Source organism: Stegostoma tigrinum, chromosome 9 (genome assembly GCF_030684315.1).
Source record: "Stegostoma tigrinum isolate sSteTig4 chromosome 9, sSteTig4.hap1, whole genome shotgun sequence".
NCBI lineage: Eukaryota > Metazoa > Chordata > Chondrichthyes > Orectolobiformes > Stegostomatidae > Stegostoma > Stegostoma tigrinum.
This window is the reverse complement of record NC_081362.1, coordinates 844946-989116: the sequence shown is the minus strand read 5'-3', so window position 1 is coordinate 989116 and position 144171 is coordinate 844946. Positions and strand designations below refer to the sequence as shown.

The 144171-nt window shown below is 43.1% G+C and overlaps 2 protein-coding genes across 11 annotated transcripts; both read right to left on the bottom strand.

The window, feature by feature from the left end:
• Positions 1-10623: 10623 nt before the first annotated feature.
• Positions 10624-43056, bottom strand: b3gnt2b (UDP-GlcNAc:betaGal beta-1,3-N-acetylglucosaminyltransferase 2b). 5 transcript variants are annotated; one of them, XM_048536672.2, is made up of 5 exons: positions 42957-43056; positions 22970-23416; positions 21978-22086; positions 14902-15061; positions 10624-12877 (listed from the first exon to the last, which is right to left on the bottom strand). In XM_048536672.2, the coding sequence occupies exon 5, from the start codon at positions 12866-12868 to the stop codon at positions 11681-11683; it is 1188 nt and encodes a 395-aa protein (XP_048392629.2). In that variant the 5' UTR covers positions 12869-12877; positions 14902-15061; positions 21978-22086; positions 22970-23416; positions 42957-43056; the 3' UTR covers positions 10624-11680. The 5 variants fall into 5 exon arrangements, with proteins under 5 accessions (XP_048392629.2, XP_048392628.2, XP_048392627.2 ...); XM_048536671.2 differs by lacking the exon at positions 14902-15061 and adding an exon at positions 13935-14033; XM_048536670.2 differs by lacking the exon at positions 14902-15061.
• A 12718-nt stretch (positions 43057-55774) lies between these two features.
• commd1 (copper metabolism (Murr1) domain containing 1) lies at positions 55775-141707 on the bottom strand. Of its 6 annotated transcripts, XM_048536898.2 has the most exons (5): positions 141436-141542; positions 122967-123152; positions 114037-114159; positions 111946-112227; positions 55775-56922 (listed from the first exon to the last, which is right to left on the bottom strand). In XM_048536898.2, exons 4-5 carry the CDS (start codon positions 112207-112209, stop codon positions 56815-56817), a joined length of 372 nt encoding a protein of 123 aa, XP_048392855.1. In that variant the 5' UTR covers positions 112210-112227; positions 114037-114159; positions 122967-123152; positions 141436-141542; the 3' UTR covers positions 55775-56814. The 6 variants fall into 6 exon arrangements, 5 of the variants coding, with proteins under 5 accessions (XP_048392855.1, XP_048392856.1, XP_048392857.1 ...); XM_048536899.2 differs by lacking the exon at positions 114037-114159; XM_048536900.2 differs by lacking the exon at positions 122967-123152 and having other exon boundaries at positions 141436-141532.
• Positions 141708-144171: the final 2464 nt, after the last annotated feature.

Here is a 144171-nt window from a genome sequence, read left to right as displayed (position 1 = left end):
CTAGGGTCAAGTTCAGCTAGAGAGGATTACATGCAGGCAAGGAAGGAGCTCAAAAATGGTCTGAGGAGAGCCAGGAGGGGGCACGAGAAAGGCTTGGCAGAAGGAATCCGGGAAAACACAAAGGCATTTTACACTTATGTGAGGAATAAGAGAATGGTCAAAGAAAGAGTAGGGCCGATCAGGGATAGCATAGGGAACTTGTGTGTGGAGCCTGAGGAGGTAGGGGAAGCCCTAAATGAGTTTTTTGCTTCTGTCTTTACGAAAGAAACGACCTGTGTAGTGAATGAAACCTTTGAAGAGCAGGTGTGCATGCTGGAATGGATAGAGATAGAGGAAGCTGATGTACTGAAAATTTTGTCAAACATTAAGATTGACAAGTCGCCAGGCCCGGATCAGATTTGTCCTCGGCTGCTTTGGGAAGCGAGAAATGCAATTGCTTCGCCACTTGCGAAGATCTTTGCATCCTCGCTCTCCACTGGAGTCGTACCTGAGGACTGGAGAGAGGCAAATGTAATTCCTCTCTTCAAGAAAGGAAATAGGGAAATCCCCGGCAATTATAGACCGGTAAGTCTCACGTCTGTCGTCTGCAAGGTGTTAGAAAGGATTCTGAGGGATAAGATTTATGACCATCTGGAAGAGCATGGCTTGATCAAATACAGTCAACACGGCTTTGTGAGGGGTAGGTCATGCCTTACAAACCTTATCGAGTTTTTTGAGGATGTGACTAGTAAGGTTGATGAGGGTCAAGCTGTGGATGTGGTGTATATGGACTTCAGTAAGGCATTTGATAAGGTTCCCCATGGAAGGCTCATTCAGAAGGTCAGGAGGAATGGGATACAGGGGAACTTAGCTGCTTGGATACAGAATTGGCTGGCCAACAGAAGACAGCGAGTGGTAGTAGAAGGAAAATATTCTGCCTGGAAGTCAGTGGTGAGTGGGGTTCCACAGGGCTCTGTCCTTGGGCCTCTACTGTTTGTAATTTTTATTAATGACTTGGACGAGGGAATTGAAGGATGGGTCAGCAAGTTTGCAGACGACACAAAGGTCGGAGGTGTCGTTGACAGTGTAGAGGGCTGTTGTAGGCTGCAGCGGGACATTGACAGGATGCAGAGATGGGCTGAGAGGTGGCAGATGGAGTTCAACCTGGATAAATGCGAGGTGATGCATTTTGGAAGGTCGAATTGGAAAGCTGAGTACAGGATTAAGGATAGGATTCTTGGCAGCGTGGGGGAACAGAGGGATCTTGGTGTGCGGATACATAGATCCCTTAAAATGGCCACCCAAGTGGACAGGGTTGTTAAGAAAGCATATGGTGTTTTGGCTTTCATTAACAGGGGGATTGAGTTTAAGAGTCGTGAGATCTTGTTGCAGCTCTATAAAACTTTGGTTAGACCGCACTTGGAATACTGCGTCCAGTTCTGGGCGCCCTATTATAGGAAAGATGTGGATGCTTTGGAGAGGGTTCAGAGGAGGTTTACCAGGATGCTGCCTGGACTGGAGGGCTTATCTTATGAAGAGAGGTTGACTGAGCTCGGTCTCTTTTCATTGGAGAAAAGGAGGAGGAGAGGGGACCTAATTGAGGTATACAAGATAATGAGAGGCATAGATAGAGTCGATAGCCAGAGACTATTTCCCAGGGCAGAAATGGCTAGCACGAGGGGTCATAGTTTTAAGCTGGTTGGTGGAAAGTATAGAGGGGATGTCAGAGGCAGGTTCTTTACGCAGAGAGTTGTGAGAGCATGGAATGCGTTGCCAGCAGTTGTGGAAGCAAGGTCATTGGGGTCATTTAAGAGACTGCTGGACATGCATATGGTCACAGAAATTTGAGGGTGCATCCATGAGGATCAATGGTCGGCACAACATTGTGGGCTGAAGGGCCTGTTCTGTGCTGTACTGTTCTATGTTCTATGTTGTTCCACACAGACAGTCACCCGAGGCTGGACTCGAACCCGGGTCCCTGGTGCTGTGAGGCTGCATTGCTAACCACTGAGACACCGTGTTTTCTCAGACTCCAGCATCTGCAGTTCTTGCTGTCTCAGAACAGAACACTGACACTTCACCAGAAGCACAATGATGATGTTACTTTGCAGGGTGATGAAACGTTTGCAACCAAACCCACTGACTCAGAGAGTGAGTCTACAATCTCATCCCTGTTTACACTATAAGATCTCATTTGAAAGGTGGTTACCTCTGACGGTGTGGCGCTCCCTCTGTGCTGACCCTCAGACAGTGGGTTTGAAGCAACACTCAATGTGAATCGGTCAGACAAACAATCCAAAAGATGCAAACTCAATCAGCAACCAGAAGCTGAGTCTTCGTCCAGATTAAAGCTCTGGTGAAGAGGGCTCAAGTCCCACTGTAGCAACTGGTGGAATTTAAATACAATTTACAAAATCTGGAATTGAAAGCTAGCCTCTGCGATGGTGATAATGAAACTATCATCAATTGTTGTAAAGATCCACCTGGCTCATGAATGTCTTTCATGGAAAGAAATCTTACATCCCTACCTGATCTAGCCCACGTGTTAATCCAGACCCACAGTAATATGAGTGAGTCATTACTACCCCCTAAGCAGTCAGTTGATGGGTGAAATAAGCTTTTCCAGAGACACCCACATTGCGTGAAAGAATACTTTTGAAAATTCAAATTTCAAATTGAATTTGGAAAGGACAGAATTTCACGCTCCATAAGGATTCCTTAGACTCTTCCATCTCATTCAGTGACCTGGAGATTGAAAAGAATCTATCATGGGTCACTTCAAAGAAAGAACTGGGAGTTGACTGGATCCTCAGATTACACTGTAATGTGGAAGTTTTAGGCAGAACTGGATGTTAGGGGATGGATGAGATTTCAACATCAAGTCAGACTGTAATTAAAGAACATATAAAGAGAAATGGTGGTGAAGTTTAATGTAGTGGCTTAGAGCCTATTGAGAGTGGAAAGAATTAAAATTGCTGCCACAGAGCACAATTGAGGCAAGTTCCAGAGGTTAATTTTAGGAGCAAGAAGTTAAACATGAGGGAGAAAGACATCAGGTTATACACAAGATCAGACGAATTAGAGTGGGAGGAAACTAAAATGGAACGTAAACACTGGCAGAGAACAGTTGTGCCAAATGATCTGTTTCTGTGCAGAAAATGCTGTGCAGTTTGAAACCAATAAGTGAACAGATTTTATGACAGATCAAGATGGTTATGCCTGTAAATGAGGCAATGAGGCAGTAGGATGAGGAAATTAATTAACTGATTCCCGTTAAATGTTCACCAAGTGTGAAGCGGGATGAACACAGCAGGCCAAGCAGCATCTCAGGAGTACAAAAGCAGATGTTTCAGGCCTAGACCCTTCATCTCTCTGAGATGGGATGTGGGTATCTCTGGAAAAGCTTATTTCACCCATCCCCGAATTGCCCTTGAACTGACTGCTTAGGGGGTAGTAACGACTCGCCCTTCATCTCTCTGATGAAGGGTCTAGGACCGAAACGTCAGCTTTTGTGCTCCTGAGATGCTGCTTGGCCTGCTGTGTTCATCCAGCTTCACACTTTGTTATCTTGGATTCTCCAGCATCTGCAGTTCCCATTATCTCCATTAAATGTTAACTGGGGCTGTCCCAGAAAGTGAATGACTTTGATATGATGGACCAAATGACTTTCTTGTGTGTTGAATTACTCTATCATTCTGGGCATGGAGCAATCAATGCAAAGTTTAGAATGGATCAAGAGGATTTTGACCCGCGTAGAGGATGGTGGAACTCTGGAACTCATCTGAAATGGCTTTTGAGACAGAAACCCTCATCACATTTCAAAAATATATGCACTGTAACTTAAAAAGCTCCCAACCAAAATCTGGAAAATTTCATTAGTTTCCATGTCTCCTTATTAGCCAGGACAGGGGCAATAGGCTGAATGACTACCTTCCATGATGTGAAATTGTATGATACTGCATAGCGAAGGACTTAAATCTTATAGAAACTTTCAATTACTTGCAAATATTCTGAACTAATAGCTATTAAAGTTTTAACAAACTGATAAAGGTCATTATTCTTGTTTGATTAGTAACTAATTACCTCTGCCATCTTTGAGAAGGAAATTTTGTTCTTTTCCAATTGAGTCACAATTTTTCTGATCTCAGCGTTAATTTTGTCCCATTGCAACCAAGATGACATAGTTTCAGTATGTTTCCTCAGTTAGTGATACACCCCATACATTTCTTACCCATGTAAAGGGAAAGTCTGGGGGATATCCTGTGTAATATTAAAAGATCATAATCATTAAATAAAAGTAACAAAGTGAGACAACTCATATGTGCCCACGTACAGGTAACAGAAACTGTGCAATACATGTCGAAGTTGAGTGAAGCCTAAACCGAAAACCTCTTTCCAGTCTCTGTTTCATTCTAGCCATGTGTTCACACTTTGTGTCAGTGGTTTAAAACACCCAGGCTCACCCGAGACACAATTTTCAATGTAGGTGAAGCAGAGTAGCACACAAAAAAGAGGACTCTAAGATCACTTTACTCACTTAGCACATGTATCTGCAGTCAAGACAGGACAGCCTTTAAAAAAAAAGGAAAGTTCAGTAAGACTGGAACCCAGAGAAGAACTTCCAGGAAAATCCAAATCACCTGCAGTAGTTCTGACTGTAGGCTCTTAAATAGAAACTAGAATCATACAGTAGAGCAGAGACCCTTCAAATCATCAACTAGGCCAATATCTTTGCATGTTATTAATGTGAGCACACTAAGTGCTCACAAGTACTTTTAAAGGCTGTGAGGTTTCCTGCCTCACTACATTCCCAGGTTTGTGCATTCCAGAAACCTTGGGTAAAAAGGCTTTTCCTCAAATCCCCTTGAAACTTCCAGCATTTTACTTGAAATTATGCCCTCTTGTTATTTATCCTTGAACTACACGAAACAACTGCTTTCAATCCAATGATAATGGGAACTGCAGATGCTGGAGAATCCAAGATAACAAAGTGTGGAGCTGGATGAACACAGCAGGCCAAGCAGCATCTCAGGAGCACAAAAGCTGACGTTTCAGGCCTAGACCTTTCATCAGAGAGGCCTCAACTTTTGTGCTCCTGAGATGCTGCTTGGCCTGCTGTGTTCATCCAGCTCCACACTTTGTTATCTTGCTTTCAATCCAACCTGTTCATGCCCCTCATAATCTTATATATCTCAATCAAGTCTTGCCTCAACCTTCTCTGCTTCAAAGAAAACTATCCAAGCTTAATCAGTCTTGTGTCATAGCTAGGAAGCTACATACCAGGCAGCATCCCAGTGAATCTCCACTGCACTCCCTCCAGTACAATCACATCCTTCCTATTTTCCTGTCGTGTGGTGACCTGAACTGCACACAGTACTCTTATGGTGTGGGGGCCAAACCAAAATTTTGTATCATTCCTGCTCTTATAATCTAAAACTGTTTAACTTAACAAGGAACAAAAACAAAGTTGCTTGAAAAGCTCAGCAGGTCTGGCAGCATCTGTGAAGGGCAAAAAGAGATAACATTTTGGGTCTGGTGACCTTTCCTCAGAACTTAACAAGGATATCATCCAAACCAATTCATGGCCAATCAACACTCAGACATGCTAATTGTTGGCTGATGCCAATAACTTCACAGAATCTATGATTCAAATGCAGTGCAGGAGGAGGCCATCTGCTCATCATACCTGTGCCAGTTCTATCGCCTAGTGCCAATCTCCTGCCTTTTTCCAACATCACTCAACACCAGCTTGGTCTAAACGAACATCCAATGCCCTCTTGAATGCTTAATTGAACCTGCCTCCACATTCCAGGCAGTGACTTTACAGATATTTATAAAATCATGAGGGGTACAGATAGAGTTAGTGGTATGTGTCTTTTCCCTAGGATAGAGGATTTCAAGACTAGGGGTCACATTTTTAAGGAGAGAGATTAAAAAAAAGACACAAGGGAAATATTTGTTTACACAGAGAGTGATGCGTGTGTGGAATGCACTTCCAGAAGTGGTGGATGTGGGTACAGTTACATTTAAAATACACTTAAATAAGTACATGAATAGGAAAGATTTGGAAGGATATGGGCCAGGAGTAGGCAGGTGGGACTAGTTCAGTTTGGGATTATGTTCTTCATGGACTGGTTAGAGCAAAGAATTTGTTTCTGCACTGTACGACTCGACAGCAGCTTCAAATTTTTTTGAGAATTGATTTCACAAAAAAACAGAAATGATTTTTTGAGCAGTTTTTTCCTTAGTAAATACTTGCATTTATAGAGTACTTTTTACCACTTTGGATCATCTCAAAGTGTTTTACAGCCAAGTACTTTCAACATGCGGTCACTGTCTGACTGTTGCAGGAAATGCGGCAACAAAGGTTGGGAACTGCAAGCTCCCTCAAATAATCTATCTTTTCTGATGCTGATTATGACACAAATTCAGGCCAGAACAGCAGGATAATTCCTCTCTTCTTCAAAACAAAGCTCTGAGCTTTTGATTTACATTCAACAAAGCCAAAAGAATGGGGCCTTAGTTAAACAACTAGTCTGAAAAAGATGGCAGCTCCAAAAGTTCAGCTTTCTCTTTGCCTGGACTGAGCAAAGTGACCACCATCTATTTGAAAAGCTTGGCCTAGGTATATTTGTTTTTGTCTTTGTCTTGGATTTATTGTCAAAATAAGTGTCAAAGTGGAAGTGATTATGAGACAGAGAAATGAAATGAAATGATCATTTAGGATCTATGGGGAAAACAGCAACAACACTTGATTTAAAGTTTCACCTTATCAGATCCTTCGTTAAAGTTGCATGAAGAAGTTATTGTTTAAAATCAATTCACAACTAATTTTCTCTGGAACAAGTCTCTGTCTTTAATGTGGTTATCCAAGATCTCATGCTGAAATGGCCTCTGCTTTCCTACAGACATAAAAAGAGGAGGAAGATTCTGGCTGAGACTCAAACCTATCAGCTCCACTTCATCACTGTTTCACTTTATCGAATGGGAGATTAGCTATAGCAATGGCAACAAATTCAGCATTCAATCTTGATTCCAGTGAGCTACCAACTCCACTTAATCAGTGTCAGGTACAAAACCACATTTTACTCCCATACAAAAGGACTCTTAAAATTTAAACATTTTTTTCATTTTGAGCAGGAGGGTCCTTTGTATATTCCTGATCAGGATAAAATCCTCAGTTAAAAATGAAAACACCAAAAACTTAGAAAAAGGCATATCTACATTGTGTCAAACTTTTAACTTATTTCTCCTATCCAGTAATGTCATTTATTTAGAAAGATCAATGATTTGGTTCGTCAATTTTATCAGCATGACCACCCTTGCAAAAGATTACAGTTGCCATGTTGATTTTTGGTTAGTTGATGCAGCTGTTTTCAGAAATATTTCCACTCCTACCCAGCATCAAGGCAAACCCTGACTTGTTATGAACTAAAACATATTTCACTGAACTGAAGGAAAGTCTTTGGATATCACAGCTATTATTCAGTTGATGAATGTGGCCAATCCAGTGCCAATGTTTTGGGCTCAGTAACGAATAAACTCCAGCTACCAAATGCCAGATCCCCAATTCACTTATACCAAACCTCAGAAGGTGTTTAAGAAACCCTATTTCCCTTTTTCTCTCTCCTGGGTATGGATTAAAAATCAGATTCCCTTAACCTGGGTACATCTTGTATCCGAGTGTAGCTGGTACTCAAGATGGAACAAGGAAATAGCAAGATTTCCTGCTAGTTCAAGTGGAGCTGAGACAATGGATCATTATAAAGTAAAAAAAAATTATGGTTGGTCCTTATATGACACACATATCTGTTGTTTAGAAGAATGAGGGGTGATCTAAGTGGACTCAATAGGATATTAGGAGGCTGTACTGCTCTTAACAAAGAAACCAGAACCTGAGAACACTGTTTAAGTCCAGGATGTCGCTCAAATAAAGTAGAAAGTCGGGAGGAGGTGGCAGCTATGGGCACCCACATGGGCCCAAGCTAGGCCTGCCTCTTCATAGGATACATGTTGCAGTCCCTTTTCTGCTGCTCCACTGGCACAACCCCCACCTTTTCCTCCATTACATTGATGACTGTATCAGTGCTGCCTCATGCTCCCATGAGGAGCTTGAACAGTTCATCAACTTTACAAACACCTTTCACCCCAACCTTAAGTCCACATGGACCATCTCCAATACCTCCCTGTCCTCCTGGACCTCTCTATTTCCACCTCTGGTAACTGCCTCAACACCAACATCTATTTCAAGCCAACTGACTCCCACAGCTAGCTGGGCTAGACCTCCTCTCACTCACCCTCCTGCAAGAATGTGATCCCCTATTCCCAATTCCTTTGCCTCTGCCACATCTGCTCCCAAGATGGGAGCATTCCACTCCTGGACATCCCAGACGTCCTCCTATTTCAAGGAGGACCACATCGTTCCCCCCTCTAGTGATCAAACATGCCCTCAACTGCATCTCTTACATTTCCTGCACTTCTGCCCTCAACCCCCCTCCCACAAAAAAACAGAATCCCCATTGTCCTCACATATCACCTCACCAACCAGTGCATCTGCATGTCGTTTTCCACCACCTGCAATCTGACCCCACAACCAAAGAGATATTTCCCTTCCCAGCCCTCCCGGCCTTTAGTAAGGACCACTCACTCTGTGACTCCATCAAGTACTCCACACTTCCCACTAACCCCACCACACCAAGCACCTTTCCTTGCTACCACAGAAAGTGCTACACCTCCCCCCTCACCTCCTTTCGAGGTTCAAAGCAAACCTTTCATATCCGACAGGGGGTCACTTGTACATCCTCCATCTTGGTCTACTGGATCTGTTGCTCCCAATATGGCCTCTTCTACATCAGTGAAAACAAGTAGACACTCGGGGGACCATTTCATAGAGCATCTGCACTCTGTACATGATAAACCTTAACAGCTTCCAGTTGCCAACCATTTTAACTCCCCCTCCCACTCCCTGGGTGACATGTCCATCCTGAGCCCCCTCCAGTGTCACAACACACTGTGCACGTTGGGAGCCTACAGCCCAATGGTCTAAACATGAAATTCACCAGTTTTAAAATCTCCACATCCCTGGCTTCATCCAGTGTCCAGACGTTGCTCTCATCCCCACCTCCTTGACCTGACACAACCTGTTCATCTTCTTGCCTAACTATCCACCCTACCCATCCCACCAACTAACCCCCACTACCCTATCTGCATGTAACGAATCACCATCCACCTGCCTTTGCCAGCCCTACCCATCCTTCCTCCTGCCTGCTTGACCCAACACAACCTGACAGTCTGCTCTCCCACACATTCACCCCACCCACCTCAGACTAATCCTCATCACTCCTTACCTGCACTTACCTATCACCATCCCACCTACATTCCCCAACCCAACTCCTCCTCTATTTATTTCCCAACTCCTGTCCCCCTCCCCCATTTCTGAAGAATGGTCCCGACCTGAAATGTCAACTTCCCCACTCCTCTGATGCTACCTGGCCTGCTGTGCTCCTCCAGCTCCACACTGTGATGTCTCTGACTCCAGACTCTGTAGTTCCCGCTTTAGTCTAGAGATGAGGGGAGTTTGTTTTCTCTGAGGATTGTTGGTTTGTGGAATTCCCCTCCTCAGCAAGTATTGGAGGCTGGGTCCTTGAATATATTCAAGGTTAAGTTAGATATAACTTACATGAATAAGAGAAGGGGGGCAGTTGAAGATTACTTGGTGGTGGGGGTAGGTGGGTGAGTGAAGAGAGAGAGAGAGTGACAGCAAAGTACAGTCAAGGCTACAAAAAGATGAGGCACGATCTTATCAAATGGTGAGGCGGGCTTGGATGCTCAAATGACCAGTTCCTGCTCCACAATGCTAAGTCTTCAACATGTGAGAGTTAGACTATGAGAAATGGACTGGTTGATTCTAAAATAGTATTCATAAAACACTGTCACTCAGAAGACCAACCACATTTAAATAATAATAATGGCTTCACAAAAGAAATACAAATCATAATACTACCATTCAGTTCAATGCATTTTTAAAGGCAAAGCTGTCAAAATATAAGCATATACCATAAAACAGTATTAATGTTTTGAAGAGTCACACTAGACTTGAAACGTTAATTCTTGTTTTTCTGTCCACAGAGACTGCCAGACCTGCTGAGTATCTCCAGCCTTCTGTGTCTGTTTCAGACTTTCAGCACCCGCATTTTCCAGCATTTTGTATTCATACAATCAGTGATGCACATTAAGATGCAAATGCAAATCATTCAAATTGATAACCTTGCTGGAATTCATGGAAATATGAAATTACATTGTTTCTGTAAATGTTGCAAAATCCCATGGAAGTCTTCAGCAACGGTCAAGTATATTTTCATGCTCAATTTGATTACACCTTTTGTACTTGTATCCTTCCTTCACCCCACCCAAAATGTATTAGAAAATTACATCCGGTGAATCCAGACACTAAATGGAGGTCAGGGAAAAGATGTGGTGACGGGGAAGACATTTTCATTTTTCTGATCTCAGAGATGAGTCCAATTAGCACTCAAAGCTAAAATTAAGATCAAAGTTTGTTTCACAATTATACCAATACTGTACTTTCATGGAAAGACTGACAGATAGATGATTTTGCTGTCGTGGATTTGTTTGAAGAGAGTCTAAGTTATAAATTGGTTTTATTGATAAACATGCAGCCATTAAATAATCATCACATTCTGTACAGTTAGCACTTCCTCCTTTGCAGTTGAAAAAAAACACGTTCTGGAGAATTGTTACATTTTCAAACATGGCCAAGGATGATATTAACCGAGTTTATTCACAGACAAATCGCACTTGAGGCTTTACAGGTAAATTGACATTGTTTATAGTTTCTATTTTAAAAACAATTTGGTCTTTTGATTGGAATAAATAAAACAGCAGACATTCTTTCACATAAACCACAGGAAGCACACATGCTTACATATATTGGAAAATGTTCAGCAATCTTCAATAGATTGGAAATAATCTGCTGTGTGTCCAGAATTTTAATATAATCTCTGGATTTTTTTTATGTCTCCCATTCTAAAATTTAAATAGCATCATCTTTCCATTCACAAATTAGATTTATTAAACAAAATCTACTTACATTCTTCTTTGAAGACATGAAATATTGCCCTTCACGATGTACAGTACAATGTAATCAAATGATTGATATTGAACCTCTAAAATTATCAGTGTACACGATTTGATGAGACAGCATCACTCTCCCTGCTAAAACTGTGCAGGGTGACATTCAATAATCTGTGATGTATGTAAAATACATTTTATTGCCCTATGATATACTGACTGATCTCCCCTGTTGTCATGATTACCACAGCTCATTTTAATTGGATCCATAATCATCTCCCAGGATTTCCTTTGATGAAGAATGGAAAGTTTCCTTTTTGGAAGATAGTTACATTTGAGACAGTGCAAACTGCAGAGTCCAAGACATTTCTGTATGTTCAGTAGGATGAATAAGAAAATCTGACCAACAGAATTGACACCTCCTAGGGATTTCTAGAATCCTTTGGACCCATTATGCTTCTCCCAGACCTGTTACTGGGGGTACGCTCTGACACACACTTTCTCACAGCTTATTAGCATTGTAACATCAATATGTGTGCAAATAAGATAACCTTTTACAACCATTAGAAATAGGCCTCAACTCTCAACCATTTTCCTCAAGTATTTTAGGTTAACATTTTAACTCGGGATCCTGCAGCCTGCTCCAAATTCTTATCATTTCTTGAGGACTTCTGCTGTGGACTAATATTAAGTTTTTATATGCACAGGTAACATGTCGGTCTTTCTGCATTATATCAAAAGTCCTGAAACCTTTGTGTTTTTCTGGAGCGAGGCCAAGTTTTTTAAGGCACATTCCAGTATACACATCATCAATTGGATAGAGTGTTACTTTATGTGACACATTATAAAGCCTCTTTGCCAAGTATCCAGAGTACAGAAACCCACCCCCACCAGCATAAGGAGGATACACTCCCTCGTATATACTCTCTGGAACATAGTATTTTAGTTTTTTCTCTCGATGAGGCCCTGCATTTGTAATAACATCACCAACAAACAGATCTTTGCCTTTGTCTTTGTCCAGAGTGTTCAAGTATTCCAGAACCTGTACAGTGTTCACAAAGACATCATCATCTCCTTTAAAAATGTATTCAATATCAGAGCATGATTTGCTTACCCATTCCAGAAATAACACTTCTTTCAGGGTTAGATTAAAGAATGTGTCCCTGTAATCCCACAAAAGAATATCTTTGTGTTGTTTACTCTCAAACTTTAGCATATCTGAGAGGTTAGGAAAATCATCTGCCGGAGACGACTTTCCCAGTAAAAAGATCCTAGCCACTGTCTTATTCCCTATAATTTCTTCTTTACCCCATGACTGACGTATGGCCTGCCTTCTATCAAAGTGTGATTCCAGTGACTTTATAGCCAACAGCAGTACAGGGTTATTCTGGCATTTGGTTGGCTGGTCAATTATTAATGGATAGGTCCTACATTGCAGGTAGGTTAGAAAATCCTTGAAACGATCCGGCAAAGAATCAAAATTACTGATCTCATCCTTTAACCGAAAGTTAGGTTCACATGTGTACATTGTTGTCATATTTATGTGGTCCATCACAGTTCGGTTATGGAGAGCAGCAGTAACAGGGTTGTATAACTCATCCAGTTTGTGTTGTTCTCGATTCCAGTACGGCTTAATATGCACCAATGGCTTCCAAAAGACACCGTTAGAAATGATGACCTTTTTGCTGGAGTTTCTTTCTTGGTGGCCACTGCGTGAAATCTCTATAACTATATAAATGAAGAAGTTTACCATCATCAAAATCCCCACCAGCTTTGTCCTTCTGCGTCCCACACTCATTTTTCATACCTGTTAAAAGAAAAATTAAACATTTACCAAACAGACAGAATGAGATACACAGCCTCTCGCCACCAGTCAGACAGCTTGTACATGAACTGTACTGAGTTAGGCACAGGATCAAATATCGGAAAAGTAACTGGGTTTCTGATAATTCAGACTAATTTCTGAAAATATGTTTTTAGTTCTGGTGACAGACAGAGCTCCAAATAAAAATCGCCACAATTCTAAGCAGTTATTTTCAAGAAGATATTTAAGGGGATGTTGCGAGGATTGGAAGAAATGGCACTATGAGGAAAGAGTGGATTGGCTGGGATTGTTTTCCTTGCAAAGGAGGCTAACAGCACAATTTGACTGAGATGCACAAAACTCTAAGGGGCCTGGATGTAGTGGATGGGAAGGGGGTATTTATCTCAGCAGGAGAAGTCAGTGATTAAGCAGCACAGATTTAATGTAATTGGCAGAAGGATTGGAGTGAAAATGAAGGCACTTCTTTTCCCCGGTGAGGATAAGGGATCTGGAACTGTCTGCCTGAAAAAGCAGCAAGCTTTGGTTTATTTAATTGGTGTGTGCACACATATCTGAAGGGCTACAGGGCTACAGATGAAATGTTATGAACTGGGATTAGGCTGGGTGTCTTTTTTATTGACCAATGCACATATGCATAAGTGCCTTCCTTCAGTGATGTTAACACTCTACGTTTCAACAATTTCAAATCTCTTGCTACTTTTCAGTCACTAATACTTCCACTAGATTCCTGGTCCAATTTTACCCTTCAAATTAAACAACAAACAACAAATGAATTCTGCAATGACAGGAACATGCTAACACCATTAATCAAAGTGGAAGTGGAATAATGCTGCACTAACATATCTGTGCAGAAACACTGAAATACAGACACTAAAGAAAAATAAATGCAAAAATCAAAATAAAGACAATAATAACAGCAGCAACAATGTAAATGGAATAATCTGGGTCTCTTAGGAAATATAAGCCCCCTAACCCTCAGCTAAGGAGCTGATCTTTGCTGCGTTTTACTGGAACAGTACAGATCATAGACATTAATTACTTGAAAAGCCAAGAGTGGCATGTGCAACTCCAAGTGATCTCTCCTTCCCATAACGCAGATTTTTCATGCCCACAAAATAAAACCAAAGATTCCATAAATCTGAAACAAAAACAAAGTGCTGGTGAAACACAAAATGTCTGGTAGCATCTACATAGAGAAAAACAAAGTTGGCATTTTGAGTTCGGTGGCGCTTTGTCAAAACAGTTCTGTTGAAGAGTCACGGGGTGAGAAACATTAACTGTTTTTCTCTCTACAGATACTGCCAGACTCACTACATTTCTCCTGCACTCTGTTTTTCCTTTCAAACCAATAACTTGCATCACCTGGAAGGACAGTAGATGCACACTCCAAACATGGACAAGACAACTGAATTTTAGAGGCAGGGAAAGAATGGCTGTCCTTGACATTAAGGCCACATCTGATCCAGTGTGGCATCAAGGCACTCTAATAAAACTGGAATCAAGGAACAAACTCTCCACTGGTTGGAGTCATAACATAGGAAAATGGTTGTTGATGGTGTAAGCTCAGTCATCTCAGCTCCAGGACATCTCTGCAGGAGGTCCTCAGGGTAGTGTCCTTGGCCCAACCTCCTTCAGTTGCTTTATCATTGACAGTCTCTTCATTATAAGATCAGAAGTGGGAATGTTTACAGAGGTTTGCACAATGTTCAGCACCATTCATGACTCCTCAGACATTGAAGCAGTCTAAGCCCAGAATCCAGCAAGACCTGGATAATATTTAAAAACTTAGATTGAGAGGTGGCAGTAATGTTCATGCCAGGCAACAATCACCTCAAACAAGAGTGAACCAACTATTACTCCTTCATTTTCAATGGTACTCCTATCACTGAATATCCCATTAATAACATCTTGGGGGCTTGCCATTGATTCGAAAGTGAACTGGGCCTGCCATATAAATGCTGTGGTTACAATTGTAGGTCAAAACTCGGAATTCTGCTCTGACTCACCTCCTGGCCTCCAAAGCCAGTCCACTGACTAAAAGGCACATGAAAGAAACATGATGGAACATTTTCCAATTGCCAGGATATATGTAACTTTATCAACATTCAAGAAGTTCAACACCATCCAAGACAAAATTATCCGCTTGATCAGTATTCCATCTGCCAACTTAAAAATACACAACAGCAGTCGCTTGTAATATATTGTGGAACCAGTTTGTATTAAGGCAGAGATCTAGTATTGTGGGGTAAGGCAGGGTTAATTAGTAATGTCACAGTCTTAGTGCTAGTAACAGCAAAAGATCCACTAGGGAATAGTGATCAGGACATCATTGAATTACTTGTTAATTTTGAATACTCAAGAATGTTAAATCTGAATAAAGCTAAATACCTATGTATGAGGGGGCAACTGGCCAAGTTTCAATGGGTAAATTAAGTACAAGTTTTCAGTAAATGAACAGCAGGCAATATAAAATAAATAATTCAAAATGTCCAACAAAAATACATTCCATTTAAAAATAAAAGCTCCACTAAAAAGGCCCATTGCACTACAATCAGACAATTAAAAACAATGTTTTTTAAAAGAGGAGGATCAAGATTTCATGAAAAACTGTAGGAAGTCTGAGGATTGAGAACGCCAGCAATGGGGTCCCAAAACTTGATGAAAAGAGCAAGAATGGAATAGGAGAGTACACTAATCAGAAGTACAACAACAAATTGTAAGAACTTTTAGAGAGGCATATAAAAAAGGTGAGTAGCTGAAGTAAACATGGAGGTTGCAAATGTCAGGGGGATGGGAACCTGTGGTGTAGTTCCAGTACACAGGAGGATGAGAGTAGGGAGGACATGGACAGGATTTCACTGTCACAGGAGTGTGCAGGGGTTTGGTGAGACCACAAGTGGAAAACTATGTTTAATTTTAAGGTAGGTTACACTAGTATTAGAGGCAGTCTAGTGAAGTTTTACTAAATTGGTCCCTGGGATGCATGTATTAGCCTCTAACCAAAGTATGAGTACAGAGGTTCTATATTCTCCTGAGTTTAGAAGAATGAGAGGTGATCTTGTTGAAATATACAAAACTCCAAAGGGGTTCATTAGAGTCAATACTGAGAGATTGTTCCTGCATCTAAAAGATGGGAATACAGTCTTAGGATAAGGGGATGATTGCTTAGGACCGACAGAAGAAGGAAATTCTTTGCTCAAAGAGTTAGTAATCTTTGGAATTCTCTCCCCAAAGGACTGTGCATATGCCATTAATTAATATATTTAAGGTTTGGATAAAGAGATGTAGTCTCTTTGGGCCTCGAGATATACGGGGAATAGGTGGGGAAGTACAGCTTATATCAACATCAGCCATGATATATTGAAGGCAGAACAGGCCAGGCTGTATGGTTTATGTGAAAACAGAAACATAGAGGATAGGACGGGGGGGGCATTCAGCCCTTCGAATCTGCTCAGCCATTCATCACGATCATGGTTGATCATTCAACTCGATAGCCTAGTCCTGTTTTTTTTTAATTTCTTGTGTTGACTCCCTCCATCACTAGCACTCACTAACAAAAGTGTGTACCATCTCCAAGATGCATTCCAACAACTTACCAAGGTTCTTTTGACAGCACCTTCCAAAACCACGTCCTCTACCATCTTGAAGGGCAAGGGCAGCAGATACACGGGAACATGATTAATCTCGGGTAACCCTCTAAATCAATTATGATCCTGACTTGAAAAATTCATCTTGTTGCTCCTTTACTGTTGTTGCGTCAAAATCTTCAAACTCAATTCCCAACAAAGCTGTGGACTTCGCTACACCAAATGGACTGCAATGGTTCAAGAGGCAACTTACCCCCACCTTCTCAAGGGTAACTCAGGAAGGGCAATAATTGCTAGCCAGCCAGTAATGCTGAGAAGAAGAGTATTAAAAAACAGCTTTCTTTTTCAATATAGCAGATCCTCTAAGGGTTCATTTGTATAATCTGACATTTTCCTTGATAATACATTTTAGAATTCAAATCAGTACATTCAAAAGAAAATTCAAAGCTACTCTGTGTTATTGTAGAGAAAAATAGCATTTATAATTGGTGAAACAATGAACATACAATAGAACTGAAATATGAGCAGGGACATGATGGGTGCTGAATTTCAAGCATGACATTTTCAATAATATTGATAATGCTCTGATTCCAAATAGTGTTAACTTTTTTTTAAACAAAGGGCAAAAAAATGACTAGACTGACAGCGACTTGTGACTTGAACAATTATAAAATTCCATCGGTTTCTGCCTCACTCACATCACCTTTGTAAGAATTATGTGCTTTTAAACATTGTTGCTTGTTCTCCAAATTTTAGGAAGAGTATTTTATAAATAGTTGCATTGGGTTTCGACAAATAAAAAGTTAACTGCTATGTAAAGAGCTGTTCACATTGGCAAGATTAGACATAAATAAAGGGGCTGATGTAATGATTAACCATAACACGTCATACAAAACTGGACGTTTATAGAGACAAAGACTAGGAAGTTAGAACAATTCAGAATTATTACACTGAAACTAAAACAATTTAAAATGATTGAGTCTATTGGTGGAATGTACAGTTTAATAATAACGCACAGAAAAAGGATGAAATGTAAAAATAGTAGGATAACAGTTATAGGAGATTTCAACGACCCCAACTTTAACAGGTATAGACAAAATGCAACAGGCCTAGAGGGGTACAGTTCTTAAAATCCATTTGGGAGTCATTTTTATGCCAGCATGTACAATGTCCTAAAAGTGAGGAGATGGTGCTGGAACTAATTTTAGGGGGAAAAAAACCTAGGGAAGTGGAAGAAGTGTCAGTGAGGAAACATTCTGGTGATAGTGACTGTGGTCAGGAAGATTTCAGGTAGTTTTGGAAAAGAACAAAGTTGAACTGGAAATAACTGTTCTGAATTGGGAAAAAGTTGAGTTTAATAAGACAAATCTGGCCAAAGTGGACTGGGAACAGCAACTTGTTGTAAAACCTAAAGGAGATTAGTGGGAGTCTTTGTAAAAGGAAATAGTGAGGGGGTAGGGCCAACATGTTCCTATAAACACGAAAGAGTGGGATCAACAAGTCAAGGGAATTGCTGAGGAATGTACAGCATTGGATAAGGAAATTAAAGGAAGCTTAATGATGGACACTGACGGCTCAAAACACCAGAAATCTGGACGCGCATAGATAATGCAAGGGATTTACTGAGAAAAGAAATCAGGAAAGACACTGTGGAGTAAAACTAAGGAAAATCCAAAGATTTTTTCTAAGTATACTAAGGATAAGAGGATAACTAAGGAATGAGTAGGGTCCATTAGGGACCAAAGTGGTAATCTGTACATGGACCTGGAAAACACAGAGGAGTTTTGAATGATTACTTTGCATCCGTATTCACTGTCGAAAAAGACAATGTAGGTGGAGAAATCAAAGAACAGTACTGTAAAAAACCTGAACGTATTAGCTGTTGCAGCAAGTTTAAAATTAGATAAATCCCCACACCAAGATGAGATGTATCCAAAGCTGTTCCAGGAGGCAAGGGAAGATATTGCAAGGGCCCTAATTTTCAAATCCTGTCTGGCTACAGGATAGGTGCCAGAGTACTGTAGACAGCCAATGTGGTGTCATTATTTAAGAAGGGTGTTAAAGACAAGCCTAGGAACTATAGGCCCGTGAGTTTAATGTCACTGGTAGAGAAACTACTGGCAAAAAAAGTTCTGAGGGACAAAATTTATCTCCACTTGTAGGCAAGGTTTTAGCAGATATAATCAGAATGGCTTTGGTAACAGGAATTTGTGTCTGACAAATTTGATTGAATTTTTAAAGGTGGTGGCTAGGTGTGTCAATGAGGGCAATGCAGTTGATACAAAAAACAAAGTTGCTGGAAAATCTCAGCCGGCCTGGCAGCGTCTGTGAAGGAAAAAACAGAGTTAACGTTTCGGGTCCGGTGACCCTTCCTCAGAACCGTTCTGAGGAGAGGTCACCAGACCCGAAATGTTAACTCTGTTTTTTCCTTCACAGACGCTGCCAGGCCGGCTGAGATTTTCCAGCAACTTTGTTTTCGCTCCTGATTTACAGCATCCACAGTTCTTTCAGTTTTTTTATTTATGCAATGCAGTTAATATTGTCTACATGGAATTCACTAAGATTTTTTTAACAAGGTCTCACACGGGAGACAAGTTATTATGAAATTAAGAGGGGTCAAGGCAATTTGGCAAAATAGATCAAAAAAAGGCTTACTGGCAAGAAGCAGTGGAATTGATGGCGTGGTGAATAGTGAAGAAGGGTGCCCTAAGCTACAAGGCAATATAGACAGGCTGGCAGACGGGCTGAAGATTGGCACATAGAATATAATCCTGAAAACTGTAAAGTGATGCATTTTGGGAGGACTAACAAGGCAAGGGAACACATATTAAATGGTAGGACCCAAGGAAGCACAGAGGATCAGATGAACCTTGCTGTTCATGTCCACAGATTCCTAAAGGCAACAGGACAGGTGGAGGAAAAGAAAAATGAAGAACTGCAGATGTTGGAAATCTGAAACAAAAATAGAAATTGGTAGAAAAACTCAGCAAGTCTGCCAGCATTTGTGGAGAGAAAGCAGAATGAACATTTCAGGTCTAGTGACTCTTTTTCAGAAATGATAGCAGGTAGTAAAAGGTTGGTATTTATGCTAAAGATGGGGAGGGTGAGGAGCAAATGACAGGTGGAGCCCAAGAAGAGGGAACAGTTAGGTAAACAAAGGAACAGGTAAAGGTCAGCCTGGAAGAATGAATTGCTGTTAATGGGGTCCATTAGGAGCTGACAATGGGTTGTTTGTGGTAGGAGCCATTGTGATGACAGAATTTGGTGTGTGGTTCTGGGGTAAGGACATAGGAGAAAGTGCTCAAGCTCTAAAATTGTTGAACTCCATATTGAATCTACAAGGCTGCAGGGTTCTCAAGCGGAAAATGAGACGCTGTCCTTCCAATTTGCGTTGAGCTTCACTGAAGTACTACTGCAAGCCTGAAACAGAGATGCTGGCCAGGGAACAAAGTGGTGTGTTGAAGTGATAGGCAATGGGAAGCTCAGGATCCTTTTTAAAGATAAAACGTAGGTGTCATACAAAGCAATCGCCCAGTCTGCTTTTGTATCCGCAGTGTAGAAGAGATGTGAGCAGCAAATACAGCTTTTGTTTTCTTTATTCATTTATGGGATGAGGGCATCACTGACTAAGCAGCATTTATTGCCCATCCCTAATTGCCCAGAGGGCAGTTATGAGTGAACCACATTGCTGTGGGGCTGGAGTCACATGTAGGCCAGATAAAGATGGCAGTTTCCTACCCTAATCCATTTAGTGAACCAGATGGATTTTTCTGACAATTGACAATTTATTCATGGTCATCATTAGATTGTTAATTCCAGATATTTTATTGAATTCAAATTCCACCATCTGCCATGGCAGGATTCAAACCCAAGTCCCCCGAACATTATCTGGGTCTCTGGATTAACAGTGCGGTGATAATAGGCCACTGGGCCATTGCCTCTCCTATGGAGATAGTAGACCAGACGAATGAAATGCAAGTAAAGTGCTGCTTTGCCTGGAAGGTGTGTTTGAGGCAATGGATGGTGAGGAAGAGAAAGTAAGCAGGCAGGTATTACACCTCCTGCAATTGCAGGGGAAAGTGTCGTGGGTGTGGTGATGTGCTGGGAATGGAAGAGGAGCGGACCAAGGTATCCTGGCGGGAACAGTTCTTGTGGAAGGCTGACAAGGACAAGAGGGGAATATGTGCCTGGTGATGGCATCTTTGATGTGAATCTTGGTAGAATGGTAGGAGGGGATGAGGACATATGGAGAAAGTGGGTAAGTAGGGATACCGAATACTTGCTTTTGTTAGTCAAGGCACTGGATACAAGAACAAGGAGATTATGATGGAGCTGTATATAATATTAGTTAAGGGACAGCTGGAATACTGTGTGTAGTTCTGGTTGCCACTCTATAGGATGGGTGTGACCGCACTAGAGAGCTATGCAGAGGAGATTCCTCAAGATGTTGCCTGGGCTGCAGCAATTTGGCTCTGAAGGAAAACAAGGCAGTCCAGTGTTACTTTCCCTGGAGCAGATTAGGCTAAGGATGGGCCTTACAAAAGTATCAGGTGCATAACTAGTGTAGATAGGAAGAAATAATTTCCCTTAATGGGCAATAACCAGGGACACAGATTTAAAGTAAGCAGCAGAAACCTTCACAATGTTGAATAAGTATTCAGATGAATATTTGAAATGCCATAGCATAGAAGGCGATAGGAAATAGGATTAGAAGAGATAGGTTCAGAGATAATGGGAACTGCAGATGCTGGAGATTCTTTGTGACTGGCATGAAGGTGATGGGCTGAAGAGTTTTTTCCAATGATATAAAATTTGACTCGAAGATTCAAAATGAATTGTATGTTTGCATGTGTTTGATTGTAATACCAAACCCTGATTGTAACTATGCCAGCAATGGTGTTTGCAAAGAGCAATTCAGAGGCTTGTAGCACAGTAGCAGTGTACCACAATGTCCCAAACCAGAATCCGACAGCCACAGAGGTGGTGTTGTAAAACACTCAAAGGATTTGATATATTTTAAAAAATCAATTCAGACTTCAAATCATCTGCATTTGTTAAATTTTGCTCATTATAACTTGGAACGTAGCTATTAATTGAGTAATTATGTCAATAGACCATTGATATGAATGGAGGATTGATCAAATTGATAGTTTTAGGAATAATGAGAATCAATTGATTTTTTCCAAAGATAGAAGAAATAATCCTGGATCTTCAAGCTAGAGATGGAAAATAGTGTTTTCTGAAAAAGAACAGCAAACAGTTGCACAGGTTCACAGAAGAAAGTATCAGACCCAGAACTAGCATTGACCTGTTCCAAGAATAATCAAGGTCTTGCCTGATTTCTAACTATTATCCTGTTGTTACGTTTTGTTTTATTGTTTTACTAACTCATTAATTATCTTTAATTTGTTACTAGAACTACTGTCCACCAACTATTTGGCTGGTTAACAATCCAACTGAATGCTTAAGAAACTTGTAGAACTTTAAAAATTTACCTTAGCTCATCCAATTTTATTTTTCTCCCCTCTTTGGCTGTTAGCTTACATTTGGCATATAATTCCACAGGTACCTTCCACTCATGGGCATCACAGCTGAGCAGCTCATCTAGGGTCGAGTGAAAATAATATCAACACACCACAATCACCCAGAGAGAGAGAGGATAGAGTCATGAAGATGTGGGGCACATAACATAAGTTAAAAAGGGGAAGGGTTGGATGAGCATGAGAGGTAGGGCCACGCAAGTGGGAGGGTGGTTAATGTGACCAGGATAGGGAAGAGGAGAATGAGAGGAATGATTCATTGGCTTCATCAGAACCAAAACCTATCTTAATGTTCCATATACCTCTTCAGGGCTCAATGCAATGGAATCACAATTTTCAGATATCAATTTTATCCTTCCAGATTTAGAATTTTAAAAGCCAGAGTTATCAGCCACGATCAAACAGCAGAGCAGATTAGATGGGCCAAATGGCCTAATTCTGCTCCCATATCTTGTGGTCTAACTGAGATCATTCATCATTCAGACAGTGAGAATTCCACTCAGAAGGAGCTCTGGTTTTCCAATTCAGTTACTTCATGTACAACATTTAACCATTCTAAAGGTATTACACAGCATGGAATGTCTCCGGGCTTAAAAATAAACTTTTAAAGCCATCATGCTGTAGTAACTGAAAAGAATGACATACATTACAGTGACCTACATAGTAACGCAAAATGCTTTACAGGAAACAAGGAAATGTCATCAATAATGAACATATATGTAAAGGCACAATAGGGAGAGGGAGGAAAACCATTTCAAACCCTTCTGTGGGTTGCAAAAGTGAAGGTAAATATGCAATGAAGTTCAGGAAAATGAAAAATGCAATTTATCTGAAAGGCTGACTCCAGAGTGCAGGCCCAGAACATCAGCAGTAGAAGCAAAGCACAGCTCAGAGTGTTCACAACTCTTGACACATGGAGCCAAGTAATCAGGATTTTGTAACATTACCTCTGGTGAATAGTCCACTCTGCAATGAATGAAGGTTCCAGCCACATTGCTCAAGGCAGCTCAGTCCAGTGGTAAACGACGAGAAAGTTGTTGAATAATATAACTGCACCAGCTTCTTAGGAATCGCCACAGGATTTCCACAGAAATTGACCAGTGTTCAATAAAAAAGACAATGTTTTCTCCTTATCAGCTCAATCTGTTAAAGTTTCAAACTGAATTACATGCAAATATGTAACTGCACAGGTTGGAAATCAGACTCATTCAAACATCTCTTCTCAGTTCACCAACACCCTTTCTTCCCCCAAAGCAGGAGCAGGGCAGGGGATGGATGGGTCACTAGAACACCTACAGGAGGCATCCTGCTTGCAGTCAACACAAAAGAATGGGATTTCCTTCCATATGATGGATATTATATTCTGTGCATTGTATTCCAAGAATTTTCTGTATCTGAAACAAACCAAACAACTTGTATTTATAAAGCACTTTCAATGCAAGAAAAATCTCAAGGCTCTTTACGCAAACCACATAAGGAACATGTCTAGTTGTCATTTTGAAAAGCTTGCTCAACAAGGAAAATTTTAACATACCTCTTAAAGGAGGGAAGTAAGGGAGGGAGGTGGAGGGGTTTAGGGATGGAATTCCTGAGTTTGGGCCAAGACAGTTGAAGGTGCAGTCAGCAGTGCAGTGATTTTAATCAAAACACTGAAGAGTGCAGAAACAGCAAAGCGCAGATATCTCACAGGATTGAGGTTGGAGGAAATTACAGAGACAGGGAGGGGAAAGGCCATGGACAGGTTTGAAAACAAAGATTTGAGTTTTAAAACTGATTTGTTGCTTAACTGGGAGCCAATGAAGGTCAGTGAGCACAGAGGTATGGAATGGGACTTGCTGAAAGCTTAGATATGGGCAGAGTTTGGATGACCTCAAGTTATAAAGCATGAATCAGGGTGGTATCCTGGAATTATTTAAAATAAACACAATTAAGAAGTGTGAAGAAAATTGAAGAAATGATCATCAATGCTAAATTCAGAACTGACTTTATCAGAAAATAGTTCAATACTTAATACAATCTCCCTGGGCACTTTTACTGTTGACACAATAAACAGCATTAACACTCACCTAATGAAGCACTGTCATCTTACTCTGAGCTGCTGTTTTTAAAATTGGTTTCCAATTTCACATCAACTTCAATAAAATCTCCATTTTATGATATTATAGATTAAAATTAAATTTAAAGATGTCAGTTTTATTATGCTGAATCCAAAACATTTTCAAATATTTGTCACACTTCGACAATTTTGGCAGCAAAAGTTGTTAAGAAAATCCTTGACTTAAAAGCTGTGTTCGGTAAAGCTTAATATTTTAAGTTGCAAATAAAAGTTTGTCAAAAAATTGTCAAACATGAAGGTTTTCATCAGAAGAATCTCGAGGAAGTACAGGAAATGATAAAGTCTGATACAAGTTCAGGAATTAGAAACTAGAACTCAAAATGTATCATTTGTCAAGATACAGCTTCTCAAAAGTGATCGTATCTCCACAACTTGAACAAAAACATTTGGCTTTCAGAAGTAACAAACCTTAAATGTTTGGGAGGTGAAAAATCTACCAAGATAAAATATTTTTAAAAAAATGACAGCAATAAAAATCTAAGAAGAAAAGGGCAATCTCAGTGCTTGGAATTTGGTTCTTACTTAAAAGTGTAGGGAAGGACATCACAGAAAAGGACAAAGGGCGATGTGCAGCATGAGAAGGAAAAGTATTTTGAACTCATACCCACAGCACTCGTGGTAAGAAATTCCCTAAGTTGGGGATTATTATGAAAAGTACACAACATTCTAGTCACTTGACTTACCAGAAAGTTTTAAGCAAAAACTAGGCTCCTTTTGATTGACTCTGCACCATATCGGAATAACAGTTTGTAGATTCTGTTCATTTCCTTCCAAAAGTCACTACTTTTCCAACACTTTTGAGGCATGCTGAGGTTGGGAAAGGCACTTACAAAATGTGCAATCATTGCTTTTTTCTGCAGTATTCTGCTCTGCTGTATTCAGATTTAAAGGTGGAAGGGGCAGCTGAGGAAAGCAGGCCAGGCAAGAATTGAGAAATGCACAGTGAAAGCATGAATCCAGGAGTGAGAAGGCACAGTGATTTCCCTGGGAATTGCAGGGCAAATGTAGGATATCTAGGAAAGCTGGATGAAGGAGTTGAAGAATGAAGGAATAAATTTACAGTGCTCAGTGCAAAATACCCAATTTTAGCAAATTCTGGCAATTCATAAATGAGTAGTTGGTAGAATTTGATTAGACAGAAACCTGAAAAACTCTTCCAAAAAGACTGCTGTCAGTTCAGTGCAACAGATGTTCCGGAATGAATGTCTCTTACAGCACACAACTGATTGGTATAAAAGCCAATCCCTTATGTACAAAACAGTTTGAACAGAATGTTAACTAACAGTTGCTGAAAGAGAACTGCTAATGAAACACTGACCCTAACCCTACTGGCAATTTGAGAGATGGGCAATTCCTTATTTGGTCTTCGTATCTGTGCCCTACTGATAGCCAGAAAATACTTTTCACTTGAGCATTCCTAACAAAGCTCTATGCACTTAGATATAGTAGGAACTGCAGATGCTGGAGAATCTGAGATAACAAGGTGTAGAGCTGGATGAACACAGCAGGCCAAGCAGCAGAGGAGCAGGAAGGCTGACGTTTTGGGCCTAGACCCTTCTTCAGAAAATTATCAAAATAATGGGATTTTATATAACCACCTGAGTAGACAGGCAGCACGTGGATTAATATTTCAAGTCAAGCTGCCTGTACTAACCAGCATGATCAGGAGCCTTAGAACTGGTGGATAACAAAATACTTTGCTAGATTGGAAATGCTGTGTGAGCAGTTAAAAGAATTGGTAAGAGCTTTCAAGTGCACATTGTTATTGACTTTAAAAGAATCAGAAAAAAGATCTTTGAAAGCCACAAATACTTCCTTTGTGACTCCACCTTAAAATTTAACTCATTCCAGGAAAAGTAATAAATGCAGTTGCATGTGGAAAATTCTAGTCATGAAATATTAGCAGAGACATTTTGTATTTTACTTCCAAGCATGAGCAAAGCGATTGCATCATGTTTTAAATATTCCCCAAACTCCTAAGTGCCCACGTTCTTTCCTGCCCATTTTAGCTGAAATTGTGAAATGATATTTCCTGTCACAATCACCATGCCCCACTTTTAAAACTGTCCTCACAAACCCATCACCCACCTCCACAAAATGACCCTTAATGATTATCCTCAAAGCTGCTGTGATTTCCAAAGGCCTTGAATAAACGTGTTCCTATTCACTTTGACATGTATAAGCATATTACTGAAACAAATAACATGCAGAAGGAGATACTGACAGGATGTTTCATTTCTTGGCAGAATCTAGAGACAGGAGGCACGGTTTAAAAACCAAAGGTTCTCTATTGAAGACAGAGATGGGAAGGTGTTTTCTTAAAGGCTATTTAGCTGTGCAATGATCTTCCATTGAGAAGCAGCACAAATGAAACTAGAGTTAAAACTCCACTAGGAAACAATGGCCATAGCATTTAGCATTCAGTTTGAGAGGGAGGAATCAAATGTACTAAGCATAAATGAGGGTAATCACAAAGGAATAAGGGCAAAGCTGGCTGGACTGGACTGGTAAAGAAGGTTAGCAGCAAAGATAGTTGAGGAACAATGGGGGATGTATAAGAAAATAGTTCAAGGTTCACAACAAATATGTCCCAGTAGGGAAGAAGGATTCTAGGAAAGGGATAAGCCAATCATGGTTATCCAGTGGTTAAGGATAGCATCAAATTAAAAAAAACATACATTGTAGCAAATGTGATAATGGGAACTGCATATGCTGGAGAATCCAAGATAATAAAATGTGAGGCTGGATGAACACAGCAGGCCCAGCAGCATCTCAGGAGCACAAAAGCTGATGTTTCGGGCCTGGACCCTTCATCAGAGAGCCTCTCTGATAAAGGGTCTAGGCCCGAAACGTCAACTTTTGTGCTCCTGAGATGCTGCTGGGCCTGCTGTGTTCATCCAGCCTCACATTTTATTATCATACATTGTAGCAAAGTTTAATGATAGGCCAGGCATGTTAAAACCAACAAAAGGCAACCAAGAAAATGAACGTAAATGGTGAGGGCAAAACTGCACACAACATTATGACAGACAGCAAAGACCTTTTTCAATATATAAAAAGGAAGAGAGAAGCCAAAGTGAACTTAGGCCCCTTGGAGAATGAGGAAACAACGGGGAAACAGGAAATGGCAGAAGAGTTGAATAAAATCTTTATCAGTCTACATAATACAACGCACCAACACCATTCCAAAGTTACCAAATAATCAAGGAGCGAAAAGTGGAGAGGGAATAAATTTAATAACTACCACTAAAGAAAATGTAGTAAGCAAACTGATGGTGCTTTGGATAAATAAGTCACCTGGACCCAAAGGGGTGAATCCAAGGATATTGAAGGAAGTATAGAAAATCCTCTGTATCTGTGAAACCATAAATTGTGAATTCACCTATCTGCACCAAAAAATAGCAACAATCATGTATCTGCAATTTTAACCTATTTTTAACAAATTTCACTTTCACGAATTTCACCATTTGCGAGTTCTTATGAACGGAACCCTCGCAGATATGGAGGAATGACTGTAGCTAAAAAGTCAGAGATGTGCTAGTTGTGATCTTCTGAGAATCCTTGATTCTGGCAAAGTCCCAGAGGACCAAAAGACTGCAAATGTAACACCTTTATTTGTAAAGGGAAGCAGACAAAAAAAGCATGTAACTACAGGCCAGGAAGTTTAACATCCATTATTTTGAAAGTGTTAGAGTCTATTATAAAGGATGTAATAGCCAAGCATTTACAAATACAAATGATGCCCAAACAGAGTCAGCATGGCTTTCTTCGAGGAAATAACAATCAGAATGGGGTTGGCCAACTAATAAAACAGAGTTGGGTAAGGGGGGCATTTTCAGTCAATTTTCAGCTGGAAAAGCACAGCAGGTCAGCCAGCATCCTAGGAGCAACGAAGTCAATGCTTTCGGCCGAAACCCTTCGTCAGGATGAAGTGAGGTGAGGGAAGCCCAGAAATAAATTTGGGGGGTCTGCGGGGAGCGTAGGCAGGATGGAGATGGGTGGATGCAGGCAGGGGGTTATTGTGGTTGGTCAGTGGGAGAGGTGGAGCAGATAGGTGAGTTGGAAGAAATGGGCAGGTAGCACCTGGAGAGATTTTGAAGCTGATGAAGTCAATATTCAGGCCATTGGACTGTAAACACTCAAGGTGAAATTTCAAGTGTTATTCTTCCTGTTTACATTTGGTGTGGGGCAGGTGTAGCACCTACTGTGGTTGCAGGGAAAGGTACCAGGTGTGGTGGGTGTTTGGAACCGATGAAGAAGTCATGGAGGGAACAGTGCCTGTGGGAAGTGGACAGGGAAACATCCTTTTGGTGGTTGGGTCTGATTGTAGGTGCCGGACATGTCGGAGGATGGTGGAGTGGTACATGAAGACTAAGGGGGCTCTATCCCTATTGTTGTTGGGTGGCAGGGGTGGGGAGTGAGTGAGTGAGTTTCAGGACAGAAGCACAGGAAATGGGGGAGATGCAGTTGAGGGCATCCTTAATAATGGGGAGTGGGCAAGAGGAACTATGGTCCCTAAAGTAGAAGGATAGGTGGAAGTTCAAGAGTAGAACATCTCATCCTGGGAGGAGATATGCTGGAGGCAGAGGAATTGAGATTACGGGATACCATTTTTACAGGAGGGTGGGTGAGAGGAGGTTTAGTCTCGGTAATTGTAGGAGTCAGTAGGTTTTCAGGGTGGCAACCTGTAAACGGGGTGTGCCACTGGCATCAGTGCTGGAGCCATAATTATACACAATACAGGAATGCCTTGAATGAAGCAAAATAATGTTCATTAGTCAAGTTTGCCATTGACACAAAAATAGTTTGGAAGACAAATGGTGAGGATAACAGAGGGTTAAGCAAGTAGGCAACAACTTGACGGATAAAGTCAGAGTGATACAGCACAGAAACAAGTCCTTCAGCCCAATTCGTCCATGCTGTTGCTAAAATGAACAAGTCCCACATTCCTACATTGGGCCCATATCCCTCCAATTTATTTCTATCCATGTTCCTGTCCAAATGCCTTTTAAATGTTGTAAGTGTACATGCTTCTACCACTTCCTCTGGCAGTTTATTTGGTACACGTGCCACCCTCAGTGTGAAAACATTGCCCTTCAGGTCTGTTAAATCTTTCCCTCTCACCTTAAAACTATGCCATCCAGTTTTGGACCCCCCACCACCCCCCCCCCACCCCCCCCCCCCCACCCCCCCGCTACCTTGGGAAAAGAACCTTGGCTATTCATCTTATCTATACCCATGATTTTACAAATATCTAAAAGATCGTCACTCAGCCTCCTAGGACTCCAGTCTTGTTGCATCCTAGTAAATTGGTTTTGCACCCTTTCCAATTTAATAACATGGAACATAATTTGGGAAACATGAGGATATGCACTTTGAAAGGACAAATGGAGAAACTGAATATTACTTTAAAAATATTGAACAGTAGAGCACAGGAACAGACCCTTCAGCCCACTGCAGTGACATGGCTGCAGAACAGAGCGATTCAGGAGTCCTCTTGCGTGAATTACAAAATGCTAGCATCCATGTTCAACAGGTAATAGAAAAGGCACATGGAATGTCAGCATTTATTTCAACGGGAATGTGGTATAAAAAGCAGGGAGATTTTACTAAATATTTTACAAGGCCATCAGACCACAGCTGGACCACTGTGAACATTTTGGGTCCAACTATCTATGGAAATATGTGCTTGTTTTGGAGGCAGTCCAGAGAAGATTCACTCAGCTGAGGAAACTACCTTATGAGATTGAGGATTTAGAATTTAGAAGGTTGAAACATACAAGATAGTTGGGGAACTTGACAGAGTAGATGTCGAAAGACTGTTTCTCTTTGTGGGAGAGTCTAGGTCCAGAGGGCTTAATCTCAGAATAAAAGGAATACATATTCAAAACCAAAATGAGATAAAATTTCTTCTCTCTAAGGATTGTGAATCTGTGGAATTCTTTACCACAGGGGGCAGGTGAAGTTGGGTCGTTAAATATATTCATAGTTCTTGCAAAGATTTGTTGCTTGGGTTGTGGATGAGGTTGTTGGCTTACTTGCCGAGCTGGCTGGTTATCATACAAATGTTTCATTACCATGCTCGGTGACATCATCAGTGCGGCCTCCAATGAGGCAATGTTGTTCTACTTCACTTGGTATTTATACGATTTGGTCCCTTAAATTAGGTTGCTTGTATTTCCAGCTCTGTTCTACACGAGTCTGTACATGGGGTCTAATTCCACATATCTGTTGATTGCAGTTTGGGTTGAAAACCTGGCCTCTAGGAATTCCCATGCGTGTATACGGTTGGCTTGAGCTAGGATGGTCACGTTGTCCCAATTAAATTGATGGCCTTCATTGTCCGAGTGCACGAAGATGAGGGAATGTTTATCATGTCATTTTGCTGCTAGCTGGTGTTTGAGTATCCTGATGGCTAGTTTTCTTCCAGTTTGGCCGACAATGTTTGTTGTAGTCATTGCAAGGCATTTTGTAAACTATGTCGGTCCTACATGTTTTGGGTAAGGGGTCTTTGGTCCTTGTGAGTGTTTGTTGTAGTATGGCTGCAGATTGTGATTGACAGATTTTTAATCAAGAGTTCTGGGGAAAAGGCAGGAAGGTGGAGTTGAGAATTATCAGATCAGCCAAGATCTCATTGAATGACAGAAAGACATGATGGACTGAATGGCCTAATTCTGCTCTTGTTCCTTAAGACCCTATGTAGGTACTTTCCTAATTTCTGCCTCTAAAACAGCATGGGAACAGCCTTAACCAATGTCACACAATGTCTCCATATAGCATTGGATGTGGTTGATCAATGAATCTCCTGTCATTCAGGTCCACAGTGCTGCCCTTTCTTTGTTACAACACTCTACCCTAAACAGTTTTGGCCCAGTAACTTCTCTATCCACATGCTTACATTGGGAGATTCCCCAAGGATCCATCATGAGTCTACTCCCTCTACCTATAAACTGTTCACTGGAGACATTATCAAAAGCCACAAGGTCTGCTTCTGCATGTAGGCCACCTTGAAACACTCCTCCCTCTTCACCCCTAACATAAACAGACTGATTGCAACTTTTCCAAGCTGGAATGTTGCACAATTTCTTCTGGATAAATTCTGTGAAGGCCAAAGTCAATATTTCAGCTCTTGTTGCACGTTGTATACCCTTGTCACTACCTCCATTTCACCCAGCTCTCTCCCTGGCCACTGGCTCAAACAAACAGGTTGCTTGCAACTGCAGCAACCAGATCAACTTCAAGCTCAGACCACTTGTCTTAACCTCTCTTCCTTCGGTTCTATTAAGTATCTTGGGGACATTATGACATTCTAAGGGGAATATAAAAATTATTGCCCTCCAGTGTACATTAGGGCATTTCAACCATTTCCTGCAATATGGCTATTGGGAGCAGATTGTAATTGAGCTTGCCAATTACCATTTGAATATAAAACCTCTCAGCCTGTGACATTGCGTATGAAAGGCAGGTGGAACCAACCACATGTTTAAAACAAAACATCTTTCTCATCATGTAGTGAATGTCGCACAAATTATAGAACGGTTACAGTACAGAGGGAAACATACTTGTGACGAATTTGTGCCTGCTACCATCAAAAACAATTTAGCTAGTCCACTACCAAACAGAGGTTCAAGCGTGGAGTTACAGGAAAGCTCTGACTATCGCCACTGCCTTTATGTGGTAGTGAGGTGAGAGTATTGGTATTGCTCCAAGCCCAATCTGCCAGCACAAAATCTTTGGTTTAAATACCAATTATCCAATGCAGGATGCCATTTTGGAAAAGCTGTCAAAACTGGCACAGGGAAGGACCGTACTGAGGCTCATGAAGAAGGTAGAGGCTGGTTAAATTGTCTAACAGCATTAATTGACAGAGACTAGCTGACTGGAAGTAAATATGGTGTCAACTCTCATTTCAAGCACCATTTAAGGGATACTCACCACAAATGTCCCTTTTTTTGGCTTTGTAAAGTTTATTCATTTGTGTGTGGGACTATATTAAACCCTTTACATAGGCCCACATACAAAATAACTTGTAGGGACTGAACTGTGTTCAGTCGGCATGGGAACTTGTAGAAGATGGGCAGCAGTGCAGCTCAAATGGAATACCACTTGTTACTTAAAGGAATATTCATTATTTTGTGCTCATTGTCACTGGAGGTATAAAGAGGATTTTTGGGCTCTCAGGAAATTGAGGGATTTGGGAAGTGGGCAGCAAAGTGGAGATGAAGCCCAAACTTAGACATCATTGTATTGAATGGGGGAGGCAGCTCAACAGGCTGAATGGTGTACTCCTGCTCCTTTTTCTTGAGCTTGTAGACAAAATAGATAAACTGCCCTCATCAAAAGAAGTGTTCAGACTTTGAGAACATTAACTTGACTTAAGGCAAAGAAGCAATGGAGGCATGAGGCAAAACTTTTTAATGCAGCAAGTAATTAGGTTTTGGAATGCACTGCCTGAGGATGTGGTTAAGGCAGGTTCAATCGTGGCTTTTGAAAGAGAATTGAAATAAACCCCTGAAGAGAACAAAAAAAGTGAGAGCTACAGAATAAAGGGATTACAACAGGGAGATAAACTGTTCTTAGAGAGAGCTAGTATAGACTCCAGGAGTGAATGGCCTCTTTCTACGCTGTAAGCATTGCTTATGGGGCACATTTTCAAATCTTCAGCAACTTAATCTCCCAAAAGAGAGAGAGACAGCTCTACAGGGTTATTGGGAGGGAGGGATGAGAGAGTTCTTTATCATGGGAGTCTTCCTCAGAAATCCTTGATTGCAGGAGGAATGAGACAATGACGCAAGGCCAGGCAGAGTAGCACCAAGATAACAAAGTGTGAAGCTGGATGAACACAGCAGGCCAAGCAGCATCTCAGGAGCACAAAAGCTGACGTTTTGGGAGACCCTTCATCAGAGAGGGGGAGGGGGAGAGGGTTCTGGAATAAATAGGGAGCGAGGGGGAGGCAGACCGAAGATGGAGCGAAAAGAAGATAGGTGGAGAGGAGAGTATAGGTGGGGAGATAGGGAGGGGATAGGTCAGTCCAGGGAAGACAGACAAGTCAAGAAGGCGGGATGAGGTAGTAGGTAGGAAATGGAGGTGCGGCTTGAGGTGGGTGGAGGGGATAGGTAAGAGGAAGAACAGGTTAGGGAGGCGGGGACAAGTTGGGCTGGTTTTGGGATGCAGTGGGGGAAGGGGAAGAACTGGGCTGGTTTTGTGATGCAGTGGGGGGAGGGGAGAGGAGATTTTGAAGCTTGTGAAGTCCACATTGATACTATTGGGCTGCAGAGTTCCCAAGTGGAATATAAGTTGCTGTTCTTGCAACCTTCGGATGGCATCACTGTGGCACTGCAGGAGGTCCAGGATGGACATGTCGTCTGAGGAATGGGAAGGGGAGTTAAAATGGTTCGTGACTGGGAGGTGCAGTTGTTTGTTGCGAACCAAGCGGAGGTGTTCTGCAAAGCGGCCCCAAGCCTCCACTTGGTTTCCCCAGCGTAGAGGAAGCCACACCAGGTACAATGGATACAGTATACCACATTGGCAGATGTGCAGGTGAACATCTGCTTAATATGCAAGGTCATCTTGGGGCCTGGGATGGGGTTGAGGGAGGTGGTGTGGGGGCAAGTGTAGCGCTTCCTGCGGTTGCAGGGGAAGGTGCCGGCTGTGGTGGGGTTGGAGGGCAGTGTGGACTAGACAAGGGAGTCACGGAGAGAGTGTTCTCTCTGGAAGGCAGACAAGGGTGGGGATGGAAAAATGGCTTGGGTGGTGGGGTCGTATTGTAGATGGCAGAAGTGTCAGAGGATGATGCGTTGTATCCGGAGGTTGGTGGGGTGGTATGTGAGAACGAGGGGGATCCTCTTGGGGCGGTTGTGGCAGGGGCAGGGTGTGAGCGATGTGTTGCGGGAAATGCGGGAGACGTGGTCAAGGGTGTTCTCGAACACTGCGGGGGGGAAAGTTGCTGTCCTCGAAGAACGTGGACATCCAGGATGTGCGGGAGTGGAATGCCTCATCCTGGGAGCAGATGCAGCGGAGGCGGAGGAATTGGGAATAGGGGATGGAAATTTTGCGGGAGGGTGGGTGGGAGGAGGTGTATTCTAGGTAGCTGTGGGAGTTGGTGGGCTTGAAATGGACATCAGTTTCTAGCTGGTTATCTGAGATGGAGACTGAGAGGTCCAGGAAGATGAGGGATGTGTTGGAGATGGCCCAGGTCAACTTGGGGTTGGGGTGGAAGGTGTTGGTGAAGTGTATGAACTGTTCAAGCTCCTCTGGGGAGCAAGAGGCAGCGCCGATACAGTCATCAGTGTAACGGAGGAAGAGGTGGTGTTTGGGGCCTGTGTAGATGTGGAAGAGGGAATGTTTCACGTAACCTACAAAGGGGCAGGCATAGCTTGGGCCCATGCGGGTACCCATGGCCACCCCCTTTGTCTGTAGGAAGTGGGAGGAATCGAAAGAGAAGTTGTTGAGGGTGAGGACGAGTTCAGCTAGGCAGATGAGGGTGTTGGTGGAGGGGGATTGGTCCAGCCTGTGGGACAGGAAGAAGCGGAGGGCCTTGGGGCCATCTGCATGAGGAATACAGGTGTATAGGGACTGGACATCCATGGTGAAAATGAGGTGTTGGGGGCCAGGGAATTGAAAGTTCTGGAGGAGGTGGAGGGTGTGGGTGGTGTTATGGACGTAGGTAGGGAGGTCCTGGACCAAAGGGGAGACAATGGAGTCCAGATAGGTGGAGATGAGTTCGGTGGGGCATGAACAGGCTGAGACACTGGGTTGGCCAGGGCAGGCGGGTTTGTGGATTTTGGGAAGGAGATAGAAATGGGCTGTGCGGGGTTGGGGAACAATGAGGTTGGAGGCTGTGGGTGGGTGGTCCCTTGAGGTGATGAGGTCCCACCAGCCTCCTTTTATTCTTTTCTGGATGGCAGCATTCTAGTAAGGCCTTTCCCTAATAGTCTTCGGGCAAGGTGATAGTGGTAAGTTTTCTTCTTCAATCAGTGAACTCCATTTGTTGGAGGTATACTAATAGTGGCTGTTGAAGGGAAGGAAGTTGAAATGAGGGTATATGATATTGCTTGTCCTCTGTACTTTTTCCAAGTAAATCTCTGGTGCTCTGTCTACTGAGAACCCAAGCCCCTTCTCCTTCAGTCTCTGAACCATTCTGTAATATCTTGATGCACGTGCAGCCTTCTGTATGAGTGGGTGCGAGAGTTATACAGATGCTTAACATCAAAAGGAAAAGGAACAACAGAAATCTGTCTGGTCCCTTGAGCCTGCTGCGTCATTGAATGCGACCATGGCTGATCCAACAGTCGTCACCTCCAATTACTGTGCTTTCTCCATAACCCTCAATTCCCCACAATGATCCCCTACTTGACTGCCAAAGCTGCAGGTTTTTGTTTCGTGCCTTCAGGCAATTTGAAATTAAGGTAATCAGCAATTGGGCCAAGAGAAAGTGCTAAATCTGGATTATGACTGCTGTGCAAAAGCAGCCATTTAGCTTCTGTTTCCATTCTTTCACTAAACAACTTACTGTAATTTTAAGACCTTCATTTCTTTTGTTACTCAGAAATCAGAGTTTTCACATCCTGTCTAAATGTCGAGGTTATTCAAATGACCAAAAGTTTTTCTTGCACAGCTCAACATAATTTAAACCAGATTAAATTTCCTGTTTAAAGTTTTCAAATGAGATGGTATTTCCTCACCTACAGGGATGATCACCTCCATAACAGCCTCCCTTCACATCATCTCACCTTATCTACAGATTGTATCATTCCTTTTTTTCCCCCCCTCACAGATCTGACCAGATGGCAAAGTGTCACAATGAACAAGGTATTGCCACTCCATGTGGCTAGCTGGATGAGCTAACAAAGTGTGTAGCTGGATGAACACAGCAGGCCAAGCAGCAGCTCAGGAGCACAAAAGATAACGTTTCAGGCCTAGACCCTTCATCAGAGGATGAGCTATTGGGTTTTGTACTGTCCATCTTTCTCCTATGTTCACAAATCACAATGTATTTTTAAAGGAAAGACAGTACTTCAGTTCTGAAGACAAGTCACTGCATTTGAAACATTAACTTTTCTCTACAGAAGCCGTCAGCCCCAGAGTTCCCCCATCCACCCCATCTAAAATATTTCCAGCATCCGCAATTCTTTGTTTTAGACCTGAAATCAGTGGATTGCCTTATAAGGAAATATTAGGCAGTCTAGGGCTATATCCTCTGTAGCTTAGAAGAGTCAGAAATGACTTAATTGAAACATTAAAGATCCTGGGAGGACTTGACAACATTGATGTGGAAAGAATGTTTCCTCTTCTAGGAGAATCTAGAACTATGGGTCACTGTTTAAAACTAAGGGTTGCTCATTTAAGACAGACAAGAACACTTTCTTTTCTCTCTGAGGAGTGAGTGTCTTTGGAATTCCCTTCCTCAACAGGCAGTGGATGCAGAATCTTTAAATATTTTTGAGAGAGGTAGATAGATTGTTGATGGCCAATTGGATGCAATATTGAGGATATGCAGGAATGTAGAGTTGAGGTTGAAATCAAATCAGACCAGATCTTATTGAATGGCAGAGCAAGCTTGAGGGGCTGAATGACCTCCTCTTCCTCTTTGTTCATATGTTCATAAATAACGGAAAATACCACAGGATTCATTTTTACAGCAGAACCTGGCCTTGTTGTATGATATGCCTACTTTGTCTGTATCTGTATTGGATAATAATTAAGTAAACTGGAACACTATTACATGAGTGGATGTTTAAAATAGCACAAAGTAAACATGGAAACTCTAGTCTGGAGCTGTTTAATCACAGTCCTGTCCAAACTTGCAGCACGGATGCTCTGTCTGTGTTACAGATATAATAATGACAAACAAAGATCATTTTACATTTCAAAAATTCCTTGACGTTGGAAAGTAACAGACACAAAATAAGTATACTTTTAAAAAAATTATTAATGTGCCAGAGTTGTGTGCCAGGAGGTATACATTTAACGTTCTCACAAATGCTGAGCCTGGCTTCACTTGCATTTTCTGCTCATTGCTGACAGTTCCTACACTGACTCTCACAAAAACAGAGCAACCTTGAACAAATCCAACCCCAACTCAATCGCTTTCAGAAAAGATGGAAAGAGAAAGGGAGGGAAAGAAACAATGAGACACATTCCTTAGAAGACTGAGGTGCTGGAATCGTTCATTAGTCCTCAGTCATTCTTCAGTCAGGAGTATAAGTTGATATCAATCACACAAGAATCACCTTTATTCACTGCAGAGGTCAAACTAACCTTTGCAGTTCCTGACACAGACTATATTATTGTACTTCTACTCTGACAGGAACAAATGACACTAGCTATGCCGGTCTCAATGATTCCCAAAAGGTGCATTTCTACAGAGAGGGATTCCATTCATGGTGAACTGAACCTAAATGGGGAAATCATATATTGGTTACAGCACAGGATGTGGCTATTCAACAAGCTGAGCCTGTGCCAGATATAGAAAATACAAGCATATCTAATATTCCCAATAAAATTAGGTCTAAGTTGAGTACTATTAATTATCCCAAAACATGATGTACAACTCAAATTGACACCAACACACAATGAATACAAACAAATCACTTAAAAAAATCACCAACTAAAGTTCTGAAACTGCAATACACCTATCGGTAACACCTGCAAGTTTTCTGCTGTGCCACTCACTATCCTGACTTGGAAATATATTGCCATTCATTCGGTGTGGCGGTGTCAAAATCCTGGAATACTCTCCCTAATAACCCTGTACATCTATCCAAACAAAGAACTGGAGCAGTTCAGCACAATCTCAAAAGCAATTCCACACAGGGAATAAACACTGATTCAGCCAATGATGCACACATCCTATTCATTTTTTAAAAAAATCCTTTAACTTCAAAAATCATCTGGTAGTGCAAGGAAACAAAATCAAAGACCGAGGCTAAGGGGTGACCTTTTCGAGGTTTATAAAATCATGAGGGGCATGGATAAAATTAATGAACAAGGTCTTTTTCCCAAGGTAGGGGAGTCCAAAACTAGAGGGCATAGGGTTAAGGTGAGAGGGGGAAAGATTTAAAAGGGACCTAAGGGGCAACTTTTTCACACAGAATGTGGTGCGTGTATGGTATGAGCTGCCAGAGGAAGTGGTGGACACTGGTACAATCACAACATTTAAAAGGCATCTGGATGGGTATATGATTAGGAAAGGTTTAACAGGAATAGGGCCAAACGCTGGTAAATGGAATTAGATTAATTTAGGCTATCTGATCAACATGGGCAAGTTGGAGCAAAGAGTCTTTTTCTGTGCTGTACATCTCTATGACTCTAAAAACATATGATCAGAAATTAGGAGATATCAGACAGAGCAAAAGAGTCTTCAAGGAGGAATGGAGAGAGAGACAGAGAGAGAGAGAGAGAGAGAGACAGGGAGTTCAGGAAGGGAACTCTCGAGCCTGGACTTGATTGTCTGGCTGCTGTCAATGAGGCAAATGGATCGGGAGGCAGGGAGGCTCCAGTCAGACTGAGAAGACAACAGAAATCCAGTTTTGCTTTTCATTATTCATTCATTTTGAGGCTATGGACATCACTAGCCTGCAAAAAGCCTTTGGTTGAGTGCAAAAATCAAGGTTGACGCTCTAGTTGCAGTATGTGCTGTCTTTTGAGAAGACATTAAGCAGAGATCTCGACTGCATGTTCAAATCCCAATGGCCACTTTTTCAACTATGAGTGAAGAATTAATTCCAATTTCCAAGCCAATGCTGAATCCTCAATTAACATGGTGTTATAGAATTTTATAGTATGAAAAAGTCCTTTTGGCTCATTGTGTTGACACTGGTCATCAAGCATCAATGTATTCTAATCCCATTTTCCAGCACTTGGCCCATCGCTGTAACGATAAAAACTGAAAGAATTGTGGATGCTGTAAATCAGGAACAAAATCAAAGTTGCTGGAAAAGCTCAGCAGGTCTGGCACCATCTGTGAAAGAAAAAACAGTTAACGTTTCAGGTCTGGTGACCCTTTCTCAGAGCTTTTCCAGCAACTTCGAAAAAAATGACCAGATCATCTGTGGAAAAAGCAAAGTTGCTGGAAAAGCTCAGCAGGTCTGGCACCATCTGTGAAAGAAAAAACAGTTAACGTTTCAGGTCTGGTGACCCTTTCTCAGAGCTTTTCCAGCAACTTTGCTTTTTCCACAGATGATCAGGTCATTTTTTTTGCAGTTTGGGGGTGGTTGCTCTGTACAAATTAGCTGCTGTGTTTTCTACATTATAACAGTAACTACACTTCAAAAACACTTAACTGACGACAAAATGTTTTGGGATAACCTGAGGCTGTGAAAGGAACTATGGCAAGTCTTTCATTCCCCCTTTCTGAACCACTGCAATGTTCTTGCAACGTCATTCAGCCGAGTGCTTGTAAGGCTGGTTAACAGTTAGTGTGGGTCTGGAAATTGTACACAGGCCCAGAGGAAGTTGTACCGAGTAAACCGTTTGGGTGCTTATATCAATCCAATAGTTCTACTGTCACTTAAAAGGTACCAGTTTCTTTTCCCCACATCTTCTTCCAAATCAAATTCACATTCCTAAAACTATTCGAGTTACATTTGGATTTGCCACTAAGCCTCTGAACAACTGGCCCACAACACATGAAAAATAAGACCATGCTCATATGCTTCAATCTGATAAACAGAACTTGGTTCTTAAAAAAAGACTTTCATCATCCACAGTAACTGCAACATCAATACAGCATTTATTTTTGATACTTTTTAACAAAACACTAATCCTAGTTCAACTGCAGTTTGAAAATATCTGCCACAACAAGAATTCAAAAATATCCTCGAATTTACAGCAGATTGAAGTCCAAGTGAGACATTTAACACATTGAGAAATGTGAATGCAAGTAGTAAAATGGACTCTATAAGGGGCAATTACATTATTAATTTAAAAATCTCATTGTTTAATGGAGCATTGAGACAACTTACTATAATTCACAACTTCAGAATAAAGCTTGTTTCAACATTGTACACATTTTCAGCTAGACTCCATTACACTTGAGGCTTTGTTATACTTTTCAACAACCCAAGAGAAAAATCAGAACCCATGGGTTGGTACAGCTCTGCTAGTAACTAGAACATTACATAATCTAGGAGTGTTGAGAAAAATGGACCCGGCATTAAGCGAAGAATCACAGCATTAAGATTTTTTATTAGAAATAGTACAGAGCACAAGCCCATTCCCCAGCTGCACAGAATGCAGATGTACATCAATCTCTTTGGGTGATAAACATACACAGAAAAGAAATCTCTCACTATAAAACCATTTCTAGTCCTTTTTAAGGTATTAAACAGAGCTAGAAGCAGCTGTTTGATTATTGTAGCTAACGTCACAAAAAGTAATGTCTACCATTTCAAAATTCTATCCCCACTTTCTCACGTATATTACACAATTAACACAGGGGGTGTCATCCTCTCCACTTTCAAGCAAAAATATCTACATTTGACAATGACTTGTCAGATTTAGACAATTTATTTCTCCACAGAACAAGTACAATTTAAAGTTCTGAATCGGTGCTACTTGTAGCATCTTCAAAAATTGCTACTGTTTCATTTCAAATTTTAAGAGTCAGAGATCTATCATTGACCACAGATGTCTCCACACTCAAGCCAAGCTCCACCTTGTTGGCCCCATGTTTCTATACTGTGATTTTGCTGGAAATCATATGAACAAGATTGTGATTTATCTAATCCCTTCCACAATCTCACATTTCCCTGGCTCTGAGTGCATCTGACGTTTTGTACACACCCACCCTCTCTTAGTGCCTTATCAAGCTTTGTACCTCAAGGCGTGATGTCTGCTCTATTTCTCCATGCTCCTATCTTTCCCACAATATAACCCAACGTAGGGTGTATATTATGTTTACGTTTTATAGAAATGAAAGACATGACATTATTATCCAAGAGAGTGGATGAAATAAGAGTCTACAGATAAACATCAACATAATATTCAGATCCTCCCTTCCAAGTTGCATATCCTAGGCCCCACACTACGAGGAAATATGACATGGCTTCAGTGTCTTGGCACCAGAATGCCAGAATATTTGAGATATGCTGTGCAGCTTCGAGCAGTCCAGTCCAGAAGGCAGGGTCAGCCTTGACACAAATGACATATCAGAGGAACAGAGCAGGATGTTTGCTAGATTTACAAAAAAGGAGAAACTGTTTGCACCAGTTTACAAAACAGTAATTTAGTTGAGTGCAAAAACAGAAATTGCTTTTGCAATTTGTTTTTCCTACAAATGCATAACTGAAGGGTCACTGAACCCAAAACATTTTTTTGGCTTTTTTTTCCACAGATGCTCCCAACCTGAGTTTTTTCAGCACTTTCTTTTTTCTTCCTGACTACCAGCATCTGCAGTTATTGGGTTTTTATTGCTTTCCCGAGCTCTGGTTGAGTGGAGATAGCTATGTGGAATAAAATGGAGCACTGTCTACGAAAATGCATCAGCAACACATATAATTTTGTCTGCAGTTACAAGCATATATTTCATTTAAAATTATATTACAACAATCCCGAAACAAAATTAGTTGGGTAGTCCAATAAAAGGTTTCACAAGGAGAGACAATTCATTTGGGGAAAATTTGCTGTCTGATAATTCTAGATCGCATGAAGCTTAGAACTTATTTACATACCTTCAAATTCTTACAAACTACAGGTTCATAGCAATTTGTCAATAATGTGGGGATAATTTTAAGTTCCACAAATTCATCATTCATAAGCTGAAAATATTTATAATACATTAATTTATTTCACTGAGTGCTGAAATGACAAAACATGCACAAAATATTTAATTCAAATGCATACATTACTCTTACAAATCCATTTATCAATGGTACCTCATTCATTTGCAACAGAAAAAATGTAAGACAAATTCTGACTTCTCCAGAAGCACTTTAGAAATGAAAGAATTTCTAAAGCATTCCCACACTAAAACTCTCACTAATCAGAATTCTTTTTACATTTCTAATTTCACCTTCAGATCCCAATAACAAACCCAGCCTCTAAAAAAAATCTTCAGAACAACTACCTTGTTCGCTGGGTCTCTACATTAACAGTGCTGTTTTTTTCTTGTATTAAATATTTTAATTATTTCCTCAAATATATGCACAGAAATACACAGCTGCAAACCACTATACTGGAAGAATCACAAGTACAACCAGGAGTTACTCCATAGTCATAGTAATACAACATGGAATCAGGCCCTTCGGTCCACCGTGAGGCAAATAAAACCTGCAATTGGTGGTAATGGACTGGTCGGAGCCATTTGCTCTGTGGTTTTGGCAGGGCTCAGTCTGTGATATTTCTGCCCAGTCTGATTACACAGTAACAGATTGAGAAAAATCTGTCAGTTGATCAGACATATTCACATCAACATTGAGGAGCAGGATATGCCGGTATCTACTGATCAGGGGCATTCAGGTCAACGTAGACCGGAGACATGGTGAATGTTATAGATAACACAAGAATCAGTCGGTGCGTGAGGATATTGTAAACATTGAAACAATTAATATTCTGATGGCTACTGTTTCCGAGGTTGTTTCCATTCAAACTGCAGCATCCGCCCACCGATTAAACTAAAACAGCTACGAACAGCCGGAACGCAGGGCCAGGGCCCGAGAGCAAGAGGCCGGGGGCCGAGGACACTCTAGACCAGCGGCAGGGAGAGGCTCTACCAGCGGCGCGGGCAACACTTGAGGGGGCGTCAGGACTCGAATCCCGGTATGCGTTCGAGAAGCGGGGAGGGCGGGGAAAGAGAGATAACGGGTGAAGCCGCCTACCTTCCTTCCTTCCGTTCGTCACCGGCTCCACTCCCGATACAGCCCGCACCCGCAGTTCGACAGCAAAACCCAGAGCGAGACTGCGAGAGGGAGGGGCGGGGCCACTCGGTGATGAGTGAGGTATGGAGGGAGGGGCGAGATCGGGACCGAGGGGGCGGAGCCAGAATGGAACCCGTTCCAGGTGAGGGACGGGGGCGGGGGAAGTCACAGAAAAGGGCGTGGTCATTAGGAAAAAGCGTGCTCAGAAGCGAGGGGCAGAGTCACCGTCACCGGGGAGGGGCGGGGCCAGGAGGTATAGGGCGTGGCAAGTGGGTGATGTAGGCAATGGGCAGGGCCTAACCGTTGTGGAGGAGCAGGTAGACGGGTTGTCCACGTGTAGTATGGGCTCGAGTCCGGTGAGTGAGTGTATCGGTCAAGGTGCGGAGCCTGGTGTGTGTACAGCGGCCGGGCTCACTGAATGGTTGCGCGAGGAGATCGGAATGTGGCAGGGACAGGGCCTGCGGTGGGGAATGGGGCGCCACCATTTGGCGGCAGGATCCAGAAACTTGGGATCCCGCATGTACAGGTCCAGTCCCAGCAATTACAAAACAGCAGGATAGACGGGCGGATTGGCCGCGGGCTATGATTGCGTTCACAGTTCACACGTAATTTGCACTTTTGCGGTCCCAAATCTGTCACATTGCAGTTTGGTTCTACAGTGAGCTCAGATTTATTAAGGTACGAAAGGAACATTCGACCCTTCGAGTCGGCAGTGGGTCTCTGAAAAATCCTCCATTCATTCCAAATGATTTCTCCTGCCGGATACTTCATAGCCCCGCTAGGTTACATAATTCTCATGTGACCCTTCATCTAAAGACGACCACGTTGATCCTGTGGGTGTTTCTTTCAGCTGGGTAGATAGAGGTGGCTGCTACCTTGGTTTTTCTCTCCGCACCTGGCGTAGATGGTACAGACGTGCCAATGTTGGACTCAGGTGGATAACGTCAGAAATCACACAATAGGAGGCTCGAGTCAAACAGATTTATTTGAAAACACAAGATTTTAAAGCATAGCCCCTTCATCACGTAAAGTGAGAAAGACACACAGAACACCGAATTTATAAGCAAAGGGCCAAAGTATCACACCACTGAGGAGGATGTAGTTTAAAAAACTTGATTATGTTTTTAAATCTTTAAGTGGTTAGAAAGCTTTGATTGATTATATGTAAAATAAATTCGCAAATTTCTGTCGAGTCACTGCCCTGTGAAAAGATTAGGTGTGAGTTCTTGTTTAGAAACGGTTTGGGTTTTGCTCTGCAGCCAGTGATTTTCTTTTTAAAGCAGGAATTTATAAAACACCACCTTGACTGATTGTTCAAAAAGCACACGATTTACAGACAAAATAGCATATATCTGCAAATACAAATTCACACCATAGATTTAAATGTTGGGGAGGGGGGAAGAAGAGTGCTTTTGTGTGTCTGTGTGTGGGGGGGTGGGGGGGAGAGAGAGAAGGGAGAAGAACAGGGAAAGAGAGACTGTCTTGTAGGCACACACTGAGTGTGAGCGAGAGAGCGAGCGAGAGAATGTAGTAATACAGCATGAACCCAACAGCCTGGTTGAGGCCATCCTCATTAGGACCACACTTGGGTATCAGCCTCTGGGATTCATAACAAGAGTTGTGAGCAAAGTCCACTTTGGGGGACGTTTACCCAAAGATCTGAGGCCAAATGTCCTCGGCCGGTGAAGTGTTCCTAAGTCTGGGGATTTTATGAAAAAAAAAAATCATCGACCTCATTAGCCAACTCTAAGACTCTAGGACTAAAGGGCGTCTGGGCCCAGAGACTTGTCAGCGCACAGCTCTGTCAGTTTATTTATGTCTGCTTCCCTTGTGATTATAGTTTTGCTAAGTTCCTCTCTCCCATCTACCACCTGATTTATAGCATTTCTAGAGTAATTCAGTCACTTCAAACCTTCAAACAATGGTTTAAAAAAAAACAAAAAAAAAATCCAAAAACGTTCATCATTATACAATCAAAGGTACCTCCACTCTTCTCTACAATCACCTTTCATCCTCTTACACAATTCTGTCCTCTAACCTAATGGCCAGAACAGTCAGTTCCAATCTGTATTGAGACATGAGATTCATTTTAAAGTAAGAATGGCTTTAGAATAATTTTATTTCTTCAGCCTGAAAGATGTGGATCTAACCAGCTCTGACTTTTCACTACCTCATGAATCTACCTTTAATGCACTACATGACCACCAGACATCAGATCCTGTATGAGTCAATGTTTTCATCAGCTGACTTATTTTCAGTTCTCCCTCCTGCCAAACTTCCAAAACTGATGAGAGGAGGTGCCTGCTCAGTGGGAAGACAATTTTTTTTTCTTAAACAGATGTTAAAGTGACAAAATCTAAGTTTGACGTGATGTCAAAAGTTGTGACAAATGTACATAAAACTGTTATGGAGTGAGGGACGTGATCTCAAAAAATGAAAGAACACCACTGATGGAACAGCGGCTAGTATTGAGGGGAAAGGGTTAAAGCCTATTGTTGGAATTTAATCCAAATGACCATTTATGTCTGCTTTCAGAAAGCCATTGGCAACATTCCAAACTGGTTGATTCTGAGTCATCACGTCATCTCTTGTGGTAGGCAGAACTTCAAACTAAACAACAAAAGCAACTAAGTAACTAAGTCCCACTTCCTACAGACTGAGGGGGTGGCCATGGGCACCTGCATGGGCCCCAGCTATGCCTGCCTCTTTGTAGGTTACGTGGAACAGTCCCTCTTCCGCACCTACACAGGCCCCAAACCCCACACCCCACCTCTTCCTCTGTTACATTGATGACTGTATTGGCACTGCCTCTTGCTCCCTAGAGGAGCTCGAACAGTTCATCCACTTTACCAACACCTTCCACCCCAACTTTCAGTTCACCTGGGCCATCTCCAGCACATCCCCCACCTTCCTGGACCTCTCAGTCTCCATCTCAGGCAACCAGCTTGTAACTGATGTCCATTTCAAGCCCACTGACTCCCACAGCTACCTAGAATACACCTCCTCCCACCCACCCTCCTGCAAAAATTCCATCCCCTATTCCCAATTCCTCCGCCGTATCTGCTCCCATGATGAGGCATTCCACTCCCGCACATCCCAGATGTCCAAGTTCTTCAAGGACCGCAGCTGCCCCCCCTGCCCCCGTGGTCGAGAACGCCCTTGAACGCGTCTCCCGCGACACATCCCTCACACCCCGCCCCCACCACAACTACCCAAAGAGGATCACCCTCGTTCTCACACACCACCCCACCAACCTCCGGATACAACGCATCATCCTCCGACACTTCCGCCATCTACAATCCGACCCCACCACCCAAGACATTCTTCCATCCCCACCCCTGCCTGCTTTCCGGAGAGACCACTCTCTCCGTGACTCCCTTGTTTGCTCCACACTACCCTCCAACCCCACCACACCCGGCACCTTCCCCTGCAACCGCAGGAAATGCTATACTTTCCCCCACACCTCCTCCCTCAACCCTATCCCAGGCCCCAAGATGACTATCCACATTAAGCAGAGGTTCACCTGCACATCTGCCAATGTGGTATACTACATCCATTGTACCCGGTGTGGCTTCCTCTACATTGGGGAAACCAAGCGGAGGCTTGGGGACCGCTTTGCAGAACATCTCTGCTTGGTTCGCAATAAACAACTGCACCTCCCAGGCGCAAACCATTTCCACCCCCCCTCCCATTCTTTAGATGACATGTTCATCATGGGCCTCCTGCAGTGCCACAATGATGCCACCCGAAGGTTGCAGGAACAGCAACTCATATTCCGCTTGGGAACCCTGCAGCCCAATGGTATCAATGTGGACTTCACCAGCTTCAAAATCTCCCCTTCCCCCACCGCATCCCAAAACCAGCCCAGTTCGTCCCCTCCCACCACTGCACCACACAACCAGCCCAGCTCTTCCCCTCCACCCAGTGCATCCCAAAACCAGTCCAACCTGTCTCTGCCTCCCTAACCTGTTCTTCCTCTGACCCATCCCTTCCTCCCACCCCAAGCCGCACCCTCCTCTCCTGCCTACTAACCTCATCCCACCTCCTTGACCTGTCCGTCTTCCCTGGACTGACCTATCCCCTCCCTACCTATACTCTCCTCTCCACCTATCTTCTTTTCTCTCCATCTTCGGTCCGCCTCCCCCTCTCTCCCCTTTTATTCCAGAAGCCTCTCCCCATCCCCCTCTCTGATGAAGGGTCTAAGCCCGAAACGTCAGCTTTTGTGCTCTTGAGATGCTGCTGGGTCTGCTGTGTTCATCCAGCCTCACATTTTGTTGTCTAAGTTTAAAGTAACATTTTTAGAGAAAGTAAATGAGCAAGGAAATTCTCACTACCACCTTCTCTAGGGCAATTAGGATTGAACAATAACCGCTGACAAGCCAACGATGCCACATGCTATAAATGAATTAAAAAGGCCAACTTTGTGTACAGCTTGAAAGCTGCAAACTTCAGCATGCAAAAACTGGTGTTAATAAGTTTGGGGAAAAAAACCCATAATTTCAGTTACATCTTGGCCAATTGGTGTTTTTCTTCAGAAAATTGAAGAGGTGAATATTTTCAAAAATGTTTCATTCTGTGCTGGCAATGCTTTAAAGTAAATAAACAAAGTGTGTACTGCTTTTCGTGATCACCTGATGTCTTAAAATGTTTTATAGGCAATGAGGTACTTCTGAAGTGTAAAGTAGTATTGTTGCAACGTGGGAAACACAGCAGCAAATTTCATGCACAGCAAGATTTCACAAAAGGAATGTAGAGGAAAAAATACACAGGTAATAATTAGTGGGTTAGAGTTAGGGTGTGATTATGTTATGGGCCAGACCAAATCCCTTCTAATATATCAAGGAGATGTCCTTGACCCTAATCCTATTTAAAGGTAAGTGTAAGGTGCTGTGTTCCAGATATAATTTGATTGTTTTACTTAAAGGTGGGTAGTGCAAACATACTTGATTCATACCCTGTAGTTAAAATACAAAGAAGAATTGGAATAACAATGCTATTGGAAACTAAGCAAATGATAGATTTAACTAGTAAACAGCAACTGTTCTAATATGGTAACATCCCATAGTAACACCCTTGGCATCAGCCATGTCAGTAAAACAGATTGTCTCACATGCGATTCTGGCAGCAGGAAGAGAACCCAAGCTTTTAGCTGCAACAGAGAACATATTTTGGCAGAGAGGGAGGGGGAGATTCCACAGCCAACTACAAAAGTCCAACTACTGAAAGCCGAATGAAAACCCTGGTTCTGAGGCAGCCTGACTTCACCCATTCATGCTGCTTGTACTGTTCCAACTTTTAAAAAATCCCAAGGCCTCACGTGCTATTTAATGGTGTGGAACAGATCGATTGACATCTCTGTCTGAACAACACTTCACAAAAAAAAACACACGTCTTCAGGCATAGGTGTCATCACAATGAAGATTAGGTGTGGGGTTAGTGGGGTGCTAATTGGGGGATAGTTGGTTTATTATTCTTCTTCAATATAGTGTCACGGGACTGTAGTTTAATGTCTCTGCCGACGGCGGCACCTCCAACAGTATAGCATTTCCTCCGTACTGCACTGGAGTATCAGTGCGCAGTTGCACGCTCAAGCCCTGGGAAGGCACTTGAATCTGGAATCTTACGACTCCAAGGTTAGAGCAACCAAGTATATCACAACCAAAAAGTGGAAACTATAAAATAATAACAAAATTCAAATTATTATTTTAAACATCAATTATTCCTAAAATTCAAAAATAGTAAAGAAAATGTTAAGATTATCAATTTAACCATTACACAAGCAGGTGTGAAGAAGATAAGACACTGAGGAACCAATCAGCTTCCTCCTGCTCCTATTTCCACTTCAAACAGATCCTCATTTTGGGGTAGTAAGAACTGCCAATGCTGGAGTCAGAGACGACATAGTGTGGAGCTGGAGGTACACAGCAGGCCAGGCAGCATCAGAGCAACAGAAGTGATTTTCTGAAGAAGGGTGCTGACCCAAAACGTCAGCTTTCCTGTTCCTCTGATGCTGCCTAATAATTTTCATGTGTCTTTCAACAAAACTCAATCTCTGTTCTATTTCAGATTCCCACATTTGCATTTTATTTTACTAATATTAGAAACTATTTAGCTCAATAAAACTCCTGAATATTTCTAAGTTATATGTAAATATCTTCACTTTCCTTCAAATCTGGGTTATTATAAATGGAAAACTAACAGTGAGAAGCTACCATAATAAGAGGTTACTGCATTTGGAGGACAAGACAGACTCTTCCATAATTGAATTAACCTTCTGGTCTGAACCAGCGTGCTGGAGCAAAATTTACCTAAAAATCACCAAATAGCTTTACCATAAAATTGAAACTATATTGTATAGATTAAAATGTAGCCAGCTAATTAAGGAGATTCAATACAACTCTCATCTTAAACACCAATGACAAGAGTCAAAAACACAAGTAACTTTCTCTTTCCCGATGACCCATCCATGTGACAGTGCTCAGGTGAGTGGAATGTCCATGACTTCTGAAATCCGGTTGTCACTTGTAGCTTAAGAACAGCCGACAACGAACAGTCCCAACAATTTTCTCCTTCCCCTGTGGGAAAAGGGTGGTCTATCTTTGTTCAGTTCCTTAGGACCACAGTAGGTGGGGTAGCCAGGAATATGGAGCAAACAGGTTAGCAACAACCTTATTAAATGGTGGAGTAGTTTGAAGAGCCAGGTGGCCTCCTTCTGCTCCTAATTTGTATGTTTTGGTAACCAACAACTGAAATCCACAGTGGCTCAAACACATACTAACATTTGCACAAAACACACTTCAAACCTGAAAACTGGCACGATATCAAACTAACTGAAAAAAATTGTACTGCAAATGCTAGGGATCTGAAAAAAACATGCTAGATAAACTCAGCAAGTCTGGCATCTGCAAAGAAATAATAAGCATTTTGAATGTGATATGGTTCTTTAGAGCATAAAGAAAACCACATTCACCTGGCTGAACATTCACTTCTAACGACTGTTAGCATTTTAGTGGCCCATAATTTGAGATTTAAAAGCAATCCTTTTTGACTGATGGAGATCTCACTTTTCACTCCTCCTTCTCTTCAGTTTTTTTTAAAAAGTTTTTTTTCTGAAAAAAAGAAAACAATCTGGTTTGGCAACATGTAGTCTTGTGCACTTGTAGCCTAGGTTTAATTTCAACTGAATAATCTACTAATTTGTCCTTGTCATTTAATTCGTAGATAAAGCTTGTAAATACTGTAGTAGGATGAATCTAGGATTGAATTATTTAGTGCTAGAGCACTGCAGATGCTAGAATTAATTTACCAAGACTAAACGTTCAATGTCAGGTTGAAGTTAAATACAGGCACTTTGTTTTTTCCCCCCAAAACGGGCTGGTACTTTGGAGCAAACGTCATTTCATTCTAGTGTCAAATAATGTAACTGAACTCATTGGATTTACAATACCATTCTGATGCTATACGTTAAGTAAACATGTTTTTAACCTAGTACCAATGTCCAGTTTGATGACAGAACAAAAAGATACACCACGTTCGGCAGATTTGTACCTGTCTTCTTAAATTTGGGCTTTTACAATGAGCACCAAGTTTGAGGTGTTTGGTGTTTTAGACTATTTGTATGATGGCAAACCAGAGTGTGAATGTATATTGGTCAGTTTCAGGTATATCAAACATGCCAAACATTATTTGGAATGTGATTTACCTTTGAGAGATTTGGCCAATTTATTGTGTGCTTTATGGAAAAACATATGAAGTAATAATTCCAGTTTACAAACTCAATTGATATCCACACACCACTCAAGCACTGACAGATGAACTAAGATGATCGATATCCAGACCTGAAATCTTAACATCGTTTCTCTTTCCACAGATACTGCTGGACCAGCTGAGCTTCTCCAGCATTTTGTTTGCTTTAGGCAAGGGAGTAGACTGTTTAGGGACCTGTACTCCCTGACCAGATGGCTCACACTGCAGTGCAGTACACTAAGTAAACTCAATTGTGAAAACTTTCTTTTACTTAAACTTTGAGTTTCTGTCCCTTAGTGGTGACAGAGCTGACCTACAAAGAGAAATCTAGTTAGCCAGTTATGGCAGTGGTTCACAAAACACAGTCTGTGGATCACCACAGTCAAAACCATAAACAAGAAAAGCTTATGTCCTCGTAACATCTCACATAACATTTGATCAGCCAGACTCCCACATGATCAACATGATTTATTATAAACCAGAGAAAGAACATACTTTACAAAGCGTTATTTTACTGTTCATTTTATTAGATTAATATAGATACAAGTGTTAGTTTTTCAATTTACAATGATCTTTTATAACGAGGATGTTCCAAATAAACATGTTGTCTTGCAGTACTAATATATAATTGTGTGAAAATGTCTATACATTGTTCATAACGTGAAGTAATCTTCGTTTTATTTAAAAATTAATGCTTGTAAATTATGTATACTAGTGAGAAAGCAGTGAAAATATTTAATTTCCAAAAGTTCCCAGTAATTCTAATGAATTTCTTTTTGTAGCGGAAAGTGAAAGTGTTTGGGGTGGGACTGATTTTGGTCTGTTGGGTCTTTTGGCCTGTTTTGATGACGCAGACAAAGAAGCTCAAGAACAGGGGATATAAACAAACACAACAACTTCAAAAGTTCCTGTATCATCGAACATTTAGACTTGCGAATAGGAACATGAGCATAACTTGTATAGAACAATCTTTCCCTCAAGTATAGAAATCACATGACAGACAACAGATATTAAAATAATCAAGCACAGAATGCCTTCGAGATCTGAAAGATGAACATGAGCACTGCTGAGGAGGAGAGCTGACATTCAATTACAAATCATGGTTGAAAGGATGACAGAAATAAAACCTCAGCATCATTGATTAAATAAAGTGAGAGCTTTTGCTTCTGATTCATACCCAATGATCTTGGCAAAGGAAAAATCCAAGCCCCAACAACTGTATAGATTCTACTAGATTGCCGATTCAAGCTGAAATATCATCTGCCTAACTATTTCCAAAACAGTTTAATAAGTACCATAAAACTAGACTGATCCAATTCTGAAACTGTTATTTCAGTTGATTCGGAATATAGCATAGTCACAGGCGACCGGAGGCGGTTGAACGAGAGAGACAGGCGACCGGAGGCGGTTGAACGAGAGAGACAGGCGACCGGAGGCGGTTGAACGAGAGAGACAGGCGACCGGAGGCGGTTGAACGAGAGAGACAGGCGACCGGAGGCGGTTGAACGAGAGAGACAGGCGACCGGAGGCGGTTGAACGAGAGAGACAGGCGACCGGAGGCGGTTGAACGAGAGAGACAGGCGACCGGAGGCGGTTGAACGAGAGAGACAGGCGACCGGAGGCGGTTGAACGAGAGAGACAGGCGACCGGAGGCGGTTGAACGAGAGAGACAGGCGACCGGAGGCGGTTGAACGAGAGAGACAGGCGACCGGAGGCGGTTGAACGAGAGAGACAGGCGACCGGAGGCGGTTGAACGAGAGAGACAGGCGACCGGAGGCGGTTGAACGAGAGAGACAGGCGACCGGAGGCGGTTGAACGAGAGAGACAGGCGACCGGAGGCGGTTGAACGAGAGAGACAGGCGACCGGAGGCGGTTGAACGAGAGAGACAGGCGACCGGAGGCGGTTGAACGAGAGAGACAGGCGACCGGAGGCGGTTGAACGAGAGAGACAGGCGACCGGAGGCGGTTGAACGAGAGAGACAGGCGACCGGAGGCGGTTGAACGAGAGAGACAGGCGACCGGAGGCGGTTGAACGAGAGAGACAGGCGACCGGAGGCGGTTGAACGAGAGAGACAGGCGACCGGAGGCGGTTGAACGAGAGAGACAGGCGACCGGAGGCGGTTGAACGAGAGAGACAGGCGACCGGAGGCGGTTGAACGAGAGAGACAGGCGACCGGAGGCGGTTGAACGAGAGAGACAGGCGACCGGAGGCGGTTGAACGAGAGAGACAGGCGACCGGAGGCGGTTGAACGAGAGAGACAGGCGACCGGAGGCGGTTGAACGAGAGAGACAGGCGACCGGAGGCGGTTGAACGAGAGAGACAGGCGACCGGAGGCGGTTGAACGAGAGAGACAGGCGACCGGAGGCGGTTGAACGAGAGAGACAGGCGACCGGAGGCGGTTGAACGAGAGAGACAGGCGACCGGAGGCGGTTGAACGAGAGAGACAGGCGACCGGAGGCGGTTGAACGAGAGAGACAGGCGACCGGAGGCGGTTGAACGAGAGAGACAGGCGACCGGAGGCGGTTGAACGAGAGAGACAGGCGACCGGAGGCGGTTGAACGAGAGAGACAGGCGACCGGAGGCGGTTGAACGAGAGAGACAGGCGACCGGAGGCGGTTGAACGAGAGAGACAGGCGACCGGAGGCGGTTGAACGAGAGAGACAGGCGACCGGAGGCGGTTGAACGAGAGAGACAGGCGACCGGAGGCGGTTGAACGAGAGAGACAGGCGACCGGAGGCGGTTGAACGAGAGAGACAGGCGACCGGAGGCGGTTGAACGAGAGAGACAGGCGACCGGAGGCGGTTGAACGAGAGAGACAGGCGACCGGAGGCGGTTGAACGAGAGAGACAGGCGACCGGAGGCGGTTGAACGAGAGAGACAGGCGACCGGAGGCGGTTGAACGAGAGAGACAGGCGACCGGAGGCGGTTGAACGAGAGAGACAGGCGACCGGAGGCGGTTGAACGAGAGAGACAGGCGACCGGAGGCGGTTGAACGAGAGAGACAGGCGACCGGAGGCGGTTGAACGAGAGAGACAGGCGACCGGAGGCGGTTGAACGAGAGAGACAGGCGACCGGAGGCGGTTGAACGAGAGAGACAGGCGACCGGAGGCGGTTGAACGAGAGAGACAGGCGACCGGAGGCGGTTGAACGAGAGAGACAGGCGACCGGAGGCGGTTGAACGAGAGAGACAGGCGACCGGAGGCGGTTGAACGAGAGAGACAGGCGACCGGAGGCGGTTGAACGAGAGAGACAGGCGACCGGAGGCGGTTGAACGAGAGAGACAGGCGACCGGAGGCGGTTGAACGAGAGAGACAGGCGACCGGAGGCGGTTGAACGAGAGAGACAGGCGACCGGAGGCGGTTGAACGAGAGAGACAGGCGACCGGAGGCGGTTGAACGAGAGAGACAGGCGACCGGAGGCGGTTGAACGAGAGAGACAGGCGACCGGAGGCGGTTGAACGAGAGAGACAGGCGACCGGAGGCGGTTGAACGAGAGAGACAGGCGACCGGAGGCGGTTGAACGAGAGAGACAGGCGACCGGAGGCGGTTGAACGAGAGAGACAGGCGACCGGAGGCGGTTGAACGAGAGAGACAGGCGACCGGAGGCGGTTGAACGAGAGAGACAGGCGACCGGAGGCGGTTGAACGAGAGAGACAGGCGACCGGAGGCGGTTGAACGAGAGAGACAGGCGACCGGAGGCGGTTGAACGAGAGAGACAGGCGACCGGAGGCGGTTGAACGAGAGAGACAGGCGACCGGAGGCGGTTGAACGAGAGAGACAGGCGACCGGAGGCGGTTGAACGAGAGAGACAGGCGACCGGAGGCGGTTGAACGAGAGAGACAGGCGACCGGAGGCGGTTGAACGAGAGAGACAGGCGACCGGAGGCGGTTGAACGAGAGAGACAGGCGACCGGAGGCGGTTGAACGAGAGAGACAGGCGACCGGAGGCGGTTGAACGAGAGAGACAGGCGACCGGAGGCGGTTGAACGAGAGAGACAGGCGACCGGAGGCGGTTGAACGAGAGAGACAGGCGACCGGAGGCGGTTGAACGAGAGAGACAGGCGACCGGAGGCGGTTGAACGAGGGAGACAGGCGACCGGAGGCGGTTGAACGAGGGAGACAGGCGACCGGAGGCGGTTGAACGAGAGAGACAGGCGACCGGAGGCGGTTGAACGAGAGAGACAGGCGACCGGAGGCGGTTGAACGAGGGAGACAGGCGACCGGAGGCGGTTGAACGAGAGAGACAGGCGACCGGAGGCGGTTGAACGAGAGAGACAGGCGACCGGAGGCGGTTGAACGAGAGAGACAGGCGACCGGAGGCGGTTGAACGAGAGAGACAGGCGACCGGAGGCGGTTGAACGAGAGAGACAGGCGACCGGAGGCGGTTGAACGAGAGAGACAGGCGACCGGAGGCGGTTGAACGAGAGAGACAGGCGACCGGAGGCGGTTGAACGAGAGAGACAGGCGACCGGAGGCGGTTGAACGAGAGAGACAGGCGACCGGAGGCGGTTGAACGAGAGAGACAGGCGACCGGAGGCGGTTGAACGAGAGAGACAGGCGACCGGAGGCGGTTGAACGAGAGAGACAGGCGACCGGAGGCGGTTGAACGAGAGAGACAGGCGACCGGAGGCGGTTGAACGAGAGAGACAGGCGACCGGAGGCGGTTGAACGAGAGAGACAGGCGACCGGAGGCGGTTGAACGAGAGAGACAGGCGACCGGAGGCGGTTGAACGAGAGAGACAGGCGACCGGAGGCGGTTGAACGAGAGAGACAGGCGACCGGAGGCGGTTGAACGAGAGAGACAGGCGACCGGAGGCGGTTGAACGAGAGAGACAGGCGACCGGAGGCGGTTGAACGAGAGAGACAGGCGACCGGAGGCGGTTGAACGAGAGAGACAGGCGACCGGAGGCGGTTGAACGAGAGAGACAGGCGACCGGAGGCGGTTGAACGAGAGAGACAGGCGACCGGAGGCGGTTGAACGAGAGAGACAGGCGACCGGAGGCGGTTGAACGAGAGAGACAGGCGACCGGAGGCGGTTGAACGAGAGAGACAGGCGACCGGAGGCGGTTGAACGAGAGAGACAGGCGACCGGAGGCGGTTGAACGAGAGAGACAGGCGACCGGAGGCGGTTGAACGAGAGAGATACCATGCCTCAGTCAAGGGATGAGATCGAGAAGGAGAGTCCATCCTGGTAACCCCAGCTGGGGTGATAATTAGCAATACAGTTAAGATTATTGTGTTTTCAGTTAATTTATTCAACTCATTGCAGAACAATTGAGTTATACAAATACAGCATACAGAACATTTTTTCTGAAGTAACCCACAAAGCATGAAAGTTGTATATTCTTACAGCAAAATAACTTTCCTTTATTATCGTGACCCCGTAATGAAGAATGTTTTGTACTCTTGTACCAGTCACATCAAAACCCCCGAGTACAGCCTCATGTGTGGTCAACAACATGCAATACTGTATTCCCAGAGACCAGAATCAAGGGAGAGAAGTCATTTATCAACTTGACTGAACATCAAACAGGCCACAGCTTGGACCAGTTAAACATCAAAAATATTACCTCAATATTAATCCCAGTATACCACCCTTAAAATCCTGTTAATCTGAGAAAACTTTCCAAATAACATAAACGTTGCCTACAAGGCTTCGTAAGGAAATGGGCTGTTCAGGCTGTCCAACTTAATTTAACTTCAGCCTCTTTACAACAGAGGTGGGAAAGATAGCTCACATTTCCAACCCAGCTGAATGCAAACTTACATTCTAAGGAAGATACCAAACTAGCTGGTGTTTTCTGAAGGGTTTAGGTAACAAAAACTAATGAAAAGCTATATCTTCAGCACAATTAATAACAAACATACCAGATGGCAAGGAAGGAATTTGAGAGGCGCACATTGTTACTTTTAGGCCTGTGTGTAGATAAAAGGTTGTCATTAAGTAAACTCAGAATTGCACTGCAGTTCCAACTAATCTTGGTAATGCATATATTCCATAATTCCATGTGATATTTAGTACTCCTATTTGTGTTGCTACTACCATCTATTCAGTTTCATTATCTCCATCGATGTCAGCTGATGTAACTTAGAGCACTGATACTTTTTTCAATTTCTGTTAGTTTGTTCAGAAGCTGGTTCACTTCGGTCTCATTCAACTCCAAGCAGAGAAATTCCGATTCCTAAGACAGATAAAAACAGACTAAATGATGGTCATTTTTAAATACAGTAAAAGGATTAAATGTTAATCCCTAGATGTTTAGTGTCTTTACTCCTTTCATAATTAAGGAAGCAATCATACTGAAATCACACAAGACAATATTTCTGATATCTGAAGTCACTTCCCAGGGCTAACTAACAGAATTCAAATTTTGCCTCCTCAAATTTCAGTCAAGATGGCTGGGTAACAATTACAGTACAAATTCTGTACACAATTTCTCTTCAACTGGGAAGCTACTAAGGAATGTAGGAGTAGGATGAGGCCATTCAGTGCCATCAAACCTGCTCTGCTATTCAATACAATCGTGGCTGATCATCCACCCCAGTGCTTTTGTCTTCACACGTTATGCTGATTTTTCTTTACGTTGTTGGCATTTAGCAGTCTGTAATCTATCTTTAAAAAAAGGCAAATGGTGGAATTTGAATTCAATGAAAAGAAAAATCAAGAATTAAAAAGTCTAATGGTTCAAGATCAACCATGGCAATGAGCCAATACCATCCTCATCCCAAAAGAAAACGCACTCCGGGGATAAAGAATTTCAAAAGTTCATAATCGTCTGTAAATAAAATCTCCTCTTGTCATTCCCAAGTGGCTTCCCGCTTATTTTTAAATTGTGTTCCTTAGTTCTACACTCGCCAGCTGGGAGAAACATTTTACCCTGTCTATCCCTTTAAGTATTTTGTATCTCTCAATCAGATCACCCCCTCATTCTTCCAAACTATATAGAATACAGTCCCATTTCTCTTTGTAGGACAGTCCTGCCATTGTGGGAACAATACCAGTAAACTTTTGTACTCCCTGTGTGGTAATAATATACTTCTTGCAGTAACAGGACTACATCCATATGTTGTGCTCTAAGTATGATCTAAATAAGTTCCTAAAGAATTGAAACAATACTTCAATACTGTTATATTCAAATCCTCTTGCAATAAAGGCTAACATTTCTTCAATCTTCCTACTAGCTCGCTGCACCTACGTTAGCCTTCAGTGATAAGGTCACCCAGCTCCCTTCACACATCTACACCTTCCAATCTCTCACCATTTAAGAAGTATTCTGTATACCTGTTCCTCCTACCAAAGTGGATAACCCTGCTTTTTTCCACATTATATTCCACCGGCCACTGTCTTGCCCACTCACCTTGCTTTGATGTCACCTCTGAACTTGGAAAAATTACATTCGGTCTCCTCTGTCCCAAACATTGATATATGTTGTGAACAGCTGGAGCTGATCCTTGCGATATTCTATTAGTCAGTCTGCCAACATGGGAATGATCCACTTATTCTTACATTGTTTTCTGTGTTAGCTGATCCTTAATCCATGCCGTTATGTGACCTCCTTTCCCATGTGCTCTAATTTATTGACCAAACTCCTCTAGGATACTTTATCACAATGTTTTTTCATACAAACCCAAATGTTTTTTAATGAAATTGCCAAGTTCTAAAGGCCAGAATTTTTCTTATATAAAAGTGACAACAGTATTGCCTATTGATATCTTCACCCAAGTAAACAGCAGGTGATCCTACAGAAAGATGACAAGTCTCCTGACACTGGCGTGGTGTAATAATCTCATCACCGGTGGAGACTGCAGAACCAGGGCAAGCTGCAAGTAGCACAGCATTATTCATACAGTGACTACCAGGATAAACAAAGGAATGACTGAACAGGAATATTTTATTAAACACCCAATCAGAATCAGAAGTGGAATCTGTCCGAGCCAAAAGAAAACCCAGAATGATAAATTTGTACAAATTAAATGAATATTTTAGTTTTCATAAATCATTAGGATTCCTTATTTTACAGAATGCAATGGTCAGAGCACAATGTTCAGCACAGATTAAAAACAAATAAATTTCTACTCTTCTAAAACTACCATTCGCTGCAAGTCCTCCATACACTATTCAAGAAATCCACTTTAACAAGTTAAATTTATATTGTATCTTTAATATAGAAAAATGTCTCAAAAGGTGTTTGAATGTAGAGTCACTAAAAATAGGTGAGCTAAAGTGATATACTGACAACTAAAACCTTGGTTAAAGAGTTGGGATTAAGGAAAGCTGGCGGGAGGCTGCAGGGGTTTGGGATGGAAGGGTTTTGGGGAGGCAATTCCACAGGGTATAGCTGAAGTTGGTACAGCTGTTGATGCTGAAATAATTGGGTTGAACAGAATGACACTTGGAAGATCAGTGGGTTAGGAGAATGGTTTCACCCAGTTAGGGAGCTGCGTGTGGCAAGATTTGAAAAGGATTTAAACGAGAAATTGAGCATTTTAAATTGAAGGTGTAGGAGAATGGGACAAAGTACTGGGTGGAACCAGTGAGAATGAGAGATGAACGATGGGTGAGGAAAGCAGTGGGAGAGATAGGGAACTGCAGAAACAGAATTTTGAATGAGCTGGGATTTCAATTATGAGATGCTCCTAAACATCTCAATATTTATATACTTAAGATTCGAGAAAACAAGCGTATTTCCCCTGAAATTCCACACAACAGGACAAGCTTTCCCTTTGATAATTTACACAGATGCTTCAGTTAAGCTTGCTTAATAAACATTTCACTATATAATGATATTCAACGACTAAGCATTTTTAACTTTAACTCCTGTTACAGGGATAATGAGAGAAGCTGTTATTGAAGAAGTTAGAGCTGGGTACTTGGACAAGATCAAGGTAGTCCAGCAGAGTCAACTCGGTTTTGTGCAAGCAGCAAAGTCACACTTGATCAATCTGTTGGAGTTCTTCAAAAAAGTGACACATACTGTAGATAAAGGGTTGATGGGTTGTACTTAGATTTCCAAGAAACATTTGTTAAGGTGCCAGGTCAAAGGTTACTGTGGAAAATAAAAGTCCTTGGTGTTGGCGGTAGAAGGTTCACTGGCTAACAGGAAGCTGCCAGTAGATCTAAATGGGTCTTTTTCAGGTTAGCAAGATGCATGAAGTTGTGTGCCACAGAAGTCTGTGGTGGGACTGCAACTATTTACAAATTTATATAAGTACGATTCAGATTTCGAATCTGGTGACTTTTCCTCAGAACCTCTTCTAATCACTGGAAGAGTTCAGAAGAATAACAGAAACTTGGTAGAAACATACAAAATCATGAGGGGTTTTGGCAGGATGATTGCGAGCATATTGCTGCATGAAAGAAAAAATCTAGAACCAGGGATCCTAGTTTAAAATCAGGGGTGGCCCTTTTAAAACAGAGGAGACATCTTCTCATGAAGTGTGTTCTTATACATAGACAGCAGAAACTCAAATCTTCATTTACAGTGACAGTAATATCTTCTTAGTGCTGTTAATACTTTTCCTGCAGCATGTGAAAGAGGATTTCGATCCAGTTGAGTATTCAGTTTCTAGCTCAGTGGTGTGTGCTTCTAATTCAAGGTAATAGTATCCAGCATCCTTCCATCTGTGAAGGATGATGGACTGACTGCAAACAATCCATTTCAGATGTGGGCGACTTCACATGGAAAACCTTTGCTGATGGATCAAATAGCCAGTTATTGTAAGGTAGCTTTTCCAACAGTTATCACATGCGAACCTGCTCTTGACAAACCCCTGCAGTCCCTGGTCTTCATTGTGGGACGTCAGCCTACAGCAATCACCACTCTGTTCATTATTGACTCCGGGTGGAAATCGATGTTGGGGCTTGCAAACAATCTTGAATCATAGTTTTGAGCATCCTACAAGTTGACTGGCACCAGTAATCTCATTACACAAAAGTCCTTCGGAAATGGGATCATTTTCCATCCCTCGTGCCAAGGAAATAATCTCCGAGGAGTGCCAAAATGCTTGGGTTGCTGCCTCTGAAAAGATAGTGTTTATCTGCTTTTCTGCTGTCCAAACACACTCTTAATACATCATAGTCAAAGACAGAAAAAACCATGTTTCTTTTCCTGGTAGCTGAAAGTCATCTAAGTTTCACAACCATACAGCTAGGTGCTGAGAACACAAGTCTTAAAAATATCAGCTTGGTCCCAAGCATCAGTTTGATGTTATTCCATATGGGAACCTGTGATGTAACACTAGAATACAACTGCTATCTGTAGTACTGGCACACCTTGGTTAAGTGACCATTTGGGCTGAATGGCCTGTACCTATACGATTGGCTTAATGTAAAATTGGTAACAATGAACTAATGATTAAATAGATGAAAACTAGGAAGCTTCATGTTTAGATTGAAATTGAGGCATCCTTTTTGTTCCAGTCTGTTTTTGAAATTACAAAAATCAATCTAAGAATGTTGCTTGAAGTGTTACACGCAACACAGCATCAAATCAAACCAGATCTTTTCACTTCTCTCATGGCTGCAATTAATACAAAGGCAATCAGTCATAGAATGAGTATTTGCAAATCATGATGACAAAGATGTCTTCTGCTATAGTTAAACTGTTACAGGTCTACTTCTGCACTTTTAAAAAAAAACACAGGTTGTTAAATTGCTGACAAACTTTGAATAATTTTGCACAGTGATCATGTGTTTTTGAGTCATTCTAGGCTTAAAGTAAAAAGACCACTAGCACTATTATTGTTACTGATGGAGGATGCATCTAACACGTTTTAACATGGTCACCTCCCACATCATGATGACTTAAAAATGAGATTTGGTTCGAATTATAGAATCAGAATCAAACAGCACAGATAGTGATAATAAAATGTGAGGCTGGATGAACACAGCAGGCCAAGCAGCATCTCAGGAGCACAAAAGCTGACGTTTCGGGCCTAGACCCTTCATCAGAGAGCAGTCTCTCTGATGAAGGGTCTAGGCCCGAAACGTCAGCTTTTGTGCTCCTGAGATGCTGCTTGGCCTGCTGTATTCATCCAGCCTCACATTTTATTATCTTGGAATTCTCCAGCATCTGCAGTTCCCATTATCTCTGAGCACAGATAGTGATCCTTGGGTCCAAATAGTCTACACCAACCATGTTTCCTAAACTCAGCGAGTCCTACTTTCCTGCCTTTGGCCCATTTCTCTCCAAACCTTTCCTGTCCACGTACCTATCCAAATGTCTTTTAAATGATGTAACTGTATCTGCATCCAGGCATTCAGGATTCAGGCTGGGGAGTCAAATTACAAGTTTGATGGCTGCCCTGAAAATACTGTTCAAAAACAAGGGAATACTCAGCAGGCCCTGCAGCAACAGTCAGACTCCTTCCTCAGGATCCCCATGGAAATCAGAGGCTGGTGAACCGATCACTGTTTCTGCAAACCTCCTTCCTCAGGATCCCCATGGAAATCAGAGGCTGGTGAACCGATCACTGTTTCTGCAAACTTTTCCTGCACTGTTGAGTATTTCCAGAAGCTTTTGCTTTTGTTTTGACATTTCAACTCCCATGATACTTGTGCCTACGTTAAGTATGTTTAATTGTTTATCGGGTAGATTCAACAAACAATTCCGTATAAAAGCCACCATTTCAATTTCACTCTAACATCCACATTCCTAATACAAACTATAAAACTATAGCAGCACAGTGGCTCAGTGGCTAGCATTTCTGCCTCACAGCGCCAGGCACCCGTGTTCAATTTCACCCTCGGGCAACTGTCTATGTGGAGTTTGCACGTTGTCCCTGTGTCTGCATGGGTTTCCTCTGGGTGCTCCAGTTTCCAGTCCAGAGATGTGCAGGCCAGGTGGATTGGCCATGCTAAATTACCCACAGTGCCCAGGAATATTTAGGTTAGGAGGGCTAGATATGGGAAAATGCAGGGGTATGGAATGGGTCTGGAGGGGATGCTGTTCAGGGGGGCAGTATGGTCTTGTTGGGCCAAATGGCCTGTTGCCACACTGTAGGGATTAAACACCAACCTAACACATGGAAGTAAAATAGGGTGGATTCTACTCCATTGGTAGCAAAACCCACCACAAGCAGAGCTCGTCACAAATATGACTTTGGTTTCTATCCATGGAATTGAGCCAATCTCTTAGGAAGACCAGTGTTTTCCAAGAAGCTAATAAAACTCATTCAGGAGAGGTTGAGAAAAGAGAAGAATAAACAGTTAACAATAATGGAATCATCAAGCCTTTAGATTGTTGCTTTAGCCAGGGATACTGTGACAGTTTTGATAGGTTTTCAAAATAAGGCAGTCAAACCAAGTGAGTGCCCTGACTGAAACAAAGGCTCTTGAACAATAATTGGAATACTATAGTAGCATTGCACACAATCAGGAAACACTGCATGAAGATCCCACAATTCCTGCATTAGAGAGTTAGGATTTGTTGTCTTAGAACACTTTACACTTACGTGAGGAATAAGAGAATGGTCAAAGAAAGAGTAGGGCCGATCAGGGATAGCATAGGGAACTTGTGTGTGGAGCCTGAGGAGGTAGGGGAAGCCCTAAATGAGTTTTTTGCTTCTGTCTTTACGAAAGAAACGACCTGTGTAGTGAATGAAACCTTTGAAGAGCAGGTGTGCATGCTGGAATGGATAGAGATAGAGGAAGCTGATGTACTGAAAATTTTGTCAAACATTAAGATTGACAAGTCGCCAGGCCCGGATCAGATTTGTCCTCGGCTGCTTTGGGAAGCGAGAAATGCAATTGCTTCGCCACTTGCGAAGATCTTTGCATCCTCGCTCTCCACTGGAGTCGTACCTGAGGACTGGAGAGAGGCAAATGTAATTCCTCTCTTCAAGAAAGGAAATAGGGAAATCCCCGGCAATTATAGACCGGTAAGTCTCACGTCTGTCGTCTGCAAGGTGTTAGAAAGGATTCTGAGGGATAAGATTTATGACCATCTGGAAGAGCATGGCTTGATCAAATACAGTCAACACGGCTTTGTGAGGGGTAGGTCATGCCTTACAAACCTTATCGAGTTTTTTGAGGATGTGACTAGTAAGGTTGATGAGGGTCAAGCTGTGGATGTGGTGTATATGGACTTCAGTAAGGCATTTGATAAGGTTCCCCATGGAAGGCTCATTCAGAAGGTCAGGAGGAATGGGATACAGGGGAACTTAGCTGCTTGGATACAGAATTGGCTGGCCAACAGAAGACAGCGAGTGGTAGTAGAAGGAAAATATTCTGCCTGGAAGTCAGTGGTGAGTGGGGTTCCACAGGGCTCTGTCCTTGGGCCTCTACTGTTTGTAATTTTTATTAATGACTTGGACGAGGGAATTGAAGGATGGGTCAGCAAGTTTGCAGACGACACAAAGGTCGGAGGTGTCGTTGACAGTGTAGAGGGCTGTTGTAGGCTGCAGCGGGACATTGACAGGATGCAGAGATGGGCTGAGAGGTGGCAGATGGAGTTCAACCTGGATAAATGCGAGGTGATGCATTTTGGAAGGTCGAATTTGAAAGCTGAGTACAGGATTAAGGATAGGATTCTTGGCAGCGTGGAGGAACAGAGGGATCTTGGTGTGCAGATACATAGATCCCTTAAAATGGCCACCCAAGTGGACAGGGTTGTTAAGAAAGCATATGGTGTTTTGGCTTTCATTAACAGGGGGATTGAGTTTAAGAGTCGTGAGATCTTGTTGCAGCTCTATAAAACTTTGGTTAGACCGCACTTGGAATACTGCGTCCAGTTCTGGGCGCCCTATTATAGGAAAGATGTGGATGCTTTGGAGAGGGTTCAGAGGAGGTTTACCAGGATGCTGCCTGGACTGGAGGGCTTATCTTATGAAGAGAGGTTGACTGAGCTCGGTCTCTTTTCATTGGAGAAAAGGAGGAGGAGAGGGGACCTAATTGAGGTATACAAGATAATGAGAGGCATAGATAGAGTTGATAGCCAGAGACTCTTTCCCAGGGCAGAAATGGCTAGCACGACGGGTCATAGTTTTAAGCTGGTTGGTGGAAAGTATAGAGGGGATGTCAGAGGCAGGTTCTTTACGCAGAGAGTTGTGAGAGCATGGAATGCGTTGCCAGCAGCAGTTGTGGAAGCAAGGTCATTGGGGTCATTTAAGAGACTGCTGGACATGCATATGGTCACAGAAATTTGAGGGTGCATCCATGAGGATCAATGGTCGGCACAACATTGTGGGCTGAAGGGCCTGTTCTGTGCTGTACTGTTCTATGTTCTATGTTCTAACATGCTTTGCAAAGGGTATAACACGGGGTAGAGCTGGATGAACACAGCAGGCCTGCCTGCCTGGACAAATCTGCCTGCCCTGGTCGACCCATCGTCCCAGCCTGCTCCTGCCCCACCGAACTCATCTCCACCTATCTGGACTCCATTTTCTCCCCTTTGGTCCAGGAACTCCCTACCTACGTCCGTGACACCACCCACGCCGTCCACCTCCTCCAGGACTTCCAATTCCCTGGCCCCAAACACCTCATTTTCACCATGGACGTCCAGTACCTATACACCTGCATTCCGCATGCAGATGGCCTCAAGGCCCTCCGCTTCTTCCTGTCCCGCAGGCCTGACCAGTCCCCCTCCACCGACACCCTCATCCGCCTAGCCGAACTCGTCCTCACCCTCAACTTCTCTTTCGACTCCTCCAACTTCCTACAGACTAAGGGGGTGGCCACGGGCACCCGCATGGGCCCCAGCTATGCCTGCCTCTTTGTAGGTTACGTGGAACAGTCCCTCTTCCGCACCTACACAGGCCGCAAACCCCACCTCTTCCTCCGCTACATTGATGACAGTATCGGCGCCGCCTCTTGCTCCCCAGAGGAGCTCGAACAGTTCATCCACTTCACCAACACCTTCCACCCCAACCTTCAGTTCACCTGGGCCATCTCCAGCACATCCCTCACCTTCCTGGATCTCTCAGTCTCCTTCTCAGGCAACCAGCTTGTAACTGATGTCCATTTCAAGCCCACCAACTCCCACAGCTACCTAGAATACACCTCCTCCCACCCACCCTCCTGCAAAAATTCCATCCCCTATTCCCAATTCCTCCGCCTCCGCCGCATCTGCTCCCACGATAAGACATTCCACTCCCGCACATCCCAGATGTCCAAGATCTTCAAGGACCGCAACTTTCCCCCCACAGTGATCGAGAATGCCCTTGACCGCGTCTGCCATATTTCCCGCAACACATCCCTCACACCCCACCCCCGCCACAACCGCCCAAAGAGGATCCCCCTCGTTCTCACACACCACCCCACCAACCTCTGGATACAACGCATCATCCTCCGACACTTCCGCCATCTACAATCTGGCCCCACCACCCAAGACATTTTTCCATCCCCACCCCTGTCTGCTTTCCGGAGAGACCACTCTCTCCGTGACTCCCTTGTTCGCTCCACACTGCCCTCCAACCCCACCACACCCGGCACCTTCCCCTGCAACTGCAGGAAATGCTACACTTGCCCCCACACCTCCTCCCTCACCCCCATCCCAGGCCCCAAGATGACATTCCACGTTAAGCAGAGGTTCACCTGCACATCTGCCAATGTGGTATACTGCATCCACCTGTACCCGGTGTGGCTTCCTCGACATTGGGGAAACCAAGCAGAGGTTTGGGGACCGCTTGGCAGAACACCTCCGCCCAGTTCGTAACAAACAACTGCACCTCCCAGTCGCAAACCATTTCCACTCCCCCCTCCCATTCTTTAGATGACATGTCCATCATGGGCCTCCTGCAGTGCCACAATGATGCCACCCGAAGGTTGCAGGAACAGCAACTCATATTCCGCTTGGGAACCCTGCAGCCCAATGATCTCAATGTGGACTTCACCAGCTTCAAAATCCCCCCTTCCCCCACCGCATCCCTAAACCAGCCCAGTTCGTCTCCTCCCCCCACTGCATCCCAAAACCAGTCCAACCTGTCTCTGCCTCCCTAACCTGTTCTTCCTCTCACCCATCCCTTCCTCCCACCCCAAGCCGCACCCCCATCTCCTACCTACTAACCTCATCCCACCTCCTTGTCCTGTCCGTCTTCCCTGGACTGACCTATCCCCTCCCTACCTCCCCACCTATACTCTCTCCACCTATCTTCTTTTCTCTCCATCTTCGGTCCGCCTCCCCCTCTCTCCCTATTTATTCCAGAGCCCTCACCCCATCCCCCTCTCTGAAGAAGGGTCTAGGCCCGAAACGTCAGCTTTTGCGCTCCTGAGATGCTGCTTGGCCTGCTGTGTTCATCCAGCCTCACATTTTATTATCTTGGAATTCTTGAGCATCTGCAGTTCCCATTATCTCTCTCTCCACATACCTGCCTTTGGCCAATATCCACTAACACCTTTGCTTAACTAAATTTCCATCTCCCAGATTTAAATATTAACAGCTGATCTAGTATCACATGCCATTTGTGCAAGACAGTTCAAAATATCTTCCACCCTTGTGTGTTTCGAGGTGCTTCCTAACATCTCTCCTGAATGGTGTGGCTCTAATTCTCAGCCCATGCCCTGTAGCCCAAGGATCTCCAGTGGAAATAGTTTGTCTTTAAAGTAAAGAATCTTTACCCTCTCACTTCCTGTTAAGATCTTGAAAGCTTCAATCAGAATCTTCTAAATTCTAGAGAAAAGAGTCCTAATTTCTGTTATCGCTCCTCATAATATAACCCCTGAAATCCAAATATCATCTTTGGACGCATCAGACCAATGTGCCCGTCCTAAGGCATGGTGTCCAAATTGGTCACAGTAAACCAAGCTGGGTCTCACCAGGGTTTTATATTGCTGCAGCCTAACTTGTACATCCTTATACTCCAGTATTCTAGATATAAAGTCAAGTATTCCACTAGCCTTCCTGATTATTTTCCACACCGGTTCATGACACTGAGCATCTAGGCATCTGAACCCCAAGTGTCTTTGGACATCCGCTGTCTTTAACTTCATAACATCTGGAGATAACCTGATCTACCATTTTTCAGGTAAATTTGATAACCTAACACTTGTTTACACCAAAATCCATTAGCCACATTTTTGCTGATTCATCTATCTAATAATATCCTTTTCAACTTTATGCTATCTATACAGTCTACAATGTTGGCTAACTTTGCATCAGCAAATTTGGATATGACTTTTTATATTTCAGATTCACAGAATCCCTATGGTTTGATGGAAAACATTTTCATTGCAATGTAGCACAGGCAGGTTCATTGGAAGTACTCAAGAGGGAACTGGATTATCTAGAAAGGAAGAATATGCAATGGAGATGGCACGGTGAGAATGGGAACAGCTCTAAGCAAATTGCTTCTTCATACAAGTATGATAGGCCAATGGAAAGATTAGGACACAGCCCAATCTCACCAGAAACCCAAACCGCACCCCACCTCCCTTACAGCAGCTAGTCTGACTAATAATTGAAGCAGATTACTGATGATAATCAGCTGATTATTATTTAGTCATTTCCAAGGGACAAACATTTGCGTATGAGAATGGTCTTACATTTTGACATCAAACACTCTTGCCTGACCAACTGGAATTCCCTAAAGGCAATTTCCCTGGTCTAGTAACAGTTAATTCAGTTGCCATGCAGTGTGAACACTGAATTTACCAGAGTGAGAGTAAGGTCAATGTTGACCTCTTGTAATTAGAAAGCCAATCAAAATCATCTTAGCAACAGAGGTTTAAGAATAGCACAACACCGTGAACATCTGAAATTACAAATGTTCAACAGGAACAGAAGCAACAGTGCGATTTTACAAAGAGAATGGAAAGCATCTAATGCAAGTATTTGCAAGTGTTACTGTAAATGTCAGTCACTGAAAAAAAACAACATACAAAAGGTAGAGTAGTACACATGCAACCAGCTCCATTTCAGATGTTTGCAAAGTAAAACTAAACTGCACCCTGTTATTTCTAGATTCCTTGGGTTTGGTCAGTATTAATTTGTCCAATCTCTTAGCAGATGTAATGCCCTCCAACGCATCTTCCCACATTCCCCCAAGGATAGAGTCACCCCCAGCCCTCACATACCACTCCATCAATTCCCAAATCCAACAATTATCCTCCGCCACTTCCCCACCTGCAAACCAACCCCAAAGAGATATTTCCCTCCCGTCACCTATCTGCCTTTCGTACGGACTGCTCTCTCTGCGACTCCCTCATCTACTTCACACTCCTCACCAACCCCACCGCCCCCGGCACCTTTCACTGCAACTGCAGGAAGTGCTACACCTGCCCCTACACCTCCCCCCTCACATCTATCCAGGTCCCAAACAATCCTTCAATTTCTGAACATGTTCTAAACTAGTCTACTGCAACTATTGCTCCTGATATGGTCTTCACTACATCGGAAAGACCAAGTGCAGACTCAGTGACAGATTTACAGAGCATCTGCGCTCTAAACGCTCCAAATCAACACCATCCTCTGGTTGCCAGCCATTTCAACTTCCCTTCCCACATCCTGGGCGACATGTCCATCCTGGGCGACATGTCCATCCTGGGCGACATGTCCCTCCTGGGCGACATGTCCCTCCTGGGCGACATGTCCCTCCTGGGCGACATGTCCCTCCTGGGCGACATGTCCCTCCTGGGCCTCCTCCTGTCATGAGGCCACACGTAAACTGAAATAATAACACCTTATATTCCGCTTTGGGAGCATACAGCCCCGTAAGCCTCAACACAGAATTCACTAGCTTCCAAACCTCCCAACCCTGGCCTCATCCTATGTCCAGCCCACCCTCTCATCCCCACCTCCTTGACTTGACAAACCTGTCCATCTTCTTTCTCACCTATCCACCCCACCCTTCCCATTGATCAACCTCCACAACCCTGTACCCACATCCATCTAGCACTACCCCACCTACATTCGCTCAGAGCCCCCCAATTTATTTGAGCTCCCTTTACCCTCCCCAGTCCTGAAGAAGGGTCCCAAGCCAATTACAAAATGTCAATGCCCTCCTGTTCCTGATCATAGAATCCCTACAGTGTGGAAATAGGCCTTTCGGCCCAACAAGTCCACACCGACCCTCAGAGCATCCCAACTAGGCCCATCCCCCTACCGTTTCCCTGTAACCCACCTAATCTATACATCCCTGAACACCACAGGCAATTTAGCATGGCCAATCCATCAAGCCTGCACATCTTTGGACTGTGGAAGGAACCTAAGCAGACACAGGGGAGAATGTCTGTGAGGAGTTTGCACAGTCACCTGATGGTGGAATTGAAACTGGGTCCCTGGTGCTATGAAGCAGCAGTGCAAACCACTGTGCTGCCCCTTCACAACAGGATCAATTTCTCTACATTTACTCTCTATGAACCCTTCAATTTTCAGTACCTGATTAAATCTTCACTTCTGAAGAAAACAGTCCTGATTTCTCCAACTTGACTTGATAACTGGAGTTCCTCATTCCTCTTACCGTTCTCACTAATCTTCTCTGCACACAATCTCCTAAGTCTTCACAGCCTTTGCAAAGCATAACACTCAGAACTGGACACAATACTCCAGCTGGGGCCAATCAATGCCTTATACAAGTTCAAAATACCCTCCTTGATCTTATATTCCACATCTCCAATTCATAAGGCCAAGGATATAATATGTTTTATTAAGTGCTCTCTCAAATGAATCTATCACCTACAATGACTTATGCACATGTACTCAAGATCCTTTTGCTGCTGCTTCCCCTTTCATGTTTCCCTGCATTTTATACTGTCTCTCCATGTTCTGCTTACCAAAATGAAATGAATCACCACTTTTAAATGCAGTGAATTTAATCTGAAATCTGTCTGCCCATTTCACCGACTTGTCTACATCCTTTTCAAATCCTACAATAGTTCAGAAACACTTTTTCAACCTGCATCCTTCCTCAACACTCACCAATTCCTTGACTCATCACAACCAATTTTTTAACTCTGACTTTGACTTGTGTTCTGAATTCCCAACAGATCTGGGATGTCTGCACTTTTTGTTCTACTGTGGCAAGGTGATAGATACTAGTATTTAAGATGGAGGCCAAAATTATCAATCTCCTATTACTGTAAGCAAGTGAAATGCCTCACTTTCAAGAAGGTTCTATAAAGTCAACACCCTGCAGATGTTGGAAATTTGAAAAAACCCAAAAAATACAAGCATTAAAGACAGAAACATGTAATACTTCACACTATGATCTTAAATGTTTCCATTTACCTCATTTAAGAATTGTTCTGTTTAGAAGACTTAAAAATATGGTTTTTTGTGTATCTACAAAAATATATTTAAGTCTAATCAAAATGAAAAATTCCTTTATTATGCTGAAAAAAGGAAAGTTTTGATTTTTGTGACCATGCGTCCAAACTCCAGCATGTCAAAGTGACAACACAGAATGCAGTCAAGTATAGTTTGAGCTCTGCATTAATAAGCACACCTCAGAATCTACATCGCTTCTGTCCAAAAATGTCATGGTAGTTATTACTTTTGAAATAAGATCAAATGTACTGTTAATTTATCACAAGTGAAGGCTCACCACACCTTCTGAAGGGCAACTAGGATGGCCAGTGAATGGTAGCCCAGCCACCAATGCCCACATCCTCGTAAGAATAAATTTTCACAGCATTAGTATTTCCAGCTTAAAGCAGACGATACACAAAGTCAAAGTCATTACGAGCAGGCCATTTGAATTTTCAGGAGGCATTTGAGAAAGTATGTATGGACTATTATGTTACTAAGTAGCCTATGGTGTTGCAGCTAGTATATTAGTTTGGATAGAGAATTAGATAGTCTGCAGAGGGGTAAAAACAGATTAAGTGCACAAAAATTTGGCAGATGGAATGTCCTGTGGGAAAATGGGAGGTTATACACTTGAACAAGAAGATTTTGAAAGTCTTCATGCATCTGTCACAGAAAGCCAGCATCAACGTTCCTTATATTCAATGCTGCGATATATTTTTAAATCACTAAGGGAATCACAGGTTATGGGGTTAAAGCAGTAATGTGGAGTTAAGGGATATCAGATCAGCCTTGACCTCTATGAATGTTGGGAGCAGATCTGATGGACTGAATGGTTTACTTCTGCTCCTACACAATGTTATGTATTTCAGCACTCTGTACAAGAATCCAGTCAGTCTATTCTCCCAAAAACAAAACATCCTGCAAGTTATAGCAGGTCAGGGAGCATCCATGAAGAGAAAATAAGCCAAATGTTGAGTCTAGATGGCTCTTCATCAGAGCATTTAGACTCGAAATGTTGGCTTGCTTTCTCTTCATGGATGCTACCTGACCTGCTGTAACTTCCAGGATGTTTTGTTTTTGGGAGAATAGACTGACTGGATTCCAGCATATTTTGTTTTTAGTATGGATTCTAGCATCTCCAGTAATTTGCTTCTCATCTATTCTCCTGCAATAAATGCTGCTCTAACAGGTAATGCCACATCCAATGAACAAAATACTAAAAACCTAAGTCTATGCCCTATCTTTTGGCTCAAAATCTGGTCTCAGGAACCCAATTTTTACATAAGTCTATATAAAGGTAGTTTTATGTCAAGGAGCAAGATTCAAATCTCAACTGTAATCACATGTGCACTTGGCAACCACTTCATAAATTTTTCAAAGACAGCTCAAGTTTTTAAATTCAGGAAGAGGGAAAAAAACCACAAAGCTAGGATAGAAATAGAGTTTAAATCAACATAAATAGGGAAATCACAACTTTTAGTTTAAAAATCTCTTTACAGAATGGATTTATATGATATGTCATGGTGGGAAGGACAGTAAGAAGGAAGCTTCCTGAACACCAAAGACCCATTTGGCCAAATGGCCTGTTGCTGTACTGGAAATACTTCATAATTAGTGACAGCTATGATCCAGAATGCTATGTAAACCATGTGCCCTTCTGTGATCTCAATTGTTATAAATTGTATTTGAGTATTAACTCATTATTTCTGATTATCTTCAGTACATTTACATTCCCACTCTCTTGCCTCCTCTCAAAGTGCCTCGTGCTCGACTTGAGAATTCTTAATAATTACGTTTAAAAAAATTGAAATTTCATTCTGTCTAGAATAGTTCTTGCCTGCAAAGTATCTGGAGAGATTTTCCATTTAATTGAAATGCAATGCAATGTATTGGGACACATGGTGAGATCACCAGTTTGCAAAGCTGTTGCACAAACAATTAGAACAGAAACACAGTAAAACAAAGAAAAAGTCATTAGCCAAGTGTTTTGTAAGAAATTGCAAATTAAAGTTCATCAGTCATATTCAATTAAAATGAACATTGGAGGTTCTCTGGCAGTTAATTAGGTTTTGGGACACTATAGACTATGGCTGTATCAACCCGTTATATGTAAGAACTTGGAGCAGGCCGAGGGAATTCAACCTTCCCTGTATTCCACTATTTAACGGGATCGTGGCTAATCTCATCTCCACCTCAACACCATCCTGCCCCCTCTCCATTCCCTTCAACTCATTACGAATCAAAAATTTGCCTGCCTCCTTCTCAAATTTACTGAAAGAGACTGATAGAGAGAGAAATACCCGGAAAACATTTCTGTTCAAGGCATTTAAAACAATCTGGATATTTTGCTTGGTCCCTGAAAATTTTCTTTCCTGCAAATGCTGTCCAGTATTTTTTGCATTTTCTGGTCTTATTTCAAATTTCCAGCAGCCACAGCATTTTGGTTTATTTTTTGATAAATATTTTTGTCCCTGTTCTCTGTTGAGGTAACTGCTCACATCGGAGGTGTGGAAGACACTGTAAGTAGCCTGAATGTCTACAGGCTGAACGCATGCTTCCAGGTAGCTAGCCCGGCACACTTGCTGCAAAATAGTCAGCGTGCTGTGAGGGTAGGGCCAAATGTAGCTGCAATAAATTTCCCTGGTTAAAAGGCTCAGGCACAAGTTGTTTTGATACAGTGAAGCAACAGATAAATCTTCAAGCTATAAATTATGAGTACCTCAACCCATAGTTTACTTCAATTAAACAACAGTGCCACCCCATGCAATGACAGAGACTGGCAACACAACCTATGATTTAGGACAAGTTGCAAATTGTAAAATGTCACTCAAATAATGTGGCTATGAGAAATAAATAAGATCTGAATATTAAGCTTGTGTTCAAATTCATCAGAAGCGTATTACAAGTAGCACATTTTTAATTATGATGCCAGGACGTCGAGCACTGACATGTTAAAACTGATGTCCTATATTGTAAAAAATACAAATCAGCGGACGCATGACTTCAACCATCCATCTTACATGACCTCTTCTCTCTGGGCTGTCCAATCCACAAAGACAACAAATAGATTTTGCTTCAGAGATAGTAGGAACTGCAGATGCTGGAGAATCTGAGATAACAAGGTGCAGAGCTGGATGAACATAGCAGGCCAAGCAGCATGAGAGGAGCAGGAAAGCTGACGTTTCAGGCCTAGACCCTTCTTCAGAAATGGGGGAGGGGAAGGGGGTTCTGAAATAAATAGGGAGAGAGGGGGAGGTGGATCGAAGATGGATACAGGAGAAAATAGATGGAGAGGAGACAGACAAGTTAAAGAGGTGGGGGTGGAGCCAGTAAAGGTGAGGGTAGGTAGGGAGGGGACAGGTCAGTCCAGGGAGGACGGACAGGTCAAGCGGACGGGATGAGGTTAGGAGGTAGGAGATGGGGGTGGGTGGCAGGGATAGGTTGGAGGAAGGACAGATTAGGGAGGCGGGGACAAGCTGGGCTAGTTTTGGGGATGTGGTGGGGAAGGAGAGATTTTGAAGCTTGTGAAGTCCACATTGATACCATTGGGCTGCAGGGTTCCCAAGCGGAATACGAGTTGCTGTTCCTGCAACCTTCGGGTGGCATCATTATGGCACTGCAGGATTCCCAGGATGGACATGTCGTCTAAGGAATGGGAGAGGGAGTTGAAATGGTTCCTGACTGCAAGGTGCAGTTGTTTAGCGTGAGCCGAGCGTAGGTTCTGCAGAGCGGTCCCCAAGCCTCTGCTTGGTTTCCCCAATGTAGAGGAAGCCACAGCGGATGCAGTATACCACATTAGATGTGCGGGCGAACATCTGCTGGATGTGGAAAGTCATCTTGGGGCCTGGGATGGGGGTGCGGGAGGAGGATTGGGGGCAGGTGTAGCACTTTCTGCGGTTGCAGGGAAAGGTGCCGGGTGAGGTGGGGCTGGAGTGGAGCGGACAAAGGAGTCATGGAGAATGTGGTCCCTGCAGAAAGCGGGGAAGGGAGGGGAAAAATGTCTTTCATGGTGGGGTTGGACAGCAGATGGCAGAAGTTTCATAGGATGATGCATTAGATCCAGAGATTGGTGGGGTGGTACGTGAGGACAAGGAGGATTCTGTTTTGGTTGTTATTGCAGGCAGAGGATGAGAGGGATGAGTTGAAGGAAATGTGGGAGACACAGTCGAGGGCATTCTCAACCACTGGCGGAGGGGGGTGGTGGTGCGGAGGGAGGGGTGCTGTCCTTGAGAAATGAGGATATCTGAGGTTACAAGAGTGGAATGCCTCATCCTGGGAGCAGATGCGGTGGAGGCGAAGGAATTGGGAAATAGGGGATGGCATTTTTGCAGGAAGGTGGGTGGGAGGTGGTGTATTCTAGGTAGCTGTGGGAGTCGGTGGGCTCAAAGTGGATATTGGTTTCTAGGTGGTTGCTGAAGGAGACAAAAGAGGTCCAGGAAGGAGAGAGAGGTATTAGAGATGGTCTAGGTGAACTTGAGGTTGCGGTGGAAGGTGTTGGTGGAGTTGATGATCTGTTTGAGCTCCTCATGGGAGCGACAGGCAGTGCCAATACACTCAATGTAACGGAAGAAAAGGTGGGGTTTAGGGCCAGTGTAGGTATCGAAGAGGAACTGTTCCACGTAACCTACAAAAAGAGGCAGGCATAGCTCGGGCCCATGCGGGTATCCATGGCCACCCCCTTTGTATGTAGGAAGTGGGAGGAATCGAAAGAGATGTTGTTGAGGGTGAGGACGAGTTCGGCTAAGCAGATAACGGTGTCATTGGAGGGGGACTGGTTGGGCCTGGAAGAAACAGATGGCCTTTAGGCCATCTGTGGGGGGAATGCAGGTGTACAGGGGCTGGACGTCCATGGTAAAAATGAGGTGTTGAGGACTGGGGAATTGGAAGTTCTGGACGAGGTGGAGGGCGTGGGTGCTGTCACGGATGTAGTTAGGGAGTTCCTGGACCAAGGGGGAGAAAATGAGTCCAGATAGGCGGAGATGAGTCCAGTGGGGCAGGAGCAGGCGGAGACAATGGGTCGACCAGGACAGTCAGGTTTGTGGATTTTGGGAAGGAGGTAGAAGCAGGCAGTGCAGGGTCGGGGAACAATGGGGTTGGAGGCTGAGGGTGGGAGGTCAGCTGAGGTGATGAGGTTATGGATGGTTTGGGAGATGATGGTTTGCTGGTTGGGGTTGGGGTCATGATCAAGGAGGCAGTAGGAGGTGGTGGTGTCGGAGTGTTGGCACCTGGCCTCAGCGATGTAAAGGTCAGTGCGCCATACTACAACTGCGTATCCCTCATCCGTGGATTTTACGTTCAAGTTGGGATTGAGGTGGAAGGCTGCACGTTCTGTCGGGGGGAAGAGATTGGAGTGGGTGAGTGGGGTGGAGAGGTTGAGGCAATTGATGTCACAATGGCAGTTGGAGATGAAGAAGAGGTCGAGGGAGGGCAGGAGGCCTTGGGGTGGTCCAGGAGGCAGGAGAAGGGGTCAGTAGAGGGAGGGTTAGGCTCACGGTTGAAGTAGTAAGCACAGAGGCAGAGGAAAAACTGCTCTATGTCCAAACGTGAGCGGTATTCATTGATGTATGGGCGGAGGAGGACAAAAGGTGAGCACTTTACTGTGGACTGACCATTTGTCCTCAGTCAGGTGGTCTGGGGGGGGAGATGGTGAAGATTCGGCAGGGCTGGGTGTTGCTGTCTCCTCTGGAGCTGCTGGCTGTAGAGGTGGTGGGCAGAGTGACTTTGGTGTCAGCTGTGGGCAGAGTTGCATCGGTGGTGGTGGGTGGAGCAAGTAGGAGGCAGCAGCAGTGGTGACGGTAGGTGTGTCCTCAGTGTCTATGGTGTTGGCCTCGGAAATGGAGGCGGTGGCATCAGCAGCGGTGTTGATGGCGTTTGCTGTCCCCAAGTGGCGTACCTGGTGGCGGAGGATGTGACATCATCCGTGGTTGCTCCCACAGTGGCCACATGGCCAATGGCGGCGGGCACATTGTGGGGATGGTCCTGGGTAGGGTTGGGGTTTTGGGTGGTAGGCACCAGTAAGTTTACTGTACTTATGGTTTTTAGTGTCTAGTAAAGCTGAGTAGAACTGAGTTCAGGTTGTGGATCCTACGAAGAATAAAAAACAGGAGAGGTTGTTTGCAGGTCTGGGAGAGGGACGCTCTGAGCTGGGGTAGGCTTGATTGTAGTGCCAGGAGATCCTTCCTCCCACCTATTCCCTCCTTCCACCTCAAGCCCAACCCCCATCTCCTACCTACTAACCTCATCCCGTCCCCTTGACCTGTCCATCCTCCCTGGACTGACCTATCTCCTCCCTACCTCCCCAGCTACACTCACCTTCACCGGCTCCATCCCCGCCTCTTTGACCGGTCTGCCTCCTCTCCCCCTATCTTCTCCTCTACCTTCTATCGGCCTCCCCCTCGCTCCCTATTTATTTCAGAACGCCCTTCCCCTCCTCCATTTCTGAAGGGGGGTCTAGGGCCGAAACATCAGCCTTCTTGCTCCTCTGATGCTGCTTGGCCTGCTGTGTTCATCCAGCTCTCCACCTTGTTATCTAAATAGATTTTGCTTCTAGCCTTCAGACTTCTTGCAAGTCTCGTTAACAAAGACATCATCTACCATAAGATTCTTTATGCAAACAGTTTTGAGACAGCCTATCACTGCGTGCACTTGCACAATACAACAGGCTGTTTGTTAACTGCTTAACTGGGGTCAAAAGATTGCTGCAATACTTTAACTTCTCTTCATTGCATTACGAAATTCAAAAGCTTAATCTTCCATCATCAGGTTGGACTGGGAAACAGCAGTTGTAAATGAACTCCATTTCTACAAGGATGCACCATTGATTAATTGAACAGGGTAAAGAAAAACGGTCCTCCTAAATGTATGATAAAGTGCTGCTACCTTTACAGTCTTGTTTCAAATAATTATGGTTCTCAAGGCAGGAAGCAGTAAGTGCGTCAGGTGTGGCTCACCGGTTAGCACAGCACATTTCTTGAATCAAGACTTTAGGGGGTTTCCATTCCTCCTCCAGAATGCAATACTCAAGACTCACACAAGTTCTGCAGAGTGTGCTGTAATGTTTGAACTGTTGAGTGTTGGATGCCATACTGAGGCCTTCTCTGCCACTTCTCCAAACCTTCCACACCCCATATCTCCCTTCATTTCCCTCTCCTCCTCACTCATGCCTGCTCTTTCCCAACCCTTGCCTCTGAAAGCTACAGCTGAGCTACAAGAAGTGTAATGAGCAAATTGTCTCTTTGTATGACTAATGTGTTGATATGCAAGGAATAACTTTTTGGCAGACTGAGAGAATCATATTTTTCTATCCTTTACTCCTGTGATAGGAATGGGTCCTAAAATGATGTCTAGAATCAGGAATTGGAATGGGAAAGACATCAGCTTATAGTTAAAATCCAGGCTACAATGCATGTTGGTTCCAATGCAATTATAACAATCCAACAGCACAAGGCAACCTAGATCTCATGACGTATTTTGATAGACAGAATTAGCTCTCACTCAAACCAAAATCTTAAAACTACTGAAATGATTATTCTGTCTGTAGAACTGACTGCACTTAACTATTGCCTTGTACTTGTTCAAAGCAAGAGAAAAGGTGAATTTTTCTTTCTCAGCTTCCTTAGAACTTTGTTCCTAAATTTTCAGAAGCTTTTCATCTCCACACCACCTCACCCCCAACAAACTGAGTGATTGTTGGAGAGGTTACATTGAATGGAAGTCGTCAGGATGAGGGGCCAATGGGACAGAAAGGAAGAAAGTGGGAGATGAAAGTGGAAGAGAAAGAGGTTGATGGTTCCAGGGTAGGGCAAGTTTCGTGGAGCAACGGGCTTGTTCACATCCTTTTTGCATGCTCTAAACTAGAGACTTTACAATCGCACAAGTACTGGCCATAATCTTCTAATCCTCCTCAGATTACAGGATGAACAAAGAACAAAAAAATTACAGCACAGGAACAGGCCCTTCGGCCCTCCAAGCCTGCGCTGATCAAGATCCTCTGTCTAAGCCTATCATCAATTTTCTAAGGGTCTGTGTCCATTTGCTCCCTGCCCATCCATGTACCTGTCCAGATACATCTTAAAAGACACTAACGTGTCTACGTCTACCACCTCCGATGGCAATGCGTTCCAGGCGCCCACCACCCTGTGTAAAGAACTTTCCACGCAAATCTCCATAAACTTTCCTCCTCTCACTTTGAACTCATAACCCCTAGTAATAGTTCTCCATCAGCCTGCCATGGGAAGCCTTATCAAACACCTTACTGAAGTCCATGTATATGTACATCTACAGTCTTTCCCTCAAATCAACTTTGTCATGTCCTGAAAAAATTCTTTTAAGTTGCTAAGACACGACCTTCCCTGCACAAAAGCATGTTGCCTATCACTGATAAGCCCATTTTCTTCCAAATGGGAGTAGATCCTATCTATCCCACAGTATGGTGCTAAAGGACAAGAGAACTGCAAATGCTACAACCTTGCTCAAGAAAGGTTGCAAGGACAAGTCCGATGACTACTGGCCAGTTACTTTAATCTGTTATTTAACTAGTTAGCAGTGAAAAATATTTGCACAAATTATAATCAAGATACAATTAAAAGTTGTTTGGACATGACTGGATCAATTATAGAAGTCAGAGATTTGTTGAGGGTGTGCAATGCAGTTCATGTGGTATACACTGATGTTCAAAAAGCATTTCAAGTGTCATTTAACAGGCTTGAAAGCAAACTTAAATGCTACAAAATAAAAGGGATAGTAGCAGCACAGATACAAAATTGCCCAAGTAACAGGAAACAGGTGGTGGCAAATGGCTGTTTCATGGACTACAGAAAGAATTATAGGGGGCTCCCCACAGGTTGGGTGTTAGGGCCTCTACCTTTTCTGATAAATATCAACCTCAAAAATGCAAAGCATGTGAGCGGTAAGGAAGACAGAGTCTAAGAGGCCTTATGCAGACTACTGCAATGGGAGTCAAATCACAAATGAAATTTAATGCAAAGTCGTATGATTAATTTTAGTAGGAAGGAGGGTAAAGAGACAAAGAAAGGGGGAAATTGAAAAGGGTGAAGAGAGTGGACCTCAGAATCTGTGTGCACAACTCACTGAAAGTGACAGGGTAGACTGAGAAAGCAGTTTATTACGCATACAGAATCATGGATTTTATAAGTAAAAGGTACAAAGTACAAAAGTAAGGAAGTTGTAAGCTCAGAATTGGTACAACACTGAAGGAAGCTATTCCACCGATTGTGTCCGCCACCAAGTATCACTCAAGAACATGAGAAATAGCCAACGTATACAGCATGGAAACAAGTCCTTTGGCCGAACTCGTCCAAGCTGACCAGTTCCCTAAACTGAAATAGTCCCATATCTCAAACACTGCTTTTGTATCCATGTCTACCACCTCCTCTGAAAGCACATCCCAGGCACTTACCACACTGTGTTAAAAAAAAACCTGCTGTCAAATTCTGTTTAAACCTTTACCCTTTTACCTTTGAAAAAACATCCCCCAGTAACTGGCATTTCTGGCCGGTGGAGGTGGTGCTGGTGAGGGGGTGGTGAAAGAACTGATTATTTATTCTATCAATGCCTCTCATAATTTTGTCAATTTCTTTCAGGTCACCCTCATCCTCCAACTTCAAGAGAAAATAAATCAAGTTTGTCCATTCTCTCCTCAGAGCCAATACGCTCCATACTAGGCACCTTCCTGGCAAATTAACATCCTAGAACCTCAGAAGAGGGATTTTAAAAATTTTTTTTACAGGTTATGACCATCATTAGCAGGTCCAATATTTCTTGCTTTGAACTGAGTGGCTTGCTCGGGCATTTCTGAGAACAGTTAACTGTTAATCGCATTATTGGGAGTACACAGTCACACGGAGGCCAGAGCAGGTAAGTGCGGTAATTTTCCTTTCCCGAAGGACACTAGTGAACCAGATGGCTTTACTTACAGCGGTTGAAGACAGCTCCGTGGTCATGATCTGGATTTGCTTTCAATTCCAAATTTTTTATTAAGCGAATATGAATTTCACCAACTGCCACAATGGGTTTAAAGCCATGTCCCTGGACTATTAGACAGGACTTCTGAATTACTAGTCCAGTGACATGACTATGATACAACAATATCCCTTTTTAACTTCTAAAAGGCATAACCCTGCAGCTGAGGCTGAGGCTGGCCTAGTATCCAGCTATGGGTGCTGCAACTTAGGATGGATGTGAAGGCGGTGGCAGAAGAGGTTCATGAGAATTGTTCCAGGAAAGAGTTGTTGTCTGGGATGTTTTAAAAAAAGCATCTATTACAGCTATTATTTCTGTAATGCTTTTTCAAATAGGGTGCAGAACTACTCAAATTATTTGATCACTTCTCCACAGTTTCTACTGGTTAGTAAATTAGTGACGATAAACACCAAAACACTACATAGTGACATTCTCAGACATAAAATATTCCATGAAGAGCAATGATGGAATCAGAATCTCTAACTCTTTAAAATGAAAATTATAGGAATATTTGAAATAAATCATATTTTAAAACCTTTACTCACTCAAATAGAATGGCAGATCTCCGACTGCAACTTTAAGTAAGCAGGAAATGGGAGCAAGGCTCCCTCCTTCTTTTGAGGGGGCAAAGGTCGATTTGTGACAAAATTGACCTTTTCTCAAACTTCCAGTTGGAGCTGCCAAAACAAATGTATTACTATTCCTGAAACAACTTTGCCTCTGTGCCACTTACAAGTTTTTCCTATGTTGCAAAATGGCAGCTTTCATATCTTTGTGCACAATAAAGAAAAACTTGTCCCAAGTATTCACACAGCCTCCACTGAGAACTGTTGCCAGCCTGGTGAAAATATTAATAATACAACAGTGCATCTATCCAAATACATCTCAATTTCTCGTTCCTTCACACTATAGTCTGAGGTCTGCTTTATGCTTCCTGTTTATAATCTACCTTTTTAAGTCAGTACTCGACCTGTGAAAAAATAAAGTGGCCCTATTCATGGACATGGTTATAAAGATTAACATATTAGGAATTCAACACCACCACTTCACACGAAATATTGTTTGGTGTTGTACAAGACTCAAGACAACTGAACAATCTTGGCTGACCAATAATTTGGCTGTCATGTTGAAGTACAGAAAGTTACACAAGATCTTACTGTAAAGACCACAATAAATTTAATCGTACAAACCAGTTATTTATATTTTGCCTATTTTCCAAATAAACAAAGCATTCGTTGAAGATTGATAACAACCTAGAAATGTATTAGTGCTGCTATTCAAACATTCAGAGCTCTGAGAGCGCTGGGGAACTGGACAGCTCTTCTAGAGACCACGCACTAAGCAATCAGGACTCTCCCTTCAGACATTGGTATTCCTGTGAATTACCCTGATGACTACAAGATGAAAAGCTTCATCAAAATATGTCCTTTTTTCCAGCAATACTCAAATTATTTGATATTTCTATGAAATAATCCACAGAAAAGGTAACATTTTCTTACTGGAATGAAAAAAGAAAACTGTTCTATACCAACAAGTTGATTTTATTCCTAATTTCCATGTATCAAGTGAAGCAACAAAATATGCAAGGCTGAGATAGATAGATGCAATTTGATTTATTATTGTCACCTGTACCGAGGTACAGTTAAAAAGTTTTGTTTTGCAGAACAGCTTGTACCATAAAGTGTGTACAGGGTAGTAGAACAGAGCAAAGGATACAATGTTCCAGCTGTAAAGAAGGTGCATAGACAACGAGAGCAATATTAAATTTAAAAATTAGAGGTCCGTTCAGAAGTCTAAAAACAGTAAAAGGAGCTGCTGTTCAATCTGTATGCATCATGTACGAAGTTTTGTATCTTATGCCTGACAGGGTGGAAGACAGTACAACCAGGGTGCAAGGGGTCTTTGATTATGTTGGTTGCTTTCCTGAGGCAGCAGGAAGTACAGATAGAGCCAACAGAAGGAAGGCTGGTTTGCATGATGGACTGGGCTGTGTTCACAACTCTGTAGTTTCTAGTGGTCTCAGGAACAGCTGTGATGCATCCAGATAGAAGACTTTCTATGGTGCATCTACAAAAACTGGTAATCATCCTTGCAGACATACTGAATTTCCTTGGCCTCCTGAGGAAGTAGAGATGCTGTTGTGCCTTCTTGACTGTCATGTTGTCTTGGGTGGACTAGGGCAGATTATTGGTGATTATCACTCCTAGGAACTTGATACTCTCGACCACCTCCAACTCAGCACCACTGTGCAGAAGGGACGTGCCATCCACTCCACTCTGAAGTCACTGACCAGCTCCTTTGTTTTGCTGATGTTGGAGAAATTGTTGGCTTCACACCATGTTGCTAAGCACTCAATCTCTTTGCTGTATTCTGTCTTGCTGTTGTTGGAGATCCACCCTACAACGGTGGTGGTATCAGCAAACTTGTAAATAAAGTTGAGCTTTGGTCTCACAGTCCTGAGTGTTTACGGTGAATAGTTGGAAGCTGAGTAAGCAGCCTTCTGTGGCACCAGAATTGAGGATTATCATGGAAGAAGTACTGATTGTGGTCTATGGGTGATGAAGTCAAGGATCCAGTTACCAGGTGGGGAGCTGAGACCTCTGTCTCAGAGTTTAGAGATGACTGTTTTTAATTATCGTTTCGAAGGCAGAGCTATAGTAAACAATCAGGAGCTTGACACAGGTATCCTTGTTATCCCAACGTGACAGGGATGAGTACAGGGCCAGAGACATGGCAAATGCTGTGGTGGCGTGTTCCGCTGGTACGTGAATTGCGAAGGATCAAGGTAATTTGGTAGGCTGAAGCTTATGTGAGCCTAACCTCTTCAACCACTTCATAATCGTGAGGGTCAGAGGTAGTCATGAAATATGCTGCATGATTTTTATTCAGCGCTGGGATGGTGGTGGTCATCATGAAGCAGGTGGGGAATTCAAATCTTAGTTAAGATTCTTCATCAGTAGGGAAATCAAGGGTTGGGGAAAGGGCAGGACTGTACGCAAAGGGTGTTGAATCACCCCTGAGGTGGCAAAGTCAACTTGAGCAGCTGAATGACCCAATCCTGTTACTACGCTATTTGGCCTCAGACCATACGAACTAGGAGTGGAAGACAGACCATTCAGTCCATCAAGTCCACTCCGTCATTTAAATCAAGGCTGATGGGCATTTCAACAGCACTTCCCTGCAATCTCCCCGTAGCCCTTGATTCCTTCTGAAATCAAGAATTTGTCGATCTCTGCCTTGAAGGCATCTAACGTCCCGGCCTCCACTGCACTCTGCGGCAATGAATTCCACAAGCCCACAACTCTCTGGCTGAAGAAATGTCTCCTCATTTCCATTTTAAATTTACCCCCTCTAATTTTAAGGCTGTGCCCACGGGTCAGAGTCTCCCTGCCTAACGGAAACAACTTCCCAGCGTCCACCCCTTCTAAACCATACATTATCTTGTAAGTTTCTATTAGATCTCCCCTCAGCCTTCTAAACTCTAATGAGTGCAATCCCAGGATCCTTAGCCGCTCATCATACGTTAAAACCTACCATTCCAGGGATCATCTGTGAGAATGTCCGCTGGACATGCTCCAGGGCTCGTATGTCCTTCCTGAGGTGTGGGGCCCAAAAGTGGACACAGTATTCTAAATAGGACCTAACTAGAGCCTTATAAAGTCTCAGAAGCACATCGCTGCTTTTATATTCCAACCCTCTTGAGATAAACGACATTACATTCGCTTTCTTAATCATGGACTCTACCTGCAAGTTAACCTTTAGAGAATCTTGACCAACACTCCCAGATCCCTGTATACCTCTGCTTTATAAATTTTCTCACCGTTTAGAAAATAGTCCATGCCTGTGTTTTTTTTCCCAAAGTGCAAAACCTCACATTTGCTCACATTGAATTTCATCAGCCATTTCCTGGACCACTCTCCTAAACTGTGTCAGTCTTTCTGCAGCTTCCCCACCTCCTCAGTACTACCTGCCGATCCACCTATCTTCGTATCATCGGCAAACTTTGCCAGAATGCCCCAGGTCCCTTCATCCAGATCATTAATATATAAAGTGAACAGCTGCAGCCCCAACACTGAACCCTGCGGGACAGCACTCATCACCGGTTGCCATTCCGAAAAAAAGAGCCCTTCATCCCAACTCTCTGCCTTCTGTCAGACAACCAATCCTCAATCCAAGCCAGTAGCTCACCTCGAACACCATGGGCCCTCACCTTGCTCAGCAGCCTCCCGTGAGGCACTGTATCAAAGGCCTTTTGGAAGTCTAGATAGATAACATCTACTGGGTTTCCCTGGTCTAACATACTTGTTTATGCAAGTTTTGTCTGCACGTTCAACATATTGCAACAAAGCAAACAGGAATAACATTTATGTTGCACTGGGTTATGCTGATTTCAAAGTGGGAGAGTGTGCAATGGGACCTGGGTATCCTTGTGCACCAGTTGCTAAGGGTAAGCATGCAGGTGCAGCAGACAGTAAAGGCAGCAAATGGTATGTTGGCCTTCATTGCAAGTGGTTGAGTACAAGTACCAGAATGTGTTGTTACAGTTACACAGGGCATTGGTGAGGCCGCACCTAGAATAGTGTGCTATTTTGGTCTACTTTTCTGAGGAAGAATACCATTACGCTTGAGTGCAGTGAAGGCCATGCTGACTCCAGGGACGGCAGGTCTGACATATGAGGAAAGATTAAGGGGGGTGGGATTGTTTTCACTAGAGTTCAGACAAATGAGGGGGATCTCATACAGACTTACAAAATTCTAAGAGGACTGGACAGGGATATGCAGGGAGATGTTCCTGATGGTGGATCCCTTCAGGATCTAGGCCCGAAACGTCAGCTTTTGTGCTCCTGAGATGCTGCTTGGCCTGCTGCGTTCATCCAGCTTCACACTTCGTTATCTTGGATTCTCCAGCATCTGCAGTTCCCATTATCTCTGATCACAAATCAGTTTGAGTCTGTCCTCATCTAGCTATACCACTGTGGCGGGGAATGTGTGGGGGAGATGTTGTTAATAAGCAAGAAATGGAATAAGATTCTGTCAGGATACCAGCTTGTGTTTGAGTCAAGCAAGACAAGTCAGATAAGCAATCCATTACCAGGAGGCAGGTTAAACGTTTAAAATATATTAAAACAGGCCAGCAGTCTCCGTCTCAGCTGGTTTATCTGGGCCTGGCGAGATTTCCAGGGCCTAGAAAACCAGGGTTTCTACAAGCAAGGAAAAAGCCTCAAATCACAGCAAGCCAGCAAAAGCATTAATGCTTCTTCCCCACTCTGCAAGCTTCCCTAACATAACCACTCCATCTTCTTTGCCATACAAACCCCTTCCCCCACAGATGGGATCTCTTTTATAGCTTCAATGCCCCTATTCATGAGTTTGGATTCAAGTCAGACTGGTTGAGGAAAAGGCAAGGCCAAGAGGAGTCTTCATAGTCTTGGGCTTTGGAAAAGAACTACTGATTTAAATATTAAAACTAACCACTACAAGACCTGGTATTCAGAGACATACCATACTGTAATCTTACAGATTTGAACGGTTAAGCTCGCGTTGCCTACTGCTGGTCAGCTTACTCCATGTTTCTGTCTTTATCCTTAAACTCTGCCACACTTTGCTATTTTTGCCCAGCATGGAGCAGCTCCAGATGCAAGGTTTAAGAATCTGAAGCTGTCCAACAACAGAATCCTCCTGGCAATCAAGGATCAGGTAGCCCTTCCTACCTTGCGTGTGGAGATTAGAACGACCTGGTTTTTGACCTTCTGAATGGACCCCCTAGCTGGAATCCAAGCTTGTTATGAATCAGACCTGGGTGAGGAACACTTCCACCCCAACCTCATTTTCACCTGGACCATCTCCAACACCTCCCTGACCTTCCTGGACTCCTCTGTCTCCATTTCAGGCAACCACCTAGAAACTGATAATGAAATGTGAGGCTGGATGAACACAGCAGGTCCAGCAGCACCTCAGGAGCACAAAAGCTGATGTTTCGGGCCTAGACCCTTCACTGATGAAGGGTCTAGGCCCGAAACGTCAGCTTTTGTGCTCCTGAGATGCTGCTGGGCCTGCTGTGTTCATCCAGCCTCACATTTCATTATCTTGGATACTCCAGCATCTGCAGTTCCCATTATCACCGAGAAACTGATATCCATTTCAAGCCCACTGACTCCTACAGCTACCGAGAATACACCTCCTCCCATCCACCTGCCTGCAAAAATTCCAACCCCTATTCCCAATTCCTTCACCTCCACCGCATCTGCTCCCAGGATGAAGCATGCCACTCCCATACATCTCAGATGTCCTTGTTTTTCAAGGACCACAACTTCCCCCCGTAGTGGTCGAGAATGCCCTTGACCATGTCTCCAGCATCTCAACCTTCACACCCTCTCCCCGCAATAACCACCAAAAGAAAATCCCCCTCATCCTCACATACCACCCCACCAACCTCCAGATACAACACATCATCCTCCAACACTTCTGCCATCTACAATCCAACTCCACCAAAGACATTTTCCCACCCTTGTCTGCTTTCCGGAGGGACCACTCTCTCCAGGACTCCCTTGTCCGCTCCACGTGCCCCTCCAACCCCACCACACCCAGCACTTTCCCCTGCAACCGCAGGAAATGCTACACTTGCCCCCACATCTCCTCGCTCACCTCCATCCCAGGCCCCAAGGTGACTTTCACATCAAGCAGATGTTCACCTGCATCCACTGTACCTGTTGTGGCTCCCTCTACATTGGGGAGGCTTGGGGGCCACTTTGCAGAACACCTACTCTCGGTTCACAATCAACAACTGCACCTCCCAGTTGCGAACCATTTCAACTCCCCCTCCCATTCCTTAGACGACATGTCCATCCTGGGCCTCCTGCAGTGCCACAACGATGCCATCTGAAGGTTGTAGGAACAGCAACTCATATTCCGCTTGGGAACCCGGCAGCCCAATGGTATCTATGTGGATTTCACCAGCTTCAAAATCTCTCCTCCTACTGCATCCCAAACCAGCACAGCTCATCCCCACCTCCCTAACCTGTTTTTCTTCTCACCTATCCCTCCTCCCATCTCAAGCTGCACCCCCATTTCCTAACTACTAACCTCATCCTGCCCGACCTGTCAGTCCTCCCTGGACTGACCTATCCCCTCCCTACCCACCTCTACAGGCTCCATCCCTGTCTCTTTAACTTGTCTGTCTCCTCTCCACCTATCTTCTCCTCTAGCCATCTTCCATCCGCCTCCCCCTCTCTCCCTATTTATTTCAGAAACCCCTCCCCCTCCCCCTTTTCTGATGAAGGGTCTCGGCCCAAAATGTCAGCTTTTGTGCTCTTGAGATGCTGCTTGGCCTGCTGTGTTCATCCAGCTCCGCACTTTGTGGATTCTCCAGCATCTGTAGTTCCCATTATCTATGATGAACAACAGTTTTTTTTTGCTGGGGTGGTGGGACATGTCAGGCAACTGAACACATTGCATATTACATGCAACTCTCCCAAAGTGCATCACAATGTCAAACATTCCCCTCATCTATTCATGTTCCAGCAATAGTTTGTGAAAAGGGTGTTTTCCTTATTCCTCTCACTTAGAACGATAAAAATGAATGGAGTATTCCTCTCTTTCAAACTGGCTAAGGGCAACTAAAGCAGCACAAACCAGGTTTAAACTTGCTAATCAGGCAAGTCTATTTGTCAGTATTACATCCAACAATGCATTTTACATTGACCAATAATCCAAAAATTAAAGGAAATCATTAATATTTTAAAATAGGTTGAACATACTGGTTGGAAAATAAAAGGTTCTTTTCACTATCATCTGCTGAAATATTCTGCTCTTACTTTAACTTCATTTGTGAATGAAGATAATTCACAATTTTTCACCCAAGATACTCAGCAACTTTCAAAGTATTATTTTACGGTGTGTGGAATCACCTGGAGTTGCATTTTCCAGGCCACAGCTAAAGTGATTTATTGTTCACCTGGAAACATTATCTTTCCCCACCCCAATTACTTCCAGACAGTGATACAGTATACTGGTTGCTAGGAAGCACAGGCTGCAAGTCAAAGTGGACCTTTGCACTGAATTAAGTGCTTGAAAGCACATACATTATGACATCATCCCTTCCTTTGTCTCACCATTAATGACAGTGCTGATGTTGTTTCCTCCAGAGTCCCTCCAGTTTGCTAGCTATGTCACCATCATCAATACTTCTCTCTTCAACTAGGAGCTTCGTTCCTTTAACTTTCTCTTCTGCTCCTGAATCCCCAAGGAAGGCACAGAAGGCACTAAAACAACGGATCAACAAGATAAAGTTTTCACAATTAACTGAAGGAAAACTTGGTGTTAAGACTCTGGCCTTCTCTAAAGTGAGCAGAATTTGTGTCAGACTGAGGGAAGTGTTAAAATTGACTGGTTTAATTTGTCTTTTTACAGTTTCACAAAGATACTCTTCAAAGATTTCTTATTACTTACAAACTTGGACAGATAGATGCAAGACCCACTGTTTTCTCTCCTTCCAAATGTTGGCAAGAGTCCAAAAGTCCACTAGTGTGCTAATCCTCACATTCCACTCGTTTTGTCAATGCCATGATTTTCCCAGTCCATCACTGCTAAGCTTCATGATACAAATCTTTGGCACAGAAATCACAGTCCACTCCGCCAGGAAAACTAACATAAAAAAACTGTTCATTTAAAATGAGACAAAGAGCTGCGGATGCTAGAGATCTGAAACAAAGAAAAATGGAAATTCCATGTATTCCACAAAGAAACAAACATAACTGGAGCCCATGCAGGTACCCATGCCATACCTTTGGCCCGAAGGAAGTGAGAGAAGTTAAAAGGAGAAATTGCTCGAAGTGCAGACGAGCTTCGTCAGACAGAGGAGGGGTATAGTGGCGGATGAGCGTGTATCAAGATGTGGACAGTCCTAAGGCGATCCTGATGGGGGATGCATGCAGACGAAGTCAATCATCTGTGATGAAGAGGTGGTGACTGGTGCCCGCAAACTGGAAATTTTGAAACCGACATAACAGCCACAATTTTTGTGGGGCTTTAAGTGGAAAGGAACCGAACAAGGGTGAGAAAGTGGTCCAGACAGGAAGAAATAAGGCCTATTACACAGGAACAGGCAGAAATAATGGATCTGTCCAGGCAATCCTGCTTGTGGATTTTGGGAAGTAGTGGGATGAATTAGGAACCATGTTGTAGAGTGATGTGACATGAGGTTAGGTGGCCATCATGGTCAAGATGTTCCCTAGGGCTGCAAAAACTCAGATCGCTCCCTCTGTGCTGTCGATCATGAGACACTAAAATCATCATTTGTTTTTGCACAATTCATGAAAAATCAAGTAGCTTACACCAAATAACTCAATTTTAAGCAAAAAAAAACACCTTTTGCCCACTTTAGATCCAGTTATTGAGATGTGTTTTGGAGATTTAAATCACAATGTTGGCTCCATCACAAAACTTGCTGCGTTTCTTTTTAAGATGAATAAATTGCCATTTGGTGTTTCCACTAAATCCATTTATCTGAAGTCTTGCATGAATGCTCCAAATCATTGTGCTTTCTTTCTTTCAAAGGGCTCAAGAAAAGTAAAAGGGAAATTTTAAAAATCCACTGTTTACTATGGCACAATTTAATTAATAAGCAGCACTATTTTTTAAAGTCAGTTTAATGATTTAAAAATGTTAGTCATGGTACACTCAAAATGGATTTTAAGCAATTTTTTCTGTGAAAACCATTTTATTTGTATTTATCAAGTTGTACCAAATTTCCCCTCAACATGTCAGTGTTTCATAGGGCATTTTAAAAAATGATTACATTTTTAAACACTGCTCACTTAGTCTACTTTATGGCAGATTTTTTATTTGACAGAATGAAAGAAAGCATTTCTCAAAACAGCAGAATTTTGGAATCAACTGCGTCCAATTCTCTGACTCCACCAAAGCACAGACTCAATTTCTAGATGGCTGCTAGCAAGCTATGGCGTCATGTAATAGAATACAATGCAGCAGGTTAAAAAAAAACTAAGGGATGTAAATGAGCTACTTGGTTAAGGGAATGTCTGGAATACAGGCTGTAGCAGAAACTGAATACTGTTGATAAGACAGCTGGCTCACTGAAGCTTTTCATCTTGTCTTCATCAGACAAATGCAAGAAAGCCAAATTTCAAATGATTGTTACCATTTACACAGGCATGATTGGTTGCAAAGTCAGGTTTAGTTACCTGAAGAATTGCTTGGACAAAGCACAGAACCAAACGCTCTCCCTGGAGTTATTCTTAAAATGTTGCAAGGCTTGAGCATATTTCTCCAGTTTACAGAGAATGGGCCCAGTGTATGCCTAATAGTGTTGCTCCATGTTATAAGCTCAACTGACTATCGTAAATAGTTTATTTTTCAACACATAGCGTGCTTCAGCAAGTGCTACGCAAACACAGAATTACATCCAAAGATAGAGATTCTGTCTATGATTTCAAAAGTGCAGGCCTGCCAAATAGGGTCTGTCCAAAAACAAAGTTGCTGGAAAAGCCCAGCAGGTCTGGCAGCATCTATGAAGGGAAAAACAATGCATACAGAATACTAAACATATCCAGACAGCAATTACAAATCCCAAAACATCTAGTGTTACATGTGATTCCATGATGGGATTATTCAGCACATGCTGCCCATAATGCACTAAAAACTACAAAGCAACCAACTGAAGAATATTTGCATAGTTTGTAACTTAGTACAGCTTGTACTCTTAATGCACAGAGAGTTCTGGGTGTTCAGGTCCATTGTTCCCTCAAGGTGGCAATGCAGGTCAATAGGGTGGTCAAGAAGGCATACGGCATGCTTTCATTCATCGGAGGGGGTATTGAGTACAAGAGTTGGCAGGTCATGTTACAGTTGTATAGGACTTTGGTTCGGCCACATTTGGAGTACTGTGTACAGTTCTGGTCGCCACATTGCCAAAAGGATCTGGATGCTTTGGAGAGGTTGCAGAGGAGGTTCACCAGGATGTTGCCTGGTATGGAGGGTGCTAGCTATGAAGACAGGTTAAGTAGGTTAGGATTATTTTCATTAGAAAGACGGAGGTTGAGGGGGGACCTGATTGAGGTCTACAAAATCATGGGGGGGGTATCGACATAGTGGAGAGCAAGAAGCTTTTCCCTCCCCCAGAGTGGGGGACTCAATTACTAGGGGTCACAATTTCAAGCAGAGGAGGGAAAAATTTAAGGGAGATATGCGTGGTAAGTTCTTTACACAGAGGGTGGTGGATGCCCGGAACACATTGCCAGCGGAGGTGATAAAGATGGGCACAACAGCATCATTTATGATGTATCTAGACAGATACATGAATGGGCAGGGAGCAGAGGGATACAGATCCTTGGAAAATAGGCGACAGGTTTAGATAGAGGGCCTAGATCAGCGCAGGCTTGGAGAGCCGAAGGGCCTGTTCCTGTGCTGTAATTTTCTTTGTTCTTTGTTCTCTGGGCCAAATGCAAATTGGACGAGTTCAGTTTAGGAAATCTGCTTTGCATGGATAAGTTGGGCCAAAAGGCTGTTTCTGTTTTGTATACCTCTATGACTGGAAAATGGCTAACGTAGCACCCCTGCTTAAGAACAGAGGGAGGCAGAATATAGAAAAATATCGGCCAGTTAGCCTGACCTCAGTTGTTGTTAAGATTTTAGAATTGATTAAGGATGACATTGTAGAGTACCTGGAAGTACATGGTAAAATACAGCTGAGATAGCATAGCTTCATCACTGAGGGGTGATGACTGACAGATCTGTTAGAATTCTTTGAGGTGGTAACAAACAAGTTAGACAAAGAAGAGCCACTGGATGTGATCTATTTGGATTTCCAGGAAGCCTTTGATAAGGTGCTGCACAGGAGGCTGCTAATTATAGTCAGAGTCCATGGTGCTCAGGACAAGGTACTGGCATGGATAGAGGATTGGCTGGCTGGCAGAAGTCAGAGAGTTGAGCTAAAGGAGTATTTTCAAGGAAGGCAGCTTGTAACTAGCAGAGTTCCACAGGGGTCAATGTTAGGATCACAACTGTTCATGCTACGCAGTAACAATATGGACAAAGGTACTGAGGGCATTGTTGCTAAATTTGCAGATATATATCCTTCACTGGACAAGGGGGCCAAAACGGCTCACAATATTGTTAGTGTAACAGGTAGTGTGAGGAAATGAGGCTGCAGGGCACTTGGGACAGGCTAAGAAAGTGGGCAAAGAGTGGCAGATGGAGTACAAATGGGACAGTGTGGGGTTATGCACTTTGGTCAGAAAAGCAAAGGACATTATTTTCTAAATGTGAAAAGGCTTTAGAAATATGAAACACAAAAAGGGACTTAGGAGTCCTAGTCAAAATTATATCACTGAATAGCAAAACAGGCTGGAGGGGCTGAATGACCTACACCTATTTGTTAAGTTTACTGTAAATTTACACCAGATCTGCTTTGTTCTTTGCCCTTTGTCAATTAGCAAAATATCTTCTATAATTTCTGCTGTTCATCATCGCAACTAACCTAACTGCAATCACGTGACTCATGTCAAGTTTTGGTTCACTAATATCCTTGAATAAAATCTGACATCTCCACAAGGTCTGTACTTCATGTGACTCTAGACCCACTGGCTCTCGACTGCCCAAAAAGGGATTGACAATAAAATACATTGACACCCACATCCCATGAATAAATTAAAAATAATTGTCGTAACTAAGTTCAGAGCCTCCCTTTATTTTGTTGGACAAAATGACCTGTCATTAAATTTATTGCCCACCAAGTCTTTTGGGTGTTGCATTCCAAATTTGAGTAATAAGTAATTTGAGAAATCTCAGATACACATACTTGTCCACATTCAACATATTCCTAGTTTCAGGTGAGCTCTAACACAGGAAACATATGCTTTTAGAATGGTCCGTGTCAAAGATGTGCATACATAAGGCTTTTCTCAAAAACTGGGAGCTACGTTAGTTTTAAACATCAACATTATCCTTTTTTTGTTAAGTACTGGTAAGCATTTCCATTAACAGAATAATGGTTCATATTTCTTATCAAATAGAACAGCTCATTTTCCTCCCCAAACAAGGCACAAAGAAAACCAAATAGCTATCTAATTCTTCTGGTGGCAGTTTTTTTAGTGACAATCTGGAGCTTGCTGCATAATATGATATTAAACTGGATGACATTCTGATTCAAAACAAGACAATCAAGGGACAAAGACAACAGGTAGCAAAGAACGGAGAGAAATCAAGGTAAGAGGAGATAGAGAGGGAAAAGGTGAGTAATTAGGGTGAGGGGAAGGAAATGGGACATGAGTCAGGGGTGAGTGAGGCAGAGCGACAGAGATGGAGGTGAGTGGGGGGAGAGAGAGAGAGAGAGAGAGAGAGAGACAGGAAGAACATGAAGGGCATAGATGAGAAAGGGCAAGGAAGGGGTGAGGAAGGTGAGAGTGAGAGATAGGGCAACACAGTATAGTGAGTTAGGATGAGAGGAACAATTCAGCATTTTAATATAAAAATGGTTGGATTGAGAATGGCAAAGACAGCTATTCAGATATGCTCCTGTTGCATCTGATGACCACTATCAACACTTCATGTGTCAAATCAAAACATCAAAGTGTACTTGAACCTGCTATGGTCTTGCTCCCCAATATTTGTAGCATGGGCTCTTCCTGGTCATATTCAGGAACAAAATTATTTTGCAGATTCTTTCAGTGGAATGTTACTTATGTGGAGGTGGATATGGACTGATAAACCCTCAAAAGGTTTCACATAGCAGGTACTGGTCCAGGTCATAGCTTCAAGAATGTGAGAAATGCTGCATCTTCTATTAATTACAATTATGCTTGTATCAAGTCAGCATCTCTTTCTGACTTCTCACTACTCCAAGCGGTTTTGTAGCTTATAATAAAAAAACTGCGTGATCTGAAAGAGTTTTTCCTCCTCCCCAATACCCAACAGCTATAAGAACACAAGTGGGATCAGGTAATTCTACTGAACATCTGGTATGGTATATAAAGTCAGTTGAATAGGACTGGGCTTCCTTTTTGGAGCAGACTCGATAAGCCAAATGGCCTTGCGCTGTGCTGTTTTTTTCCATCAACTCCGAGAGATATGCCACGGTACACCACCAACCAGTCCACACACCACACATTAACAGATTTGCTACAAGAGCAGTTCACAATCTAGGAGTACTGCAGCAAGTAACTCACCTCCTGTCCAACATCTCCAAGGCACAAGCCAGGAGAGTGATGGAATACTCCCCACTGGCTTGGATCAGTGCAGCTCCAACAATTGAAGCTTGACACCATCCAGGACAAAGCAGCCTGCTTGACTGGCACTACATCCACAAGCATCCACTCCCTCCACCAGCGACGCTCAGTACTGCTGCTACTATCTACTAGAAGTGCATCAGACAAATGGGAACACCACCTCCAAGTTCCCCACCATCCTGTCTTGAAAATATTACCGTTCCTTCATTGTCACTGGGTCAAATTCCTTGGATTCCCTCCCTAATTGCATTGTGGGTCAATCCACAGCAGGAGGACTGCAGCAGTTTCAGATGCCTGCTCACCACCTCCTTCAAGGGCAACTAGGGACGGGCAAGAAATGCTGGCAGGCAGCGCTGCCCACATCCCAGAAATGAACAGAAAGAAAACATGGTATTCATCAACCTGATCAAGCGTTTTAACTCAGTCAATCAGGAAGCTGCGATGGAAGATCCTTCAGATGCTGGCTGTCCAGTGAAATTCAGTCATGTTGCAACAGACCTCACCAATGGGAATACGACAATTGCTTGAGGTCAAAACAGGGGTCAACCAGGGACAGGTTATCACTCCCCCTCTGTCCTCACTTAATGCATTCACCAAATTTATTTCAGCCTCAACCTCACAAAGATTCAAATCCTTTACCAACTAGTCCCAGGGCAAGTTCTGGTCCATCCCTCCACTCAGGTCAACCTAGAAACCCTCCCAAAACATGGAAAATTTCACTCAGCTGGAAGGCTACCTTTAAGGCTGACACTCAAGCCAAAACTCAACATCAAATCCAATCTGCAAGCGTCATCTTCAGATGCCTAAGTATAGAGTCTTCGGCGGTCTGTGCTGATGCCAAAATCTTTATGGATAAAGTAGTCATCTTTCTGACTCTTCAATATAGCTCTTGTACAGACTCCACCTCAAAAAAAACTTTAGTACCATCCATGTCGTTTTTGAGACAAATGCCCTCCATCAGATGGAAGAATAGGCATACGAATATCCCTGTCCATGAAGCAGCTGATAGTGTCAGCATCAAGGCCACAATGATCCAAATTCAATTCCACAGAGCTGGCCACATGCTTAGAATGCCCAACATCTGAGTATAAAAGCAAATCATTTTCACTCAGATCAAGGGAGGCACATAAAAATGAGAAGGACAAAGCAAGTGGTTCAAAGACTCGCTCAAAGCTTTCCTGAAGAAATGCAACTTAGATGTCAAAACCTGGGAGACCTTTCTTCACAAGAAACGAACCTTGAGCAAATTCCTCTCTGAAGGGACAAAATACGTTGAGAACTTCTGTTGACAAGAAGTATGGAAAAGTAACTGGAGAAAGGAACACCAATGATTGCACGTGCCACGGCACCTTCTGGAAACACCTGACAGGTGCATGGTCTGAGGTGCAGCTCCTGGCTTAGGTTCATCAGCTGTGCAAGGACTTGGAGAACCCATGGCCAGTGACACAGAATTTCCTAGATAAATAATCTTATTCATGAATGACTGACTGTTGACCACATTGATGCCAATTCTGAGAAAGTTGCAAAGGTCAACAAGGTGGTGAAGAAGGCATTTAGCTTGCTTGCTTGCTTTCATTGATCAAACCAGTATAAGACTTGGAATGTCATGTTGTGGTTGTAGTGGACATTGGTGAGGCCACTTTTGGAGTACTGTGCACAGTTCTGGTCTCCTTGTTATAGGAAGGGTATTATGAAATTGGAGATGGTTCAGACAATATTTATTTATCAGGATGTCATTGGGAATGGAGGGTTTGGGTTAGAAGGAGGCCAGATAGGCTTGAGTGAAAAAAGTCCCAGCCTAAGAGTTTGAGGGGTGACCTTTATAGAGGTTCATAAAGTATTGAGGGTCGTAGATACGTTGAATAGAATAGGTCTTTTCCTTAGGATAGGGCAGCTCAAAACTAGAGGACATATTTTTAAAAAGGGGAGAGGGGAAAGACCACAAAGGGACGGGAGCAGCAATGTTTTCACACGGTGTGGCTTGAGTGAGGAATGAACTGCCAGGGGAAGTGTTAGTTGCAGGTACAATTACAAGATTTAAAAAAAAATTTGGATAAGTACATGAATAGGGAAGGTTTAGAGGGATATGGGCCTCACAAATGGGACTAGTTTAGTTTGGAAAACTTGGTCGGCATGGGCAAGCTGGACCAAGCTGCGTTCAATTACTATCTGTGGCATTGTTGTTGCCAAAGTCAAAAAAAACACCAACAAATCAGAATTCAGTTGGTACTGAATACATGTAAAGCAACGCTCAAAAAGATTGACAACAGTACAAAGAGGCACTGCAAGGAGAAATTAACCAATAAAATGAAGCAGGTAGACAGCCAAGTTGCAGAAAGTAGTTTTATAAAAATTAGTCAATTTTTTGCCTTCATTTTCCCCAACTTAAAAACTTCAGTCGTAGTAACATTTGTAACATAAATCTCAAAGAAAATGAATTAGGTCTCAAATTTTCTATTTTGCTCCAAGTCACCGGCACATTGTTCAAAGTTTTAATAAAATATTTTCTCCTCATTTTAGGGTATTTGCTTTACTCTGGTGTATTCTGGCTGTTGTACAATTGTTAATTTTCATCAGCATGTCACAATTCCTTTGGGAGTGTCTAGCCCAGATTTAAAGTTTTGATGAAAGTTCTTAGCAATACTGAGTACAAATCATCAACTGGGTCACAGTTAAACCATCATTTATTTAAAGAATAGTGCAAAAAAGGAATAAAAAGGGGGGGGGGGGGGGGGGGAAGAAGTGGCTTTACTATTTTTTTAATCCATTTCTGGAACATGGGTGTCGCTGGCCAGCCTGTATTTATTACCTATCCCGAGTTGTCCTTGAGAAGGTGGAGGTGAGGTGTCTTCTCGAACTGCTGCAGTCCACCTGCTGTGCATTGACCCACAATGCCATTAGGAAGGGAATTCCAGCATTTTGACCCAGCGACAGTGAAGGAACAGGATAATAGCTTTTCAGTTCAAAGAAACAAAAGAACCTGGAGGCCTTTACATTGAACAGAGGAGGTTAGGGGAGTTCTGGCAAGGCATTCATAATTATTAGCAGTTTTGGTCATTTAAATAGAGGAGAAAACTACTTAAATTAGTTTCTGAGTTAATAAATTGAGGGTATACATTTAAGGTGAAAAGCAAACATGAAAGGGGAAGTCAACATTTTGTGATAGAGTTGTTGAGACAGATGTTCAAATGAAGAGTGGTGAAAATAATGACAACAGCTTTAATAAGGAAGAGTAGGAATGCAAACAGGAGACAGTCACTTCAGCCAGTTACATCATTCAATTAGCTGCCTGTTATGGGCCTCAATTCTACTAAGCTGATTTTTGCCCAATATCCCTCAAAAATCCATCAATCTCAGGTCATAGAAATTTCAGTTGGCCCCCAAGACCTTCAAGTGTAAATTCGAGTAGAAAACGTGCTCCTTGACTACAGTCACAGAGCACAGAAGCATGCCAATACTTCTAATACCTCCTCACTCCCTGTGGCAAACTGTTCAAGGACCTCACAGTCCCTCTCCCCAAATTCTGTACCTCCTATTCCCAAGCAAAGTTGGATGTGGAGTACTCATTGAGCTGCCTACCAGTGTCCTCTAGCTCCACAGACAGATTGACTCCTTAGTCCCTCATGGGCTCTACACTTTCCCTGGTTATTCACTGCCTCTTGATATATTTAAAATTATCTTGAGATGCTCTCTAATTTTACCAACTAGTTTTTTGTCATACCCCCAAGTTTCTCCTTGCATTTTCTAACCTCAACCAGGGCCTCTGTTGATTTGCTCCCTTTGCATGTGCTCAAAATCTCTTTTCCTCCTTATCCAGTCCCAAATATTCAGACATCCAGGTTTATCGCTCCTGTGTGTAACCCTAAAGGAAACACGTTGGGCCTGTACTCTCCCCATTTCCTTTTCCATGGTCTCCAACTATTCTGCTGTAGATTTTCCTACAAGTAGCCGTTCTCCACCTTCTGACTACATGCGAGTTTGCTCGCTGAGCTGGAAGGTTAGTTTTCAGATGTTTCGTCACCATTCTAGGTAACATCAGTGAGCCTCCAACGAAGCGTTGGTGTTATGTCCCGCTTTCTATTTATCTGTTTAGGTTTCCTTGGCTTGGTGATGTCATTTCCTGTTCTTTTTCTCAGAGGATGGTAGATTCGCTCCAAATCAGTGTGTTTGTTGATGGAGTTCCGGTTGGAAAGCCATGCTTCTAGGAATTCTCGTGCGTGTCTCTGTTTGGCTTGTCCTAGAATGGATGTGTTGTCCCAATCAAGGTGGTGTCCTTCCTTATCTGTACGTAAGGATACGAGTGATAGTGGGTCATGTCGTTTTGTGGCTAGTTGATGTTCATGTATCCTGGTGGCTAGCTTTCTGCCAGTTTGTCCAATGTAGTGTTTGTCACAGTTCTTGCAAGGTATTTTGTAGATGACGTTTGTTTTATTTGTTGTCTGTATAGGGTCTTTTAACAAATAAAACAAATGTCATCTACAAAATACCTTGCAAGAACTGTGACAAACACGGCATTGGACAAACTGGCAGAAAGCTAGCCACCAGGATACATGAACATCAACTAGCCACAAATAGACATGACCCACTATCACTTGTATCCTTACATACTGATGAGGAAGGACACCACTTTGATTGGGACAACACATCCATCCTAGGACAAGCCAAACAGAGATACGCACGAGAATTCCCAGAAGCATGGCATTCCAACCGGAATTCCATCAACAAACACATTGATTTGGAGCGAATCTACCATCCTCTGAGAAAAAGAACAGGAAATGACATCACCAAGCCATGGAAAACTAAACAGATAAACAGAAAGCGGGACATAACACCAGCGCTTCGTCGGAGGCTCACCGATGATGTTACGGAATGGTGACGAAACGTCTGAAAACTAACATTCCAGCTCAGCGAGCAAACTCACATCCAGAACCTCAACCTCAGCTACAAATCTTCTCAAAACTCACTTCTCTGACTAGGTCATAGAATTGTACAGTACAGATTAGGTCCATCACGTCTGTACTGCCAAAGCTAAATTACACTAACATTAGTTCTTTTTTCAATCACTAAACCTGCAACCTTGAATGTTACGACATTTCAAGTGTTTGTCCAAGGTCCCTAGGTTACCTGCCTCAACTACTCTCCTAGGCAGCATGTTCCAGACTCAACGCCGAGTGAAAAATGTTTTCCTAAAATTTCTTTTAATCATCCCGTCTTTCACCTTAAAAAGAGGTGTACATCCATGTTACTGATCCTTCAATTAAGAGGAACAGCTGCTTTCTCTGCATCCTATCCACGCCTCTCAATCTGGTCCTTCCATAATCTGCCCTGCTCCAAAATAAAGCAACTTGAGCTTATTCAGCCTCTCCTCAAAGCTAAATCTCCATCTGGTGAATCTCTCTGCATCCCCTATGATGCAGAGACCAGAGCTGTACACAGTACTCCAGCTGTAGCTTCAAAGTTTTATACAGCTATGACAGAACATCCTTACTCTTATAACGTTATGCCTCAACTAATACAGGCAAGTGTCCCATATGCCTTAACTGCTCTATTAACCCGCGCTGCCACTTGCAGTGATTTGTGGACAAGCACACCAAGGTACCCCTGTTCCTCTGAACTTCATGTCCTACCATTCACTGAGTACTCACTTGTGTTGTTCCTCCTTCCAAAATGCACCACTTCATACTTATCAAGTTTAAATTCCACCATCATTGATCTAAGTATCTGACCAATTTGTTCATATCCTCCTGCAATGCCTTTAGTGTTAATCATGTAGCCAATATTCTGTCAGATCTTACCTTGTTTGAAAAAAGTTGACAGTACACAAATTCCAAACCCTTTTTTTGTAGAACATCTTTCCTTTTCCATAATAAACTTAAAATCATACAATATTGTTAATTTCTTGCTCTCCCACTGCCACCTCAACCACCTGTTTGGTTTCATTCCCCAGAATTAGGCTCAGTTGCGTGCTATCTCTTGTCGGACCATCTACATGATAACGTAATTAGCTCTTTTGAATTTCAAAAAATCTGCAAGCTCTAAACCCTTTACGTTACAACATTAATTCTTGGGAAGTTTGTTACCCAGTTTGGGTTTCACTGGGACCACTCAGCTCCTGACTGCATGACAGCCTTGGTTCAAACATGGACTAAAATCACCTAATCCCACAGGTGAGAGGAGCATGACGGTCAAATGTGGCCATGATGTCAAGGGCCAGGTATGGCATCAAGGAGCCTGAGCAAAACTAGAATCAATGGAAAATCAGGGGCAGATTCTCCTGTGACGAGATTCATCCTGACACATCCTGCTGGCTGGAGGTCAGTCATTTCAGCTCCAGAACATCTCTGCAGGAGTTCCGCAGGCCCAACTATCTTCAGCTGCTTCAATGACCTTCTCTCCATCACAAGGTCAGAAGTGGAAATATTCAATGATTGCACAACGTTCAAGACTATTTGCAACTCTTCAGATACAGTGGCAGTCCATCTTCAAATCTGACAACATACAGGCTTGGGCTGAGAAGTAGCAAGAAATAACTGCCCCACACAACTGCCAGGCTATACTCATCTCAAAGAAGAGATTATCTCACCACCATCTTTTGACATTCAATGGTGTTACCATTCTGAATCCCCCATTGTCACCATCTTGCAGGATACCACTGAAAATTCACCTGGACTTGCAATATTAACACAGTGGTTACGAGAGCAAGTCAGAGGCTAGGAATTCCGCAGCGAGTAACTCACCACCTGACTCCTCAAAGCCCGTCCACCATTTACAAGTCAGTCAGGAGCGGATGGATGCTCCCCACCTGCCTGGATGGATGCAGCTCCAACAACACTCAAAGCTTGACGTCTTCCAGGTCAAAGCAGTCCACGTGATCGGAATTTCATCCACAAGCATCTATTGCCTCCACCACCGACACTCAGTAGCAGCAATATGTACTGAGGAAATTCAAAGATCCTCAGACAGCACCTTCCAACCCACTTCCATCTAGAAGGACAAGGGCAGCAAATACCTGGGAAAATCATCACCTGTAGGTTCCCCTCCAAGCCACTTACCATCCTGACTTGGAAATATATAACTGTTCCTTGACTGTCAAAATCCCACACTTCCCTCCCCTACTCCACATGGGCTACAGTGGTTCAAGAAAGCAGCTCACAACTACCTTCAGGAGCAACTAGGGACTGGCAATAAATATTGGCCAACAAGCAACGTCCATGTCCCACAAGCAGGGGGAAAAATTGAAGTCACCCAATTACCCTACTGCTTTTATTACACCCCTCAGTGAATGGTCTACATATCAGGTCCTCTGCCTACTTACTGTTTGGGGGCCGATATTACACGTCCAATTTGAGTGCCCCCTCTTAATCCCTAAGATCTATCCACAATGCCTCATTTGAAGATTCCTCCAGGATATCATCCCTCCACACTGCAGTAACTGACTCGTTAATTAATAATGCAACATTACCTCCTCTTTTACACCCTCTCCCTTCTGCCTGAAGATCCCGTACCCCAAAAATGCGGTATTGCCAGTCCAACTATTCCTTAATGTCTGTGATGGCATTATCACAATTCAATATTATTCCATGGTCTCAACTCATCTGACTACCCATAGTACCTGTTGTATTCAACTAGAGGTCATCCAGCCTAGTCTTGCTCCTTGATTTGCACCATAGCTGAACATCCTGAGTCGTGGTTCCCTTACAAAAGTATGCTGTGTCACTGTTGTACACAAGGTCTGTGTCTCCTCCCCTGCCAAACGAGTTTAAATTCCTCCCAACTGTGTGAGCAAACATACCTACAAGCATGTTGGCTCCATTCTGGTTCAGGTGCAGATCACACTGCTTGTGCAAGTCCTACATTCCCCAGGAAAATACCCCAGTGGTCCTGTAATCTAAAACCTTCCCTCTGGCACCAACTTTTGAGCCACACATTCATCTGTCCTATTCACCTGTTTCGACATTTAATACCACATGCCACCGGGAATAATCCAGAGATTGCAACCTCTGAGGTCCTGCTCTTTAATCTGCTGCCAAGTTCTCCGAATTCTTCATGCAAACATACATCCCTCATTCTGCTTGTATTGTTGGTAGCCACTAGTACCATGACCTCGAATTATCACATTCCCTCCCTTCAGGATGCCGTGCGGCCTCTCTTTGATATCCCTTCAATCCCAAACAAGATTAGATAATCAAAATAGAAACATCTTGCACCCATCAGGACAAACACAACAATGTCAAATATCAAACTATCACAATAATTTATATGAGCATAGAAGTGTAATGGATTAGTTGATATGTTGCCATAGAGAAAGCAACTTGGAACTGCAGACTCTGAAAACTCCTAGGTCATTCAAAAAAAAAGAGGTCTTGAACTTAATTTCTTCGTTTACAGAAAATAGATCGTTGCGAATAGTGTTTCACTGCTAGCAATTATACATAAGTCACATTACGAGCGCAATTGATTAGCTTAAAATGATAATTATTGTAGCCATCAATGCACTCAGGATTGTTCAGTAACTGTCAACAATCACAAAATCATAAGTGGTTGGTCTATCTCACATTACCCTAGAAAGTCAAAGGGCCTCAAAACTCTTAATGATAGGTTAAACGAGCAGTTTCACACAACTAATAGCTATAGGTACGAAAGTGGAATTTTTACACTAACAGAAGACTGTCTTTTTGAATTGATGGCAAAGAGAAAGCATGATTGATGAACTCAGCAGGTTGACAACCAGAACCTGAAGAAGTCATACTTGACTCAAAACGTTAACTCTGTTTTCGTCCCCCAAAATTTTACTAGATCTGTTGAGTTTCTTCAGCAATTTCCACTTCTCTCAGATCTCCAGCAGCCATGGTACTTGATTTTTATTGTAGTTCAAAGTGTCTTCTAGTGATTGCAATCAATTAACTTTGAGTATGAATTTAGTGCAGGTCCATGGTCAAGTACGTAGGCATTGTGTCCCAACTACTGTCTGAACAAATCAAACAGCATTTTCCTTTGACTAATCTTAATGGGTAAGAGCATAAGAAATAGGAGCTGGAATAAGCCATCTGGCATATCACAAGCCTGCTCTGCCATTCTATAACATCATGGCTGATGTTTCCGTGGACTCAGCAACACTTACCCACCTGCTGACCATAACCCTTAATTCATTTACTGTTCAAAAATCTAACTTTGCCTTAAAGCATTCAACAAGAGGTAGGGGAACAGGTCTGGGTGGAATGCTCTTGAGGGTGGTATGGACTTGTTGGGTTGAATGGCCTGTTTCCAAAATTAAGGGGCGGCACTGGGGCTCAGTGGTTAGCACTACTGCCTCACAGCTCCAGGTTTGATTCCACCCTCGGGTGACTGTGTGTGGAGTTTGCACATTTTCCCTGTGTCTGCGTGGGTTTCCTCAGGGTGTTCCGGTTTCCATCCACAATCACAGCACTTTGGTTGAAGAAGTTGTTCCTCAACTCAGTCCTAAATCTGCTCTCCCTTATTTTGAGGTTACGCCTCCTAGTTCTAGTTTCACCAATCAGTGGAAACAACTTTCCTGTGTCTATTTTACCTATTCCTAATTCCAATTAAATGTCAGACAACTATTAGCCTGAACATGGGGGAAAATTCCAAGTTTTTCTTCCAAACATGGAATGGGGTTTTTAACGCAAAAGTGAGAGAACGAATGGGAGCCTTGGTATTTGGGCATGTTTGTTTTTTTTTCAAAACTGCATTCATATTAGGAATATAATTCTTATACGTACTTATCAGGATTTTCTGTAATTAAGAACATGCTCTTCATTGCCATTCAGCTTACCAGACTCAACGTTTTAAACACAAAAGAGGGAACATCTGGTCACATGATCAGTTATGTAAGAGAAAAAAATATGGCAGTAAGAGATTTGATAGCTTTGTCTATGCTCATAACTCAGCTCTGCATAGTAGCTTCTACTGCTTGCTTCCAGATTATCAAAATAACTGATTCATCAAATGTCAATCAGCACAGTAAACATATGAATATATCAGTGGCGAGCAAGAGGTGGTCATTTGGCCCCTTAAGTGTATTCCAATATTCAACAAGACCACGGCCAATTTAATTGGGGTCTCAACTATCACTTCTGTTAACTGATTATTGTTTACTCTTTGGTCAGTCAAGACAGTATTTCAGCAAATCAGTTCTGGTTTCTCCGCTACAGAATATATCTGTGAGGCATGTTGCTTAAAGCAAGATTAATTATGTAGTCACTAGTACAAAAAGGTTTATACATATGGTGTTTCAATACAGAAATATTAACAACCAAATCACCTTGGTACTGTTTGAAATAAATCACAAGTGAACTATGACTGGTTTGCAGTAAACATCACATTGTTTAGTGTACAACCATGCACACAGGTCAACAAAGTAGAACACCAGCAGCATTCATCCAGAGTGTACTAATGCCATTTTGGAAATCAGCTGAAGAGGAAATATTTTCAAAGTTCTTTCTGTTCTTGACTTTTTCCTCAGTTTGCTTTGGAGCAATTTCTATGAACAATATTTACTCAAACACTGTAGAAAACACAAAGCTATGACTTGTTACGTTGGCAGTTTAAGTGTTGATTTGGCAACAAAATACAAAAACCTCAGCTTTCTGGTGAGCTGTCACTTTAATTCACTATTTCAGTTTCACATGACATCTGGTCTTGACCTGTTGTACTGTACCAGTGGACCTCAATATTGAGCATTTCATCTGTCAACATACTGAACAATTCTGGACCACAGGCTCTACCCTGCCATTTCATTTCCTTTTTTACCCAGCAACATTCCTGCTCAGTGCACTTTTTCATTTCTTTTTTGCTCCATCACCAATCCATTTTGATCTGGAGGTCTAACTTTTCACCACTCAGCCTCTTCTGTCTTTCACCTCATCGCAGACCTCCTTTTTGTCCTTGTCCAATCTACTCCAAGCTCCAGATCACTTACATTTCAAATTTTTCCCATTTCTGATGGAAGGTCACAGACTTGAAATATTAACTGTTTTCTTCCAGAGATGCTTCCTAACTAGTTAATTATTTCTAACATTTTGTGTTTTATAATAAACTAGTTTTTGCACTATGTTGTTGGGGAATCAGCGTCTACAATTAGCTCCCAATGACCCTAACTCTACTGGATGCCCTGTAAACAACACTAATAAGTGCTTTTCTGATGTGGAAGATGACGTAATTTAAAACAAAACAAAAGCTAAAGGAGACAAAACAGAGTTATGAAGACTCAGTATTTGTTCCATTACATTTTATGTTAGTAGCAGTTAAGGATAGTTAAACAAACAAATGTAAGAAAAGCTAAAATACATCTTTATTTTACTGCCGTAAGTTACTGTGGGTGACTGTGACGCTAACAGCAAGATTGCTGTCTGTTCCAAATTTGAGGGGTACAATGAGCTCAGAGAACACTCCACAAAATGATGTTAGTTCAGGAGTTAAAGCTATGAGAAACAACTATAAGTAATCTAAGATCTGTAGTTATAGAAACAGAAGTTGCTGGAAAAGCTCAGCAGGCCTGGCAGCATACGTGAAGAAAAAAATCAGTTAACGTTTCGGGTCCAGTGACTCTTCCTCAGAACTGATGGTAGCTGGGAAAATGTTGGTTTAGATGTAGAAAATAGGGAAGGGGACAGGGTAAATGATAGGATCGAGCTTAAATAGAGAGAACAGCAGTTGGGTAGACAATGTGCTAACACCTGGCCAGGAGGGTAAATAGTTGTTAATGGGAACTGTGAAGTCACATGGGGTCCAGGGCGTGCTAGCTAGATGGATTAAAAAAACACTGGCTAGGCAACAGGAGACAAAGAGTAGTAGTAGAAGGGAGTTTCTCAAATTGGAGACCTGTGACCAGTGGTGTTCCACAGGGATCTGTGCTGGGACCACTGTTGTTTGTGATATATGTAAATGATCTGGAGGAAGGCGTAGGTGGTCTGATCAGCAAGTTTGCAGATGACACTAAGATTGGTGGAGTAGCAGATAGTGAAGGGGACTGTCAGAGATTACAGCAGAATATAGATAGACTGGAGAGTGGGGCAGATAAATGGCAGATGGAGTTCAATCTGGGCAAATGTGAGGCGATGCATTTGGAAGATCAAATTCAAGGGCAAACTATACAGTAAATGGAAAAGTCCTAGGGAAAATTGATGAACAGAGAGATCTGGGTGTTCAGGTCCATGGTTCCCTGAAGGTGACAACGCAGGTCAACAGGGTGGTCAAGAAGGCATATGGCATGCTTTCCTTCATTGGGCAGGGTATTGAGTACAAGAGTTGGCAGGTCATGTTGCAGTTGTATAGGGCTTTGGTTCGGCCACATTTGGAGTACTGTGTACAGTTCTGGTCGCCACATTACCAAAAGGATGTGGATGCTTTGGAGAGGGTGCAGAGGAGGTTCACCAGGATGTTGCCTGGTATGGAGGGTGCTAGCTATGAAGAGAGGTTGAGTAGATTAGGATTATTTACATTAGAAAGACGGAGATTGAGGGGCCACCTGATTGAGGTCTGCAAAATTATGAGGGGTATAGACAGGGTGGATAGCAAAAAACTTTTCCCCCCCCAGAGTGGGGGACTCAATTACAAGGGGTCATGAGTTCAAAGCAAGAAGAGGAAAGTTTAAGGGATTTATGCGTGGAAAGTTCTTTACAGAGGGTGTTGGGTGCCAGGAACGCGTTGCCAGCGGAGGTGGTAGACGCAGACACGTTAGCGTCTTTTAAGATATACTTGGACAGGGAGCAAATGGACACAGACCGTTAGAAAATAGATGACAGGTTAGACAGAGGATCTTGCTCGGCGCAGGCTTGGAGGGCCGAAGGGCCTGTTCCTGTGCTGTAATTTTCCTTGTTCTTTGTTGCTGACTAACAACAGTGACTCAATGTTGTGTCCAGAGGCCTGCAGCGTCCCCAAGCAGAAAATGAGGTGTTGTTCTTTCAGAAATAGTAGGAATTCCGATGCCGGAGAATCCGAGACAAGGTGTTGAGTTGGATGAACATTGCAGGCCAATGATATCAATGTGGACTTCACAAGCTTCTAAATCTCCCCTCCCCCAAGCACATCCCAAAATCAGCCCAGTGCGTACTGGCCTCCCTAACCTGTCCTCCCACCTATCCACTCCTCCCACCTCAAGCCCCACCCCCATCTCCTACATACTAGCCTCGTCCCGCCTCCTTGACCTGTCAGAACTCCCTAACTCCCCACCTACACTCACCTTTACTGGCTCCATCCCTGCCTCGTTGACCTGTCTGCCCTCTCTCCACCTATCATCTTCTTTATCCATCTTCTTTCCACCTCCCCGCTCTTATTTATTTCAGAATCCCCTTCCCCTCCCCCAATTCTGCACAAGGGTGTGCACCTAAAAGCTCAGTAGTCCCACTCCTCTGATGCTGCTGTACTTCCAGCTTGTATTGAGCTTTGCCGGAGCACTACAGCAAGCCAGAGACAGATATGTTGGACCAGCAAGGAAATAGGCTGGTGTGTTAAAGTGCCACTTTAACTCTATATTGAGTTTGATTATTTTGATGGAAATGCGTAGACAGATCTACATTTGAACAAGACGTAAAGCATCATCCAGACTTAAGATAATAAGACGCAGAAGGCGGCAATTTGTTTTTATTTAATTCATTCACAGCACGAGGGTAATACCGGCTAGGCAGTATTTATTGCCCATCCCCAATTACCCACAGGACACTTCAGAGTCAACCACATTGCAGTGGGTCTGGAGTCACACGTAGGCCAGACCAGGTAAGGATTGCAGTTTCCTTCCCTAAAGGACATGAGTGAACCATATAAGTATTTTCTGACAAATGACAATGGAGTCATAGTCAGCATTAGATTATTAATTCCAGGTATTTATTCAATTCCAATTCCACCACCTGCTGTGGAAGGATTCAAACCCAGGTGCCCAGAACATTATCTGGGTCTCTGGATTAACAGTCCAGTGAGAATGTCACTAGGCCACTGCCTCCCGGTTCATCAAGTCTGAGCTGGTCATTCACTGAGATCACAGCTAATCTGTTGATTTGCAACTCCCATAACCCTTGATTCCCTTGCTGATTAAAAATTTGTCAAACTCAGCCTTGAACATAGTTAATAGTCTAGCCTCAACAGCTCTCTGCGGTAAAGAATTCCAGATTCACTAGCCTTACAGAAGAAACTTCTCATCGTTGTCTTAAATGTGCAACCCCTTCTTCTGAGATTATGCCCTTGGCCAAAGTACATCAGGTCATATTTTCCCAGGTTATGTTCCTTCTGACAAATTTCTGCCCACTCTCTTAACCTGTCTATATCCCTCTGTAGACTTTGTGCCATCCTCACTATTTTTGTCATCTGCAAACTTGCTGATAGTACTGTTGAAGGATCTCTGAAAAACTGAATTTTCCTACTACTTACTGTGTAGCATGAGATTTCATTTAACAGATATTACAGCAGTACTTAACTTTCCAAAGCTCAAGCACATGAAAACAAAGGGGAGAATTACAAAGACACACAGTCATGATGCCCAAGGCTAGCAACAACAGTTATCTGGTGACAAATGCACTCTGTTATGAGCTTAGAAAGTATGGCAAACTAACCCTCAGCTGAAGGCAGGCAAGAGACAACAAACATCCAACGTCATGAATGGTTGTCCCATGGCCATTAGCCAGAAACGCTCAGGCACTTGATTAACAGAAAATAATGTGTCCTAGAAATATGACATAACAATGAGTGCCAGGTTCAGAAAGGAACACTCAGGAGAGAAGGTACTGGGGGAAGACCACAGGGCCAGCACACTGAATAACTACACAGGGGGCAAGGAAATTAGAGAAGCAAAACCTATGCTGGAAAAGCTGCACTGAGGCTCGGTCAAATCCATCTTGGTGGATCTCTGCAGGGACCAAGAAAACAGCAAACTCAGGGCAGAAGGGAATTTCTCCAAGTCAGCAGTTCTGATTAAGCAATCTTGCAGAGACATGAGCAATCTTTATCAAACAGTCTTCTCAGGCAGATGGAAGATGGACTAGAAGCAGAGGAAAAAGACCAAAGGAAGGGTTGCCTAACACCTCAGTTAGACAGCAGGATGTTGTCCCCACAACTTTAACAAAATAAGTATTCTATGCCGGCAGCCATTTATGCTCTTGCATCAGTGAACCATCCTTAGTTGTCACAGTTGTAACCTTTATCTAAAGGGTAAATCACATCCAGACTACAGCTTATTAAACGTGATAAATTCAGGAAACTGCATTCAATTGTCCACTGCTCAACTGTGATTACAAACTGTTAAAACAACAACAGTACATTAACTTCTACATTAAATGACTTAGATCGAAGGTGGTTAACAAGAGTGGCCCCAGCACAGATTCCTGTGGGACTCCACCAGTTACAGGGTGCCATCCTGAAAATGCCTCCCCTTATCCCAACTCTTTCTTCTATTACTTAGCCAATCCTCTATCCATGCTAATATATTATCCCAATAGCATGGGTAGTTATCATATTAAATAGCCTACCATCTGGTATTTAATTGAACTCGAGATACAAATGAGCAAAGTTTTAAATACAGATAACAGTGTGGAGGTGGAGGAGCACAGCAGGCCAGGCAGCATCAGAGGAGCTGGAAAGTTGACACTTCAGATCGGTTGTGTTCCTTCTGACAAATTTCAGTCTTCAGAAAAATACTTCCTCTGATGCTGCCTGGCCTGCTGTGCTACTCCACCTCCACACATATCTGTGACTCCAGCACTGGCAGTTCTTAATATTTCTGAGGTTTTAAATAGTCATTGTTACCTGTTCTGCTATTCTAAGGCAACAACTTAAAAGACCTTCTTACAAGTAGATTGGAGGGAAAATGGTTTAACAAACTTGTAAACATAAGTGCTGTTTTGTAGTTATCCTCCAATGGATTTCTGTTCACCATGTTAATCTAAAAACACTCAAAACACTCTCTCCACCTATCTTCTTCACTCTCCATCTTCGGTCCGCCTCCCCCTCTCTCCCTATTTATTCCAGTTCCCTCTCCCCATCCCCCTCTCTGATGAAGGGTCTAGGCCCGAAACGTCAGCTTTTGTGCTCCTGAGATGCTGCTTGGCCTGCTGTGTTCATCCAGCCTCACATTTTATTATCTCAAAACATCACGGGGAACAGATTTAAAAGGCATTTTAAAAACAAAGATGCAACTGCCCTTGAAATTAAAATTTCCAGCCTCTAACTTTGCTTATTAATAATGAGTAGTAGCACCTCCTCACTATTTGCAAGAACAGCATTGCACCAAGAGGCAGCCATTCAGCTCACTGAATGTGTCTTAACAGACTCAAAAGTAAACTTACTTTGAACGGTAGTTGAGGTGGTGATTAGCATCTACACATTCCGAAGGTTTTTTTTGGAGTGGGTGGGCAAAGACAAAACAAAAGCTCCTTACTGATCATCTGTCAACTCCTGCTGAAGGTGCATCTAAACAGTTGTCCACAGAGTATAGGATTGCAATTAGATATGATTGTCTACCTCCCCGTTTTGTTCCACAGTCCGATTGCTTTCAGGTATTTCACACAAGAATGGCACATGGTGAATACAGTCATTTAAAATGGTTACCAAGGGACACACAATACTATGCAACTGCTTCAGAAGGGAGTCAGTGCCTTTGGGAAAGGGGAAGGAAACAGGAATTATGGGAGAAAAATTGTGTTAAAAAATTAACTTCAGGATGTATATTTTCATATTTTTCAAAATGACCTTTTAATACGTCTTTGGATTTTGATTCAGTGAGAACATGAGAATTATGTTCGGATTCTTCACTTTTTAGTGTCATGATCCAAAACACAGATTGCATTCTTACCTGATCATCCTTACCAAGTTCAAACTCCACAATAGCAACTGGTGTGTTTATTTGATCTAAATGTCTGGACTGAGACTTCAGGTCAACTCTCCAACTCAAATTCCTCAGGCAGTTCTCCCACTTGCTCTGATGAATAAGACTTTCCCGGATTTTAACTTTATGAGTTTTCCAAAAGTTTGTTAAAATGGTTGCCTGCTCCACTGTAATTCCTTTCTGTTTCTTGGTCTGTGCTGTCAAGAAGGCTTCTAGCTGGTTGAAATCCATGTCTGCAGACGCTATTGACTGTTGAGAAAATACACATATTAGACCAGAAGTGTTTGCCATAGTGGAGATTCAGTACAAACCAAAATCTATGCAGACAAGATCGAGAGTACATTCTGCAAAAATAAATGCCATGATGCAAAGAGACTCATCGACATATCTGGCATCTTTTCACTACTCAACCCAAATACACTCCGTAACCCAGGACTTGAACGTAAAATCAAGGCTGACGTTGCAGTGCGATACTGATGGGGAACTGCACTGTCAGGAGCACCAGTCTGATGAATGCAAATTCAAAGACAGTTAAATACAATAACGATTCACCATGGCTTTCTTGAAACAACAATGTGAACAAAACATTCTAGTCTCATACTCAATGATGTCAATCAATCACTTTTGTGAGAGTGAAAGCCAAGCCACGCCACGCAAATTCATCCTCTTTGCTTCTCAATTAGTTCAGAGGCTAATGCAATGATTTCAAAAATTCAGCCAAGTAGCACTTTTCAGTCACCCTGTTAAATAGGGAAACTATTTAAGAGGCTTATTCTTGTTGTATTGTCAATTCCAGATATGGGGTTCTTGTGCAGTTGTCAACACGGATGACTATCAATTCAAAAGCTGGAATTCAGCTGAGGAGACAACTGGAACTGCAGATGCTGGAGAATCCAAAAATAACAAAGTGTGAAGCTGGATGAACACAGCAGGCCAAGCAGCATCTCAGGAGCACAAAAGCTTACGTTTCGGGCCTAGACCCTTCATCTCTCTGCTGAAGGGTCTAGGCCCAAAATGTCAGCTTTTGTGCTCCCGAGATGCTGCTTGGTCTGCTGTGTACATCCAGCTTCACACTTTGTTATCTTCAGCTGAGCAGACAACTGTTTTGCCATGTACCACCAATATCGTTATCCTTGTAAATGCAGAGGCTTTTCAGCAAGTTATGGGGTGGCGTCACAATGCAAATACACAAATCCAACAACACAGTATGAACTCATTTGAGTTGGTATGAACAGTTAGTGCTGGGACCAAAGCACACAAGGATATTCACTTTGAAATGAGATTACAGAAAGGCAGAATCAGTGATCCACAAAAGAAAGCCTCAAGTGATTCCAAGAAACATGAATTGCACGTGATAATTAAAATAACTTGACAAAGAATCAACGTTAAAGTGTTAATTATGGTTCTAAGAGATTAAAAAAACAATCACAGTTTATTTAGAATTCTAATCAGTATCAAATAATCGTCCAATAAAACGACAAAGAATTTTTAATTGTGGTCAACCCTGTCAGTGTATTTCTCAAATTGTCTGTTTTGGAGATTCAATGGTTAACATGGTGCCTTGCCGTAAGAATCACCAGTAAACAGGAAAACATTCTTGAACCTTGTTGAGGAATTTGACTTTCTGCCAACGAAAGGTGCATAAAAGATCCACACTACAGTCGTTATGACTTTTTCAACAGGCCCACGCAACAGCCTAAGAAATGACCAACGTCGATAATAGGGATTAATAAAATGGTAGAAAGGTTGGAGAGATTCTTTACAACACATTAAGGCACATTCCACAAAGTAGCAATCAGTGGGATGACAGAACACGCAAGCTTCTGATTCACCACACTGGGAAACTTGGAAAAAACATTGTTTGAAGTTTTTGTTCTCTTTTGTGCACAACATAATTATTGCAAATAAAACCAAGCAATTTGACAAAATTATCTCTGAAATGGGAACAAGCTATTTCTACATATCACTAATTTGTGAGCTTCACTTAAACGTTCGCCACAATCCCAATAAAATGCAGGGACAACATGGCCAATAACAACCTAATACATATTTACTTACGTTTGCCACAAAATGTTTCAACAGGAATGTTTAAATGAACACTTTTACATTTCTTCCAACCGAAATATTTGGACAGAGCTGTCATCTCATGCAGATTCAAAACTGGGTGATTAAGTTTGTAATCTGACAACAATGCAGAAATAAGGTTAATCAAAAACGCGGAATTCGCATATGTTGAAATGAAAAATACAGGAGAAAAATGCTGGAAATACTCAGCAAGTCATGCAGTGTCTGTGAATAGAGTAACAGAGTTTCAGGTCTGTGGCCTTTCATCAGAACTGGTAAAAGTTTGAAATGTAACACATTTTGAGCAAGGGGTGGATTGGACAAAGGAAAAAGGAAAAATCTGTGATAGGGTGGAGGAGAGGAGAAACTGAATGGCAAAAAATATTATGCTAGGGCAAGAAAAACAAAAGAAATACAAAATATCCATGGGTGTAATTTGGTTTTAAACTTAAAATGAGGCAAATATTAAAATATGCTTATGTAAGGAAACAAAATGGAGGCTGGCAGAGTTTATGGTACGAAATTGTTGAACTGAATGCTGAGACTAAACGGTGAACAATGTCTTGTTAAAAGACAAAGGTGTTCAATGTCAAGTTTACATCCACCTTCACTGGAACAGGGCAGAAGGCCATGGTCACAGAACAGAAATTAGCCATCCAGTGCATTGAGCCTGCTGCTCCATTCCATTAGATCATGAGTGGTCTTCTACCTCAATGCCGTCTTCCTGCTCCATCTTCACATCACTTGATGTCATTAGTTACCAGAAACCCATGACTTTCTGGCTTCAATATAACCGAGCCTTCGCAGCTCTGGGTAGAGAATCCCAAAGAATTGCTACCTTCAGAATGAAGAAGTTCCTCTTTGTCTCGGTCTTAATTAGCCTAAAAGCCAGTGAAGATATCCCTGGTTCTAGACTCCCCATTCAGGGGGACATTCTATGAAATTCCACCTGTCATGAACTGTAAGGAATTTATCAACTTCAACTGAGGTAACCTCCCATCTGACATAAAAAAACAAAATGCTGGAAAACTCAATAAAAAGTTAACGAAACCGACAGTATTTGATAATAAACTGTTGTCTTGTTCAAGCAATGGAGGAAGACGTCTGTAGACAGCCTTAACTTGGGGCACGTGCGTACAATGAGATTTGGCAGCAACATTTATATCATAAAACATAGAACAGTCCAGCACAGGATTCAAGGCCACTGGCCCATGATGCTGTGTCGAACATGAAGCCAAATGAAGTTAATCCCTTCTGCCTGACCATTGTCTATATCCCTCCGTTCCTTGCTTAATTGTGTGCTTATCTATAAGCCCTTTAAATGCCCCTATTGTAGACACCACCACCACGACTCCCGGCACTATGTTCCAGGGACCTACCACTGTATTTTTTTTTAAAAATTGCCTGTAACGTCATTTCTGAACTTTTCCCCCTCACCTTCAATCTATGCCCTCTAGTACTGGCTATTAACTCAGGGAAAGAGATTCTGATTGTCAACAATATCTATGCATCTCAATTTTATAGATTTCCATCAGGGATGCATTTAGCGCCCGCTGCCCCAGACAGTGCAACCCTAATTTGTCCAGTCTCTTATTGTGGCTTATACCTTCAAATGCAGGCAGCATCTAGTAAACCTCTGACAGCCACACAAAAGCCTCCACATCCTTCCTGTAATGTGGCAACTAGTACTGGCCACAATACGCTAAATGCAGCGTAGCCAAATTTATATAAAGCTGCAACGTTACTTCCCGAGATAACAAGGTGTAGAGATGGATGAACACAGCAGGTCAAGCAGCATCAAAGGAGTAGGAAGGCCAACGTTTCAGCCCTAGACTCTTTCAAGATTTCCGAAGAAAGGTCTAGGCCCGAAACGTCAGCCTTCCAGCACCTCTGATGCTGCTTGGCCTGCTGTGTTCATTCAGCTGTACACCTTGTTATCTCAGATTATCCAGCATCTGCAGTTCCTACCATCTCTGAAACATTACTTCCTGACACTTGCAGTCAGTGCCCTGACCAATAAAGGCAAGCACGCCATACATCATCTTTACCAACCTGTCTAGGTGCGTGGTGCTATGCACTCGGACCTCAAAATCCCTCTGTGCATCAATGGTGTTAAAAAGGTCTTGCCACTGTACGTACACTTTTCCTAAACATTTGATCTCCCAAAGTGTAACACCTCACACTTGCCCAGGTTAGATTAGATTAGATTTAAACTTCATCTGCTATTACTCCACCCATAACTACAACTGATCTATATCCCACTGTATCCTTTGACAACCTTCTACACCATCCACAATTCCCCAAATCTTTACACCATCTGCAAAGTTAGGAACCCATCCATCTACGTTTTCATCCAAGTCATTTACAGATATCACAAACAGCAGAGGTCTGTAGGAGCATCAGCCAACAAACACTTCCACCTTCTGTGAGCAAGCCAATACTGAATCCAAATGGGCAAGTCACCTCAGATCCCAAACATCCTAATCTTTTCGATGAGCCTGCCAGGATGGACCTTGTCCAAAGCCTTACTAAAATATACAAACAACATTTACTGCTCTACCCCTATCACTCCCGTCACACCGCTTTTAAAGAAAAATTAAGTCAGTAAGACATGACCAGCCCTGTTCAAAGCCACACTAACTATCCCTAATTACATGCTTTTCCAAATGCATGTAAATCCTATCCCCAAGAATCGTCTCCAATATATTCACATCCACCAATGTGAGACTCATTTGGTATATAATTTCCTGGATTATCCCCATTTTCCTTTTTGAACAGCGGAACAACATTAGCTACCTGCCAGTCCTCAAGGACCTGGCCACATGCTAGAGGGGATACAAAGACCGAAGTCAAGGACCCAGCAATCTCCTCTCTTGCCTCTCTCAATAACCTGGAGTAGTTATAAATCAGGCCCTTAAGACGTTTCCACTTCAATGCTCAAGAGGCCCAACACCACTTCATTCTTGACCTCAAAATGCCCCAGTATATTAGCATGCTCCACACTAATTTCACTATTGTCCATGACCTTCTCTTTGGTGAATACTGGTGCAAATTACGCATTTGGGATTCCACCCGTATCCTCCGTCTCTAAGCACAAGTTCCCTCCTTTATCCTTGCATAGTCCTACCCTCTTTCCCAGTTATCATCTTGTTTTTAAGCTATGTATAAAATGTCTTGGGATTCTCTTAAACCCAAAATGCTCATGACCTTTCATGGCTCCTCCTTGGTCTCCTAATTTCCTGCTTGAGTTCCTTCCTGATTGATTTAGCTGGGGCAGGGCAGGGCAATGCATGACTATCAAAGCTGCAAAGGATAGCCTCGATCTCGCAACAGTTAATTCACTCTTAGACTGCTAAATAACACAGGGGCCACGCATGATGTAAACTGAAGCAGCAAACTCAATGCCTCAATAATGAACATTAAAGTGAAGAATCACAATTACGGTCTAAAACCAAAATCAGTGCATTTGAGTGCTATTCCTTACCCTTGATGTGTGCAATTTGGTTTCTGTATGGAGATCTGATGGCCTCTCTAATACCAGAGCCTATGGTAAAATCTGGCTTGGAATTACAATTCTGCATCTGCCCTCAGTTGATCACTGCCTCTGCTGAACAGGACATCAGTCATTGCTGGTTATATAGAATCAGTCATTCTAAGTATTCCCAGCAGAGGCCTCAAAGTTATGTACATTAGCCTGCAGGAAATTGTACACCTTGTTACAATGCTGATTGAATAACTATCAAGACTTAATACAAATGTGACCTCATCTGTTCTTCTCCCTCTTAGGACCACATATTTATTAAAAAAAAGAAACTTTAAAACATGCCAGGTGAATTATCCTGCTTCATAAGACTATGGCACATCTTTGTTTACACCCCAGGATCACATTGGTCAGTAAGGGACTTGTATTTTCCTGTCACTGGTAAGCCATCTACTCTACCTTGGCAGCTCATTTCTCAAAACAGCAACGGAGTATCAAAATAACTGGGAGAAGATGTAAAGGGAGCAACCTTCTGCAAAAACCTGCACATCTCTTACTAATCTTCACACATTCATAACTTGACAAGCATCACAAAAAAGTCATATTGCTTCTTCTTCTGCACGCATTGAGATTGCAACGTACAGCAATACTGTGATAAGAAAAAGGTTATCAAATCAAGACCAGTATCAGACAGTTAAAGACAGGAAGCTTATTTGCACAGCTGCCTCAGTATCTCAAAGTCAAGTAATATTTCCTGACCACAGTCATCTTTTCCTTCCTCAATGGGCTATTCTGTGAGTTTTCCTAACACATTAGGTGTCACTGCAAACATTATCCTGGCAAAAGGTGGGCACAAATGGAATTCATGTTCACCACTCCATGACACAGCAAAAATAATTTACTAAGCAAAGGTAGATCCCTACAGAATAAACAACATGATTCACCTTATGAAGTAAACTTCATTTGAGGTTCAAGATAACACACTGTTCTATAGACGTGGCCCCTGAGGATCACTCAAAAACATTTTCAGCAAGAGACATGCTACACTATCATGCAGGAGAATTGTTATTTAAACATTTCAAACTTATTCAGAGAAACAGTGGCAGTCACGGAAAGATATTGTTGTGAATATATTCTCAAAAATATGTTGATAAAACATTTACTGTACACCACCCTTCTAGTATGGGCATAGTGGTTAGAGATGGTGCTACAGCATGGCAACTTGGATGCTGGTGGGGCCAGTGCAGGACTAGAAATGGTGGCAATGTTATAAGCATCTATGGCAGCCCAAATATCAGCTCTGGTTCAAATGCCCCTTGCATTTGTTCAGCAAGGTTGTGGACTCTGATTCCAAAATAGCAGTGGCATCAGCGCATTGGGCCCAGTGTGACGGCACCACAGCAAGGAGACTTCAATGTTAGTAGATCAACCGCAGGCAGTGACATTGACGGCAGCAAAGGAGGAAAGCAGGGGCAGTACCATGGCGTTGACGAGCCCAACTCCAGACTCATGGAGACGGCAGCTGTGAGGGTGACCTGGACATTTACTTTTCCTTCTGTTTCTGTTTCTTCAATTTCAATTCTTGTTTTTAATTCTACCTATTAACGGTGCAGGAGTGTGACAACTCTGTACACTTTTCATTGTACTCCTATATTCGGGTACACGTGTAAATGAAATCTAATTCAATCCAATTTAAAATCTAAATCTCGGAATCTTTAATTCAAATTCCCTTTAGTTCAATGCATATACCCACTATGCTTTATTTCTTTCTTGCTGGAAAATTAAACAGCTTTGATCTGTGGGTCAAATACAACATTATCTGACATAGCTTTCCCACTCCCACACTATTTTAGGAGGAAATATTCATGTTGATTTATGTAAACCTGTTACATAAAGTCTACAATCAAATGCATCAAATGTTTTAGCACTTGCTGTTAAAATTAATTCTTTGCCATTTGTGCCCTGTATCAAAAGTATAATACTTGAAACATTTGAAAGATTAAACAACAGAAAAAAGCTGAAATGTTACTGAATAGAGAGCCCTCCACCAGCACCCCGTTTCTCAACCACCGCTGAAACAAGAAGAGCCAACTGAAGTCTCTGCAATTTGGAGGTCACAGAGTTAGTCATTAAACAACCCGAGTCCATTGGTTTTGACCAGGATAAGCTGACTTGATCACTAAGCATTGCAAATTTGCGAACTCACTTAACGGGTCACAGAATCAAATACAGAGTAGGTTTCTTGAGCAACCAGTAGAGAAAAGATACTTGGATTTCCAGAAGGGTTTCGATAATGTGCAATAAACTTTCATATGGCACAAGATTGGAACTCTCAGTACCAGCACGGATTGAGGATTGGTTGGAGCTAGGAATCGTGGACCTTTTTTGGGTTGGACAGACATTAAAAAGTGATGTGGCACAATCATCAGCCAAACAGCCTCTTATGTTTACCATCTAAATTCAGGACTTGGAGAATAAGCAAGGCCCTAAGTTCCAAATTTGCTGACAATACAAAGATAGGCCTTTATTACAAGGGAGTTGGAGTTAAAAAACGGAAAGTTTTGTTACAATTGTACAGGGTGTTGGTGAGGCTGCAGCTGGAGTACTGTGTACAATTCTGATCTCCGTCCGAAGCATGGACTCAGTGCCACTGAAGGCAATTCAAAAGAGATTCACTGGGCTGGTTCCTGGTGAAGAGGTTGACTTATCAAGGACAGCTAAACAAATCAGGCCGTAAATGTACCAGAGTTTAGAACAGTGAGGGGTGATGTTATTGAAACGTACAAGATTCTGAACGAGTTCAACAGGGTAGATGTTAAGAAGATTTTTCACGAATGCAGGAAGCTCAAACTATGGGACGTTGTTACAGACTAAGGGGGGGGGGGCACTCATTTAAACAGAGATGCAAAGGAATTTCTTCTCCCATAGGACAGCATGGAATGTCTGGAATTCTCTACCCTAAACTGAGTCATGGAGCTGAGGTCACTGAAAATAATTAAAAGAGGAGAAACAGTTTGAAATATCAGGGAATTGAGGGCTCCAATGAGCTGACATGAAAGAGGAATTGAGGCTTGGGGCAGATCAGACATGATCTTGTTTGAATAATAGGGACAGGCTTGAGACATCAAATGGCCCTCTCTGCTCCTATTTCTTACATTCTTAAATATCTCAGATACAGCCCAGCACTGTAGGTCACAGCCTGGAGGTAGGTTCCCCTCAGCTGTTTCATCCCAATGTTGACTGGCATTAACATTCAGATTATTTTTTGTAACTTTTAGGAAGAATTCCTGCATCTCCCACCCTCAGACAATGCAGGTAAATTATATTCAAGGTGGCGATAGCCTCCTGGTATTAGTGCAAGACTACAAATCCAGAAATGGCTAATGTTCTGGTGGAATTTGAATTCGACAATACATGTCTGGAATTGTGATTTTACTGATGACCATGAAACTTTTACCAATTGTTGGAAAGACCCATCTGACTCACTAAAGTCCTTTAAAAAGAGGGAAATCTGCCATCCTCACCTGGTCTGGCTGACGTGTGACTCCAGATCCACAGCATCGTGGTTGACCCTCAACTGCCCTTTGAAATGGCTTAGTAAGCCACTCAGTTGTATCAATTGTTATGAAGATTCAAAGAAATGAAACAGAACAACCCACCTGGCATTGGCCTAGGCACTGGAAAAGACAATAGGGACACAGTGGACCCTGCAAAGTCCTCTTCGCTAACATCCACAGGCAAGTGCCAAAATTAGGAGAGTTGGCACACAGACCAGTCAAGCAACAGCCTGACTCACACCTTACTGACAACATCCCAGACACTACCATCACCACTCCTGGATATGTCCTGTCCCACTGACAGGGCAGACCCAATGGGGTGGCAGCACAATAGTATATGGAAGCAAAGGAGCTGCCCTGGAAGTTCTCAATGTTGAGTCCAAACCCCACGAAGTCTCGTGGCTTTAGGTAAAACACAGGCAAGGAAGCCTCCTACTGATTCCCACATACCATCCTTCCTGAGCTGATGAATCAGTGCTCCTCCATGTTCAGCAACACTTGGAGGAAGCCGAGGTGGTGGTGGTGGTGGGTGTGGGGCGGGGGGGGACGGTGACAAGGATGCAACGTGTACGCTGGGTGGGGGAATTCAACAACCACCAAGAGCGGCTTAGCAGCAGCACTACTGATATTGGGAAGGCCCTAAAAGGATATAGCTGCTAGACCGGATCTGTGGCCAGTGATGAAGGAACCATCAAGAGGGAAAACAAATTTGACCTCATCCTTACCCATCCACTGGCTGCAGATGCATCTATCCATGACAGTATCACTAAGAGTGACCACCGCACAGTCCTTGTGGAGACAAAGTCCTGTCTTCACATTGACAATATCCTCCACTGTACTGTGTGGCACTAAGTGTTAAATGGGACAGACTTCAAAAAACAGACCTAGCAACACAAGACTGGACATCCATGAGGCACTGTGGGCCATCAACAGCAGCAGAATTGTACTGCAGCACAATCTGAAACCTCCTGGCCTGATACATCTCCCACTCTACTATTACTATCAAGACTGGGAATCAATCCCAGGTTCAATGGACAGTGTGCCAGGTGCAGCACCAGGTATAGTTAAAAATGAGGTGTCAACCTGGTGAATATACCACAAACAGGACTAATTGCATGCCAAATTGCATAAACAGCAACTTAAAGAGTTAAGTGATCTCACAGCCATTGGATCCAGTCTATGCTCTGCAGTCCTGCCACATCCTTTCATAAAAATTGTAGTGGACAATTAAACAATATGCTGGAGGAGGAGATTCAAACATATCCCCAAAATCAAATGATGGAAGAGTCCAACACATTAATACAAAAGACAAGGCTGAAACATTTGCAATAAACTTCTGACAAAAAATGCCAAGTGGATGATCCATGTTGGCCTCCTCCAGTAGTCCTCATCATCCCAGATGCCAGTCTTCAGCCAACTGGATTCACTACACGAGATCGGGAAATGGTTGGAGGTACTGGATACTACATACAATACATGCCCTGAAAACATTCCTGCAATAGTACTGAAGACCTGTACTCCAGAATTTGCCACTCCACAGGCCAAGCTGCTCTAGTACACTTATAACACTGGAAAACTGCCCAGGTATGTCCTGTATACACATCGCAGGACAAATCCTGCCTATGTGCGCTTATTCGTAAAGTAATGGAATGCATCAAGTGCTTTTCAAGCAGCACCTGTTCAGCAACACCCAGTTTGGTTTCTGCCACAAAAACTCCACTTCTGATCTCATTGCAGATTTGGTTAAAACAGCTAAATTCCAGAGGGGAGGTGAAAGTGACATCTGTTGCCATCAAGTCCACATTCAACCGAGCAGGGCATCAAGGAGCCTTAACAAAACTGGAACAGCTATCAAAGTGAAAACATTCTGCAGGATGCAGTCATACCTGGCACCTAGGAAGGTAGTTGCAGTTGTTGGAGATCAGTCACCTCTGCAGGGGTTCTTCAGGATACTTTTGTAGACCCAACGACCTTCAGGGGCTCCATCAATGACCCTTGGTCCACCATCAGTTCAAAAATAGGGATGTTCATCAAGGAATGGACAATGTTCAGCACCATTTAAGTGGCTTGGGCTTACAAGGAGCAAATAACATTTGCGTCACTCAAATGCCAGGCAATAACCATCTCCAAAGACAGACAAACCACTACCCCATGACATTCAATGGTCTTAACATCACTGTATTCCTCCACTATCAATATTGTTGGGGTTAGCATTGACCAGAAACTACACTGGACTTGCTACTTAAAAACAAACAGCAGTTACAACAGCAGGTCAGAGGCTTGGAATTCTGGAATAACTCACCTCCTGATTCCCTAAAGCCCATCCACCATCCACAAGGCACAAGTCAGGAACGTGATGGAATACTCCCCATTTCTCTGGGTGGGCACTGCTCCAACAACAGTTGAAGCTTGACACCATCCTGGACAATGCAGCCCACTTGACTGGAACCACATCCACTTCTGACACTCACTAGCAGTATTATCTATAAGATGCATTGCAGAAATTCACCTAACGATCCTGAAACACCTTCCCAGCTTCTTTTTTGCTACCCAGCAGATGGTTTACCTTTCTATTTTCATAAGCAGCCATCCTGGGTCTTGTTTATTTTTAATTTTTTATTCCGCCTATTTTTCTAACAAATTGTTTACCTTACCTAGAGGGAGGGATCAATAAAATGTGGAACCACTCAGCATGGTTACAAGTATACCAAGCAAGTAGATTTTTCAAAATTAATTCATAGGATGTGGGAATGACTAGTTTAGCCAGTATTTATTGCCAATCCTTAGCTGCCCTGGAGTAGGGTGGTGAGCTGCCTTCTTGAAGAGGTGTAGTAGGTAGATCACAATGCCATTAAGTATTGCATTTCAGGGTTTTGGCCCAGTGACACTGAAGGAACAACAATATACTTTCAAATGAGGATGGTGAGTGGGTTGAAGAGGAATTGCAGGGAATGGCACTCCCATGTATCTGCTGCCCTTGGCCTTCTAGAGGGATGCAGTAGTGGGTTTGGAAGGTGCTGTTGACGCAGCCTTGGAGAATTTTTGTACTGCATGTTGCAGAAGATGTACTCTGCTGCTACAGAGTCGGTGAAGGAGGAAAGAGAGGTTTGTGAATGGGGTGCCAACTAAGCAGGCTTTTTGTCCAGATATACTGCACAGAATCAGGCCACTCAGCCCAACCAGGCATTTCAAAAACCATTACCTTTCCAAAAGTAAGACAGTAAATTTCCACAAGTACTAAAACCCAGGTCATCAAGTGGCCATTGGTAACTCCACTGCAGAAAAAATAAAAGTTGCAATCATAACTTTATGCAGAGCCAAACTCCAAACACCTATTTGCACCCCACATCCTTTAATGCCAATGGTTGATTCATGAAAAGCTTACTCAATTTTTAAATCAACAATTGCCATTTGTGGAACAGATTTGTGCATTTCCTAATTTCACACCTCTTTGGTCTATCGCAGAATGTTAAGACTTTCATATTTATGAATCAGGAACAGGACTCTGCTCTTCAGCCCTTTCAGCCTGTCCACAATTTGTTAACATCATGAGCAATCTGACTGGGGTCTTTACCTTGCTGTCTACACACCGTACCTTTTGAGATTCCTGTCAGTCATTAATATCGTTTAACACAACCTTGAAAGCATTTCACAGCCTCACCCTCACTGCCTTCTGGGGAAGAAAATTCCAGACCAATGACGCAAAAAGAAAATTCTCATTTCCATCTTAAATGGGATGCCCTTAGCTTTCAACTATCTCCCCGTGTTCTAATCTCTCCCACATGGGAAACATCTCTTCAGCATCACCTCTTTCAATAACCATTCATTATTTTAAGTGCCAATAGATACAGGTCCAACTTCTTCAACTTACCGTAAGAATCTCAATGAAAATAGGTTTGTCCATCTCTCTCCCCACCTCAGTTTCTAGAAAATTTCAATCAAATCACTTCTACCTTTAAATTCCAGAGAATATAACCTGAGATAGCAATATTCATTTTTGATATTTAATGCTTGAAGGGACTGCACTGCAAATTTACCTGAATTCCAAGGTCAATACATCCTTAAGTTGTGATAACCAGCCCTGCTCTCAGGAATTCAGATGTACTTGTGTAACTTCAACCCTCACATTCTATTCCTCTTGCTATAAAGATCAGCATTTCATCACACTGATTATTTTTCTGTACCTTTTAATGATCTGTTCCTGGCCCCAAAGCCTCCTTGAATCTCTGATGTAGAGGTGCTGGTGGTGGACTGGATTGGACTGGGTCAGAAGTCAAACAACACCAAATTATAGTCCGGAGATAACAAAGCGTGGAGCTGGATGAACACAGCAGGCCAAGCAGCATCTCAGGAGCACAAAAGCTGACATTTTGGGCCTAGACCCTTCATCAGAGAGGGGGATGAGGTGAGGGTTCTGGAATAAATAGGGAGAGAGGGGGAGGTGGACCGAAGGTGGATCTTCGGTCAGCCTCCCCCTCTCTCCCTATTTATTCTAGAACCCTCACCCCATCCCCCTCTCTGATGAAGGGTCCAGGCCCGAAACGTTAGCTTTTGCGCTCCTGAGATGCTGCTGGGCCTGCTGTGTTCATCCAGCTTCACACTTTATTATCTTGGATTCTCCAGCATCTGCAGTTCCCATTATCTCTGATACAGCTTGGGCCCATGTGGGTACCCATGGCGAGCCCCTTTGTCTGTAGGAAGTGGGAGGAATCGAAAGATAAGTTGTTGAGGGTGAGGACGAGTTCGGCTAGGCGGATGAGGGTGTTGGTGGAGGGGGACTGGTCGGGCCTGAAATCTCAAACTTCAAATAAACCTGTTGGTCTATACCCTGAATCATGTGACTTCTGTTCTTGAATCTCAACTGTTTCTAACTATTCGTCATTTACAACCCTCATTAGCATATTCTCATTTGTTCCAACACTGGGAAGAGGTGATAAAGCCTCTTTCAAAATCAGCTTTCATTTGCAGGCTGAGTGCTTATGTGTGTTTAGGGACCATGTTTCATACTGTCACATTCACATTTGTAAACTTCAGCCGCACAAAGATAAGTTTGCTACAACATGCAACTACATAGAACCTTTTCAATACAATAAAACATTAGTCAATTGGTGCATCATGAAAAGCTATTTGATACTGAATCACACAAAGAGAGAGACAGAACCCTAGCATGGGAATTCCAGTATTTAGGCAAACGCAAGGGTGCCAATAATCAAATAAATAAAAATCAAGGAGGGCAGAATTAAAGGAGTACTGACACCTTGGAGAATTATCAGAATTTAAAAGTCAAATCTGTTTCTCAAGTTGATTCAAACATGGAATTCTTCATTATGTAGCAGAAACAAACAATAATGGCATTGTTTAAAATGAAAGTTTGATTATTTGAAAAGGAAATATCAGGGAAAAAAAAGCATAAAATTGAAATTGGATCTGTTCAAAGGTCTAGATTTGATCCAAGGAATCAAATAGTTCCTTTGAGCCAACATTCATGTTTGGTCAGCTCTATGCCAAAGAAAGTAGATTTCTAGTCTAGGGAATTTCTTAAAATAAATGAAATTCAGTTATGCCGAAGCTTACAACAGTACAGCACAAAGGAGGATTTGAACCAGTCCCCAGAACATGAGCCTGGCATTCAAGATTACATCTCACTTCCCATTTTTCATTCTGTCTGCAAGAAATGCTTTTGCAGTCACCTCTCAGACCAAGCTCTGGATCACCCCTCATAATCGATCCTTCAGTTTGGCAAATTTTAAAAAATTAAAATCTTTCTGAAATGCTTTGGGATGTTTTCATTACAGACATTACATTAATGCCAATTGCTGTTTTATTTGATTTTCGTTTTTGAGTTTTGAGCTTTTTGAATTAACAGCTTTCTCATGCATCTGACACTGAAGGCCTAACATCAATCTTGGCCCACTAAATTATTTTGATCTCAACAGTTTGTGCGTACTGAGGCCTGGTGAAGTATTGGAGCCAAAGGGTTGTTATTGAATCTGGTGATGCAGTTAACATCTCCACTGCATGGGCCAAATCGCAAAAGAAACTAAAATTTATCAATGGCATTCAAAATGCAAACGTAAATGGTCAAGCATAAGCCTAATCTTTACCCCTGCATTTAACTTTCTACACCCAGAAACAATGCAAGTATCGACAAACAGAAATCACTGTTTTCTAATCAAGATTTATAGTATATTTATTTTTAAGCTGGTAATCACAAGAATTTTGTCCTGGATTAACATGTTAAATTCATTCCCCGAACAGGATGCAACTACCATACAAAGCAGCTGGGGAAGAAACCGTTTAAAAATTTGCAGAAGTTGAGCAATTCTGAGAACAAGTTTCAGTTTCTCCATTTCAACTACAACCACAAGGCACTGCTGTTTTTTTTGTTTAAAAGAAAACGATGATAAAACAGGATGTGGCCTGAGGCCAATGCAATCTTTTCTTGGAATTCAGACAGAGACCACTCTCAACAAACTTGAGAAAAGAACATTTAGGAATGAAACATCCCCTCCTGTCCTCCAGAGTATTCTCCTGCTATCTTTCAGCACTTTAATTTTTTTTTAAAAAAGCTCACTATTTCCATTTCTTATTTGACACTGGAAACAAATACCTATATCAAATTTTCCTTAGTCTGAAACTGCCCTAAGGCAGAAAACTACTTCTGTCGTCTACTGTACATGCTTCATTGCTGGCTCTTAATTCAGACGCTACCGACTTTCTTGCGCAGCTTGAAAATGACAAAATAATTCACAAAAGCAGATGAAAATAGTACAGATGCAGTAAATTAAGAAAATAAAAACAAAAAAATGCTGGAGACTTTCAGCTGGAAACAGCATCTGTGGAACCGAGGTTTCTGGCCTCACACATACAAACTGCTCAGATCAAAATAATTTAGAAGAATGGGCTGAGATTGATGTTAAACCTTCACAACTAGATGCATGAGTAAGTTCTTAATTCAAAGTTTTAATCGCGAGAACAAAAATAAATACTTCTACCAAATTGGAAAATTGGAGGTAATCTACCGAATTTTGAACTGGTTACCCCCAGGTCATCAACAGCAATTTAGGTATTTCAGTAGTTTAACTAAATTTCATCAAATAAGATGCAACACAGAAAAGTACTGATGCAGCCATATTTCATACGTGGTTTAGGCCTTCAAAGGAAATACTTAAATGAAGAGGTTTGTATGTTGCTTAGTTTCAGAGATATAGGAGTAGTATATTAGTTAGTAATTTTAATATAATTCTGATTCAACACTATCCTTGTGTTAATGGTGGAATTTAATTGTAAATTAATTGCAGTGAGGCAATGGTGTAGCATTGATGTCACTGAACCTCAGGTTCATCTTCTGGGGACATGGGTCTGAATCTCATCATGGCAGATGGTAAAGTTTGAATTCAATAAGATCCGGAATAAAGAACTGGTCTTATTGGTACTAGATAATCACGAAAGATTGTCCTAAAAATCCAGCCGGTTCACTACTGTACTTTACGAAGGACATCCGCTGTTCTTACCTGATATGGCCCACATTTTAACTTCAGACCCTCAGACATGTGGCTTAACCTTAACTGCCCTCTGGGTAGGAAGCAACAAATGTTGGCCTAGCCAGTAACATGCTGTCAATCAGTAAAATAAGATTTCTTCCCACTACTTCCCTGTTACCTACCATTACGGGGCAGGACACCAGGAAGCTCAAAGTAACAGAGCAACCTCGGGGTGCTTATCCACTGATCCCTAAAGACGGCAGGGCAAGTTAATAGGGTAGTTAGGAAGGCATATGGGACACTTGCCTGAATAAGGTAAGGCGTTGTTTATAGAAGCAGGGAAGTTATGTTGGAGCCGACAAGGCTTTGGTTAGGTTACAGCACTACAAGCAGCAGTGACTGCACTGGAACAGATGCAGAGGAGATTCACCAGGATGTTGCCTGTGTTAGAGAATCTTGGCTTTGAAAAGAGGCTGCAGAAGCTTGGCTTGTTTTCTTTGAAGCAGAGCAGGTTGAGGAGGACTTTATACAGCTGTATAAAATTTTGAGGGGCATGGATGGGGTGCCTGAAACCAACTGCTCCCCTAAACTAAAGGGTCAATAACAAGGTGGCACACTAAGGTGAAAAGTGGGACATTTAAAAGGGACTTGAGGGAAAAGGTTTTCTCTAGAGGGTGACAGCAGTCTGGAATGCACCGTCTGGGAGGGTAGTTGAGGTTGGTAACCTCACAAGCGTTAAAAAGTGCTTGGATGATTAGTTGAAGTGTGAAACATTCAAGGCTACGGGTCTAGTACTGGAAAGTAGAGTGCAGATTTGGTGCACCTGTGGCATATAAACTTGATTGGCAGAAGGGCCTCTTCTTTTGCATTGTTTGATTCTATTCTATGGATTTTTGTCTTTTTTTTAAAAAAGGCTGTTACATGTTTTACATTGTTAACCTGATAAGTTAGTCTATTTGTTAACTTTTCAATGCTAGTTACACCCCAATTCTGCCTTCAAGATACAAATGTGTTTCTTGAACGATATACCATTATTGTAATTCAGGACGATAACCCTTCATCAGAATGGGAACTAAAAATGTGATGGGCTATAAACAATTGAAAACTACTAGATTTTATGTCACTTGTCAATTTTTGGTTCTGAAAAGAATTCTCATTGCACAACGTTTCATTCTGGTTCACTCGTGTCTGTTCAGTATTTTAAGCCCAATTACTCTGCACCTTCTTCAGTGTCCTTTTTCTGGAACAATCACAATATTAAACCTAACTCTGGCATCACTTTTCTTTACATCATCAGCTTGCTCACCTTTTTACAGTGTTTTGGCTACTTAAATTCAAACAGAAAATACTTTAGAAGACTGCAAATTCTCTGAAACTCTGACCTGAAACTCTCCATGCATTAGGTTTCAACAAAACTGAATTTTACTTTAAAATTAAGTTATACAAGAAGAATCTGAATCACTCAAAACTAAAGTAGATTACCAAAATCAAATACACCATAAAAATACTTAATTATAAATTTGTTTCCCATTAGGGTGGAGAACTTTGAATGCTAACAGGATACTTAAAGATGATGGCAAAATTGGTAGCATTAACATCGATCTAGAAAAGGAAAATCATGTTTGACAAAGTTGTTGAAGGTTTATGAGGATGTCATTTGGAGCCTAAGTAATGGAGGACCAATGCAAGTCATATATATGGTCGCATAAAGAGAAGACTTTTGATAAGATCCCACACAGGAAATTGATAAACATAATTAGTGTACCTGGGATTGAGGCAATGGAGTGAATATTGGTTAACAGGGAGAAAGCAGGCTGAGAATAATTGGATCCTTCTAAAGATGACAGGCTTCTAATGGAATACCATAAGGTTCAGATTGTGATCAGAGATAATGGGAACTGCAGACGCTGAAGAATCCGAGATGACAAAGCTTGAGCTGGATGAACATGGCAGGCCAAACAGCATCTTAGGAGCACAAAAGCTGACGTTTCGGGCCTAGACCATTCAAAGAAGGGGGATCGGAAGAGGGTTCTGAAATAAATGGGGGGGGGGGGGGGGGGGGGAGAGGGAGAAGAGCCTGGAATAAACAGGGAGAGTATCAATGTGGATTTCACAAGCTTCAAAATCTCCCCACCCCCCACTGCATCCCAAAACCAGCCCAGCTCATCGCCACCTCCCCAACCTGTTCTTCCTCTCTCCTGTCCCCTCCTCCCACCCCAAGCCGCACCTCCATTTCCTACCTACTAACCTCATCCTGCCCCCTTGACCTGTCCGTCCTCCCCGGACTGACCTATCCCCTCCCTACCTGCCCACCTATACTCTCCTCTCCACCTATCTTCTCCTCTATCCATCTTCGGTCCACCTCCCCCTCGCTCCCCATATTTCAGAATCCTCTCCCCATTCCCCCTTTTCTGAAGAAGGGTCTAGGTGGGAAATGTCAGCTGTTGTGCTCCTAAGATGCTACTTGGCCTGCTGTTTTCATCCAGCTCCACACTTTGTTATCTGAGTTTCTAGTATTTTCCATTTTTATTTCAATTTCCAGCAAACAAGCTTGATTTTGCTGTTTTAATAATATTGATGTTTTGTGCAATTAGATTTCCAGCAAACTTCAATGTCCTCGGTGGGCATTATATTCTGCTCCTAGTACAGGAGGCATGGTGGCTCAGTGGTTAGGACTGTTGCCTCACAGTTGTGGGGAATCCAGGTTTGAATCCACTCTCGGGAGACTGTCTGTGTGGAGCTTGCATGTTCTCCCCGTGTCCGTGTGGCTTTCAGCCAGTTGCTTCGGTTTCCTACCGTGTCATGTTCAAGGATGTGTAGATTAGGTGTGTTGTAGAGGAATGGGTCTGGGTGGGATGCTCTGAGGGTTGGTGTGGACTTGTTGAGCTGAAGGGCCTATTTCTACACTGTAGGGATTCTATGATTCATTATTTTTAAATAACCTTAAAAGGTATTTTATTCTTTAATACCGATATTACTTGGTGCCTTCAGAGAATGTGAAAGAACTCATTGTGTCCATATTCTTTCTATCTAATGTACTTTGGCGTTAAAGTATGATTTAATCTATTTGTTTAGATTACTTTGGTCTAAAAATATGCAATAGCAACTAATGGTGATTGAGAAGCATTTATGTACTTGAAAGGCAAAGTTCGTATCTGCTGGAGTTTTAGAAGAATAAGGGATGACTTGGTTGAAATGAATAATCATATAAATCCTGAGAGGTCTTAACAGGATAGCTGTGAGAGGATGTTTTCTGTTGCAGGAGAATAGACCTAGGGGTCGCTGTTTAAAAACCATTTAGGACAGATGAGAAGAATTTTTTTCTCACATATTGAGTCTTTGGAACTTTGTTCCTCAAAAGTTGGTGGAAACAGAAGTTTGAATACTTTTTTATGGCTAAGAAGGATAGATTCCTGAGGTTTTTCAAGGATTGTTAGGGCGTACATAGGAATGGAGAATATGAAACTAAAAGATCAGCCATGATTTTACTGAATGGAACAGTAGGCTCAAAGGACTGAAATTTACTCCAGTTCCTATTTTGTATTTTCCTTCTTGGAAGTGGTGTAGGAATATGGCTTTAAAGAAATTGGTAACCATGATTTGGAATAACAGAGCAGGTTGGAGGGACTGAAGGCTGCCTCCTGCTCCTATGTCTGTTTATTCCATCTTCCATGCCTTGCCCTTTCATTTTGCTTGTCCAAGTGCAGTTGAAGCTTCCTCGCACCAAGTGAGACTCATCACTTTAAGGGCATTTAAATGGTCATTGGATAAACATATGGATGATAATGGAATAATGTAGGTTAGATGAGCTTCAGATTGGTTTCACAGGTCAGTGCAACTTCGAGGGCCGAAGGGCCTGTACTGCGCTGTAATGTTCTATGTTCACCCTCCTCAAGCCTAATATTCTCGTCTTGCTTTGTACGATCAGCATATTTGGAAAATTACAATTGGACCCCCTATTTATTTCAGAAACCTTTCCCCATCCCCCTTTTCTGATGAAGAGTCTAGGCCCGAAACGTCAGCTTTTGTGCTCCTAAGATGCTGCTTGGCCTGCTGTGTTCATCAAGCTCCACACCTTGTTATCATCTCGGATTCTATAGCATCTGCAGTTCCCATTATCTCTGAATACTAGAAACTCAGCAGGTTAGACAGCACCAACAGAGAGAGAACCAAAGTATGCCTTTCAGATTGTGGATATTTCACCAGAATGATGAAGTCAATAACCTGAAAATATTAATTTGGTTTCACTCTCCATTCACAGAATTGTTGTTACAGCACAGAAGAAGGCCATTTGCCTATCATGCCTTCAAATGAACACTGACATTACTTAATCTCCTGCCTGTTCCAACACTCTTGCACACTATTTCTATCCAAATATTCATTGATTCTACCAGCTTTTTCTGTTCTTGCATCTGTAATGAAACTATCCTTGACCAAAATTCATCAATTTGCACCCCTGACCCTATCACATTCCATGGTGTTAAAATTGTATATATCAAGTGCTTGGCCACCTCACCAGTTTGATGTATGATATGCGAACTGCTTCCAAAGCATTGTTTTAATTGTGCAGTCATTAATCTTGCAATGATTAACAATCATCCATCCAATTGCAATAGCAATTCAACTGCTTCGTACCATCAATTCTGCTTTAACGTGGGGACAAAATACAAATGCAAGGGTCTTAAACAATTTATCTAATAAAGTTATAATTTAACATTTGCTCACTAGATTGAACAATAAATTAACCATTAATGTTACAAATAAAACAAGTGTTAGGGTAAGATTTAGAATCCATTTCACTGAAACTTGAACCTGAATTCTTGAGCCTCACAGTAAACACACACATTTAGCTCTCTTCAAACCAATGACAAATGATTACTATAAACTGAACATTCCTGGGGCAAAGAAATTGTTATTTTCATTTTCAAGCAGCACAGTGGCTCAGTGGTTAGCACTGCTGCCTCACTGCGCCAGGGACCGGGTTCAATTCTGCCCTCGGGGGAACGTCTGTGTGGAGTTTGCACATTCTCCCTGTGTCTGCTTGGGTTTCCTCCGTGTGCTCCCATTTCCTCCCACAGTCCAAAATGTGCAGGCTACGTAGACTGGCCATGCTAAATTGCCCGTAGTGCTCCGGGGTGTGTAGCTGAGGTGGGTAATAGGGGAATGGGACTGGGTGGGATACTCCAAGGGTTGTTGGTTTGGATTTGTTGGGCCACACTGTACGGATGCTATGAAATAAAAAAACTTTAAAAAATTCCTATTTCCAACATCTTGCTTTTTGTAACCCTCAAAGAGGCTGAATTGTCTATAAATACCCAGAACCCTTTAAAAGTGAAAACCAAAGGAACAGATGCTGTAAGTCAGAAACAAAAACTGAAATTGCTGCAAAAGCCCAGCAGGTCTGGCAGCACCTGTAGACAGTGATCTCTTAAAGCTTCGGGTCGAGCGACCCTTTCTAAAGAGGGTCAATGTTCTGAGGAAGGGTCACTCGATCTGAAACATTAATTCTGATTTCACTCCACAGATGCTGCCAGACCTGCCGAGCTTTTGCAGCAATTTCAGCTTTTATAACCTTTAAAAAGTCTCTATAATCGTGCCCAATTTTCTTCAATGGTCTGCAAAACTTTCAAATGATGGAAAATCTCACTCAGGAAGCTATTCTTAAGCTCTTAGTAATAACTTCCCCAGGGCTCTGGGAGAGCCAAAGTTAAGTTGTGGAGCACATGCAACAGGGAGAACAGCTAATATTTCAGAAGCATCATTAGTAACATTGATGAGGAGCAAGATTGACAGATTGCAAACACTGAAAATAAAATGCATTTAAATAGATTGTGCTTTTCAAACACGAGAACTAGTTGCAGGAGGATGCAATTCAACCTTGAGCCTGCTTCGATTCAATATGATCACAGCTGATCTCAGCTCAGTCTCAACTTCACCTTGTTGCGTGCTCCTCAACATTCCAAACCATTACTAAATAAAAATCTTCTCTTAAAGATTCTGATACCAGTGGAATTCAGTATCCCAGAGTGTGGTGGATGTTGGGTCATTGTGTGAATTCAAAGAGAAGCAAGTTCTCCTCATTTCTATTTTTAATCTGCTATCACTAATCTTAAAACAATGGCCTCTTGTTCTACATTATCCCACAATAGGAAACATCCTCTCTGCATCCACATTTATGCAAAAGGGGATTGACACTCAATTAGATCTTCCATTTTTCTAAAGAGTAAAGGCCTAAATTGGTCAGTCACTCTTCATCAGACAAACCTCTCACTTCTGGAACCAACTCATCAAACCTCTGACTGCCTTCAACGCAAATACATCCCTCCTCAAGGAGACCAAACACCAATACTCCATGTACAGTCTCACTTATGCTTGTCTAGTTTCAGCAATGTTTCCCTATTCTTCTTCTCTATTCCTCTACCAATAAATGCCAATTCTTTTTCTTTTCTCTGGTGGGGCCAGCATTTATTGCCAGTCACTAGTTGCCCTTGAGACAGTGGTAGGGAGCTGTCTTCTTGAATGGCTGCAGTTCATGCGTGTTAAGCAGAACACAATGTCATTACGGAGCGAATTCCAGGATTTTGACCCAGCGATAGGGAAATATACCACTCTTCTTTCAAAGTCTGGATGGTGAACGATTTGAAGGGGAACTTACAGGTGGTGTTGTTTCCATGTGTCTGCTGCCCATCTATCAGATGTGACTGTGTACAGAGATCGTTCAGCCTATCAAGTCTGCACCGAACCTCCAAAGAGCATCCCACCTAGAACCATACCCCACATCACCCCAGATGGGTTTTTAATCATGGCTTATCAACTAATTGCATATCTCTGGACACTATGGGAAATTTAGCATGGCCAATTTGCCTTGCTTGCACATCTTTGGACTGTGGGAGAAAACAAGACCATCTGGAAGAACCCATGCAGATACCAGAACATGCAATCTCCTTAGAGACTGTCACCTGAGGCTGGAATCCGAGCCCGGGTCCCTGGTGCTGTGAAGCAGCAGTGCCAACCACTGTTTCACCATCCTTCCAGGTGGATTTAGTTGTGGTTTGGAAGATGCTGTCTCAAGATCTTTAGCAAATTTCTGCAATGCATCTTGCAGACAGAACAGACAGCTGTTACTGATGGCTGGCAAAATTCCATTTCCATTCCTTGTTATCTGCTGTATCTGCATACTAGGTTTCTGTGATTTATGCACATGGACACCCAGATCCCACAAAAGAAGCACTCTGAAGTTTCCTCTCCATTTAGATAAATAAAATGTATTATCAATATTATATTATTAAAAACAAACAGTCACAAACTTTGAGTGTAGCATTATGTACAGTGGCTTAAATTGGGATGGATACTTGAATCAGATCTCAGTTAATCATTAATAGAACTAATTTGTTGACAAAAATAAATACAACTGCAACTATATTGTAAATATTTAAACTTCCAAGCTCAAAGTCAAAACACAAAGAACTTACTGTGGCACTGGTCTAAGTTGCAATAATTTGCTCTTGAAGGAGAAGCATAGGCAAGAAATGCTTAATGATTCTTATGACAAACATTACTGGCAACTTGAAGGTGCTTTTTCAGGTCATGGTACTGCAATGAACCAGGACTAATACTCAGAAAAATTAGTGAAAAAAAACCTTCAAAACTTAATCAGGAAAAACATTTTAAAAATATTTGGATGACATCTCAGCAAAAGATCTCGTATTTCTAAAATGCAATGCGAAGATGCTGTTTACAAATGTTCAGTTCCAGTGAGCTAGCCCTGATATTTTACGCTGCTAATAATGATCATTTACAAAGCACACAGAGACCCTCTGGTGGCAATAAGGAAGAATACGCAAGATAGCTCAGGAAATCACACAGGCTCAGGCCTACCAAGTCTATACTAAGAAATAAAACACAACACTACACAAATGCCACAGCATAATAGACTGTGGAACTGAAGTGCTCATCCAGAAGATTCTTAAATATTGCAAGATTATACACTTCCATCACCTTCTCAGGCAGCTTGTTCCATATTTCTCTCACCCTCTGGGGTGAAAAACATTTTTCTTACAGCTCCTCAAAACCACATTCTCCTCACCTTAAATTCATGTCCTCTTGTCTTAGACATATTTGCCATAGAGAAAGGATTCTCACAATCTACTCTGCCTACATCTCTGAAATTTTGTAAGCCGCAATCAGATCTCCTTTCAGCCTCCTCTGCCCCAAGGAAAACAAATCTAGCGTATCCAGTTTTCCCTCCTAACTGAAACTCTCCATCCCAAGCAACATCCTGGTCAATCTCCTCTGCACTGTCTCCAGTACAGCCATGTCCTTCCACCAGCGGTGACCTGGTGCTCAGTGGTTAATGCTGCTGCCTCATGGTGTCCAGCGTCCAGGTTTGATTCCTCAGTGACTGTGTGGAGCTTGCATATTCTCCGTGTCTCTGCGGATTTCCTCCTGGCGGTCTGGTTTCCTCCCACACTCCAAAGATGTGCAGGTTAGGTGGACTGCCAGTAGAAAATTACCCAGCGTGTTGAGGGATATGCAGGCTAGGTGAATTAGCCATAGGAAATGTAGGGTTACACAGACAGTAGGAATGGGATGCTCTTTGGAGTGTTGGTGTCGACTTGATAGGCTGAATAGCCTGCTTTCATACAGTAGGGATTCTATGATTCTGTTGCAGTGATCAGAGCTGCACACACTATTCCATTTGTGGCCAAACCAATGTTATATAAAGTTGCAACAAGACTTCCTTGCTTCGGATTCAAAACTCAGCTAATGATTGCAAGTGTACCATATGCCTTCTTTATCACCTTGTCTAGCTATGCTGTTGCCTCTGAGATCTGTTGATTGGGATACCAAAATCCCTTTGTACCAAAGAACTTCCTAGGGACCTACCATTCACTGTATACCCTTCCCTCATTACAGCTCCGAAAATATACATCATTTCACACTTAAGTTTAAATTCCATCAGTAGCGGCTTGGCCAAATTTACTAACTGGTCAACATCAAACTTTAGATAACAAAGTGTGGAGCTGGATGAACACAGCAGGCCGAGCAGCATCTTAAGAGCACAAAAGCTGACGTTTCGGGCCTAGACCTTTCATCAGAAAGAGGGGGGGGGGGGGGGGGGGGGGAGGGTTCTGAAATAAATAGGGAGAGGTGAGTCAAAGATGGATACGGGAGAAGATAGGTGGAGAGGAGGCAGACAAGTTAAAGAGGTGGGAATGGAGCCAGTAGAGGCGAGTGTAGGTGGGGAGGTAAGGAGGGGATAGATCAGTTTGGGGAGGACGGACAGGTCAACGGGCCAGGATGAGGTTAGTAGGTTGGAAATGGAGGTGTGGCTTGAGGTAGGAGGAGAGGATAGGTGGGAGGAAGGACAGGGTAGGGAGGTGGGGACGAGCTGGGCTGGTTTGGGGAAGTGGGGGGGAAAAAGAGATTTTGAAACTTGTGAAATCCACTTTGATACCATTGGGCTGCAGAGTTCCCAAGTGGAGTATGAGTTGCTGCTCCTGAAACCCTCGGGTGGCATCGTTGCAGCACTGCAGGATGCCCAGGATGAACATGTCGTCTAAGGAATGGGAGGAGTTGAAATGGTTCGCGACCAGGAGATGTTGTTTATTGCGAACCGAGCATCAGTTTTCTGCAAAGCGGTCCCCAAGCCTCTGCTTGGTTTCCCCAATGTAGAGGCCACAATGGGTACAGCGGATTCAGTATACAATGTTGGCAGATGTGCAGGTGAACATCTGCTTGATGTAAAAAGTCATCTCGGGGCCTGGGATGGGGGTGAGTGAGGCGGCGTGGGGGCAAGTGTAGCACTTCCTGCGGTTGCGGGGGAAAGTGAAGGGTGTGGTGGGGTTGGAGGAGAGTGTGGAGTGGACAAGGGAGACAAGTGGTTCTCAACCACTGCTGGGGGGAATATCAGACTGTAGCCTGATACCATTCTTCCCAATATCAAGATCACCAATTGTCATATCATCTGCAAACTTCCTAACTATATGTTGTACACTTACATCCAAGTCATTAATGTGCAAAACAAACAGCAAGGATCTCAGCTCAGATCCCTGCAGTACATTGGAAGCCTGTGAACAGCAATCAGAAAATATCTCTCCACCATCACTCTTTGCCTCCAATTTGCAAGTCAATTTTGGAACCAGTTCACCTATTTACCCCGCACCCCATATGTTCTTACCTTTTGGACCAGTCTTACATATAGGAACTTGTCAAAGACCTTACCAAAGTCAACGTAAACCACATCAACAGCACTACGCATATCAACATATTGTCACCTTTTCAAAAAGCTCAACCAAATTGGTCAGACAAGATCTCCCTCCAACTAATCTGTGCTGACTGTCCTTGATTAATCCTGTCCCTCAGGAGTTTTTCCCCAATAATTTCCCTGCAACTGACGTCATTCTAACCAGGCTGTAATTGTTTGGTCAATCCCTGTTGCCCTTCTTGAACAAAGGAACTACTTATCTTCCAGTCACCTGGTACTTTTAAATATTTCCACCAGGGTTCCAGCAATCTCCTTTCCCCCCACTGCATCCCAAAACCAGCCCAGCTCATCCCTGCCTGCCTAACCTGTTCTTCCTCTCACCCATCCCTTCCTCCCACCTCCATTTCCTACCTACTAACCTCATCCCGCCCCCTTGACCTGTCCCCTCCCTACCTCCCCACCCATACTCTCCTCTATCCATCTTCCATCCACCTCCCCCTCGCTCCCTATTTATTTCAGAATCTTCTCCCCATCCACCTTTTCTGATGAAGGGTCTAGGCCCAAAATGTCAGCTTTTGTGCCCATAAGACATTGCTTGGCCTGCTGTGTTCATCGAGCCCCACACTTTTGTTATCTTGGGTTCTCCAGCATCTGCAGTTCCCATTATCACCTTTCTTGCCTGTCTTAGCAACCTGGATACATCTCATCAGGCCTTAGGGTTTATGCGCCTTTATGCTCTCTAAAGCATCTCATACCTCCCCATTATTCATGTTAATGTTCTAGAACCTCAACTACTGAAATCCCTGGCTCCCATTTCTTGCGTCTCTGTGAAATGATGAGAAATATTCATTTAAGACCTCACCCACGTGATGGGATGCGATGCCATCATGGTATTAATACAGGACTATTAATCCAGACACCCAGGTAATGTTCTGGATAATGTTATGGATTTGTAATTGTATAATGCAGCAGGATTAATAAATAATGTCAGTCAAGGCCAGTGTAGGTACAGAGAGGGATTGTTCCACGTAACCTACCAAGAAGCAGGCATACTGCATCTGCTGTTCCCGTTGTGGCCCCCTCTACATTGGGGAAACCAAGCAGAGGCTTGAGGACCACTTTGCAGAACACCTACACTCAGTTCACATTAAACAACTGCACCTCCCAGTCGTGAACCATTTCAAGTCCCCCTCCCATTCCGCAGACATGTCCATCCTGGGCCTCCTGCAGTGCCACAACGATGCCACCCGACGGATGCAAGAACACCAACTCATATTCCACTTGGGAACCCTGCAGCCTAATGGTATCAATGTGGACTTCAAGCTTCAAAATCTTGCCTACCCCTACTGCATCCCAAAACCAGCCCAGCTCGTCCCCAACTTCCTAACCTGTCCTTCCACCTATCCCCTCTGCCCACCTCAAGCCCCACCCCCATCTCCTACCTACTAACCTTATCCCACCCCCTTAACCTGTCCGTCCTCCCTTGACTGACCTATCTCCTCACCTACACTCATCTTTATTGGCTCCATCTCCACCTCTTTGACCGGTCTGTCTCCCCTCTGCTTTTCTTCTCGTCTATCCATCTATCTACCTCCCCCCTCCCTATTTATTTCAGAACCTCCTCCCCCTCCCCTATTTCTGAAGAAGTGTCTAGACCCAACACATCAGCCTTCCTGCTTCTGTGATGCTGTTTGGCCTGCTGTGTTCATCCAGCTCTACACCTTGTTATCTCAGATTTGATGGTAATTGTCTTTTCCCTAGGATGGGGAATTTCAACACTATGGGGGCACATTTTTTAAGGCGACAAGAGAGAGATTTAAAAAACAAAGACATGAGGCAACTTTTTTTTTTAAAAGAAAGAGAGGGTGGTTTACGTGTGAAATGAACTTCCTGATGAACTGGTGGATGCAGGTACATTACAATTTTTAACAGACACTTGGACAGGTATATGAATAGGAATGTTTAAGGGATATAGGCTGGGAGCAGGCAGGTGAGACTAGTTTAGTTTGGGATTATGTTTGGCTTGCACTGAGGGGGCAGCTTCCAGGCTGGATGACTCTGTAAGAGATTAATACACAAGCTTAGTTCACACAAGGTTAGAAGTAATTTATTAACTTGGATAGAGAATTGGCTAATGAACAGAAATCAAAGAATCAGGTTACGAAGATGTCACTACAAGGATACCACAATGTTCAGTCTTCAAGCCCCAACTATTTATAATCTATACTAATGTTCTGGATGCATGAATAGAAAATACTATCACCAAATTTGCAAAATACATGTAAAGTAAGTTGGAATAAATAAACAAAAAGATACAAACGAATGTAGACATAAGGTGAATGGGTCAAAATGTGACAGAGGGAGTTTAATGTGGATAAATGTGAAGTTATTCCTTTTGGTTCAATGAATCAAAAAGGCAGTTTATCTAAATGGAAAGACTTCAGAGAGCTTTGGTGCAGGGGGATCTGGGTGTCCTCGTGCATTAATCACAGAAAACTATTGTGTAGGTAAAACGGGTAGAAAGGATATCAAATGTCATACTGGTAGTTCTTGAAGAGCGTATAGAGTATAAAAGGAGGGAAGTGATGCTGCAACTGTACAAGGCAAAAGGGGAGGCACCGGGTTGGGCGGAGTCACAAAATTTTCGGTCACTTTTGCACTCACCCGCATCATCCCCGCCATTTTCTCGAGCAGAGCTCTGAAATCTTGCTGCGGCAGGTCAGGATAAAGCTGCTCCTTTAGCATTTGCTCGGTAATGCCAGGACTGCGATAGTAGATAAGCTGAGCTAGGCCGCTCAATAAACCGCTGAGAGATCTAGAACGCTGCTCCGCCATGATGCTCTGACGTCACGAGCGGACCGGTCGACCTTTGACGTCCTCCCAGTCACGAGGCTCCGGGGCGATCTACAGCGTCCCCAACGGTTTCATATTGAAATGCAGCGACCTCACTCAGTACCTCCAATGCAGCTCGATCTCCTAACACCACTGCCGCAGCGACTTCTCCAACACTGTTCCCAGCATCATTCCTACAACAACTCCTCCACTGCAGCTCCACCTTCACTGCAGCTGCCATTACTACAGCAACTCCTCCAGTGCAGCTGATCCTCCACCTTCAACTCAGCTCCATCACCCACTGCAACAGATCTTCCAATACAACTCCGCCTCGTTGCAGCTCCCTGAACCACCATCACTGCAGCAGTTCCTCCAATGCATCTCCACCTCCATTGCAGCTCCAAGCATCACCACCAGTACAGTAGCTCCTCTGGTGCAATTCCCCTCCGAGTTCTACTTCCACATTAGTGGACCTATGGCTCCCAGCATTGCAAATTTCAGCAGTGCTGACTCAACTAATAAGTTATATTCTGACTGATGGGATTAGAGGCAGAAACTTTCATCGCATTAAAAAAAGACACGGATACACCTGAAATGCCGAAACAGATGGAACTTTGGACTAAGATTGACGAGTAATTTGATAAGCCTGACTGTGAAACATCTTTATTCCGGACGTACCCTCTCTGACAGACGCATAACATTTTTAAATCAAAATGTCTTTTAAAATAAGAAATAACCATGTTTATATGTGATCCAATTGACCTTACCAGGTAATATTAAAAGTTTCATCTTTGTGTTCACCACTGAAGTACCTGGATTTGTTTGAAGAATAGACAATAGATGCAGGAGTCGGCCATTCGGCCCTTCGAGCCAGCACCACGATTCATTATGATCATGGCTGATCATCCACAATCAGTATCCTGTTCCTGCCTTATCCCCATAACTCTTGATTCCACTATCTTTAAGAGCTCTATCCATCTCTTTCTTGAAAATATCCAGAGAGTTGGCATCCACTGCCTTCTGGGGCAGAGCATTCCATATATGTGCCCAATTCACTGATGTCTTTTGAAAAAGAGTATCTTTCTCGCTTGTCTGAACAACAAATTAGTCTTGTCCATTCAACATGGTTGACCCTTCAATTCACTGGAAATCATTTTTGAAACTGCTGCAGTGCCGTTCAACAGGGAAACAATAAATACTTGAAGGTGACTCCAGTTTGGTGTGTTACCTCCTTGCTGCCAGGGTCAAGCAAAACTCAACAAAAAGTGGGAATAGATGTAGGTCATTTGGCACTTCAAGCTTGCTCCGCCATTTGGTTGGATCACAGTTGTTCTGACATTCTTCACATCCACTTTCCTGACCTTTCTCATAAACCTTGATTCACCCACTGATGAAAAATCTGTCTCTGTTAGCCTTCAAGGTTTACAAGAGACCCGCAGCCACAGCTCTGTATGGCAAGAAGTTCCAAGACTAACACTGTGAGAGAGTAATACCTACTCATCTCAGTCTTAAACTGGTGCCCTTTTATTGTGAGATTAGGCTCCCTGGTGCTAGACTTTTCCATGAGTGGAAACATCTCATCAGCTTTACCATGTCAAGCCCCTTAAGAATCTGATATGTTGCCTTGAGCTAATCTCTTATTTTTCTAAATTCCAATGGGTAGAATTCCAACCTATTCAACCTTTGCTCAAAACAATCCCTCCATTCCGGGGACCATCCTGGTGAACCTTCTTTGAACTACTTTCAATTAATTATTTCCTTAGATAAGGAGACCAAACTGTCAACAGTACTCCAGATGTGATCTCAGTGTCTTGTAGATTGCAGAAAGACTTCCCTTCTCTTATACTACAACCATCTAGAAGTAAGGGCCAATATCCTATCAGACTTCCTGATTACCTGCTGCATTTGTGTGCTAGCTTTCTACATTTTGACCACAAGTACCCCAATGTTATAGAGAGGTTGCAGGAGGTGGATGAGCCAGAAGTCATGGTCCACTTTGGCACCAATGTTATAGGTAGGATGAGGTATTGAAAACAGATTTCAAGGAGTTGGGAAGGAAACAAAAAGTAAAACCATAATAGCCATAATCTCAGGGTTATGCCCAGTACTAGATGCCCGTTCTAAGCAGTTGCATCCTAGGATTTTAAAGGAAATTGCTGCAGATACAGTGGATGCACCAAAAAAATGAATGTTCCAAATATCCTTAGATTCTGGAAAAGTTATAAAATCTCAGAATGCCTCCAGTGTGAAAGCAGGCCATTCAGCCCATCAAGCCCTCACTGAACCTTCGAAGAGCATCCCACCTATCCCTGTAACCCTGCATTCCCCATGGCTAATCCATTTAACCTGTACATCTTTTGGACTTTGGGGGGAATCTGGAGCACCAAGAGGAAACCCATGCAGACACTGGGGGGGGGGGTGGTGGTGGTTGGAAAACTGCCGATGCATCATCCAAACAGATAACTGTTTGCCATTTAGCTTAAAATTTCTTGATGGGAAAATGTTAAAAGGTCTCGTGTAATAGCAGAGCATTTAGAAACATCAGATGAAGTACTGTCAGCAAGGCTA

What these genes read in the sequence shown, in the direction of transcription:
- commd1 (XM_048536896.2), bottom strand. Translation starts at nt 141,606, where the DNA reads ATGGCGGAGCAGCGTTCTAGATCTCTCAGCGGTTTATTGAGCGGCCTA. An exon ending in AAATGGCGGGGATGATGCGG is followed by an intron (nt 112,228 to 141,435) that starts GTGAGTGCAAAA and finishes TTTTCTCAACAG; the next exon opens with TCAATAGCGTCTGCAGACAT. An exon ending in AACTTGGTAAGGATGATCAG is followed by an intron (nt 56,923 to 111,945) that starts GTAAGAATGCAA and finishes TATCTGTCTTAG; the next exon opens with GAATCGGAATTTCTCTGCTT.
- b3gnt2b (XM_048536672.2), bottom strand. Translation starts at nt 12,868, where the DNA reads ATGAGTGTGGGACGCAGAAGGACAAAGCTGGTGGGGATTTTGATGATG.